This window comes from Leopardus geoffroyi, chromosome A2 (genome assembly GCF_018350155.1).
Source record: "Leopardus geoffroyi isolate Oge1 chromosome A2, O.geoffroyi_Oge1_pat1.0, whole genome shotgun sequence".
In the NCBI taxonomy this organism is placed as follows: Eukaryota; Metazoa; Chordata; class Mammalia; order Carnivora; family Felidae; genus Leopardus; species Leopardus geoffroyi.
In genome coordinates this window covers 3118202-3249127 of record NC_059331.1, presented here as the reverse complement: position 1 = coordinate 3249127, position 130926 = coordinate 3118202, and the positions used below count along the sequence as shown (strand labels likewise).

The 130926-nt window shown below is 59.1% G+C and overlaps 10 protein-coding genes, 4 long non-coding RNA genes, 1 other non-coding gene and 1 pseudogene across 47 annotated transcripts in view; 7 read left to right on the top strand and 9 right to left on the bottom strand.

Annotated features, from left to right (window-relative positions):
* The window catches only part of SH3GL1 (SH3 domain containing GRB2 like 1, endophilin A2), a 31029-nt gene extending 29807 nt beyond the window's left edge, over nucleotides 1-1222 (top strand). Inside the window, exon 10 of the mRNA XM_045491568.1 lies at nucleotides 1-1222. This exon is cut by the window's left edge and continues 148 nt beyond it. Coding sequence (XP_045347524.1) covers nucleotides 1-49 — 49 coding nt within the window. The 3' untranslated portion in view covers nucleotides 50-1222.
* Nucleotides 1223-1488: 266 nt separating this feature from the next.
* MPND (MPN domain containing) lies at nucleotides 1489-10238 on the bottom strand. 7 transcript variants are annotated; one of them, XM_045491560.1, is made up of 13 exons: nucleotides 10123-10238; nucleotides 9717-10018; nucleotides 8750-8986; nucleotides 6920-7052; nucleotides 5868-5952; nucleotides 5597-5693; nucleotides 5244-5316; nucleotides 5087-5163; nucleotides 4106-4292; nucleotides 3896-3966; nucleotides 3309-3479; nucleotides 2559-2651; nucleotides 1489-1752 (listed from the first exon to the last, which is right to left on the bottom strand). In XM_045491560.1, the coding sequence occupies exons 1-13, from the start codon at nucleotides 10127-10129 to the stop codon at nucleotides 1666-1668; spliced, it is 1620 nt and encodes a 539-aa protein (XP_045347516.1). In that variant the 5' UTR covers nucleotides 10130-10238; the 3' UTR covers nucleotides 1489-1665. The 7 variants fall into 7 exon arrangements, with proteins under 7 accessions (XP_045347516.1, XP_045347518.1, XP_045347517.1 ...); XM_045491562.1 differs by having other exon boundaries at nucleotides 3309-3398; XM_045491561.1 differs by having other exon boundaries at nucleotides 4106-4274.
* Nucleotides 10239-12541: 2303 nt separating this feature from the next.
* On the bottom strand, nucleotides 12542-20840 carry LOC123605130. Of its 2 annotated transcripts, XR_006715590.1 has the most exons (4): nucleotides 19139-20840; nucleotides 13531-13634; nucleotides 12833-12972; nucleotides 12542-12588 (listed from the first exon to the last, which is right to left on the bottom strand). It is a non-coding gene; the product is annotated as an uncharacterized LOC123605130 (long non-coding RNA). The 2 variants fall into 2 exon arrangements; XR_006715589.1 differs by lacking the exons at nucleotides 12542-12588; nucleotides 19139-20840 and adding an exon at nucleotides 16277-16754 and having other exon boundaries at nucleotides 12640-12972.
* STAP2 (signal transducing adaptor family member 2) lies at nucleotides 15859-24101 on the top strand. Of its 3 annotated transcripts, XM_045491557.1 has the most exons (14): nucleotides 15859-16239; nucleotides 18536-18616; nucleotides 18765-18836; nucleotides 18987-19109; nucleotides 20052-20108; nucleotides 20594-20694; nucleotides 20892-21026; nucleotides 21875-21944; nucleotides 22036-22138; nucleotides 22263-22337; nucleotides 23240-23395; nucleotides 23482-23583; nucleotides 23661-23735; nucleotides 23968-24101. In XM_045491557.1, exons 1-14 carry the CDS (start codon nucleotides 16138-16140, stop codon nucleotides 24054-24056), a joined length of 1341 nt encoding a protein of 446 aa, XP_045347513.1. In that variant the 5' UTR covers nucleotides 15859-16137; the 3' UTR covers nucleotides 24057-24101. The 3 variants fall into 3 exon arrangements, with proteins under 3 accessions (XP_045347513.1, XP_045347514.1, XP_045347515.1); XM_045491558.1 differs by lacking the exon at nucleotides 23661-23735; XM_045491559.1 differs by lacking the exon at nucleotides 18536-18616 and having other exon boundaries at nucleotides 15860-16239.
* Nucleotides 24102-24317: 216 nt separating this feature from the next.
* FSD1 (fibronectin type III and SPRY domain containing 1) lies at nucleotides 24318-36050 on the bottom strand. 2 transcript variants are annotated; one of them, XM_045491556.1, is made up of 14 exons: nucleotides 35907-36049; nucleotides 35538-35682; nucleotides 34878-34973; nucleotides 34525-34656; nucleotides 33662-33763; nucleotides 32618-32640; nucleotides 32319-32440; nucleotides 31213-31422; nucleotides 27963-28061; nucleotides 27033-27192; nucleotides 26397-26476; nucleotides 24916-25167; nucleotides 24726-24814; nucleotides 24318-24620 (listed from the first exon to the last, which is right to left on the bottom strand). In XM_045491556.1, exons 3-14 carry the CDS (start codon nucleotides 34893-34895, stop codon nucleotides 24510-24512), a joined length of 1398 nt encoding a protein of 465 aa, XP_045347512.1. In that variant the 5' UTR covers nucleotides 34896-34973; nucleotides 35538-35682; nucleotides 35907-36049; the 3' UTR covers nucleotides 24318-24509. The 2 variants fall into 2 exon arrangements, with proteins under 2 accessions (XP_045347512.1, XP_045347510.1); XM_045491554.1 differs by lacking the exon at nucleotides 35538-35682 and having other exon boundaries at nucleotides 35907-36050.
* On the top strand, nucleotides 29454-29552 carry LOC123607775 (annotated as a pseudogene).
* A 9576-nt stretch (nucleotides 36051-45626) lies between the features above and the next one.
* SHD (Src homology 2 domain containing transforming protein D) lies at nucleotides 45627-52077 on the bottom strand. The gene is made up of 7 exons (XM_045491550.1): nucleotides 51804-52077; nucleotides 50405-50756; nucleotides 49321-49426; nucleotides 49040-49228; nucleotides 47919-48042; nucleotides 46953-47072; nucleotides 45627-46003 (listed from the first exon to the last, which is right to left on the bottom strand). Exons 2-7 carry the CDS (start codon nucleotides 50699-50701, stop codon nucleotides 45817-45819), a joined length of 1023 nt encoding a protein of 340 aa, XP_045347506.1. The 5' UTR covers nucleotides 50702-50756; nucleotides 51804-52077; the 3' UTR covers nucleotides 45627-45816.
* On the top strand, nucleotides 51299-60229 carry LOC123605127. Its single transcript, XR_006715588.1, has 2 exons — nucleotides 51299-51689; nucleotides 59078-60229. It is a non-coding gene; the product is annotated as an uncharacterized LOC123605127 (long non-coding RNA).
* On the bottom strand, nucleotides 57514-70351 carry YJU2 (YJU2 splicing factor homolog). The gene is made up of 8 exons (XM_045491551.1): nucleotides 70221-70351; nucleotides 68319-68419; nucleotides 66409-66553; nucleotides 64229-64363; nucleotides 62007-62188; nucleotides 60923-61046; nucleotides 58394-58538; nucleotides 57514-58243 (listed from the first exon to the last, which is right to left on the bottom strand). Exons 1-8 carry the CDS (start codon nucleotides 70242-70244, stop codon nucleotides 58131-58133), a joined length of 969 nt encoding a protein of 322 aa, XP_045347507.1. The 5' UTR covers nucleotides 70245-70351; the 3' UTR covers nucleotides 57514-58130.
* LOC123605126 lies at nucleotides 60426-61257 on the top strand. The gene is made up of 3 exons (XR_006715587.1): nucleotides 60426-60852; nucleotides 61043-61107; nucleotides 61217-61257. It is a non-coding gene; the product is annotated as an uncharacterized LOC123605126 (long non-coding RNA).
* Nucleotides 70352-72013: 1662 nt separating the features above from the next.
* EBI3 (Epstein-Barr virus induced 3) lies at nucleotides 72014-78709 on the bottom strand. Of its 2 annotated transcripts, none has more exons than XM_045491553.1 (5): nucleotides 77928-78709; nucleotides 76981-77101; nucleotides 75739-75917; nucleotides 74591-74748; nucleotides 72014-72398 (listed from the first exon to the last, which is right to left on the bottom strand). In XM_045491553.1, exons 1-5 carry the CDS (start codon nucleotides 77992-77994, stop codon nucleotides 72246-72248), a joined length of 678 nt encoding a protein of 225 aa, XP_045347509.1. In that variant the 5' UTR covers nucleotides 77995-78709; the 3' UTR covers nucleotides 72014-72245. The 2 variants fall into 2 exon arrangements, with proteins under 2 accessions (XP_045347509.1, XP_045347508.1); XM_045491552.1 differs by having other exon boundaries at nucleotides 76981-77104; nucleotides 77928-78708.
* A 327-nt stretch (nucleotides 78710-79036) lies between these two features.
* Nucleotides 79037-104300, bottom strand: ANKRD24 (ankyrin repeat domain 24). Of its 18 annotated transcripts, none has more exons than XM_045491524.1 (22): nucleotides 103997-104300; nucleotides 102079-102150; nucleotides 94073-94159; nucleotides 93837-93967; nucleotides 93672-93760; nucleotides 92655-92719; nucleotides 92065-92122; nucleotides 90464-90534; nucleotides 90169-90275; nucleotides 89802-89989; nucleotides 89294-89322; nucleotides 88599-88679; nucleotides 88351-88458; nucleotides 87105-87149; nucleotides 86912-87010; nucleotides 85911-85983; nucleotides 85603-85721; nucleotides 83893-85416; nucleotides 81259-81426; nucleotides 79801-79926; nucleotides 79554-79619; nucleotides 79037-79410 (listed from the first exon to the last, which is right to left on the bottom strand). In XM_045491524.1, exons 2-22 carry the CDS (start codon nucleotides 102112-102114, stop codon nucleotides 79333-79335), a joined length of 3348 nt encoding a protein of 1115 aa, XP_045347480.1. In that variant the 5' UTR covers nucleotides 102115-102150; nucleotides 103997-104300; the 3' UTR covers nucleotides 79037-79332. The 18 variants fall into 18 exon arrangements, with proteins under 18 accessions (XP_045347480.1, XP_045347482.1, XP_045347481.1 ...); XM_045491526.1 differs by lacking the exon at nucleotides 103997-104300 and adding an exon at nucleotides 103631-103755; XM_045491525.1 differs by lacking the exon at nucleotides 103997-104300 and adding an exon at nucleotides 103190-103616.
* Nucleotides 104301-104402: 102 nt separating this feature from the next.
* Nucleotides 104403-113335, top strand: SIRT6 (sirtuin 6). Its single transcript, XM_045491548.1, has 8 exons — nucleotides 104403-104844; nucleotides 106647-106774; nucleotides 107141-107323; nucleotides 109529-109588; nucleotides 111422-111517; nucleotides 111613-111693; nucleotides 112202-112325; nucleotides 112425-113335. Exons 1-8 carry the CDS (start codon nucleotides 104620-104622, stop codon nucleotides 112764-112766), a joined length of 1239 nt encoding a protein of 412 aa, XP_045347504.1. The 5' UTR covers nucleotides 104403-104619; the 3' UTR covers nucleotides 112767-113335.
* LOC123605125 lies at nucleotides 105793-107251 on the bottom strand. Its single transcript, XR_006715586.1, has 3 exons — nucleotides 107135-107251; nucleotides 106532-106768; nucleotides 105793-106274 (listed from the first exon to the last, which is right to left on the bottom strand). It is a non-coding gene; the product is annotated as an uncharacterized LOC123605125 (long non-coding RNA).
* A 707-nt stretch (nucleotides 113336-114042) lies between the features above and the next one.
* Nucleotides 114043-122786, bottom strand: CREB3L3 (cAMP responsive element binding protein 3 like 3). Of its 5 annotated transcripts, none has more exons than XM_045491547.1 (10): nucleotides 122643-122786; nucleotides 122000-122128; nucleotides 121079-121349; nucleotides 120126-120238; nucleotides 119400-119537; nucleotides 118499-118605; nucleotides 116510-116578; nucleotides 115236-115320; nucleotides 114981-115033; nucleotides 114043-114780 (listed from the first exon to the last, which is right to left on the bottom strand). In XM_045491547.1, the coding sequence occupies exons 1-10, from the start codon at nucleotides 122667-122669 to the stop codon at nucleotides 114522-114524; spliced, it is 1251 nt and encodes a 416-aa protein (XP_045347503.1). In that variant the 5' UTR covers nucleotides 122670-122786; the 3' UTR covers nucleotides 114043-114521. The 5 variants fall into 5 exon arrangements, with proteins under 5 accessions (XP_045347503.1, XP_045347499.1, XP_045347500.1 ...); XM_045491543.1 differs by having other exon boundaries at nucleotides 114981-115077; nucleotides 122643-122785; XM_045491544.1 differs by having other exon boundaries at nucleotides 114981-115077; nucleotides 119400-119534; nucleotides 122643-122785.
* Nucleotides 122787-125783: 2997 nt separating this feature from the next.
* LOC123607771 lies at nucleotides 125784-125887 on the top strand. Its single transcript, XR_006716914.1, has one exon. It is a non-coding gene; the product is annotated as a U6 spliceosomal RNA (small nuclear RNA).
* The last annotated feature ends 5039 nt before the right edge of the window (nucleotides 125888-130926 follow it).

Below are 130926 nucleotides of genomic sequence, written 5' to 3'. Positions count from 1 at the left end.
CTTCTTCCCCCTCAGCTACGTGGAGGTGCTGGTGCCCCTGCCTCAGTGACCGCGTCGGCCCCGTCCACGTCGGCCTTCTGCAGCCGGGGCGGCGCCCGCAGGCGCTCCCCGTGGGGGAAGGCGGGCCTCGCTGGGGCAGCAGGGCTGGATGTCGGGGAGGGGCCCGCTTCCACGAGGGCCCCCCCCACCCCGCGGTCCCCGCTCCAGGCGGCAGTCTGGGGGCCGGGCAGTATTTTCGCTCCCCGACCCCGCGCCCCGAGGGGGCGAACACTAAGGTGCTCTTAGAAACACTAACTTCCTCCCACGCCTCCAGGAGCGGGTAACTCCAGGTGGGCCCCCTCACTCTCACACGCGCGTGCACACACACACACACACACCCCTCCCCCCCCCCCCCCAGGAGACCTGCCCTGAACAGGAGGAGATGGGGGTTCTGAGCAGGACCCCTGGCCGACACTCACCACCCTGCTTTTCAATTCACCCACAACACTCCTTCCCAGCCCCAACTCCAGGGCTCCCCAGGCCCTGGCACACCCGTGGATGCCACCTCCCTGGGGAGAGATGAGCCTGGGGTCCTCAGGGTTCCCCTAAGGCCGGCCCTCTCTGAGCAGCCTCTGAGGTGCCGTCGTCTCCCTCCTCCAGTGCCCTCCACCCTGCCCCGCACCCCCTCCTCGCCTCCCAAGTGTAGGGTGCCCCGCCCCAGATAAGCACACCAGACGATCCTCTGGCACAAACCGCCACCACCAGCCGTGCCCACGGCACACGTGTGCACCACAGACGGGACCACGGGAGTCTTGTGCCCTCTGTCCTGCAGGTGGTCCCAGACCCCTGGGACCACCCTGAGGAGGGTCACAGGCACCTCCCCAATCCCAAGCCAGCCACTGTCCCCACCGCTGACAGCGGCCCCAGCCATCTTCCTACAGACAGACCAAGGCAGGCAGCCGCCCTGACCAACAGAGCCGAGCCCCGCAGCTACTTCCTCTCTTGCCCAACCCAAAAATTGGCGCAACTAGGGGACCTCGGGACTGGATCACATTCCCCTCCTCTGATGACCTTGCAAAGGCCCCAGGGACCCCTGGCTCTGAGGCCCCCTCATTGCCATTACATGGGGGAAGCACAGACCTCCCAGCAGACATGAGCAGTGGAACCTGGGCCACAATCGGCAGATCGAAATGTAATCCTGATTTTTTTTTTTTTTTTAAAGTATTAAATGTCTCTTTCTACAGCCTCTTGCTTGGTGTGGTGCAGGGTGGGTCTTCCTCCCTGGCTCTCTGTGAGTGTCCAGGGGAGCCGGGGGAAAAGTCATTTGCCCAGCCACCAGCACAGGCATCACATCCTCCAGATGTCCCTGCAGCCCCAGGAAGCCCGCAACACGGGCGCTCGGAGCGTCCCCTCCTGTACCGCTGTCCAGACAGCAGCCTATGTGCCCAGGGATGAGTGCAGGGGGCTCCTCCTCCCCCTCCCCCCAGGGTGAGACACACACCCAGGCTATTTGCTTCTGTCTTTTATTACCCGTGCCCCAACCACCGCACAGCTAAGTTGCACAGGAACAGAGCGGCACAGCCCCCAAGAGAACCCCCTGGTCCCAGTCCCCTCAGCCCAAACCACGGTGGGGGGGGGGGATCAGAGTCTGACCAAGAGGCCCCCCAGGCCCTGGCAGGCGGGGCCTCAGCTCCCTTGTTTAAGAAGGCTGTAAACCTGCTCCAGCACGTGGCACAGGCCCTGGTCCTTGGGTGTCCTGCTGGCCAGGGAGATCTGAAAGGAGCAGGGCTGGTGCCTCAGGGCTGTGCCCGGTGGTCCTGGCCTCACCGGCTCCCCTCCATCCGGGCAGAGGCTCTCCTAACCGACTCACACGGTAGCGTCCCCAAGACAAAGTTTTATGTTTAAATGAGGAGGCCCGCTCACGCGGAATGTTCTGGGTTTGGGGAGAGGAGGACTATCTGCACACTACAAATCCGACACTCTTCCCAGCTGCCTCCTGCCTAGGCTCTCACACCCTCTGCGCCGGGGGCTGCCCCCCGCCCCACCAGCCCAGCAACGGGGTGGAAGTGACCCGTGGCAGCCGGAAGCTCTGGTCACTCTTGAAGTTTGAGCAAAACAAGCAAACGTGCAAAACTGCATTTCTCTACAAGGCAGGAAGCCAGTCAGACACCCCCAAGGCCGCCGAGCCCCGCAGCGTCCCACTGGCTGCAGGGCCGGCGAGCTGGAGAGACCTCTGCTCGCCTCAGCTCTGCCGGCGCTTGAGGCTCTGAATCGGACCCCGGCCCCTTGTGCACTCGGGTGGGCGCCCACGCCGTGACATAGGACCCAGTGTGGCTTCTCCATCCCCACGGCCCAGGGTCTGCGGGTTCTCCCCTTTCTAGCTGCTCTTGAATAGCTCTCCCCGTCACCGTCACCACCCAGCTGTGACCCAACAAGGCTGTTGGCAGCGTTGACACCCAGCTGAAATAATACGGAACTTAGGACACTGTTTCTCGGGCTGCCCGCGGATGGATTCTCGCGGGCTCCCCCCACATTGTCTTCCTACGGAGTCTGCACGAGACAGGGGACACGAGTCTTACCTTCAGCTTGTCGAGGTACGTGTGCTCCTGGCTCCAGGGCTCCTGGAACCTCACGAGGTCCGGGGCGCCCTTGTAGAATTCCACCAGCAGCATCTGGGGGACAGGGGGCCGATGGGACTCCTCGCTCCTGCCCTCCCACCCGTGCCAGGTGCTGGGGATACAGCGGTGGGCAGCCTGTGGGGCTTCAGTCCCATATGGCACGTAGGCGCCCAGGACCCCAAGGGAGACCACCCACTGAGGAGTGCCACCAGGGAGCTTAGCAGGAGGCCCCTGGAGGGGCACCGAAGTAGCCCCAGGCAGAGGGAGGCACACTGAGTGTCGCACAAGCCTGACACGGACCCCTTGGGCAGCCTCATCCAAACAGTATCCGGGATCCCACAGGTGACCAACTAGCTTTTTTCAAACGCCACTTGGAACATCGACACTAAAAAACAGCTGGGGGACCACCTCAAGTCCCCTCACGTGCCTCCATTTGGAGAATCAGTGCAGGTGCAGAGGCCCGAGGTGGGGGCACCTCCGGTAACTTCCAGAACAGCAAGGCCAGGTGGGGGGATCAGGTGGGCAAGGATCAGAGACTTGAGCCTAAAGCCACAGGTGATTTTCAGCCCCGGACGAGGAGTCTGGCCTATGCCCCGACGTGGCGCATTCAGGCACCCTGAGTCCTGCAGTCTCGCCACCGACCAGCGGGGTCCTTCAGCCCCGCCCGCCCCTCTCAGGGGCCCTGTGCGCCCCACCCGGGAGTGAGCTCACCATCTCATGAAGGATGTCATTAGTCAGGAAGTTGTCCTGGACGTAGGCCATCTCCACGTCCATGGGGATGCCGTAGTCACTGGGCCTTTGCTGGCAGGGACACGAGCCAGTCACGCCCAGCCTCCGATCCCACGAGGGGATGCGTCCTGGCCCAGCAGCCAGAGAATCACACTGCGACCAGGTTCAGAGCCACGTGGGTCCTCCACAGAAGGCTGCGGTGCGACTCCGGAGGCGGCGTGGCCCTGCCCCCAGCAAGAGAGGCCGCCAAGCGAGCCACGTACCCGGGAATGGCTTCCCAAGCCCGATTTCTAACCCCGGGACAGATGTGGGGAATGGCACTCGGCAGAGTTGGGGAGGGAGGCCGTGTTAGTATCAAGGGCTCCACGTGGTGCCCGCGCCTTTTCCACATCCAGGCCCTCTCGGGAGCCCGGGACAGCACGACGGTTATGGTCCCATTTCACGGGGGGAAACGGGGGTCCCCACTCCCCTAAATGAGCCCAGAACCAGAGTCCTGGCCACGGACCATCGACAGGCCCCTCCTGGCCTGCAGCGCTGCGACCCTGCCCTCCCCCCACAGCCCCGCCTACCTCGGGGGGCGGCATCACCCAGAAGGGGGAGATCTTAGACTCGGGGCCCGGGTTGCCAGAGTAGTAAGGGGCTGTGGGAGGACAGCGAGAGTGGCGAGGGCCTGGAGGGGTCGACGGCCCCGAGGCGCCACGCGCGCGCGCGCACGGACGCACGCGCCGGACGCACGCGCACGGACGCACGCATGCGTACCCGCGCGGCCCAGGCCTTACCGCAGAGCAGGGCGAGGCAGGGCTGGAAGCCGTTGCTGGAGCCCTGCAGCCGCAGCTGGTAGTCCATCTGCGAGTCGATGTCCTGCAGCGACGGGAGCGCGGGGCTGTGCGGGTGGCTGTGGTACCAGCCCACCAGGGACAGGCCCCGCAGGAGCAGGCTCTGGTAGATCTGGGGGCACAGGCGAGGCTGCGGTAGAGCCAGGGGCTCCCCCAGCCCTCGTGCGCGCTCACCCTTCCCAGCCGCCAGCGCACCTGCCGCATCCCATCCCTATTCGAGGCCAGCACTTAATATGTGCCTGCTGTGTGCCTGGCCTGGGGACACAGCGGCACCAAGACAGAGCCCGCCCCCACCCTCTAGGAGGCCAGGGGAGGGGGAACAGTCAACAAATACATAAAAAGATGCACCTGTCACAAAGCAAAGGCAAACGTTTATTTTAGGCAGGCCGTATCGCCAACTCCTGGCTCGCAGCGAGCACTCAAACAGTTAAACAGATAGGAGGATGTGTGTGTGCACTCGGGCAGGAGCAGGCATTTCTGGATGCCTTCAGCAAGCAGAGGCAAGTGCTGGCGTAAGGAGCAAGAAGGAGGTGGGCCGAGAGACGTGCGTGCAGAATCCGCACCTATTCGCCTGTCCCCATGGGTCACTGCCGGTGCCAGAAGGTGGGTGTGGTGCACGTCGCACAGCGCCAGGCACATACAAAGCACCACTATGACAACGCTATTGAGAATGGCAGCTAATATTCACTGGGCTCTTACTACGTGCCAGGCACGGCCTGGAAACCGAGGCTCGGGGTCAAGAGGGCGGGCCACCTGTGCAGAGGAAGCAGGACCACGGACAGGGTCACAGCCACGGGGCGGGCGCTCACACGTACTCTTCCGACCGCTCGTTTTTGCACTACTAGCCACCGGGACAGGGTAGCCAGGACAGCTGCATCCACACGAGCCCTCCCTACAACGCCCTGACCCCCCGCACCCCCTCACCTCCTCTTCCATGGTGGCCGCCATATCCGCGTCCCCCAGCCGGCTCCGACAGGGGAAGGCTCTCAGCACCGTGAGCACTGGGCAGAGGCCAAGAGAAGGTGTAGACATCAACCCCAGCCCCAGACACCCCCCTGCCCACCTGGCCCCAAATACCCACTCTGGCTGTTGATGTCCCAGCGGCCCCCCAGGTACCCCACGACCTCGCTTCGAGTCAGGTGGCTGTGGAAGTCCTGGGGAGGGGACGGACACCAGAAGAGCGGCTCAGGCTGCGGCCCAGCCCCAAGCGCCTCTCCTCGGGGCCAGAGCCCTTGCAATATGCTGAGACCACCCCATCGGCCTCCTCCTTCGTTCACTGATTGAGTGCCTACTGTTTAGCAGCAGTGAACAAAACAGAAAAGGTCCCTGCCCTCATAAGGGCCAACCTCCCAGGGACCCCTTCCAGGTGCCCCAGCCACCTGCCCAGGTCTGGCCCTTGGCCCTCAAGGGACAAGGTGACAGCTGGGAACACACCAGCAGGAACAGCACGTTGCTGGAGATGGCCACGTTGAATGGCTGGAACTTGTTGATGGCAGCGAAGGATGTTACTTCCACCAGGGTGTGGGGGTTCCTGTAGGAGCCAGAGGGTCCCGCAGCTTCAGGAACTCAGCCCTGAGCTAGCTCCCCCGGACCCCAGAGCCAGCACTGAGGATGTGAGGCCTTGTGTCCCCCCCCCCCCCCCAACACCCGCAAGAGCTAGTGAAACCTGGGGGCGGGGGTGTGGCGGGCACAGGGTGTTTCTGACCTGGCAGAGTCTCGACTGCCCAGCATGCAATACCGCACAGGCACCCGGATCTTGTTTTCCACCCGCTTCCCAGGGGGCACGGCCTCTGTGGGGCGGGCGAGGGGGGAAAAGGCAGCCTCAATCCCTCCCAGCCCAGAAGTGGAAAACAAAGACAAGGCGGCCCAAGAAAAAACCTCCAGAGGCAGCTTTAAAAATCAGGCCCCAGGGGCGCCTGGGTGGCGCAGTCGGTTAAGCGTCCGACTTCAGCCAGGTCACGATCTCGCGGTCCGTGAGTTCGAGCCCCGCGTCGGGCTCTGGGCTGATGGCTCAGAGCCTGGAGCCTGTTTCCGATTCTGTGTCTCCCTCTCTCTCTGCCCCTCCCCCGTTCATGCTCTGTCTCTCTCTGTCCCAAAAATAAATAAACGTTAAAAAAAAAATTAAAAAAAAAAAAAAAATCAGGCCCCAGAACAGAGAGATCAGGTGGCAGGTTAACAAACTGTTAAAAAGGAGATTAAAATACCACAGGAAGGGCTTAGGAAATCAGGGAAGGACCCCAGGAAACCAGGCAGGGGGCCAAAGGAACCAGGCACTGAGGCAGCGAAATCCTACAGGGGAGCGTGGAAATCAGGCAGCATAGTGAAGAAATCGGGCCATGGGACCAAGAAATCCTGCATTAGAGCTTAAGAAGCCAGGCAGGGGGGTGGGGGGCGCTGGGGGGCTCAGTCCGTTGAGCACCAGACTCTTGATTGCGGCTCAGGTCATGATCTCAGTGTTTGTGGGTTGAGCCCTGACTCAGGCTCTGCACTGACTGCACAGAGCCTGCTTGGGATTGTTCCCCGCCCCCTCCCCTGCTCACGATCTCTCTCTCTCTCTCTCTCTTAAAATAAACAAACATTAAAAAAAAAAAAAAAAAAAAAAAAGAAGTCAGGCCGCGAGAAAGAAATTAGGCAGTAGAACTAGGAAGTCCGCCAGGCATGTTGGGAGTGCTGAGAAAAACGCAAGACCTGCCCCACCCCCCAGCCACCTCCTCACCCGAGTTCTGCCCGCCTCCTGCCCTCCTCTAAGCCTCTCACCTGGGTGCGCAGGCTCCAAGGGTCCCTTGGCAGGTAGTCTCCGACTCTTGTCCTCAGTGGAGACCCCTGCCAGAACCTCCTCCTCTTCTTCCTCCATCAACAGCTCCTCCTCCTCCCCTTCACTGGCCGGGCTCTGGTGGGGGCGGGGCGGGGCGGGGCGGGCGGCAGGACCCTCAGCTGGGCGCCACCCACCCTCCTCACCAAGTTCCACTCACACCTTCCGCTGGCCTTAGGGTCCTGCCATTGCCCCAGGGGCCCACTAGAGGGAGCGAGTGAGCACAGGCGGCCTGAGGTCCTGGTGCCGCTCAGATCTGAGCACCTTCCAGCAGCTGCCGGGCGGAGTTTCAAACCTCTCCTCCGCTTTTACAAGCTGTGCAGCTTCTAGCAAGCGCCCTAACCTCTCTGAGCTCTGTTCTCCTCATCTGTAAAAAGGGGCTAATGACCTCCAGCGCTTAGGGACAGCATCAGGGTGAAATTAAATAATGCCTGCAAGGCAATTAGCACACCTCCTGTAGACCCATTCACTGAGCAAGCAAGTGCTTATAGGGATTATTGTACCAGATTCTCTCGATAATCTCTGCTGATCTGCCCTCAACTGCCCCTGCTGGGGTGACCTCTCAGTGTCCAAAACCCAACAGGCACATGGTCTCTGTACTCTTCCTCCTCGCCGCAGGGTCTGGCTGGTCCTGGCTCCTTCTTCTGGGAGCGCCCCAGGGACCCGGCTTCCCTCCCATCTCTCCAGTCCCCTCCGTCTCCCACCCCTCCCCGGTGTGCAGGCTGGATCCTCGGGTTTCTTCTCTCCCTTCCTGCTCCCCTCCGGGGCAGTCTCCTCCACTCTTGGGACTGGAACCCTGTCTCTGGCCTGACCACCCCCACAGTCCTATCTCCAGCCCAAGCCTCCCCTGAGCTCCAGACTCAGCGTCCGGCTGATCCTGGAAGTCTCTGGGGAGGGCAGGGGTGCTCCCAGGCACCTCGCACTCAGCTCTATAACCACGCCGCACCTGACTGTCCCCCAATCCTCCCCAACCCCCATGGCAGCCTCATCCATCCACTCGCTCGGAACAAAACATCTCTTAACACCAACATCTATCTGATGCAACCGCCAATCCAGTGAGATCCACTTTCAAAATCAGCCAAACCTTGCCCGCTTCTTGATCCATCAATTGTCCGCCCGGTCCACCCCATCATCTCCTGCCCGGACCAGGTTCTGTCACCTGCATCCTGGTCCCCAACTTTCACCCTGGCCACCCCCCAGTCTTTGTGCCAGACGGCGGCCACCAGGGGGCGCGTGTGGGCACCTGAGTCAGGTCTGCCCATCCTCTCTGCCTTCCTGGGCTCCCACCCACCTCAGGGAAAAGGCCCAAGTCCTCCCCGCCTGTTTCCAGCCTGACATCGGCCCTGCAGATTTCCGATCTGCCAGCAAGATATACGTATGTGGTACATACGGATACTGTTAGCATCTTCATTTACATACGAAGGAGAATTAGCACCCAGAGAGGACCCTAGGCCAAGCTCACCAGCTGGTGAATATTCAAAGATGTTATTACTATCATAGCATTAGAAACTCTCCCCGATCTGGTCCCTGCCACCGTCTCCAGTCCCCTCAGCTGCTTAAGACACGTGAGCCTCAGGCTGTATCCACTGATCATGGTTCCCCAAGCGCTGTGTGGCTTCCTACCTCCGCGGCTCTGCTGTCACTGGCTCCCTCTGAAAACTCCTCCCTTCGCCTCGCTCTGACAAACTCCTGGTCATCCCACAGGGCCCCAGTTCCAATGTGCTCACTCTGGGTACTCCTTATCCAACAGCGCTTCAGGAGGCTGAGGGACTCACCTCATCGGCAGCAGCCGTGGGAATGTGCAGCTGGTGTCGCCGGAGCCAGGCCGCCTTGTACTTGTCCAGTTTCTGGCCCTTGTACTTGACAGAGGCCCAGCCACAGCCGGACTTCTTGGCTGGGTTCACCAGCTTCTTGCAGTGGGTGGCCCAGGCGCTGGGTGAGTTGAACACCTGTCCCGTTTCCTGCCACACGATCCTCCCGTCGGGCTGTAGGTCTCCCATGAACTTCTTCCCCTGCAGTAACAGCAGCCTGGCTGCACCCAGGCCCTGGTACCCACCAAGCCACCTCCAGGAAGTCCTCCCTGACTCCCCCCGTCCTGCTCCCCGGAGCTTGGCACCCACTTCTCCCTACAGCATCCCTCCCAGGAAACTGACCAGCTTACATGCCTCCCGGTCCCTGTATGTCCACAGTCAGTCCTCATCAGCCTGGGTTAAAACTGCCCAGCTCTGTGTCTGCCCACCCGCTCACTGGACTGTGAGCCCCCAAAGGGCAGGGACAGGGCCTGCTTGGTCCCTAACACACAGCACACAGCCTGGCACACAGCAAGTGCTCCATTCATGAACTGCCCCCACTCACAAGGCCCAAGGAAACAGCAGCAAACGCGTAAAACATAGTGTAGCAGGCTGCCCGCTGGGCGCTGTATTCCTTTGACCCTCCTACAACCCCGCGACAGGAAAAATAAAAACCCATTTTATAGATAAGGAAACCAGGGTATGGAGAGGCTGAGTAAGGTCACACAGCCAGGAAAGCGGTGGTGTCCTCTCCGAGCCTCAGTTTCTCCTCTGTGGAATGGGCTGTTTGGTAAACGATGCCCTGCAGCCCAGAAGGGTTCGTGCTGGGTCTGGATGCATGTTTCAATTTCCCCTCCCCACACCTGGGCTTGGCCGGTGGGAGAAGAGCTCTGGGCCTCAGTTTCCCCTTCCTGTCCCAGCCGGGAGGGGATGGGGGATAGGGGAGGCTCACCAAGTAGTAGATGGACAGCACCCCGGCGCCGGGCTCCAGTAGCGCATCTTTGAGGAGCACCCGCAGCGTGACCGCGCGCCGGGTGAGCGCGCCCCCAGGCCCGCCGCAGCCCCCCGGGCCCGCCCCGGCTCCGGCCCCGCCGCCGCCGCCGCCGCCCCCGCCCCCGCCCCCGCCGCCTCCGCCTCCGCTGCGCGCGCCGCCAGCTCCAGCCGGCCTCTCGGGGTCCTCGGCCTCTGCCTCGTCCTCGTCCTCATCCGGTGCCTCCTCGCCCGCGCCACCCGCCGGGGACAGCGGCTCCGGAGCTGCGGGCAGCGACAAGCTGCAAGGGGCCGCGCGCCCCCAGCCACCCCGGCCTCTCGACCCCACCCCGCCCCCACCCCCGGACCCCCAGCCGGGCCCGCCGTACCTGCCATGGCCGCTCCGCCCCAAGCGCCCCGCGCCCTGTGCGACTTGCGCGCCGCTGGCTCTTTCTTCCCGGCACGTGACACGGCTCCGCCCCGAGGGGGAGGAGCCCCAGCCTGGGGGCGGGAGGGGGGCTCGGCCTGCCCGCGCGAGCCGGGACCCGGAGGCCTCGCGGCCTGTCCACGGGCAGAGCCGGGGACTCATCCCTCCGGGACCATCGGGAAAACGGAGGTTCGAGGCCACCTTCCGTGGGAGGCGCGTGGCAACCTACCAAGCGGGGAAACTGAGGCCCCGGGCCTTTCGCTTTCGGGGAACTAGTGGCTCCACTGGGGCGGCCTGTTATTGGATTTAGACCCGGAGCTGGGGGGCGCGGGGGACTCAGTTCACTAGGACCGGGCGGGGTGGGGCACTTGAGGGACCAGAAGTCTCAGCTGTGGAGACCAGGGGAGAAACCCCCGAAGAACGAGCCACAGCGCCCTGGGGCTGCAGGCCTAATGGGGAAGGTCTATAGCGCCCAAGGCGGAGCGCCCGGCTGGCTCAGTCCGTAAAGCAGGCGCCTGTTGATCTCGCGGCTGTAAGTTCGAGTTCCATGGTGGGTGTAGAGACTACTTTAAAAATAAAAAATTTTAAGTAATAATAAAAATAAATAAAGCGCCTGAGCCGGACGTCAGTCTCTAAAGGGTTAACTCCCATTTCCCCTGGGCCGATTCCACGGTTGGGCCCAAGCGGAGCCCAACAACCAATTATAGGAGGGTCATTTAAACTTCAACCAATAGGCAGCAGTCGTGGGATTCCCTCCAGCCAATCAATGTTAAACCGCTGCTTCCGCCAAACGCGTAGCCCTCGGCCAATCACAGGAGCCCCCGGGCCTCACGTATCCATTCAGTTGTAGAGTTTGGTCCTGTGCCAGCCAATCAGATCCCGGGTCAGACGTGCCCTCAGGCTGCCGCGCCCCCCGACTTCCCACGCCTCCTCGCGCCGGGCTCTCGGAGGCGGAGCCGAGTTGGGTGTTCGCGGGTCGGTTTCAGTGCGGTCCTTTGTCCCTGGCCCCTGGCCCAAGACCTTTGCTCTGAGGCGCAGCGGCACCTCCCAGGACTAGGAGTCCCCAGGCCCTGGCAGGGCTGCAAGCCGGGGGTGGGGGCCTTTCCGAAACCGCTGGGAGTTACGGGCTCGGCTCAACCCCTGACCGGTGTACTCCGCCCAGTTTGAAAGAGGGGACGGGACGTTGGGGGAGGGGGGAGGGGATGTTATGGGACGGTGGTCTGCAATCAACGGACCTGGCTCCAGATCCTGGTCCACCACATCCCAGCCCTGTGACTTTGGCCAAGTGGCTCCGTGTCTCTGTTTCACCATGGGGACGATCATAATGACTCCCTGAAGGTTGTTAACGAATGGGGCATCACAAGAATTGAGAGCTGGACAAATGGGAATTAATACTCTTTTTTGTCAAGCCCACGCCTCCTGCTGCAGTTTCCCCACACAGACACCCCCCACCGCAGGTCCAGCCACCAACTGGGCATTCCCCAGCAGCCCTGGACTCTTGACCTCAGTTTATTCCCCCATGTCCTTGCCCACGTTCTTTTGACTCTGTTCCCCAAATCCTGGACCGGACCTCCTCCTCCCAGCTGGGCCCTGGTCATCACCTTGAGCCTCAGACCTCTATGCACAGCCTCCACCTCATCCACCTTCCGCACTGGCCCCAGAGGGATCTTACCAAAATGCAACTATGACCACCTCCCTCCCCTACTCTAAATCCTTCTATGGCTCCCATTGCCTTTGATAAATACAATTAAAACAAACTGCTGTGACCTTATTAACCATTTATGGCACCCCCTTTTGAAAATTTTTTTAATTAAATGTAATTTTTTAAAAATATTCGTTTTTGAGGGAGAGAGCAAGTGTGAGCACTAGTCGAGGAGAGGCAGAGAGAGACAGAATCCCAAGCAGGTTCCACGCCCAGTGTGGAGCCTGATGCAGGGCTCTATCCCAGGACCCTGGGAGCATGACCCCAGCCGAAATCAGACACTCAACTAACTGAGCCACCCAGGTGCCCCTATGGCATCCCTTTATGGCAGGCATTGTTATTGACTTTATTAGTTCATCAGATGAAAAGATTGCCAAGTCACTCGGCTCTTGAGTGGATTGCAAAGGCTATTTTTTGCTATGTGTATAAAGTCCAGGCAGCCCTATAATGATTAAGGAAATTGAATTTGTAATTTTAAGACTCCTCAAAAATAAATCTCCGTGCCCACATGGAGAATTGTACCAAAGATTCAAAGAATTAACATCACTTTTAAAAAAATGTCTTCCAGAAACTTGAAGAGGAGGGAACATTTTGCAATTCATTTAATTTTTTTTTTGAGAGAGAGAGAGTGCGTGCATAAACGGGGGAGGAGAAGAGAGTGAGAGAGAGAAAAGAGAATCCCAAGCAGGCTCCACACTGTCAGCGCAGATCCCTTCTCAGGGCGAGCTGAAATTAAGAGACACTTAGGCGACTGAGCCACCCAGGCACGCGCCCCCCACCCCCCAATTCACTTTATGAAGCTAGCATTACCCTGAAACCAACACCAGATAAGGACGATACAAAAACATTTTAAAAAGAAAGAAAACGACAGACCGTATTCCTCATGATTACAGGCACGCACACACACAAAAAAATCGCTAACAAAATATTAGGAAGTAGAATTTGGCCATATATAAAAAGAATTACACACCATGACTGAGTGGGGTTTACTCCAGGGATGCATAGCGGGTTCAGTATTCAAGAATCAATCAATGTTAGCCATCATATTTAACAGGCTGTGGTCGTGGAATAGCGGTTCCCTAAAGATGTTCACATTCTAATCCTCAGGACCTGTAAATATGTTAGATTACATGGCAAAGGGGATTTAAGGTGCAGATGGAACTTAAATTTCTAATCAACTGCCTTGAAAATAAAGAAATTAGCCTGGATTAGCTGGGTGGGGGCGATGCCATCACAGGGGTCCTTAAAAGCAGACGACAGTAGTCACAACAGAAGAAATTCGGAGTGATGTGATGTAAGGATTCTGCCTGTATTTGCTGGTTTTGGAGATGGAGAAAGGGGACCATGAGTCAAGGAACCCAAGAAGCTTCTAGAAACTGGAAAAGGCAGGGAAATCGAGTCATCTTCTGAGCCTCCAGAAAAGAATGCATCTCTGGCAACCCCTTGATTTCGGTTCTGTGAGATCCACGTAATACATGTGTGTCGTTTTAAGCCTCCACGCTTGAGGTAATTTGTCAGAGCAGCCACAGGAAACTAACACGCAAACTAAGGAAGAAAGGTCTCCATCAAGATCATTTCAACTGATACAGAAAAGGCATTGGACAAAACTCAACACCCATGCATGGTAAAAACTCTCAGCAAACTAGAAACAGATGGAAACCAACTCACCTGCAGTAAACATTGTACTCGATGGGGAAAGCCTAGACGCTTTCCCCGTAACAGAGCGAACAGGGCAAGGATGTTCACCCTCGCCACCCGTATCCAACACAGTCCTGGAAATGCCAGCCAGTGCAATAAGGCAGGAAAAGGAAACGAGGGGCATACCGATTGGAAAGGAAGAAATAAAACTCGCCCTGTTTGCAGATGATAGGATGGCCTTCCTAGAAAATGCCAAGATGCGAACAGGAATACCTCGTTCTAAGGTGCTTCACTTTATTCTGCTTCACAAATAGTGCCTTTTTTTTTTTTTTTAAATAAATTGAAGGTTTGTGAAAACCCCACATCAAACGGCACCGCTTTTCCAACAGCATTTGCTGACTTTGTGTCTCGTTTTGGTAATTCTCGTACTATTCCAAACATTTCCATTATCATTGTATACTTCTGGTGGCTCATGGGAAGAGGGCAAACTATTAACAGTACCAGGAATTTGGAAGTTGTTTCCAACCCTCATGGATGACGCTGAGAGAGCGAGAGAGGCAAACCAAGAAACGGACGGCTTTAAAAAAAATTTTTTTTTTAATGTTATTTATTTTTGAGAGAGTGAGCGAGCGGGGGAGAGGCGGAGAGGGGGACAGATGATCTGAGGCGGACTCGGCACTGACCGCAGAGAGCCCGATGTGGGGCTCAGACTCACGAACCTTGAGATCATGACCTGAACCAAGGTTGGACACTTCAACCAACAGTCACCCAGGCGCCCCTTAAGAAACAGACTCTTTGGGGGCGCCTGGGTGGCGCAGTCGGTTAAGCGTCCGATTTCAGCCAGGTCACGATCTCGCGGTCCGTGAGTTCGAGCCCCGCGTCGGGCTCTGGGCTGATGGCTCGGAGCCTGGAGCCTGTTTCCGATTCTGTGTCTCCCTCTCTCTCTGCCCCTCCCCCATTCATGCTCTGTCTCTCTCTGTCCCCAAAATAAATAAACGTTGAAAAAAAAGAAACAGACTCTTTGGTGCTCCTGGGTGGTTCAGTTGGTTAAGCATCTGAGTCTTATTTTTGGCTCAGGTCATGATTTCGAGATGTGTGACTTCGAGCCCCGGGTGGAGTCGGGCTCCAGGGTGACAGTGGGATAGTCCCTCTCTCTCTCTCTCTCTCTCTCTCCCCCTCTCTGCCCCTCCCCTGCTCACACATGCTCTCTCTCAAAAGAAAAAAGAAAAAAGAGGGACAGAGGAAGAAAAGAATGAAGGGGAAAGGAGAGGAGGGGAGGGGAGGGGAGGGGAGGGACTCAACTACAGAGAACAAACAGCTGGTTACCAGAGGAGAGGTGGGGGGGGGGATGGGTGAGATAGGTGATGGGGCCAAAGGAGTGCACTTATCCTGATGAGCACTGGCTGTTGTACGGAAGGCAGTGTTGAATAACTATATTGTACACCTGAAACTAATATTACTGAAATTTAAATAAAAGCTTCAAAGATTTTTTAAAATGTTTATTTGGGGGAGGGGGGCAGGGGCAAAGAGGGAGGGAGACAGAGGATCCTAAGCGATCCTAAGCGGGCCCTGTGCTGAGAGCAGAGAGCCAGACGCAGGGCTGGAACTCAGGAGCTGTGAGATCCTGACCTGAGCCTAAGTCCAAAGGTTAACCGACTGAGCCACCCAGGCGCCCATAAATACACTTTTTTAAGTACAGTCTACCTCCCAACGTGGGGCTCAATCGCATGACCCCAAGATCAAGAGTCTCCTCGTACACGTCCCACTGAACCAGCCAAGAGCCCCTTAACTAAAACCTTTAAAAAAATTTTTTAAGGTTTATTCGTTTTTCAGAGGCAGAGCATGTGGGGGGAGGGGCAGGAGAGAGGGAGACACAGAATCGGAAGCAGGCTCCAGGCTCTGAGCCGTCAGCCCAGAGCCCGACGCGGGGCTCGAACTCACGGACCGCGAGATCAATGCCTGAGCTGAAGTCGGACACTTAACAGACTGAGCCACCCAGGCGCCCCTTAATAGATATTAAGGCGCCCCTTAGATAATTTTTTTTTTTTAAATGGAGACGCCTGGGTGGCTCAGCAGTTGATGGCTCGGTTGACTCTTGTCAAAGAGTTGACATCTCCTGTCTGCTCCCGGTGACACGCAGGTGCGATTCCTATCAAAATCCCAGCAAGATTTTTTTTTTTTTTTTTTTTTTTTTTTTGTAGATTTAGGGAAGATTGGTATAGCAGGCAGGCAGCTTAAGGGGCACGCAGACCTTCATGCGATGTCCCTGTTGTGTCCTCTCTGGACACACGCACTGCCACTGGGGCACCAGGCTCCTCCCTTTCTCACATCCAGACCTTTGCTTAGGCAGGTCCCTCCTCCCGGTGCGCCCTCTGCCCAGTCCCCGCTCAGCACGGAGAGCCTCCCAGTGGCTCCCTCCTCCCCAACTCCAGCGGGCCTCCCAGACTTCTTGGGGCGACCAGAGAGGCTGGGATTTCCCTAGGACCTGCCTGGCCCAGCACCCGCCCAGCACCTGGCAGGGGAGGGAGCTGGGGAGCTGACAGAAGAGAAAATTCCCCTGGAACCGGTTTCTCTGCTTCCTGGCCCAGCTGGGGCACCCACCCCAGGGAGAGGCCAAGGCCAAAGACCCGGGCCACCATGGCCTCAGCCCTAAGCCCACCCCGGGTCCCCAAACCCAAATGCGCTCTACCTTCACACTACTACGAGAACTTTCTGGAGAAGAAGGGACCCTGTGACCGGGTAAGGCACTGCTGGGCTCCTAGGCGGCTGCCCTCACCTCTCTGAGCCTGGATCTTCACACCTGGCCGAGGGGGCGGGGTGGGTAGTGGCTGGGGCCGGGCGCCTGCTGGGGGTGCTGGAAAAGGCTCTGCCCACCATCTGGCTGTCTCGGACTCTGGTTTATCTCTTTGTCTGTGTCTCTCCCTGCCTGTCTGCCTCCCTCTGTCTCCCTCTTGGTCTCTCTTCTCTTTCTCTTGGATACAAACAGATCAGGGACTTCCCCCAGGAAGTGGAAAACCTTCTGGCTCCCAGGTCCGAGCCCCACACTAACCTTGAGCCGAGCCTCAGCTGCGGGGTTGGGTGGGGCGGGGGGGGGGGGGTCAAGGCCAGGAGAGGTAGCTGAGGGGGCCGCATCTGGCAGGACCAGAGACGGATGCAAGCCCAGTCCCTCCTTCCCTGAGGCGCCCCACCCCCCACACTTGTCTCATCTTCTGCTACAACCCCAAACACCCACCCGCTGCGTTCCCTGGCCACCCCCACCCACCGCCACTGCGGATTGCGGTCCCCTCCTCCTTTCCTTGTGCCTCCAAGTGCCCACCCCCCACCGCCCCCCTCAGGCCCACACACCATCGAGGCCACAGGGGTCCCCACGTCTTCCTGACTCCCAGGCCTTGTGCAAGGGACTCTCCATCGTTGTGCCTCGGTTTTCTCTATTACACAATGGGTATAGTAGGGCCGTAACCATGGTTACTGGAGAAGGGGTCTGGGGTCCTGACTCCGCAAGCACTGTTCACTGGTATGAACGCACCCAATTCTTTCAGCGGCCTCTGCGGTAGGTTCCTCTTTATCGCCATTTCATGGGTGGGGAAACTGAGGCACGGAGAGCTTAAATACCTTGTGCAATGGCGTATAGTGGGTACACGACAAAGCAGGTCTGACCTGCTGAGTTTAATCACTTACTGCTCTGCTGCCAGGGCCGAGCACATGGTAAGTCCTCAGTAAATGTCAGTTAAATGTATCTACGGACAGATGGGTAGGTGGATGGATGGGTATGTCGATGGTTGGACAGACATAGAGACGGATGGGTGGGTGGATAGATAGATAAGTGGATGAACAGATGGATGGGCAGGTAGATGGACAGATGGACAGGTGGACTGATGATGGCTACTGGGCATCAATATGAAAACTATCCTCATTATCATTACGGACTAATGAAAGTACCTCCTCCTCCCGGAAGTCCTCCCGGATTTCCCAGTTGGAGGGCCTTTCTCAGATCTCAAGGCCTAGGGTTTGTCCCTCTCGGGGTACTGATTACTCTTCCCTGGAAGATTTAGTATCTATGCTTTCTTTTTAGTTTTTAAACGTTTATTTATTTTATTTTTTTTTTCAACGTTTATTTATTTTTGGGACAGAGAGAGACAGAGCATGAACGGGGGAGGGGCAGAGAGAGAGGGAGACACAGAATCGGAAACAGCCTCCAGGCTCTGAGCCATCAGCCCAGAGCCCGACGCGGGGCTCGAACTCACGGACCGCGAGATCGTGACCTGGCTGAAGTCGGACGCTTAACCGACTGCGCCACCCAGGCGCCCCAAACGTTTATTTATTTTTGAGAGACAGACAGTGTGTGAGTGGGGGAGGGGCAGAGAGAGAGAGAGGAGGGAGGCACAGAATCGGAAGCAGGCTCCAGGCTCCGAGGAGCTGTCAGCGCAGAGCCCGACGCGGGGCTCGAACCCACGAACTGTGAGATCGTGACCTGAGCTGAGGTTGGACGCTCAACCGACTGAGCCCCCCCCAGGTGCCCGAGTATCTATGCTTTCTATATTCTTCTGGAAGACAACCTATTTAGAAACAGAAGCCATGTCCCAGGTAGTATTTTGCCTCTGCAACAGAACTGGGTCCAGAGTAGATGTTCAGGGAATATTTGCTGGAAAAAAACCAAACAAACCCATTCTCTTACCATCTGAGCTGTATCAGCCCCCTTGGACCACCAGAGAGTTAGGACATTTATAATTCAGCATCCTGGGGGCAAATCCTGAATCGGCAATAACTTCTAGAGTCCAGAACCTTGTGAAATTCTGAGACCGCAGACTCAGGCCCACAGGAGAGCCCAATAAATATTTATGGGGTGGACAAGGAGAAGGGGGTGTATGTGTGCGAAAATGGGTACATAGATGGGTGGGTGGGTGGACGGTTAGTTCAACTTACTCCTGGATCTCCTACCTCTGTACACTGGCCAGGGGCGGGGCGGGGGCGGGGGCGGGGCGCTGCTCTGCAGTCCCCATTCCATCAAGGAGGATTCTTTGGTCCTTTCTCAAAGAACAACAGATCCCCAGAAGTTGGGCCATGGATGGGGAGGGCCTCCCAGAGAAGGCAACGTTCGTTCAAAGACCCAAAGCAGGTGATGAAGGAAACTGTCATGATCTGGGGAAAGAGTCTCCAGGCAGAGGAAACGGCCAGTGCAAAGGTCCTGAGGCAGGAGTGGGTGCCATGGAGGTACCCGGATTTCCCTTCTCACCTCCTTCTCTTTCTCTACCTTTGGTCCCCAGGATTACAAGAAATTCTGGGCAGGCCTCAAGGGTTGCACTCTCTATTTCTATAATAGCAATCGGGACTCCCAGGTAAGGAGGGGAATGAGCTGGTCGCCCCCCCCTCCCCGCCCCCCTCCTTTGACCTCAGGGACCAAGCATAGAGGGCGGGTGTTTCGGCCAAGCCAGAGGGCCTGGGGAGCCACAAGCCTGGCGCTCAGACCCCTGCTTCCGGATCCCCAGCACGTGGAGAAGTTAGACCTAACGGCACTTGTGAAGCTCACAGATGACCCACCCTGGGGAAGCTCCCGAGACCCAGGCATCCATTTCAGCCTGGTCCTCCGGAACCAGGAGATCAAGTTCAAGGTAGGCCCCTCCCTCCTTGTCACACTTACCACTAACACACAGTAGCATGGAGTCGCACGGAGGCTACCACTGGGTTGGTGACACTGGCCGAGTCACTTGACTTCTCTAGGCCTTGGGTTCTTCGCCTGCAAAATGGGAGACTACATAGAGAGGAGCCAGAACAGCACGCGAGCCACAAGGATGGACCCCCCCCCCCCCCCGCCGCCCCGCCATCGTTCAACCTTGCAGCTAAGGTTATCGAGCGCCTCCCGTGTGCCAGACATTCTCCTGGTTGCAGTGAACAGGACAGTTAAAACTCCTCACCGTTGTGGAGTTTGCAGTCGAGCGGGGGAGGCACACAGTACACAATACAAGCGTGTAAAACGTATCTGGAGGGGCAGATGGCAGGAGACGCTTGGAAAAAGTGCTAGAGAAAGGACGCAGCGCGCTCAGGGTTACCATGTGAAACAGGGCGACCGGGGAAAGCCTCACCGAGACCCGCAGGTGAGGGAACCAGCACGTAAATACCTGTGCAAAGGCTCGTGTGTCTGAAGAGCCGGGAGGAAGAAGAGGAGGGGGGAGGGGGGAGGAGCAGGAGGCTGCTGGGTAGAGGGAGGGAGGAGGGCAGGGAGGGGACAGGGCGTGGGGTGCAGGGCTTTGTGGGCCCTAGGGAGGACTTGGGCTTTTACCCCAAAGCAGACGGGAGCCCGGGGAGGGTTTAGAGCATTGAAGATACAGGATCTGATTTGTATTGTTTTCAAACTTGACGTAGTAACATTAAAGAATTCTATCCCACTTTCCTAAGGACTTATGATGTCCAGACATCCTGAAGTAACCCGGGTCCCAACTCGTTTAATCTTCAAAAGAACCCTTGGAAAACAGTGGCTATTATTCCTCGTTCCCATTTCACAGATGAATTGACCGAGGCTCATCGCCATGGGCTCTGTTTCTGTCCCTCCGCAGGTAGAGAGCCTGGAGTCTCGGGAGATGTGGAAAGGCTTCATCCTGACGGTGGTAGAGGTAAGACTGGTTGCCTCCTCGGGGACCCTCTTTTCTCCTTCGACGCCACAGTCCTCAACCAGGCCCCCAGAGTCTCCTACACGGGTCTCACGCTGGCGGACTCTGAGCCCAACGCAGCCCGCAAGCGGCTTCTGTTTTTGCCAACAGTGTTGAAACTGTGAAAGTGATCTGCCATTATTTAAGAGCCAGGAGTTTTTGTCAACATTCCTGATCTCTGCTTTAGTCCTTTGTCCCCTGTCTGGCCCCGCAGCCTGTAGAGTTTTGAGAGCCTACATTCGAGCATCTGATCTGTCCTTCCCCTCCCTGAAGTCTCTTCACCCCTGCCCTGAGGAGGCGCAGGGTCGCTCTGGAGCCCCCAGGCCCGGGTTCCCATCCTGGCTTGCCTGGGCCCGCACCCCGACCTCAGGGTGTCCCCTCGGTGACGCGGGCACCAGCCGCCCGTGCCCTGACGTCCAGGCGCCCTCGGGTGCCTCATCTCCCCTCAGCTCCGCATCCCGTCCAACCTGACCCTGCTGCCCGGACACCTGTACATGATGGCCGAGGCCCTGGCCAAAGAGGAGGCGCGCCGCGCGCTCGAGGTGCCCTCGTGAGTGCCCCGCCGGGCCGCGCAGCCCCGGGACGGCGGCGGGCGGAGGCGCGGGGCCCAAGGGGCGGCCGGCGGGGTCTGCGGGGAATCCAGTCTTTCGGGACAAGGTCCACGTGCCGGGGGCGGGGCTCCGCGGGAGGGTGTGGCCGCGCCCCAGGGGCGGGGCCTGCGCGGAGTGAGGGACGCGTCCGCCCCAGCTGCTTCCTGAAGGTGAGCCGGCTGGAGGCGCAGCTGCTCCTGGAGCGCTACCCCGAGTGCGGAAACCTGCTGCTGCGGCCCAGCGGGGACGGAACGGGCGGCGTGTCGGTCACCACGCGCCAGACGCTCAATGGGTGCGCATGCGCGGCGCCGGGATGGGCGGAGGAACGCGGAATCCGGGGGGGCGGGGCCAGAGTTCGGGGGGGCGTGGGATCCCGAGGCCGGCCCCTCCCCGGAATGGGGGTGGGGTCCACGCCTGGAGGCGGAGCCAAGGGCCGGACGGAGGACCCCTTCGGGGGAGTGGTTAGATCCTGAGGCGGGGGCGGGGCTCTAAAGGTGAGGTCAGACCCTTGGGTGAGGATGGGCTCTTCGGGGCGGAATCGGGGCCGGGTCTGGACCTCCGGAGCAAGGAAGAAATCAAATCCAGGGGTGGTAACCAGCCCTTTGGGCGGAGTCAGGACTTATGGGTGGAGTCATAGGCCGGTCTTCCCCTTGAACCAGGGTGGTTGAATCAGGCTTTGGAGGTCCACTTTGGGGACGGATCAGAGCCTGGCCCTAAATCCTTCTTTGGGATAGCCAGGTGAAGGGTAGGGCCACATCGAAGGCGGAGTTAGAACCCACGGGGCGGGGGCAGAGGGGGCGGGGCCTCCCGGGGGTGGAGCCATCAGGGAGTGGCCCTCCACATCGAAGGCGGAGTTAGAATCCACGGGGCGGGGCCAGAGGAGGGGCGGGGCCTCCAGGGGTGGAGCCATCAGGGCGTGGCCCTCCTTAGGTGCAGTGCCGAGACAGCGGCGGGGTCTTCCTGGGGGGCGGGGGTATGCAGTCAGTAGAGGGCCTGATTCTCCCGGGAGAGTCACGCCAGGTCGGGGCACGGTCACTGTGCGGAGGACCAGGTTAGCCCCTCCGTGGGGGCGGAGCCAGGACGAGGGGCGGGTTCCTCCTGGGCCTACGCCAGCCCCCTCACTCACCACTTCCTGGGCAGGTCGTCGGTGGTCCACCACTACAAGGTGAAGCACGAGGGCCCCAAGTATGTGATCGACGTGGAGGAGCCGGTGAGCGTTGGGCTGGGGTACTGGAAAACGCAGGGGGGGGGTCTGCGCCCCTTCCCCAGCAGCCCCGACTGCGACCTCTCCCCGCTTCCAGTTCTCCTGCGACTCACTCGACGCAGTGGTCAACTATTTCGTGACACGCACCAAGAAATCGCTGGTGCCCTTCCTGCCAGACGAGGACTATGAGAAGGTGCTAGGTGAGTGCGGCCTCAGGGAACTCCGGGAACCCAGTACGTGCCTCTCCCTCCCCTGCCCCCCACGGGGCACCCCTGGGTCAACCCCCAGCCGCCGCGCCTCCTCTAGGACCACTCTCTGTTCCAGGCTACGTGGAGGCGGATAACGAGAACGGCGAGAGTGTGTGGGTGGCACGCGAGGCCCCCGCGCCCCGAGGCCCAGGTGATGCCCCCGCCCTGCAGCCACCGCTGGGTCATAGTGCAGAGAGACCTGGGACCCACATGGCGCCGCCCGTGTCCAGTCTTGGACCCAGAGTTACAAGGACCCAGAAGTTACCCAGACCCTGCCCTCCGGGTTGTGGAGGGGGGGACAGAGCTGGACACACTTCCAGCCCTGTGGGGTTGAACCTGGGGCTGAAGACAGCGGTGCCTAGAGTTGGGGAGAGAAAGGGGGGAGGCTTCCTGGAGGAGGCGGTGTTTGCTTAAGGCCTCAAAGGATTTCAGTAGGAGGGCTCACCTGGAGCGACATCTACCCAGAGATGGGAACCGGGGTGGCTATTGAGAAAGGGGTGGGGGGGGGGATCCCGTTTACAAGGCGGGAAGACGATGCTAGGAAGGCCTCTGGGCTGAGCAGACGCTGGGGGCCCCTTGTGCACAGTGGGCACGAATGTGCACACATCCACACGTGAACACTCACAAACACGAATTGCGTCCACCTGCACAAGCAGCTCACGTGCAGACACGGGCACGGACAAGGGCTCCGCACGTGCACGAATCCTCGTGTCACACGATTCCCGTCCCGTGTGGCACGCATACACACACCTTAAGCCACAATCACGTGTGTGGACACGAATGCTCACTGGCGAGCACAAATTTGGACACGTATAGGCACGTGGGGGCACACGCTAACGTAGACAAATACTAGCACCCTCGCGGTGTCAGGCACGTAGCCACGCATTCGGGTGCGCGTACAAACCCTCTGCCTGTATTCAACTATGCAAATTCACTCGGTGTGCCAGATTGTGCGACACAGGGACACAGACAGCGACTCCTGGGTGAGCGTGTGTAAGAACCACGCACGCACAGGGTCACACGCGTGAACCTGGCAACTGCGTTTCTCACCAGGCCCCGCACCCCCCTCGGGTGGCCCCAGGCAGCTGCCTCCCGTGCCCGTCACACCTGTGTCGAGCCCGAACAAGCTCACCCCACTCCCGAACGAGGATGAGAACTACGTGACCCCCATCGCACACACCCCAGCCGCCACCTACGTGAACGGGGACGGTAGGTGGGGGCGGGGGGGAGACGGGGACAGGGGAGGAGGCTGAAAGGTAGACGTGATGTGACGTGCCACACCTTTGTCCACACAGTGCCCTCCCCCAGTCGGCCAGTCATCCGGAAGCCCAAGAAGGTGGCACAGGTTCAGGCAAAGCCTCCCAAGCTCCCAAAGCCACCCGTTGCGCCCAAGCCAGGTAGGGGTCCCGCCCCCAAGCCCTTCCCTTGTCCGGTGGAGAGCTGGCCTCAGTCCCTCCTCTGCCCCCTCCTCCAGAGCCCCAAGGCCTCAACGGCGGCCTGGCCAAGAAACTGGCGGGCAACTCAGCGCAGGCTTTCTTCCCCACGACAGGTGAGGCGTTTGGGGGTCCGTGTGGCCGGTGACCCGTGCTGTCACGCGGGACCCACACTCCGAAGGGCCCCACGCTTGGCTTAACGCTGTGCGGTCTTGAAACCCCTCAAGGCTTTTGAATAGATTTTCATTTTTCACGGGGCCCACAGATTCTGCGGGTGGGGTGGGGGGACAGCGTGGGCTGGGGACCCCTGATGCGGCTGAAGTCCCCCCGCCCCCCCCCCCCAACCAGGCCTGGCGGATTTGACCGCCGAGCTGGAAGAGAAACTGCGGAAGAGACGGGCGCTGGAGCACTCGGCCGGACACGCTGGGGACCTGTGAGCCAGAGAGGCGGACCCCTCCTCCCAGAATAAAAGCTCAAGTGACCCCAGGGCCTCTGCATCTGGCCTGGTGTGGGGGGGGGAGGGGGCGGGAGGCAGGGAGGGTCTGGTAGACGTCTGCCCACAGCTGGCCCCTCTTAGCAAAACCTGCCACCCGGCCCTACAAGAGAAGCCCATTTCACAGCCAGGAAAGCCGAGGTCCAGAAAGGTTTGGGGGCACACTCAGTGCCACCCAGCCCCAAAGAACCATCAGCACGGCCTGGCCAGTGATTGACCTTTATTAGGACGCGAGGTGGGGAGGAGGGCCCGCCCCGGGGCCCGCCGCTCCCCAGTGGTGACCCCCGCAGGAGTTAAGGCTCCAAGCAGCAAGAGAGGAGAGGGTGCCGGCTGAAACAACCGAGGCCTGGGAGGGCCCCCCTCTGCATCAGCCGGGCGGGGTGGGCGGTCCAGGCGCCTAGGTGAGGCTGGTGTTAGAGCTGCTGGTGGCACTGCCCCGTTTCTGCAGGCAGCGCACGGAGCTGGGGACCTGCAGGCCCGTCGTCACCTGGAAACTACCGCACCACACCTGGGGCACAGGGGGAGGGGGGCAGGCGGGCTCAGGAGCAAAGCCGGCACCCGGCGCCCCCCCCCCCCACCCCCACCCCGATCCCCGCCACGGAAGGGTTCTCACCGTGAAAGCGGGCAGCAGTGGCTGTGTGAACTTGGCCTTGAAAGTGTGCAGCAGCTGTTTGGTCCGGGCGTTGTAGAAGGACAGGAGGCCTGGGATGGAGGCAGAGCGACAGGGGGACCCATAAGGGGATCGTGGCAGAGGCGGGACGGGGAGAGGCGGCTAGAGACGCGGCCCGGGGCGCGGGGGTCACCTTGGTGGAAGTCGCAGTGCACGCCCAGGCAGTCGGGCACGGGGGCGTCCAGCACCTTGGCCTTGTTGGCGTGCTTGGCGGTGAAGCTGGCCTGCAGCCAGTTGTTGACGTGCAGGCACCAGGACGCGGCCGTCTTGCCCAGCTGCTCGAAGCGGCCCAGGCTGCGGTACGCCACCCCCACGCCGAACGCCTTGCTGTCCGGCTCGAAGCGCACCTCCCAGTAATGCTCCCCGCCGTCGATCAGCGTGTCCCCTGCGGGGCGGGGTGGAGTCGGGTCCCGGGTGGCCTTGCGCCAGGGGGCGGCCACCTGGGTACTCCTCAGTCCTCGGCTACTGCTTCCGGGCCTCATCCGCCTCCTCTGGATGCCCCGAGAGCCCGGATACTCGCCAAGCCTCAGCTAATCCTTTCGGGTTCTCTGCCGGTCCAGGCTACTCGTTCCAGCTACTTCCAGGCCTTAGAAGCTTCCTCCAAAGCAAACAATTCCTCCCCGTGTTCAGACACCCCTCGGTCCTCAGTTCTCTCCGACACCAGATCACCCCCAAACCCTTGCGCCTGGCGGACTCCCAAGTGTTCCCACGGGCCTCGAATCCCACCGGAGTGCAGAGGCGCGCCGGCGTGCCGGGCCCCTCTCCTACTGCTCTGTGAATCTAGGGTCTCCCCGGACCCCCAGCCCCTGGTGGAGGCCAACTTCTCCCAGGCCCGACTGCACAGCCTCTCCTGCCCCTGCCTCCCTCACGGCCCACGGCCCTCTCCCGTCTCAGCTCCTCCCCGACCTCAGCTACTTTCCCAAGCACAACCAGGCTCGTTCTTCCCAGAGGCCCCGTAGCCCCCTCTCAGGTGTCAGCCGCTCTGCAGAACCCCCACCCCTCCCCCCTGCTTCCTCCCCGGACCCCACCTCTCGCCAATCTCAGATGCTTTCGGGAAAACCCAGCTCCTCCACAGAACCCCAGCTTCTCCTCAGGTCTTAGCTTATCCCCAGGACGCGGCTACTCTCTAACCCCGCCCCTGCCCAGGTACTACTGACCGCACTGACTCCTGCACCCCCCAGCCTCTTCTGGGAGCCCCCTTCTGGACAGCGACGATCCCCCTGAACCCTGGTTCCTCCGTGGGCCCCATTCACTCCATTGCTAACTGTCTCCCACACCAGCGACTCTCTATGGCTCCCCCACCAACCCGGCTGCCCCGTAGGTGACCATTCTTTCCAGCTACTCCACAGACCCCAGGACGCCCCCTGGCCGACCTCCAGGCCACAGCCTCCACAAGTTCTGCCCCCCCACCCCCAGTAAGCCCACCCCCTCCCCCCTCCCCCCCGCCAGTCCTCAATTCCTCCAGCACCACATTACTGGAACCATTCCCAGAAAGCTTTGTTGGCGGCTGCCTCAGTTTCCCCAACCAAAGGAGTTCTCTCCACCCCCCACCCCCCACCATCAGGGCCCTGCCCAGAGTGTCCCCTGTGCCCTCCTGTCTTTGCCCCTCCTTACCCAGCACCGTGTAGGACTCGGCTGTAAAGCGATCCCGGCCCCCACGACCGGAGGGCATCCTCTTGGGAGACGGCACGCCTCTGTGAGTGACAGGGAGAAGGCTCAGCGCAGCCCTTACTGTCCCCACAGGAGGGTTTCCCTGGCCCCCCCCACCCCCCACCCCGCCGGCCACCGCGGTCTTCCTGTCAGTCCTTCCCAGGACTTGGTTCTTTTCACGCACTGGGCCCCTCCTTCCAGAACACGCCCAGATAGCCCTTCCTCGTCTGGAAAACTACTCAGCTGTCAAAACCCAGTTAAAACTCTCTTCTTGGGGCGCCTGGGCTAGTCGGTTACGCATCTGACTTCGGTTCAGGTTGTGATCTCACGGTTCATGAGATCCAGCCCCGTGTCTGCTGTCCGCGCAGAGCCCGCTTCAGACCCTTTGTCTCCCTCTCTCTCTGCCCCTCCCCTACTTGCACGCATTCCCCTCCACCCCTCCCCCCGCCCCGAAAATAAATACACATTATAAAAACAAATCTCCTCTCCCTTCTCGGGCTCCCTCCTTCCACCCCAGCCTTGACCACGCTGGGCTCTGGGTGTCCCTGCCCCGTGTGATCATCTCCACCAGAAACTCAGGGAGGCCAGGGGGCAGGCTACCTGGCGGGGGAGTTGACGGGAGACGCCGTGCGCCCCTTGCCGTCCTTCTCGCGGGCCTTGATGTCCTGCACCTTCCCGCCCATGGCGTCCCACTCCACGGAGAGATCATCCACCCGCAGGTTCTGGTGAGATGTGGACGCGTCCAGGCGGAACATGAACGCTGGGGCCGGGCAGACGTGGGAGTCACAGAGATGGGGAAACCCAGAGAGACACAGAGAGAGAGACAGAGAGACAGACAGTGACCAAGACAAACCATGTGACAGGGACGGAGAACAGAGAGCGACAGCAGGGACTAAGACAGAGAAAACGAGAGAGGTTGCCGGGCTCAGAGACAGACGGATACAGAGCGACAGGCAGCAGGACGCCCAGAAAGACAGACGGGGCAGAGCCGAGGGCCAAGGGAGTGAAGGCTGAGGGCTTGTTGCCTGAGGGTCCCCTAGGTCTGGAGTCATTTTCAAAGCACTGGTGGTGCTTCTGCTGGAGGGTAATCACAGGAAGGGGCCCGGGCTATAGCACGACAGTTAGGCTAGACTCTAGAAAGTCCTCACAGAGCACGCAAAGGTGTTGCTGCAGGAGAGTAAGCTCGGCCTTCACTACTGATATCCCATCCCCATTTCTAAGAGCGCTTATCTAGTTTTTAGGAGAGAGAAAGAGAGAGGGAGGGTGTGTGTGTGTGTGTGAAAGAGAGAGAGAGTATAAAACCCATCCAGTGTAATGGGCTCAAGTGCAAAAGCAAAAAAACCATGGCAGGTGTATATTAGACACTCAGGTTAAGGAAGCTACTGGGGACTAAGCTCCGAGCATCCTGGCAGCCAGAGCAAAAAGAGTCACGGAGCCCTGATTAGAAGATGCTCATTACACATCAGTACCTGGGGCCCCAGGGCGAGGGGTTATGGAGTCACAGCCAGGGTAGGGGTGGGAACCAGTCACCTGGTGTCTCCAGGGTCACCGACTCGGAGAACTCGCCTGCAACTGCCTTATTACAGGCCTTCACACGGAAATTCATATATTTCATGTCAAACTTGAGACCTAGGAGCAACAGAGGGATCTCAACATGGCGTGCACTTTGAGCGAAAGGTTACAGGTCCCTGTGTCCCACGGTAGTCCCAGTACTCACTCTAAGGAGCACCTTGCAAACGACATCTTATCCCTGAGACACCATCCTTGCCCTCATTTACCTGTGGTACTATGGGTACTTGGCTCCGCCTCCAATCCAGACTGGCCAATCAGGATGCTTAGGGGCACAGTAACAGCGATTGGCTCAGGAATGGGCACATGACCCAAACTGGCCAATCAGAAACTTCCCTGGGACTTTGGGCTGGTATTATAGGGAAGAGAGTTACTGTCTGAGGCTGGCCAGCGGGGAGGAAGCTCCTCTAGGAAAATCTGTCAGTGCATTTGGCAAGCCTCCTTCAGAATGTCGCATCCACATGCAACAAAGGCAGGAAACAGGCGAACGAGCCATTTGATTTGCTGGAACCCCTCGATCTCCCCATGCCTGGTTACTTAAAGATATTCCTTACTTCTAGGATATGTCCCCCACTTTCTTTCTTTCTTTTTGGGTTCGTTTCTTCCAGTCTTCAAAAATAAAAAGCAGCTACCCAGTTGTCCTTCCCCTCAAGCTAAACCTCTTTGGAGAGCTGTCTACACCCTCAGCCCTTCTCTGCTGCCTCGCTCACTCTCCCTCCTCTGGCCTTTGTCGGTCCCCCACCTCGCAGGACCTCCTGGCTGACCACTCCTTCCCTCCTGGAACATTCTTTCCTTGGCAGCCACGGCACTGTCGTCTCTTGGCTCCCCTCTCTGTTTGTTCTCCTTAGGTCTTCTTTGCAGGCACTTCCATCCTCAACACCCTTAAATGTCAGGGTGACTCTGTCTGGGGCTCTTATTCGTGTCACCGTGCCCCTGTCCCCTTCTTGCACCTCAGACACCATCTGTCCACCAGAGCACCCACTGCCCAACCCCTCGCTCAGACCGCATGCCCAGCTGCCTCCTGAGTGTTCCCCCTGGGATGCCCGTCCTCTGATCATCCAAAACAGTACTCAGCGCCCCCTGCTCTAAAACCTCCCATAGCTCCCCTTTGCCCATTCTTCCTCTCACTTCCCCCACAGATGTTGTTCTCTCCGCAAACCTAACTTAGTTCCGGACACAAAGGCTCGCGGTGCTCGCTTCAGCAGCATGTAGAGTAAAATTGGAATCACCCAGGGGCGCCTGGGTGGCTCGGTTGGTGCAACAGCTGACTCCTGACCTCGGCTCAGGTCATGATCTCACCGTGCGTGAGATCGAGCCCCGCGTCGGGCTCTGCACCGGCAGCGTGGAGCCTGCTTGGGGTTCTCTCTCTCTCTCTCTCTCTCTCTCTCTCTCTCTCTCCCTCCCTCCCTCCCTCCCCCCCGTGCTTGAGCTCTCTGTCTCAAAATAAATAAGCTTTAGAAAAATAAAATAAAATTGGAACGATATAGAGAACGTTAGCGTGGCCCCTGCAGAAGGGTGGCATGCAAATTCGGACATAAAAGGCTCAGCGCTCTGGCCTCTGAGCCCTAGATCAGGCTGTTCTGCCTAGAAGACTCTTCTCCACCCTCCCCTCCTCTGTCGGGCCTCAGCCTGGCTGCCACCTCTTCCAGATGCCCACCCAGACTGTCTCCCCCTTGTCCGGATCCCCTTCCCTGAGAGCCCAGTACATTACTCAGCAACACCACCTACTGCCCCAGAGCAGAGATTACCAACCAGAAGGCTCAGCTTCTGAAACCTGGAACCTATGTGCCTATGGGCGGTCTGGACTCACTGTGTGCCTCAGTTTCCTATTCTGCAAACTGGCAATCGCAATGCCAAATCCCAAGCAGGGGTCACATGAGGACGCGATGAGTCGAGGCATGTACATACCAAACGCTAAACCAAACCCCTCCCGACTTGTCCAAGCAACGGAGACGACAAATGACGACACGCGTTCGTTGCCTAGATGAGCGCATTCGTCCCTATCGACATCACACGCCTTTCAGTGGATTCAACGTCCTGCCCTGCGGAACGCACTCGCTAGGAATGTTGCAAAAGGCAACAAGAGGGGGGTGGCGAGGGGGTGACGCCTCAGGAAGCCTGGGATGCGACAGACCTCCACGCTGACCGTGGTGGCGGGTACCTGAACTTGCACACGGCACGAAACCGCATACGGGCGTACACACGCGCGCGCACACGGACGAAGGCACGTAACGCCAGCGAAACGCGGACCCACGAGGCTCATGCCTGTTCCTTGGTTTAGATATCGAACTACAGTTACGGAAGCGGCTACTGGCGGATCCTGCTTCGGGTTCTGCGTCTCCTGCCCCTCCCCCACTTACGCGCTGCCTCTCTGTGTCTCTCCAGAATGAATAAGTGTTTAAAAAAATAAAATAAATAAAATAAAAACAAAGCCTGGGGGGGGGGGGGGAGTGGGATATGTTTGTTTTGATTCCCGTGCAAAGGATAATAAACCAGTAGCTTCTCAGGCCCTTTTGCGGGCTGCTGGCTTTTCTTTCCTGCAATTAGCATGCTCATTAGTAACCATGCATGCTAATTACAGATAAAGAACAGGCTGATTACAGCCCAAGAGCTGTAGCGACAGTTATCTTGCGGGCACGGCTCTCCCCGCCACTGAGGATTTCCTCCGGCGCAGACGGCTGCTGAAACTCATCAGGGACCCCCGATTTTACCCTTCTGGAGACACTCCCCTTCCGGCTGGGGGGAATCCCCACGCTTTCTGCTTTCTTACGACTGCCAAGGAAATCCCCCAACGCTGGGAGGATGCCAGCTCCAGGGCGGGACTGTCGCCAGTCTTGCTCACTAGGGCAAGGGCAGCACCGGCAGGCGCTCAACACCCGGAAACGAATGAATGAACGCTGCATAGGAGACGTGAGACGCCGATGCGGAACGCCTTGCCTCCCGGGCCTCAGTCCTCTCGTCTGTAAAATGGCGGTGAGACGCGTGTCCGTTGTTCGTTACGCGTGGGGCAAACATTTAGCACATAGTAAGCCCTCCAGAAACGGCGCGGTGCCTGTCATCAATATCGTTTTTATTATTATCACTTCGTTACTCCTGCTCAGCCCAGCGGGGCCCCCAGTTGATGGGGAAAAGGAGCCCGGAGGGGGCTGAGCCCAACGGGGCTGGGGGTAGGGAGCGGGGTGGGTGTCAGCAGCAGGGCTGAGCTGCTTACCGGTCAGGGTGTACTCCGTCTGCCGGATGCCCTCGATGACCATCCACGGCTGCTCCTCCTTGAGGCGGGGCGGGCCCTCGAAGTTGGTCCGCCTGTACTCCAGCACGTAGTGGTCGATCTTGCTGTCCTCGTCCGGCATGCGCCACACCAAGGTCACGCAGTTGTCTGCCACCAGGGACTCGGCCAGGTCAATCACAGGGGCGCTGGGCACTGTCCAGGGGGGGGGGGGGGGGTCAGGTCCTTTGCCTGCAAGGGCGATCTTACAGAAACCTCACCCGCAATTTAGGCCTTCTTGGGGACCTCCTCTGGGGCCCAACCTTGGGAGCGGGGCCCCTTTGGGCACTGGGGCCTGGGGGTGGAGCTTCCACAGGGTTTCACCAGAGTGGGGTGGTGGGGAAGAGCTTCCTCAGGGTTCAACCAACAAAAGCCTGGGCCTTCTCAGAATACCACCATTTCAGGATAATTTCTAGAATTCTCTCATAGGGGCATGGCCTTCATGGGAGGTGGGTAGGGCTTTTCAGGGCTGGGCCACCAGGAGCGGGCTTCCTCGTGGCCCCACCTCCCGGGGCAGGCCTCCTCGTGGCCCCACCCACACAGGCAGGTTATCCTCGTGGCCCCACCTCCAGGGACGGGCCTCCTCGTGGCCCCACCCAGGCAGGGAATCCTCGTGGCCCCACTCCCAGGGGCGGGCCTCCTCGTGGCCCCACCCACACAGGCAGGATATCCTCGTGGCCCCACCTCCCGGGGCGGGCCTCCTCGTGGCCCCACCCACACAGGCAGGATATCCTCAAGGCCCCACCCCCAGGGGCAGGCCTCCTCGTGGCCCCACCCACACAGGCAGGGTATCCTCAAGGCCCCACCCCCCCAGGGGCAGGCCTCCTCGTGGCCCCACCCACACAGGCAGGGTATCCTCAAGGCCCCACCCCCCAGGGGCAGGCCTCCTCGTGGCCCCACCCACACAGGCAGGGTATCCTCAGGGCTCTACCTCCAGGAGCGGTGCCTTCGGGATTTCAACGCCAGGTTTACTAACCCAGCCTTTCTCAGGCTACCCTAGACTCCTGGGCCATTTCCCTGAAATCCAGGCCGGGAGAAAGTTCCCCTCTCACCAGGTAGGAACTTGAGTGCCTGTAGCATCCTGCGCTCCTGTGCAAAGTCCACCATGAGGTGACTCATGTTGTCGCTGACCTTGGCTTTCAATGACAGCCGGAAGGCAGGTGCCATCGTCACACTGCAGGGAGGAAGACAGAGGCAACCTGCCGGCAGGCATCTCAAAAGGGCCCAGGCCTCTGAAGCGTGCGCGGGAGACCCAGTCCCCTTTGTTCTGGTTCAGTGCGCTGGGCCAAGGGACCCCACCTTCACACCAGGGACAGGGCACTGGGGTGGGAACCAGATCCCGGCATCTTACCCATCTTTGATTTGCTTGGCAGCCTAGAAAAAGGGACGGAATAAAATTCAAAGTGTTGTCTTCATTGAATCAGAAAGTCACTACACAGACAGGAAGACTGAGGCCCAGAGTGGGCCACTTGGCAAAGTCCCCACCACTGGGGCAGAAACACTTGGCTGTGCCCCAAAGGGATAGGGGGCAAAGACAGGCTCCTACGCCCACCCCCAGTGCCCAGGATATACAGCTGGCCAATTTGGCAGATAAAAATGCAGGGTGCCCAGTTACCTCTGCGTTTCAGATAAACAAAATGATCTTTTTAGTATAAATGGGCCCCATTCAATATTTGGGACATATACTAAATACTTCATGGGATATATTATATTCAAAAATTATTCATTATTAAATTTAAATTTCAGATCAACCACAAATAAGTTAAAAAAATTTTTTTCCAGTTTATTTATTTTGAGAGAGGAGGGAGAGACAGAGCACAAGCAGGGGAGGGGCAGAGAGAAAGGGAGAGAGAGAATCCGAAGTAGGCTCTGCCCTCTCAGCACAGAGCCCGATGTGGGGCTTGAACCCACAAACCGCGAGATCATGACCTGAGCCGAAATTAAGAGTTGGATGCTCAACCCACTGAGCCCTCTAGGCACCCCGACAAATAATTTGTTTTTAAGTTTACTTATTTATTTTGAGAGAGAGAAAGAGTGAGTGAGCAGGGGAGGGGCAGGGAGAGAGAGGGAGGGAGAAAGAGAAGCCCAAGCAGGCTCCGCTCCGTCAGCCCAGAGCCCGATGTGGGTGGCATTCGATCTCACAAACCGCGAGATCATGACTTGAGCCGAAATTAAGAGTTGGATGCTCAACCGACTGAGCCCCCCAGGCGCCTTCAACCGCGAAGAATTTTTTAGTATAAGTATGTCCCATGTGCTCTTTGGGACATACTTCTGAATGCTGCCCGGGCCACACTTATACTAAAAACTCACTCATGGTTGATCTGAAATGCAAATTTAACCGCGTGTCCTATATTTTAGCTTGTAGTCCTACCAGTATGGCTTCTGAGGCGCCCACCTGAGGGAAGTCCTCGCTGTCCGTGGCCTGCAGGGTCTGGTTGGCCGTCTCCAGAAGCTCCTCTGAGCTCTCCAGGGCCCGCGTGCAGGCAGCCAGCTGGTTCTAGGGGTGGCATGGCATCGAGGGAAGAGACACCTCACCCCACTGTGTCAAACCCTCGCGGTCTCCCCCACTTTGTGGGATTGGGGACACCACACCTTTCTCCAACTCCAGGCTGTGGGGGTGGGGAGGCTGCAGGGAAATCGGGGCTCACTCCCGGCAGCACAGCAGAATCACCTGGGGAATCCCTTTCTTGAAAACTCACACGCCCAGACCCCACCTGAGCCTTGGGGCCCCAACGTCTTCCACGATGGGAAATCTGGGATGTTAGGAAGTTGTCCGGGAGGGGCTGATGCAGCCCCAGTGCCTCAGTTAGAGTCCTAGACCCCCTAGGGGCTGTACGTGGCAGGGGTGGGGGGGTTGGCAAGAGGCGATGCTGTCGGATCTGGGGACCAGTGGGAAGGGCTGAGAAATCAGAGGCGTTGGGTGAGGACAGGAGGGGAGGAACAGCCAGACGTGGATGTGGTGAAGGAGAAGGGGGTGGGGGTGGGAGCAGGGACCGAGAGGGACAGCAGGTGGCTACACGGATCACGGCCAGGGAAGGGGCAGAGAAGAGGCCAGGAAACAGAGGAGGTGAGGCCAAGGCCACTGGGGTGTCTGTTCTGGATCCGGGAGACACTCGGGGGCACCTCCAAGAGGCGGTGTGGGAGGAGGAGCAGCTGTGGAGGGAGACCCTGAGGCCAGCTGGGCTCTGCTGAGTCTGAGGGGTGCAGTGGGGGGGGGTAGGGTCTGGGTGATGGTCTGGAGCGCACCCCGCCCCCCACCTGCAGCTCGTAGGTGCGGCTGGCGCGGTCCTGCTTGATCTTCATCAACATGCCCTCCTTCAGCTCCTCCAGGAGGGAGAAGAGGGACTGGAACTCCGCCTCTAGGTCTTCCTGTACCTTGGTGGAGTTGGCCTTGGGGAGAGGTGGTGGGGTCAGGACGGCCAGGATCGGCCAAAGCCCAGGCTCAGACGGGGACACGGAGGCCTGGACGCGGCAGCCGGGCACAGTCCGACGGGCATCGGCAGCAACAGGCTGGCTAACTCCCGTGGCTGCCCCCCCCCGCCCCCCCCAGCCCTTCTGGCCCACGAACTCCCCACCTCCTTCCGTCCCTCCTGCAGAGGGGACTTCCTCACCTCCACGTTCAGCAGCATTTGCTTGAGGGAGTAGATGAAGCTTTGAATCTCTTCATTCTTCACAGCCAGCGTGGTGATGATCTTCCGCAGAGCCTCCTGCCCCCACCCGAAGCAGGCACACGCCAAAGCCGGTAAGCCCCTCGGCCAGGCCCGGCACACCCCCCCCCCCCAAACTTGGGGCTCCCCACTCCGCCTTCCTGGGATCCAGGAGATGTGGGAGCCACCGTGCCAGTGAGCTTGGGCACCGCCGTGAGGCAGGCCCTGGGCGAAGCTCTGGCCCTACCTCCCCTCGCCTGGCACATGCCCATTTGACAGGGGAGGAAACTGAGGCTCAAAAAGAGCCTCTGGGGAAGGCGCCGACCCTGGGCCGGAGCCAGGTCGGCCTCAGCACAAAGCCTTCAACCTGAGGGCGGGGCGTGATCTGGGGTGAGGGGCCACCTTGGGAACAGGGATGGGGAAGAAGAAAGGAGGAACCTGGGAACGCGGGGCCAGAGGGCCCAGGCAACTGGGGAGCGGGGCAGGGAGGTCTGGGGGAGGGGACGGAGAGAAGAGAAGCCGCGTGGGAGGATCCCGCTGGGGCCTGGAGCCCCGACCCAGGCCTCCCACGGGAGGGACCCCCTCCTGGTCCCTCTTCTGGGGGTGCGGGATCGGTGGGATCACCTGTGCGGAGCCGGAGCAGCGTCCTCAGGGGCGGGGCGGGGCAGAGACCGGACACCTGGTCCGCAGTCCGCATGGAAGGCGTGGGGGATGGGTCAGGCTGGGGCTGGGATGCTGGGCGCCGGTGGGGGGCTTGGAGGGGATGCGCCTGGACCCGGGCCAAGATGATGAGAGGTCGGGGCGACGGCGGGGGTGGGGTGGGGTGCTGGGTCCCGCATTGGGGGGGGCTGGACCCCGGCGGGGTGGCGGCGGGGGTGGGGCCTCGGCCGCAGAGCAGCTGCGGGGGTGGGGGTGGGGGGCGCTGCGGCAGCACCTGGTCCCCTCCCCTGGTCCACCCCCGCCCCGCCCCGCCCCGCCCCGCCCCGCTCCTACCCTCTGGTCCTCCATGGCCGCGGCCCAGGTCGTCCCCGGCCCGGCCCGCGGGCCCCGCTCGCTCTTCTGGTCCTCGAGCCGCCTTTGCCGCGACCACGAGCCAATGGCCCGCCGAGCCCTCCCCGCCGCCGCCGCCGCCGCCGCCGCCGCCGCGCCCCCCGTCAGCGCTCCATCACTGGCCGCAGCGCGCAGGCGCGCCCCCCGCGGCAGCCTGGGAAACGTAGTCCTGCGCTGGGGTCGCTGAGAGCCGGGACCCCCCCCCCCCCCCCCCCGCCATCCCCCAGAGCCTGGGGCCGACGCCGGTAGCGATGACGGAGCTGGCGAGAGCCCGGGACTGGGAAGGAGGTTGCCTGGGTTCGACCACCCGGGTGGTGACCTCGAGCCCATCCTTCGTCCCTGGAGTGCCTCAGTCTCCGCACTCGGGCACCCACGCGATTTCGTGGCTGCTCCTCAAACTGGAAGGCCATACCCACCCCTCCCGCGAGATCTGGCCCCTCACTGCTCACGCTCCTTGCGTCCGCTGCAAAGCCAAGGTCCAAGAGGATGGTCTCCTTCCAATGCCTTCTTTCTCTCTCCGAGAAAAATAGCCGAACTCCTATGCACCCCGCAAAGCCCCGGCATCGCACATCTCCGCCTCCAGCAGCCTCTCTGCCTGGCCGGAATCCACAAGGCCAAGAATGTCTGTGTCCACCTTGGTCTTCCCGGCCAGCCCGGGGCCAGATCTCCCCAGGATCTCCAGCATTGCCTCTCAGCAGAGGGTGGGGGGAAGGGTGGAGTTTGAGAGAGTGCAAGGGAGGCTGGGACACTGTGTATACCCGCTACGACAGTGTGGTCAGCGTGCCGCCGCCGCCGGGGGCCATCCTGTGGTTGGCAGGAACGACTCTGGGGCGCACGCAGGCCCTCTTCTTTCCGGGTTTAAAAAGAGGTCACACTGTGGTCGGGAGCCAGACACTGAGGCCTCTCCTGCCTGCTCCCTGCCCACCCCCCCCCCCCCCCCCGCCACCTGCCTCACCTGACCTTCCAACCTGTCCCCCCCCCACCCCCGCTCAGGTGTGCTTATATAGAATCTGCCAGAAAGATTTCCATTCACTGGGACGCATTATCCCATTCACGTACACGTGCTGCCTTTCAGATCATAAATAAATAAATAACCAAACGAATCTTTGGGGAAACTGAGGCAACAGACGGGAGGAAGTGGAGCCCTAAGAAGCATTGGTCACCTGGCTGACATCTACCGTCTGGCCTGGGCGTCACATCTGCCCCTGTGGCAGGGGCGGAGATTGTGGCCAGAGGTCTGTCGAATTGAATGGGGGGTGCGCACCAGCGAGGAGAAGGGGGGGTGCCTGATGGGCCAGGAATGGAGCCCCTGGGCACAGCGCTGGTCTTCCTGGTGCATTTCCGGGGTGAGGACGGGGGTCTCCCTCCCCCCTCCCTCCTTCCTGTTGTCCATCACCCCCGCGGCCTGCCCTCTAGCCCAGAACCCCTGGAAACCTCTCCCTCTGCTCTGCTAGACACGGCCTGTTTCTCTCTGATACGCAGAACCTTCCAAGGGTTGCAGGTTCGGGGCGACTGGGGGCTGTTGATTAAGCGCCCGGCTCTCGATTTAGGCTCAGATCATGATCTCACTGCTCGTGGGATCAAGCCCCACTCATGCGCTGACAATGCGGAGCCTGCCTGGGATTGTCTCTCTCTGCCCCTCCGCCCCCCTCTCAAAATACATATATAAATTCTAACCAAAAAACGAACAAAAAAACACATCACAAAACAAGGGTTGAAGGTTCTAGCAGGGATCCTCAGAGTGGGGCCCTAGGAGAACATTCACACCACGCCCTGCACCCCAGTCTCTCAGCAACACACTCCTGCGCCTTCTCTTTCTTGCCCTTGGCTGGCCTGCTGGCTTTTCTTTTCTTTCTTCTCTTTCTTTCTTTCTTTCTTTCTTTCTTTCTTTCTTTCTTTCTCTTTCTTCCTTCCTTCCTTCCTTCCTTCCTTTCTTTCTTTCCTTCTTTTTCTTTCTTTTCTTCCTTCCTCCCTCCCTTCTTTCCGTCCTTCTTTCTTTCTTTTTCTTTCTTTCTTTGTTTCTTTCTCTTTCTTTCTTTCTTTCCTTCTTTTTCTTTCTTTTCTTCCTTCCTCCCTCCCTTCTTTCCGTCCTTCTCTTTCTTTCTTCTCTTTCTTCTTTTCCTTCTTTCTTTTCTTTCTTTCTTTCTTTCTTTCTTTCTTTCTTTCTTTCTCTTTCTTTCGCTTTCTTTCTCTTCTTCCTTCCACCCTTCCTTCATTCTCTTTCTTTCTTTTCTTTCTTTTTTTTCTCTTTCTTTCTTTCTTTCTTTGTCCCTTTGTTTCTCCCTTCCTTCTTTCTTCCTTTCCTCCTTCCTTCCTTTTCTCTTTCTTTCTTTTCTTTCTTCCTCCCTCTCTTCCTCTCTTTCTTTCTTTCCTTTCTCTTTCCTTCTTTTTCTTTCTTCTTTTCTTCCTTCCTTCCTCCCTTCCTTCCTTTGTTCTCTTTCTTTTCTTTCTTTTTTTCTCTTTCTTTCTTTCTTTGTTCCTTTGTTCCTCCCTTCCTTCTTCCCTTCCTTCCCTCCTTCCTTCCTTCTCTTTCTCTTTCTTTCTTTTTCTTTTTTCTTTCTTCCTCCCTTCCTTCCTCTCTTTTTCTTTCTTCTTTCTCTTTCTTTCTTTCTTTCTTTCTTTCTTTCTTTCTTTTTCATTCTTTCCTTCCTTCCTTCCTTCCTCCCTTCTTTCCTTCCTTCCCTTTCTTTCTTCCTTCTCTTTCTTTCTTTATTTCCTTCCTCCCTTCCTTCCTTCTCTCTCTTTCTTTTTTTTCTTTCTTTCTCTTTCTTTGTTCCTTTGTTCCTCCCTTCCTTCTTTCCTTTCTTCCCTCCCTCCTTCCTTCTCTTTTTCTTTCTTTCTCTTTTTTTCGTTCTTCCTTCTGTCCTTCCTTCCTTCTCTTTCTTTCTTTTTTTTCTTTCTTTCTCTTTCTTTTCTTCCTTCCTTCCTCCCTTCTTTCCTTCCTTCTCTTTCTTTTCTTTCTTCTTTTCTCTTTCTTTCTTCCTTCTCTTTCTTTCTCTTTTTTCTTTCTTTCTTTCTTCTTTCTTTCCCTTTCTTTTTCTTTCTTTCTTTTCTTCCTTCCTCCCTTTCCTTCCATCTCTTTCTTTTCTTTCTTTCTTTCTTTCTTTCTTTCTTTCTTTCTTTCTTCTCTTTCTTTCTTCCTCTTCCTTTCTTTTTTTCTTTCTTCCTTCCTTCTCTTTCTTTCTTACTTTCTTTCTCTTTCTTTCTTTCTCTTCTTCTTTTCTTTCTTTCTTTGTTGCTTCCTTCCTTCCCTCCTTCCTTCCTTGTTTCCTTCCTTTTTTCCTTCCTTTTCTTTTTTCTTTCTTTCTTTTCTTCCTTCTTTTCTTTCTTTCTCTTTCTTTCTTTGTTCCTTCCTTCCTTCCCTCCTTCTTTCCTTTTCTTTCTTTCTTCCTTCCTTCCTTCCTTCCTTCCTTCCTTCCTTCTCCTTCCTTTCCTTCTTTCTTCCTTTTTTCCTTTCTTCCTTTCTTTCCCTTCCCAACACGCCCAGGTTGATCCCACCTCTGGGCCTTTGCACCTTCTGTTCCTTCCACCTGAAACACCTTTCCCTGGATTTCATCTCTCCAGCGTCAGCTGTCATGGCATCTCAAAGGCCAGGCACTTGATCCAAACGCACACATTCCAGGGGGGTCTGACGGGCACCTCAGACTTCTCCTGGTCCCAAGCAAACTCTTCTCTTCTCCTCCAGCCCTGCTTCTCCGCCAGTGACCTCCATATTGGCCGAAAGCCACCTGATTCACACGGTGCCTGAGGCTAAAGCCTTGGCCATCGGCCACCTCGCCCTCTCTTGATTCAGTCCTTCTTCGACCCTTCCGGGGGCAACCTTCAAAATCTATTCAGATTCTGTCTGCTTTTCCCCAGGGTCCAGATCCTGATGCCACTCTCCTGGGCCCTCGTCCGCAGCCAGCCCTGATCCTCCCCGCCCACCCTCTGTCCTTAACCAGGGCAGTCAGGCCCACCTTTTTAACACTTAAATTGAACCCCGTTTCCTCCCCGCTCCCCTGCTTTCCCATCACACTCAGACTAAAAAGCAAACTGGGGCGCCCGGGTGGCACAGTCTGTTAAGTGTCCGACCTTTGACCTTGGCTCAGGTCATGATCTCATGCGGGTTCAAGTCCCGCATTGGGCTCCGTCCTGATGGTGCAGATCTGCTGGGGATTCTGTCTCTCCTTCTCTCTGCCCCTCCCCTACTTGTGCTCTCTCTCTCTCTCAAAATAAACTGTAAAAAAAAAAAAAAAAAGATTAAAAAGCAAATTTCTCTGCTTTCCGCATGCCCACCTGCCCACCTCAGCCAATCCCCACCTTGCGGCCTCCAAAGCCTTGTATAGGCCATCCCCTCTCTGATTCCACTTCCGCCCCATCTCCCCCGCGCTCACTCTGTTCCGGCCACAAGGGCCTCTTCGCTCTTCCTTTAACCTCCCAGGAGTGATGGTGCCCCAGGACCTTTGCATGGACTGCGCCCTCTGCCTGGAGCGCTCTTCCTCCCTATTTTCCTTTCTTCCCACACGACTGGCTACTTCTTACCATTCCAAACAGCACCTCTTCCGAGACCACCCTCCACAACCAGATTCTCCCTCACCTCATCCTTACCTTCCATCGTGATTCTCACTGCACGACTTCCTGGGTCTCTCTCTCTGCACCCCCGAGACCGTCAGTTCCACCATGGCAGGAATGGTTGTCTGTCTCCGTCACCTCTGTGCCTGTGTCTGTGGTCTCCAGAACAGGACCCGGCACACACGGGGCAGGATTGGTGTGCCTCAGTGAGAAGTGACCTCGCAAAGATCACGTAGTGTCACCTGTGTGGGCTGAGAGAGTAAGTCCCATAAACACACACACACACACACACACACGGAAAGGCCTTACTCACGTCTTGTGTCCCCTAGTCCTGCAAGGAACTGCAGGCCTCAGTGTGCAGCAGGGGCCCAAACTGCCGCAGGTGAGGGAGGATAGCCAGGTGACCTTGGCCCGCGGGGCAGCAGCTCCGTGTCGGGTGGAAGAAGGACGGTGTCTTCTTGTGTGACTCACACGTCACCAAAGGCAGGTTCAGCCTGGGGGTCTGCGGGCCCCGGTGGCAGCTTTCCTGGGAGTCGCGTGGCAACCTCAACCTGCGGGGACCTCGGGACCCTCAACGACAGCAGGGACCACACGGGCTGGGTGACCGTGGAGATTCCTGAGCTGGAGATGGCTCAGGGCAATGGCACAAAGCGTGTGGCCGACAAAGGTAGGAGAGTAAGTGGAGGGAAGATGTGGGCACTTTGGACTTACAGAATCTCAAACTCCTAGAAATCTAAACTCTAAATCCTTCAGATCGGATTCTTACAGAGACCTTGCAAACTCAAGAACATCAAATTCTAGAATCACAGAACCAAAGATATGCTGGAATGGATCATTCTAGACCAGGACTCAGAACACTTTCTGTCAAGGGCCACGGAGTAACTATTTTCTGCCTTGTGGAGCTGACGTTCTCTGTTGCCACCACTCCCGGCTGCTGTGGTAGCCGGAAAGCAGCCCTAGACTGGACATGCGTGAATGTGCGGGCCTAGGTTCCAATAAAACTTTATTTAAAAACAAAAACAAGGGGCGCCTGGGTGGCGCAGTTGGTTAAGCGTCCGACTTCAGCCAGGTCACGATCTCGCGGTCTGTGAGTTCGAGCCCCGCGTCAGGCTCTGGGCTGATGGCTCAGAGCCTGGAGCCTGTTTCCGATTCTGTGTTACCCTCTCTCTCTGACCCTCCCCTGTTCATGCTCTGTCTCTCTCTGTCCCAAAAATAAAATAAACGTTGAAAAAAATTTTTTTTTAAATAAAAACAAAAACAAAAACAGGCAGGGGGCCTAGTTTGGTCCACAGTCTGCAGTTTGCTGAACCCTCTTCCAGAATATCACAATCATAAAGACTCTTGAATATTTATAGTTGTGGAATTCAGATTAAAAACAATCCCAGAATCTTTCTACAAATGTGTTATTAAAGTATATCTTACGTACAGATGGGGCGCCTGGCTGGCTCAGTCTGTGGAGCATGCGGCTCTTTTTTTTTTTTTTTTTTAAGTGTATTTATTTATTTTTGAGAGAGAGACAGCACGAGCACCCCACGGAGCATGCAACTCTTGATCCTGGAGTTGTGAGTTCAAGCCCCACATTGGGCATAGAGATTACTTAATAAAAAAATGAATAAAAATACAAGAGGGGCGCCTGGGTGGCTCAGTCGGTTGAGCATCCGACTTCGGCTCAGGTCACGATCTCACAGTTCGTGGGTTCGAGCCCCACATGGGGCTCTGTGCTGACAGTCCAGAGCCTGGAGCCTGCTTCGGATTCTGTGTCTCCTTCTCGCTCTCTGCCCCTCCCCCGCTCACGCTGTGTCTCTCAAAAGTAAATAAATGTTAAAAAAAAATTTATCAAGGGGCGCCTGGGTGGCGCAGTCGGTTAAGCGTCCGACTTCAACTCAGGTCACGATCTCGCGGTCCGTGAGTTCGAGCCCCGCGTCGGGCTCTGGGCTGATGGCTCAGAGCCTGGAGCCTGTTTCCGATTCTTTGTCTCCCTCTCTCTCTGCCCCTCCCCCGTTCATGCTCTGTCTCTCTCTGTCCCCAAAATAAATAAACGTTGAAAAAAAAAATTAAAAAAAAATTTATCAAGACAAATAAATAAACCTTAAAAATCAAAAATAAAAGCTCTTCAGGAAGCTGATAATGAAAACGGGTTGCGAAACAGTGACATAAAGGAAGAGACGATTCTGGAATCTTAGCACGGCAGTAGCTTAGATACTTTGCACAGGCTTTTAGGATTTTCCAGTCTCAGAGTAAGAGCAGGGAATTCTAATATCCAGGTGGAAACCCATGGGCTCTCAAGGCTGGAAGGGACCTCGCAGATCAGTCAAGCCAGCTGCCTCCGGTCACAGATGAGGAAACTGAGGCCCAGAGAAGGCTAACACGTGTCCAGGCACGTGCAGCAGCTTTCTGGAGAGCCCAGCGATTAGGCTCTCCCCACTCTGCAGGTCTCCTCGCTCTGGGCCAAGCCCTGCACGGGGCCGGGACACTCAAGCTGACCCAGGGCTCCTGCTCTCCCGGCCTGCTCAGTTCCTGGCCCAATGCCCATTCCGCTCCCGTTGGCAGGAGGGCGATACGTTAAGGCTGTCCTGCCTGTCCCCACCTTCTAGTAACGTGACGCCTGCGTCCAGCTCCCTCCAGCTGGCTTCCCCACCCCCAGAACAGCTTCTCAGCCGCCCCGGAGGGACCAACTCCAGTGTGAGATGAAGAGGTCAGGGGCACTGGGCCTCACGTTCGTCGCAGCAACTTTGGCTGGAGTTCATACCAATTACACAGCCCTCGAAACATGGCCCCACTGGGCGGGTCACTTGCTGTGTGACCTTGGGCAGGTAACCTGACCCCTCTGTGCCTGATTCCTCAGCGATGGGTTAGGTGAGTTTGAAGTAATCATATCTACAGAGTTTATTACCGGGTCTGGAACATGATAAGTCCTCAGGAAACGTCAGCGATTATTTCGATCTGTTATGTTGATTATATTCGGCCAGACTCACAAGTTCAGGCCAGTGTAAGCTTTTTCTTTCCTTCCTTTCCTTTCTTTTTCTTCCCCCCCCCACCCCCCCCCCGAAACAGAGAGAGAAAGGGGAGCTGAGGTGAGCAACACTTTTGCTCAAAGCGGGGCTGAGACCCAGTTCCCTTGTATGTAAAATGGGGTAAACACCAGGATTGAGCTCAAAACCCAGGAGTCGCGAGGGTTCCATCGCCAGCATTGTGGAACTCACGGTGGGGACGGTGGAGCTCACGACCAGGGGGATGGGGCTCATGGCGAGAAAAAAAAATCCATTTGCAATAACCGAGCAAGACGGAGGTGGGTAGCCCCGTTTTTCAGAAGAGGAAACCGGTTCTGAGCGAGCACCTGCCCCGACTCCCGCAGCGCGGCAGGGGAGGAATCGTGAGGTCCCACGTGGGGTAGGGAGGCTGTGACCCTGAAGGGTGGAGGCTGGACCCGAAGGTGAGCACCCCCACCCCCACCCCCGCGACACACAGGTTCCTCCTCTGCAGACCGCCTGCTGCCCAACGCGAACCACACCTCCAGCCACCCAGGTGAGCCCCCGCCGCGAGTCCCGCCTCCAGCCCCGCCCCGCCCTCCCCCTCTTCAGGACTCCTGGTCGCACCGCGGGTGGCAGGGGCCGTGGCCGTGGCCGCCGTCGCGCCGAGGGCCCGTGTCTGGAGCGGCCGTGGCCGCGGGCGCGGGGACTCAGGTAACCGCGCAGGTAGCCGGGAGGACGGCGGGCGGTTTCCGCCGGCGACCCTGCCCCCGCGTGGCGGAGGCGGGAACTGCAGCTACTTGGCGAGGCCGCGGCGGGCGCCCCACCTGCCCCTTCTGGAAGGAGCGCGGGTGGGGCTGCGGGGTTGGGGGGAGAGAAGGAGAATAAAGGGAGAAGTCTGGCCCCAACACTCGTGTTCTGCAGAAGCGGAGGAAGGCTGGAGAAAGCCAGGCGGTCTCCTGTGATTTTCCCCTCTTAGTCTGTGGCATCCCTCCCTCCCCCCCCCCCCCCACACCCGTGCAGGGGATCCTCTCTAGGGTAACGTCCTCTACCAGCCCCGGGGGCGCCCAGAGAAGACTGAGGCGTGGCCTGTGGAGGGGAAGGTGCTGGACATCCCCACGGAGGTCCAGACGGGTCTATTTGATCTCTTTCCCGCAGACCCCCAGACCCCCAGCCACGTTTGGCCCAGAAGCCTTGCCCCAGCCCGGGTCCCCCCATCTCTACAGTCGGTGTCTCCCCTGACCCACGCCCCTCTGGGCAGCAGAAGCCAAGAGGGCTCCTTGAAGAGGGATCAGAACCCAGAAAAGACACCACCCCCCCTCCCCGCCAGTGGCCACGTGAAAATGTGACTGATTTCCAGAAGGGGTCGGGGAGCCCAGCCGCCCAGCCCAAGACCCGTATCCTCACCATGAGGCTGGATTCCTCCCTCGCCCCCTGGGCACTCAAAGGCTCGTAAAGAAAGGAAAGGCAGATTTTGTGGTGACTTGGGGAGCGTTAAAGATATCGGAGGGGTCGTCTGGGGGCCCCTGAGCCCCAGGACGCCTGGAGGGGTCCGCTGTGGTGAGGGGGCTCTGTGATGACAGGCCAGCTCCCTCCTCTAATCCTTGGAGGGTCACGTCCAATTAGCAGAGAAGTGATGCCCCCAACCTCTACCGGGCGCCTTGAGCTGGAGGCACCGCCCTCCCTGGGTAGGCTTGGAGATGGATGGCGAGGCGGGACATGGGGGTCCCTGGAATTTATCAGCCCCCGGGGGCTCTGGCTCCACCGTCACCTTGAAGTGACACCAGCTGGGACCGGCTCCCCTCCCCCATTTCTGCTGTTTCCATGGGGACAGATGTCCATTCTCAGCAGCATCCGGGCCACGGCTGCCCGCCCCGGCGGAAAGGAGGGGCCGGGTGGGGGCAGGGCTGGCCTGAGAGCCTCCCCCCCTCCCTCGGTTTCTCCATTTTTGTATCTGCCCGGGATCGGCTCTCTCCGGATTTTCATCTGACTTCATACTCACTCTCCCTGTTTCCCTCAAGCCCTCTTAGTTGTGGCCCATCCTTGTGAGCAATTCAGGCTTCACCCCCAGCCGGGGTGGGGGACACCCGTCTCCCTTCTTTCCCTGGGGCCGGGATCCCCGCCTCCCAGAAAGGACACTTGAAACGCACAATAACTTATTTATTTTCCAGGCCAGAGGAGGGCTGGGAGCCGCAGTTCTGTATCCTAGAACCCGGGAGAGGGCCAAGAAGCAGCCCAGGGCTTGGAGGGGCAGCGAGCGTCTCCCTCCGGCTTCCCTCCAGCAGCGACTCTTGGGCCCTCGCGGTGCAGGGCAGGGGCTGAAGCTCCTGGGCTCAGGGCGTCTGCACGACCACCGGGTACAGTAGGGCCAGGTGCTCAGCGCCCTGCACGGGCAGCGGCCGGGAGCTGTAATGCAGGACCAGCTCCGGGACGCTGGCGAAGGGGCCGCTGTGCTGACCCAGCACGAACTGGTTCTCTCGGGTCCGAGCGAACTTCAGGTGCAGGAAGCCCTGGCTGCCCCTGGGGGACAGGCATCGCAGAGCGCCTTGATCACCCCAGACCTGCTCAGGCTCTGCGAGCCTAAAGGCAGGCTGGAACACAGGCTGAGCTTTTTCTCCCAACCTGAGCCCGTGCCCTGCCCTTCCGGGGCTCCCCACCGGTTAACCTTCAGTCCGGGGTCCCTCTCCTTTCTAAACTGTCTGCCCAATGGAATGACCTTGAACCTCAGAATCATTGTATCCTTAGCATGAAGGAAGCGCTCCTGGCAGGGGCAGGATTGAAACCCATTCTCCAAGCTCTCTTCAACCTTGTTCTTTTAGGGATCTCACGCTCGGACGCCCAGCAGAGTTTGGGGGCTTGTTACAATCCGACACACTTAGAATCTTAGAGATTCTTAGAGAATCTTAGAGAATCTTAGAGAAATGCCCATAAGGGCCACTGGGAGAGCCTGGCCCCGATGGACACAAACGGATACAATTCAACTTTTGGACTGGAGGAGTTGGAAGGAAAGGTCTGGGGGCGCCCGGGGGGCCCAGGCGGTTGAGCTGCAAGTCGATTTCGGCTCAGGTCGTGATCTCACAGCTCGTGAGCCCGAGCCCCTCGTTGGAGCCTGCTTGGGATTCTCTCATTTTTCTCTCTCTGCCCCTCCCCCGCTTGCTCTCTCTTTCTCTCTCTCTCTCTCTCTCTTTCTCTCTCTGAAAATAAATAAACTTAAAAAAAAATAAAGGAAACATCTCACCCACATCCTAGACCTACTGGAGACCACGCCCTCTGGCCCTACAAGGCCCGCCCCACTGGTCCTATAAATCCCCTCCACTTTCCTGAATCCCGCCCTCCCCCACCCTCCACGGCCCCGAAAGCCCCGCCCACTGGCTGCTGGCGCCAGGCTTGGCTGCCACCGAATTCACCCGAAAGCCAGAGGCGGGCAGTTCTGCGACCCTCGGTCCCTCCAGGGGGGCTGGGGTCTCACCTGAGGGACAGGGAGCAGTCTTGGGGACTGGTCTCGCTGAGCCGCACGAGGTAGCTGCCTTCCTTGCAGAGCGACAGGAGGCTCTCAGCATCGGCCCGGCTCAGTGGGCCGTGGAACCACCTAGGGGGTGGGGACAGATGTCTCCTCAAGGGTCATCCCCCTTCAAACGCACCCTGGGGCCTGCCTCCAGGCAAACAAGTGACAAAAATTCCCCCCCGGGTTTCTCAGGGGGAGCCTGGTTTCCAGGCAGCTGAGCCCAGGTCCACGTGGAGCCGCTCCCCCCAGTCCAACAGATACACCTGACCTTGATCTCTACAGCCTCCCCAGGCGAGGTCCCCAGTGTCCTGTGTCCCCTTCCCTAATCCCTCAAACTGAAACCACTTGCGTGGGGCTTTCACGAGACTTGCCACATCCCGTATCCCCACCCACCTGTAGCATCCTTTCCCGAATATTTCCCTGTAATGTGCTCGGGGAGAGGTTAGCGGTTGCGAGCGGGGGGCTCAAAGGCAGACGAGCGCCCAACAGACTCGGCGGTTGTGTGCATGGAAAGACCCTCCTCCCCCGGTGCCCCCTTCTTCACCAGTCAGTTCTGTGTCACGGTTTGGGAACAACCGTGATAAACACACAGGCTGGTGCCCTCAGGGCTGGACTCGGCGGGCTGTTAGGGACTGCCCGGAGGAACCGCTAGGCTGCAGCGGCCCAGAAAGGACCCGGACTCCCCCAGCTTGCGCGCCTAGAGGTTAAGTGACTTGCCCAAAGCTGCACAGCCAAGAGACGCAGGGCAGAGATGTGAACCCAGAATCTGATGCCAGGGGGAATGACCTAGCTAGGTGTCTGTCACAGGGGCAGGCTCCGGTCCCCAGCGAAGATGGGCAGAGGAGAGAACTGAAGTGAACGAATGAGTCCTAGGAATCTGCAGCTGGTACGAGATGGGGAGGGTCCTCCAGCTGGAGCTTTCCCACTCACGGCTGTTTCTCCAGGGGCAGGGCCGGGTCCACGCGCTCCGCGGGCTGGGGGCTTCTGGATGCGGGTTTCCGGAGCTCTTTGGCTGAGCCTGGGGTCCTTTCCCACTCCGGGCCGTCGAACTGCACTGGAGGGGGGAGGGGGACGGTTAGAGAGGACACGGTTAAGTCCAACCCCACCCGGGAGGGGCGGGACCGGGGCAAGCCAATGCACTCTCAGTAGGGAGGCGGTGCCAGCTTGGGCAACCTATCAGAGTCCCCCCAGTGGGTGGGGCCGGGCTTAAGGGCTGGGGCAGGATTGGCACAGGAGCAACCAATCGGCCTTCAGGAGAAAGGGGTGTGGTCACTCAGGTGTGCTGGCTTGCAGGGGCGGGGCAGCTCCACGAGGGACCAATCTGAGAGCAAGGGGCGGGGCTAGAGGGGAGGGGTGGTCATTCTGCAGACTCTGGCCAAGTCCTGGAGCCCAGAGCCCCGCCCCCACCATGGACAGGTAGAGTGAGGCACTGAGCCCCAGTGTCCCTCCGGGTCACACAACTTCTGGGGCCAAGCTGGGTTTGCACAACTCTCTCTGGCCCACGTTATTTTATTTCTTAAAGCTGACCGTTCGGTTACCCTCTTTACAGAAGAGGAAACTGAGGTCAGAGACTTGGCCATGCTTCCCCCGCTCAGGACCTGACCCCAAGCCCACCTAATGACAGTTACTAAGAAATGCTACCCTCTCCCCCAACAGCACTTTCTACCACTCGCTTCGCACGCACCCTGTTCTGTAGGTGCTAGAATGACCCCCGTTTGAGGGGTAAGGCAACTGAGACTGAAAGATAAAGTCTCAAGTGAGTGACATAAACCCAGGCCTAGCCTATCCCTGCACAACACTGAGGATAAAGAGTCGGTTCCATCGCCCTCTAACGGTGTTTCTGCTCCCAAGGAAGATACAAGTTCTCCTAGGAAGAGAAATGTATGGCTATCAGTCCTTCACACTTCAGTGAGAATGAGTAAACTATCACGGTGGCAGGCGACTGGGGTCTATTTTGTACGTTGAAACAGGGGGAAAAGACCAGATCGAGAAATGGAAGGGTGAGGACATTCAGGGCCCGTGGAAGGTCAAGGCCTGGGTCGGAGGGGCACCTGCAAACGCCTTGGAGATGTGGTCTTTCTTCCACTCCCAGGGCTGGTCATACTCATCCGCTGGCCGCTCATCCTCCTGAGGCAGCCGGCTCTGGCGAGGTCTCCTTCCAGAAGGGGGCCCATCTCCTGGCTCTCGGTCCTGCTCCTCATAGGGGGTGTCATACAGCTGCACCCCCTTGCACGGCAGTTCTGGGAGGCCGAGAACACTGGTCAGTGCCCACACCCACCAGGGACCCTGCCACCTGCCCCCAAACTCTCACCACCCCCCCCCCCCCACTCACCGCTCACGGCCCTCTGGGCATCGTAAGGCTCCATGTAGCCATCATCTGAAGGTGGCGGATGAGGCTGGGCATCAAAGGGGTCTGAGTACTCGGTGTCGAGTTCCAACTGGAGACAGAAGTAAGGAAGTGGCCCGAGGGGAGTGGGGAGACTGAGCCCAGCGGCGGACACCCCCTCTGGAGGGATGGCGCCCCTCTCTGAATCACCTAACCCTTCCGCTCCACGCGGCTCATTTTTTGCCGGGGTTGGGAGTCCTCTCCACCTACCCACCAGGATTTGTGCACGGACGCCAGCTTCTCCTCCTCTCTGCCTCCGTGCAGTTCTGACTCTGACACACAGCCCTGCCTCCCTCCTTCAATAATTGTTAATGCTTGTCAGATGAGGAAAGCAAGGCACAGAGAGGGCAAGTGACTTGCTAAGGGTCACACAGCAGGCGAGTAGGAAGCAGGGTTGCAGCCCAGGCTGTCTGCTTCCCGGAATCCCCGCCTCCTCCTTCCTCTCTCTGTGCTCTTAAACCACTGGGCTCTTCACACAGTCTCTGGCAACCCTCCTCAAATCCTTCTCTGTATCCACGGAGGGTTGGGGCCTGCCCCCTCATCCTCTAGGGAAAATACTGAAAAAAGCATGGGCATTGGCGGCAGGCCTGGGTCAAGTTCTACGGAGCTAGGGCCCTGCAACCTTGGGCCAGATGCTTCCGTGAGCCTCAGTGTCCACTTCTGTGAAATGGGAATAATAGCGGAGGAGGGGCATTTATAGTGGAGGATGTCCCAGGGCTCGGCAGGGCGGTACGGCGGTGATCCCCTCGGATCTGTTTGGGGAGCTGGGGGGAGAGGACGAGAGGTGTGAGCAGGGGACAGGAGGACAGGGGGACAAAGCGGGCCCAGAGAGGCAGTGGGACCACCAGCGCCGTGCATCGGAAAGGGACAGATATCAAACTCCATTCAGCAGGTGGAGGACTGAGGAGGGCCTGGCTGGGGCCCTGGCCTCCCCATGAAACAAGCTTCCCCAAATCCAGGCAGCCCAGCCTGGCCCTCCCGGCCACCCGCTCTCCTGGGGCCACCCCACCTCTGGGACTCAGCCACGCACCTCTTCCCCAGGGCTGCCCAGCAAGACCTTGGCTCTGGCCATGTCTGCAGCTTCCACCTTGATGAGCCGGTGCTTGGGAGAGTCGTACTTGGCGTCTCCGAGGCCCTTCGAGTCCCCGGCGCCGGCGGGGTCGGACTCCAGGCGGCTCTCCGAGTCCTCATAGGGGTCCTCGAAGTCCAGATTCTTCTGTTCCCGGTAGGCCCTCAGGATGTCGCTCTCCGTGTAGTCGGGGGTAGGCGGCTGCGGAGGGGGCCTCCGACCGCCAAAGCTCAGGTAGTCGCGTAGCCACTTGGCCATTTGTGTGTGTGTCACGCCAAACCTGGCCACCGTCAGAGGGGGACCCACATGCCCCCTTTCTCCGAAGAGTTCCCGGGGGGGATGGGGGAGGAGACGGGGGGGGGGGAGGAGGAGGAAGAGGAGGAAGGAGAGCAAAAGTCCACCTTAGCCCGGCTCCGCAAGGACGGCGCGGAAAGGGGGCGCCCCGCAGGGCCCTGAACGCCGAGCGCCGGGTGGCCGGGCCAGGGCGAGGGGCATCCGCGGAAGCGCGCGGAGTTTCCGCGGGAAGCGCGGTTCCCGTGCGCCGCTCGGCCGCCCGCCGCCTCCGGGAAGCTCCGGGATTCCCTTCTGGGGTCTGGGGTCGGGGCAAGCGCCGCCCGCGGGCGCCCCCAGCCCCGGCTCAGCCCGGACGCCTGGGTGCTCAGCGCAGCGGGCGGGCTCCCCCGGGGCGCGGGCGCCGCGCGCAAAGTTGGGCCACGGGGACGGTGACCTCCGCGCGGCGCATCCTTTGTTGCGCTCGTCTCCGCTCCGGGGGGAGCCCGGGTCCCGCGGCCCCCGGCCCGGCCGCCTCGATCCCACCCCAGCCGCCGGCACAAAGGGAAATAAAACCTCCTCCAATCCCCCTTCACGCTTTCGGAGAGACTTTACCCGCCGCGGCCGGGAGGTGGGACTTTGGGGAGGGGGCGCGCGGGCGGACGCCCCAGCCCCTGCCGGCCCCCAGCCGCGTCCCGGGCAGCGACGTCAAGGCTTCCCCGCCTCCCCCTCCGCGGCTTCCCCCGCCCCCTCCGCTCCCCCTGCGCCCCCCTCGGAGGTGACTGAGACCTTCAGCTGTTCTGGGAGGGGAGGGGAGCCGCTGCCCGCGCTGGGAGGGGGGGGGTGCGGGGCGGGAGTCGCGGGGCCGAGGCCGCGGCAGCTGGACACTGACCCGGAGGACCGCGGCTGGCAGGAGCGAGCGTGGAGCGCGGGAGGTGGGAACAGACGGGACTGACCTTGCTCACGAGAGCGAGAGGTGCAGAGGCGGGGGACGGGGCGGGGAGGGGGGGGGGGCGCGGAGAGGCGGCGAGGTGGAAATTGGCCGGGAGATGGGGGTCTGGATTTGGCCGCGAGAAGGGGTGAAACTGACCGGCAGAGGGGGTGAGAGCCACCACTGTTGAGGGTTGAAATTGAGCCAGCCTCTGGCGGCGCAACTGACCAGCAGACTGTTCCAGAGGTCACTGGCTAAAATTGATATTGATGCTGCGGAAGCAGGCGAGGGGCGACGGGGAGGGACGGGGGCCTGGCGTCCCCTTCCCAGGAGGACGCTTCTCTGCACCCCCCACCCCAGGAGACCAATTGCAGCATGGGGGAAGGGGGCTGGGGCAGCTGGCCTGGGAAGGGAGATGCTATCTGTGCCTGGCGCGTGTCCTCAGCATCTGTCCCTTTGTGGCTTCTGGGGGTGGAGGCAGGGAGGGGGACGGAGACGAGAGGGGTCTCGCCTGGCCTGGCCGCCTGTTGGCAGCTGCGGCTGTCGGGGGGCCGGGAGGGGGGGGTCCGGGGCGTGGGGTGGGGGTTGGTGAGGACGCTAAGAGGTCTGGGGCAAGGGGAGCGGAGAGGTGTGCTGGCCAATTCCAGAGCAAACAGGCCTTTTCTTTCCTCACAAGGGGGCTTGCTCAGCTCCCGCTCATGCTGAAGGGAGGGGTGATCGGGAAGAACAGGACTCCGGGTTCCCTTCTCCCAGTGCCCCCCTCCCCCAGGGCGGGCAGGTGCCTGTGGCTGGGAGGGGGGTGGGGAGGATCAGAGAGAAGTCCGGAGCTGACAGTGAAAGTGCCCCTGGGGAACGACAGTGGGTCGGGCAAGGTCTATGCTGTCTGCGCCTAGCTTTCCTGGTTTGAAAAGTGGGGCTTCTAACAGGAAACCCCCCAGGGAGCTCAAGGAAGGCTTGCGGAGAAAGGAGTCATTTTTTTCCCCCATGGGGAAACCAAGGCACAGAGAGGGGGAGGACTTGCTCAGAGCCAGCCCGCAAGCTCATTGCCTGATTTGGTTGGGCCGGGGTGGCACTCGAGACCCAGCAGAGTGTCTTTGTGAAATTAGTGGTTCCCCGTCTCCCGCCCCCATGCACACTGTTAGCCCCATTCTGCAGGCCGAGAAACTGAGGTCCAGAGCTGACGAGGCAAAGCCTCTCAGCGCAGCAGAGGCCCCATGGGCCTTCCTCTTTTCTGCTTTGGCCGTGTCGCCCACATGAACCTGTTGAACTCGGTCCTCCTCCTGCAGCCCATCCGGACGCCCCCACCCCGCCCCGCCCTCTCCGATCAGCGACAAGGCAGCATCCCCCCCCCCCAGGGACTGCCGGGGAGCACGGCGGGTAATTGTCCTGTTTTCTGTCAGCCGCGAGGCAATTCCCAGCTCGGGGACGAGCCGTTGACAGATCTCATCAAATCCGAGCCCTCTCCCGGTCGGATAAATACGAGCCGTCTGAGGTATAAATATTTGAAAGGGGCCTTCTAATTACAGCGTGTGTCAGAAATAGCAATTAGAGGCCCCGGAGGCAGAATCAAACGGCGTTTGACTTTCCTGCGCTTCTGAGCTGGCTGCTCCTGGGGCCGGCCCCCCCCCCCCCCCCCCCCCCCCGCCTCGTCCTAAGGAGAGGAGCGGGGAAGGGGTTCTGGGAGGAGGGAGGAGCGGGAGACGGTGGATGCCGACTGCCAGGCTGGGGGTCTGGCGACCTTGCGGCGTGCCCTTGAAGAGCCACATAAACTCTCGGTTTCCGCTTTTTCACTGGGAGAGGAGGGGGCCCGCTGTGTGGACAGTGGGGAGCAGGTGGGGTGGTCTGGGGGTGCCTCCCTTCCCCCAGCACCCGTGGTCCCAGAGGCAGCGTATCAGGGGCGTCGCCTGGGTGTGGCTCAGTGTCTGGAATCCCAGCCCTCCTGACCTTGGGTGGTGACCTCAACTGTTTTCCCGTCTCTGAGATGGGACAATGACCGCTTACCTCTGTTGAGCGCTTTCGGGACGCCGTTGGTGGCACCTTGTTTTTTTTGTTTTTGTTCTTTTTTTTTTTCCTTTTGACATACAGTTCACATACCCAGTTTACCCACTTGGCGTGTGCGTTTCAGTTTGGGCATGTTCTCAAGATCGTGCAACCGCCAGCACGAATTCCAGAACATTCCCATCACCCCCAAAAGGAACCCCATCCCCATCAGCAGCCTCTGACTATTCTCACCACTTCTCCGGCCCCAGCACCTCTAATGCACTTTCTGTTCCTGGGGGTGAACTGCCCTGGACATTTCACGCACAAGGAATCACACACGATGTGGCTTTTTGTGTCTGCGTCACGTTTTCAAGGTCCGTCCACGTTGTAACAGGTGTGAGCGCCTCGCTCGTCTTATGGCCAAATGATACTCTATTGCATGGCACACAGTAGGTGCTCAGTATATGCTTTAGGTGGATGGGATCTTAAGCAGCAGCCAGATGGGGGCCCTGGCTGGGAGCTGTCCCGTCACTCTTGTCTCATGGAGCAGCCAGTCTGGAGGTGGGAAGGGAGCCAAGGCACCAGGATAAGAAAGGACCCTTGGGGATGGCTCATGGGGAGGCCTAAACACTCCTACCTCAGAAGACTCAGTCTGATGGAGGATAGGTGCCTGCCTAATAGGCTCCCAGTCTGATAGGGGAGGCATGATCTGACGCTCTGAAACATTCAATCTGATGGAGGAGGTATGGCTCCGACCTCAGGGGCTTCTACTCTGATCTGAGAGACGTGGCCCTGCTTTTAGGTGCCCCTAGTCTAATGGAGGAGACGGGAGCCTGTCTTTAGGAGTCCCAGTCTGATGGGGGAGGCATGGTCCCAACTTCAAAGGCCCCTAGTCTGATGGAAGAGACACAGCTGTGTCATCACGAGTGGCCAATCTGATGGGAGGGGCACGGCCCAGCCCCTGGAGGCTCTGTCTGCAGGAGTCGCCGCGGAGCATGGTCATTAAAGGTGTAGCCTTGGAGCCTTGCGGCTGCAAACCCAGGCCCTGTCCCTCGCTCATTCTGAGCCCTTGGCCAAGGAGCCTCCCCTCACGGGAATGAGCCAGTTAGAGCTTGGGAAATGGGCCCTTTGTGCAGTCCAGGCTCAGGCAGAGCGGGCTGTTTGCAGGGGGGGGCACCCCCACCAAGTCCTCTGATGTACCGCAGCCCCCAGGGGATTGATGGAGGAGATTCCGGATGAGGCCTGACAGCTCCCCAGGATGACAGACACGGAGCTAGTGAGCGAGCAAGCGAGCGCGTGGGGAAAGGGGGAAGGGCAGGCTCTGGAGAGCAGGAGGGGGGGTGCAGGGGGTGTGGGGGAGAGGGGGCGGGTCGAGGCTGTGCAGGATCCGAGCACACACATACACCAGACACAGATGCATGCTATCCTTCTGCCGCTGGACCCTGGGCACCCCCACGGGAACGGGGGCCAAGAGCAGACCTGCTCCCAGGCCAAAGGGTGGGAGAACGAGGCGTGAAGGTCTGCAGGGAAATAGAAGAAAGATCCAGCGAAGTAGGGGGTGGGGAGGGGTTATAGAGCGGGCAGAACTGCGGGCCTCTGCTCCCTCCTCTGTGAATGGGGAGACACCCACTTAGGCCACAAACATCTGTTGAGCACCTACTTAGTGCCTGGATGGTCTTAGGTGCTGGGGATACACCCGTCCACACAGCTACCCTTGCAAAGCCCATTGTTGACAGGGCGCCTGGCAGGTAGACCCTCGGCGGACCTCCAGTGACCCCAAGCTGCTGGTGGTCACAGCCATGTGTAATCCCCTCCCCGTGAACGTGGCCGGAACCTGCGGCTTGCTTGCGGCCAGCGTGACAGGGCAAAGGTGATGGGATACCACTTCTCAAAGACTCCTGTTGTGGTGGCTTTCTGAAGCCAGCTGTCGGAGGTCCCTGTAGCCAAGCGCCCTGAGGGTGGCCTCCGCCCAAGAGCCCGTGAGGAGCCAGATCCTGCCAACAGCCACGTGAGCGGGCTTGGAAGGGGATCCTGCCCCAGACGGGCCTTCAGATGAGACCGCAGCCCCGACCAACATCTCAGTTGCGGCCACGAGACCCTGAAGCAGAGAACCCGGCAGAACCACACCCACATTTGTTGTTTTCAGCTGCTACCTTTTGAGAGATCTTGTTAGGCGGCATTAGCATATACGGGGGGTGGTGGGTAATAAACACACCTCGGGCCGGCAACCCCTCAGGCCGCCATCTCGCCCTGCTGTGTGTTCGCCCAGACTTATCACTGCCTCCGGCACACACGTATTTCCTTTCATATCTTATCGTTATATTTAGGTGGGTTTACTATCTTATCCCCCATCTTCCAAAAATAATGTCACCGTTACGAGTGGGGACTGTTTTTTCTTCGCTGCCATTGTCCCAGTGCCTGGAACAGATCTGGGCACAAAGTAGGTGCTCAAAAAAAAAAAAAAAAAAAAAAAAAAAAAGCTACGTGAGCTCAGAAACTTAAAGGAGTAAATCTGCCCAACAGCTTAGCACGGGTTTAGCAAACGGTGAGTCCTTCACAAACGTTCGCTACCATTACTCACCCAACCGGATCCCGTGTACTCCGTCCGGTGTGCCACTGAGAAGAGGGCGGCTGGCGGCCGTCCTCAGGGGGACTTCGGGCAGCAGGGCCGCGGGCACAGCGTGAGCCTGGAGGTCAGGGTGAGGAGGGGTCCCGGCCACCCTCCCGTGGAGGCTGGGTGACCCAGGCAGGGGTGGGCTGACCTGGTGGCTTTGCGGGTCAGAGTCCCCGTGCAACTCGGCCACTGCAGAGCGAAGCAGCCATGGTATGTGCCAATAACACTTTATTTACAAAACTAGGCTGTGGGCCACGCTGGGCCCACCGACCGTAGCTCGCTAACGTAGGCGGTAGGATGCAGTCGATACTCAACCCTGGTAACCGATGGCACGTGTACGTGGCTACAAGTAGGGTGGCCCCAGAACAGGGACGTCTGCAAGGAGGAATCAGAGCGGACCAGAGAGGCCCAGCCTCCTGCCCTCTTCCGGCTGGACGGTTTACTCTCACCGCTGGTCTGAACAGGCACGTCGCGGGCGTCACGGGCGTCGCGGAGTGTGGGGAAAGCAGGCAGCGGTGTGCTAGTAAGCGCCTCGCAGCCGGCCTCTGGCGGGGGGTGTGCAGCTTCCCAGCATGCGTGGACTTCCGGGTGTAAATGCTCCAGCCACGGCCGAGTTCAAGCCACAGACGCGATGTGGCAGCGGCGGGTGGAACTGGGAGCGGGGCGCCTTCTCGCCAGGCGCGGGTGAGCAGGCTCCCGCCCCCCACCGGCCCTGTCTTCACAGCGGAGGCCCCCGGGTCCTGATCGGAAGCCCTGGCTGGATCCCAGTTCACCTCAAGTCACACTAAAGCACAGAAACCATTGTAGGAAAGCAGAAAGCAGACCCCCAAAGCGGGGGCTTTTCCGGGCGCCTGGGTGGCTCCCGCGGTGGTGATCTCACGGTTTGTGGGTTCGAGCCCCGTGTCTGGCTCTGGGCGGACAGCTCAGAGCCTGCTTGGGGTTCTGTATGTGTGTGTCTCTCTCTCTGCCCCTCCACCGCTCGTGTTCTCTCGCTCTCTCTCAAAAATAAACATTAGAAGGATTTGTTTAATTGAAAGAAAAAGTGAGGGCTTTTCATCTCGCAAACAGCGAGAAGCACAAAGCCTCATTATCAAATGCCGAGTGAATGAGAGGAGGGCTGACGTCAGCGACCCAGGGAGGAGCGGCAGGAGAGATGGGGGAGGGGGGGTGTCAGGTTGTGAAGGAACCTGGTGGGAACACAGGACCTTCAACTAGACGAGGCTGAAGAAGAAGAGAATTACACCAGAGTTGACAGCCGGCAGCCTTGAAAGAACGTGAGCTTTGGAACCAGGTTTACTAGTCACGTGACCATGTCAGCTATCTAGTGCTACATAACAAATCATCCCCAAACTCAGGCCGATCAACAAACCCTGATCGACTCAGAGCTTCTGAGAGCCAGGCGCCCACGCTGGCCACGTGTGCTCCCGCGGCCCCGCCTCAGAAGCTGGCGGAAGTGCCCAGGCCAGGCGGCAGCTTCCTTTCACTGGCTTGCAGGTTTCGAGGCAGGAGGGGGCGGAGCTAGCGCGTGGGCGGGGCCAGCGGGGGGCGGGGCCCCAAACACCGCCCAGCCCTCCCTGCCATCCAAGGGAGGCCGGGGAGTACCGCAAAAGCCTGCTGGAAGCCGAGGGCTGTTCCAGGGATGCCACAGCCCCGGAAGGAGGGCCAGGAGGGCGGCAGCGTGAGCCAGGGACCCCGAGGTCCCCGAAGCCTGGTAGGTGGGGGGACAGGGGAGAAACCGAGTCCGGGGGTGGAAGCCCTCGCTGGCCCGACCAGCCTCTGAGGACATCTGTGTTTGTCCGCTCATGGCCCTGGTTGGTGCCAAGGCCTCCTGCCGACCAGCAGCTGACTATGGACATGTGACCTTGACCCGGAGAAGGGCCTGGGCAGGGGTCTCAGCTGCTGCCGCTGCTGTCCTCGCTGTCCGAATATGCCCCCAGCTGGCTCAGGGAGGAGGTGCCGGGCGTCCAGGGTGCAGGGTCAGCCGCCTTCCCGCTCTCCCTGGCGCCTGGGAGAGAGGCGAGAGCGCCTGGTAGGGGGCGCCCCTCCCTCGCCCCCCTCCGCGGGTTCCCAGCGCGCAGCAGCACCGGGGGCGCTGCTGCCACCTGGCGGCCCTCTGAGGCGCCGCGCTCCGATCCCGGGACCCAGGGGCACCTACCGGGGGTGGGTGACGCCTGGCCCTGCCTGGTGCTGCGACCCGGGTCTGTTTTCTTCACCACGACTAGGCCTGACAGCGGGGGCCTGTTGCCAAGGGTGCCGACGCTCCGTTCCCAGCTCTCCGCCTTCCTCTTGGCTTTTGGAGCCTGGGGGTAAGCGGAGGGGACACGAGTGAGTGAGCTGTCCCAGATCCCCCCTTCTCCGGCACATCCTAAGTCACACACCTTCTCACCTCCATGCCTTTACTCACTCCGTTCACTCCACCTGCCCTGCCCCTTTTCCTCTAATGCATTTGGCGAACTCCTACTCACCCTTCAATACCCACCCAAGTACTGGCAACTCTGGGAAACCTTTCTCCACGGTTCAAGCTCAAGTGAGTGCTGTATTTCCACGCCCCCAGCACCCTTTCACCCTTTACTGCCTCATTACGTATCCCCCCCATCCATCCATGCCGTGGGTTCCTGTCCTGTTCACAACTGGGTCCACAGTGCCACACGTAATTCTTGGCAGGAAGATGCTCTATCAATATGTTTGATGGAAAGAGGGGAAACGGAGGCATCCACTTTCGGGACTAGTTAGGGGAAGGCAGAAAGGGGCTCAGCCTCACATCCAGCTCTTCAATCGTACTGGGAGGAACCCCTTTTGTCAGTTATGTTGAAACAGAGAAACGAATCCCCTGGATCAGGAGGTCCTGTCTGAGCCTGGCGCTGGAGCTGCCCTCGCGGGGCCCACCATCTGAGGGAGGACGGAGGAGGGACAAGAGTAGGTCACCAGGACAACACCCGTCTTGACAGAAGGACATCAGCGTGGCACGACAGTGGAGGGGAACGGCAGCCACTGTTGACAGGGCGGTGGGGACAGGTCTCCTCAGAGAGGGGACCCGGGCTGACATCAGAGCGAGGAGGAGGAGCTACAGGCAGAGATGCGAAGGGGGCTTCGGGCAGCCCTGTCTGCGTGCCGGCCGGGGCCCTGAGAGCGGCGACCAGGACAGACGCGGCCCAGCGGGGGACAGAGCAGCTTTCTGACCCGGCATCACTGGACGGTCTCACGCGGCCCCCACAGCAGGCCGGCACCGGCGCTTGTGAGCACTCGTTCGAAACCCGTCCCTGCCAGCTGCGCTCACTGCCCCTAAACTGAACCGAGAACACAGGGACGGACAGATGAGCTTCCGTAAGGGTCTTGGTGAACGTCTGCGAAGTCTTGACGGAGGCATATTGTGCAAAAGGAAGGTCGGTTGTCACACTAGGCGTGAACGAGACACCTGTGACGGGGCTGGGGGGGACCGGACATTGATGAAGCCTTCAAAGATTAACGGATGACAGGGCACGACCTCCAGAGCCATTCTCTCTGCTGACAGTCAGGGGCACCTCAGCGGGAGCATGGCTACCCCACGGAAAGACTACCTTTCCCATCCTCCTTTGCAGCAGGATGTGGTCAGGTGACTCGGCTCTGACCAATGGGATGTGAGCAGCAGGATGTGCAGAACCCAGGGTGCAGCGGCCCCGGGCCCGGAAAGTCCCCCTCCCCTGCCCGCCCCTCTCCTCTCCGGCCAGGATGTGACGGTGGCACCGAGACACCATGCAATGAGGGCACCCCCTGCCCCCACCCCCCACCCCCGCCGACAGCAGAACCAGGAAGAAGGCAGGTGCCTGGGCCCCGTGCTGTGGGGCCACCTTCCCTGTCCGGATGGCTGTGCACAACTGTCACTGGAGAGAAAAGTAACCCCTGTGCAGTTGAAACCCTTGTTACCTGGGGTCCTATCCACTGGCGGGGCTTGCAATCTAGTACCCCGGACCACGGATACATTTAAATTAAAATCAACGATTTCCCTCATTAACCCCCTTCTTCAGTTAACAAACCAGAGTGGCCTAGGGGCGCCTGGGCGGCTCAGTCGGTTAAACGTCCGACTTTGGCCCAGGTCACGATCTCAAGGTTTGTGAGTTCGAGCCCCGCGTCGGGCTCTGTGCTGACAGCTCAGAGCCTGGAGCCTGATTCACATTCTGTGTCTCCCTCCTTCGTTGCCCCTCCCCCTGTCTCTTGTCTCTCAAAAATGAATACACGTTAGAAAAAAAAAAAAAAGAGTGGCCTTGACCTTGGCGGATAAGACAGCTGTGGTGCAAAGTCCACCTGCCACATCCTTCTCTCCCCTCCTTTCTGCCAGCACGGGCCGCCTGCTGCCTCCCGGGCTCTCTGCAGCTCCATGAGGCCAGGAGATCAGTCCAGCCAATGAACTTCGAGGGGCTGACAGGCAAACATCGGTGTTCTCAGGTCTCCACCTTTGAGGGTCTCGCTTGTTTCAGCGGCTGAAGCAGCGGCCGGTAAAGCAGAGCCCGTCTTGACCGTGAAGTTTTACCGGCACGTGACCACGGCCACTCATTCCCGCAAGATCCAGGGCTGTTTGGGGCCGCGACGGCAGACTTGAGCCCTTACGACCCACGCGGTCTGGCCTTTGGAGACCAGGTTAGGCCGACCCCTGGCTCACCCTCTCAGACTAACCCGAGAACACGCGGAGGTCCGGGCGTGCACTCACCTCCTCCAGGATGGCGGTGGGGTTGGGCCGCGGGGCCAGGCGCGGCGGGGCAGGAGCAGCAGCGTCCTCTTCTGAATCCGAGTCCTCCAACAGCCTTCGTTTCCGGGCTTCCTCCACCAGGGCCCTGTGGGACGGCACGGGTGCCTGGCATGTCCTGCCGGGGCGCGCTGCCCCTCCTGTCATCGGTGAGTGCCGGAGGCGGGGTGGGGGCACACAAATGCCTTAAAAACAACCTTCTCCGGGGGTGCCGCGTGGCTCAGTGTGTTGAGCATCCGGCTCTTGTTCTCGGCTCAGGTCGTGACCTCGGGGAGATCGAGCCCCACGTTGGGCTCCGCACTGAGTATGGAGCCTGCTTGGGATTCGCTCTCTCCCTCTCTCTGCCCCTCCCCTGCTTGTGCTCCCTCTTTCTCTCAAAATAAACACACGTTAAAAAAAAAAAAAATCTCTGTCCCCTGAGGGCAGCGAGTGGTTGAGTGCTTGGCCGATGGCACCAGCTACCTGAACCCGAACCCTGGCCGGGTGACTCGGTCGGGACCGCGCCTGGAGGGCCCCACACCGCAGTCCTTCGACTGCCAGAACGATCAGGACTGACCTCAAACCGGTGCCCGGCACTCAGCAAGTGCCGGATAAACATACACCCTTCTCACTGCGGACCACCGTATCGCCGACCTGCCCACGCCACGGGGACCTACTCCGTGCCCCTGTCCCAGGCCCTGCGAATGCAGACACCCAGCCACCTCAGGTGCTGGAGGCGGGAGGGAGGGAGGCCATAAACCGGGAGACGGTGAGTCAGCGAGAAGGTTCCACGGGGGTAGGTGCCGTGCACAAAGTGTGAACACAGCAGGCCGGGCCTGAAGCTCCTCCTGGCAGATCACCGAACCCGGGCGGGGCCTTGGGGACCCCCGACACAGACGCCCTGAGAAAGTGAGACGCGGGGGGAGGGGGGGGATGGGGGAGGCCTCCCGGAGAAGGCGGCCCTTGAGGGAGCCCCGGGAAGACCTGGAAGGGGGGTGTTCCAGGCAGAGGCAGAGCCGAGGTGGGTCGGAGCACCCTGGCCCCCGCCCGCCCCGCCCGGCCGACTCACGCGGTCTCCCTTTCGTCCTCCTCCTGCTCCCGCTTCCGCCTCTCCTCCTCGGACAGGCGGTGCTGCCGCAGCATGGCCTCAAAGTCCACGTGCGCCTGCCGCTGGTTCAGGTCCTTGAGCTCCTGCAGATTCTCCAGCACCTCCATTTCCAGCTTGGAGTCCTTGGTTCGGTTCTCCAGCACCTGGCGGGCAGGACACGGGCTGCGCGCACCTGCTGGGGCCGTGGGGCTCGGCCCCCGCCAGGGAGAGACCCCCCCGCCCCACCTCCATCCACAGCGCCCGTTCGGGGGCCCCCTGCCCGAGCTGCACCCATCTCACAGCTCCGAACACTGAGGCCCGGGCACGGGGCGTGGTCATCCGAGGCCGCGTGGCTGGTCGGCGGTGGGGCCAGTCGGCCTCGGCTGCCAGCCTGGCTCCAGCATGAAATGATACATAGCAAAGAGGAGGGGCGCCCGGCCGGCCCAGTCAGTGGGGCGGGCGGCCGGATGTCAGGGTCGGGACCTGAACCCCTGTGCTGGGCACGGAGCCCACTTAAAAAAAGAGTTACAAAAAAGGTTAAAAACAGACACCCTGAGCCACTGTTGTGTGCCAGGCTGAGATGTTTCCAAACGGAAGGTCACTTAATCCTTGCGATAGCTGCGTTTCTGTCGAGGCTCGGAGGGACGAGGCCAGCCCACCTCTCCCAGACAGGGGCGTCGGGAGCCGGGCACAGCCGGGTGTGGGGCCTGCCCTTGGCCGCTTCCTGGCCGCGTGACCCTGCGCTGAGCCTTTGGGAAGTGGCGGTCCTGGGGGTTTCAAAGTATATCCCCCGATTCTTCGAGGTTCCTCCCTTGAAAGAGCGGAGCCTGAATTCCCTTCCCGCGAGTGTGGGCCGGATTCCGTGCCCCGCTCCTAGGGAGCAGAGCATGGGAATGATGGCCTGTCGCTCTGAGAGCGGCTCCTTTCCCGCTCTTCTGGATCCCTCGCTTTGGGGAGGGCGGTGCTGCGCTGTGCGGGTGCCCAGTGTCGGGGTGGGGTGGGGGGCTCGGGCAGTGCAGTGGAGGGGCCCGCGTGGCAGGGACGGAGGCCCCTGCCAGCTCCCTGAGGGCGCCAGCATGGAAACAGCCCCTCTGGTCTCGGTCGAGCCTTCAGAAGATGTGGCTTGACCGGGACTTCATGAGAGACCCCAGGCCAGAGCCCCCCACCCCGGCTCAGCTCCCTGGGGCTCCTGACCCTCAGAAGCTGTAGGATCACAGATGTTTCTTAGGGAAAGTTGCAGTTTTGGGGCGACTCGCTAGGCTGTAACCCCCGGGGCCGGCGTGGGCGGACAAGGATGGACGCGACCACGCAGGCAGCTCCGGGCACACGGCAGCCCCTGCAGAGCGCGCCTCCCCGCCCCCGCCACCCTGCTGAACCCGCCACATCAGGTCCCCCGCGGCAGCTCAGAAACCTGGCAGAGGGGCGCAGGAATACCCGGCATCATGCGGGTCGGGGAGATCGGAAGGGGCACAGATGCTCTCTTTTTTCTGAGAGACACAACACAAGGCACAGGGAGGCCAAGTGCCTTGCCCAAGGCCACACAGCCAGCGAACGTTCAAGAGAACGGTGCCTCCCACGCTTCTGGGCGCCACGGCCCGCGGTCATAGGAGCCTCCTGCGCTAACACGGCGCCTTGTGTTCTCCAGTCCGACCTCCTGCCTCCCCGTATCACCTTCTTCTGGCTGCATGACCATCTGCCACCAGCTCAGTGGCTCAACACAGCACGAATCTCCCCGTCTGCCCGCTAGCGTGGGCCAGGAGGCCAGTGCCGCGAGGCACGGCTGGGTTCTCCGGCAGGGTTTCACCAGGCTGACGGCAAGGGCCGGTGGTCTCATCGGGGGCCCAGGCCGCTGGCGGAATCGGTTCCTTGCGGCCGAGGGACTGAGGGCCCCGCTGTCTTGCTGGCTGTTGGACGGGGGGGCTGCTCCCAGCTCCCGGGGGCCGCCCACTGCTGCCTGCCAGGTGGCCCCCACCCCGGGCTTGCTCCCACACGTGGCCCAAGTGCTCCGGACCCAGATCAGGGGGCTCGGGCGGCAGGGCAGGCCCTGGATGAGCTCTCTTCCCTGAGGGTGACTGGCAGCCAATCTCACAACCGGATCCCAGGAGTCGGGTCCTGTACACGCAGCCCCGGGACCGCGCAGGGTGCGCGAGCGGCAGGCGGGGGGTGGCGGGGCGACCTGGAGGGCCGCGGCCCGGGGGCTCTACCTTCATGGGGTTGTTCAGCTCCTCGTCTTCCCGCTCCTTCTGCACCCGCTTCTCCTCCTCCTCCAGGAGCTTCTCCGCCTGGAAGTTCCGGGTGGCCCCGTGCTCCATGCTGTAGTCCGTGTTCTCTGGGTCTGTCTGTAAGGCGGAGGGAGTGGGGGGGGGGGGGGAGGACAGACGTCAGTCCTGTGTCCTTGGGCGTCAAGAGATCCTGCCAGCCCACAGCCCGGGACACCTTCTCTCATGCTTCATTCCTTCTCGAGCCTGTTCTTTTCTTTCCTTTTTTTTAAAAGTTTATTTACTTATTGAGCTAGTTAGTTTATTTTGGGAGAGAGAGAGAGAAAACTAGAGGAGGAGAAAGAGGGAAAGAGAGAGAATCCCAAGCAGGCTCCAGGCTCCGAGCTGTCAGCACAGAGACCCACGCGGGGTTTGAACTCACGAACCCTGAGATCATGACCTGAGCCGACGGTCGGAGGCTTAACCGGCTGAGCCGCTCGGGCGCCCCTCCTTTTCTTAACACTCGGCTCGTTTGGTGCTTTCTAGAGCTCCCGTCCCCTTTGCCAAAAGTGCCAAATTCTGTAGCCTGGACTTTCACACCTCCCTCTACCCGCCCTCTGCCCCCCTGCCGCCTTCCACACGATTGCAAATACGAGTCTCTGGGTCTTTGCGCGCCTCCTGTCTTCCTGTCTGCTGTGTGCGTGTGCGCGCGCACGTATGCATCTGCCGTGTGTGCGCGCGCCTTTCACAATTCTCAATCACATATCGCGTCCGTGCACAGCGTGCACCTGTCTGCATTTATAAAACGGAGACAGGGAGGAAATGTAAGCTGGGCTCCTGGACGAGACCCCCGCGCCGGAAAGGTGGCATTGGGGAAAACGCGGAAATCTACATGGCGTCCCGAATCTGTTGGCTTCTGACTGCGACGGAGGCCCGGGGAAGCGGGGGCCGCTGACGGGCGGGGAAGCTGGTGCGGGGCAGACGGGACGCGCTGGGCTGGCCAGGCCGCTCCTGTGTGTCTCCCAGTATCCCAAATAAGCGCCGCAGCGCTAAACCAAAAAGGGCCGGGTAGAGGGTGGTCGCTCCGCGCGTGCGCGCGCGGCACTTCTCCTGGACGCCGTACAAGAAACCTCCGAGCGACCGTTTCCACGCACGGGGCCCGGCCGGGCAGAGGAGGGGGCCAGATCTGCGGGTGCGGGGCCTGTACTCCCGTCTGAGCTGTGTCTACCTCACACGGGGACGCGCCCGCCCTCCATGTCCCCCTCGCTACGTACTCGCCTGAAATTCTCCACCAGGAAGCCCGGTTTCTAACATTTTGCCACAGTGCCTCTGGTCTTTAAACAAACTCATGCAGGGGCGCCTGGGTGGCTCGGCCAGTCGAGCGTCGGACTCTTGATGTCGGTGGGGGTCGTGATCTCACAGCGCGTGCGTGGGTGGGAGCCCCGCATCGGGCTCCGCGAGGTCAGCGCTGGGGGGGGGGGGGGCCCTGCTTGGGATTCCCTTTCTCTGCCCCTCCCCCACTAGCGCTGTCTCTCTCAAAGGTAAATAAAATAAACTTTAAAGAATTTTTTTAAAAATTTAGGGGCGGCTGCATGTCCGACTTCGGCTCAGGTCGTGATCTCACCGTTCGTGGGTTCGAGCCCGGCGTCGGGCTCTGTGCTGACAGCTCGGAGCCTGGAGCCTGCTGGGGATTCTGTGTCTCCCTCCGTGTCTGCCCCTCCCCCGCTCACATTCTGTCTCTCTCTCTCTCCCTCTCTCAAAAATAAAGGTTAAAAAAATATTTTTTAATACGGAGTCATCAAAATATGTAATTCTTTCAATGTCCTTTTTCTTCATTTTACCCAAATCTTGTTCATTAACCCAAAGGGAAGAACGTACGGGGAGAAGATAGTAGGTAAAGACGTGAAGAGAGAGCGGGAGGCTCTCCTCGTCCTCTCCCCAAGTTCTCGCACAGTCGTGATGGTTACCGGCCACACGACTCCTCACCGCATGGTCACTAGCTCCCCGAGCCCCTCGTTACTGTACATGTGGGTGGCTTGTGCGTTTCCGCCCTTACGAACGATGCTGCTGTGAACAACCCCCCAAAATGCCTGTTTCCTGGGGATAAAGTGAAAGGGGGACTCCCTGCGGGGAGAGGATGGGCGGGGAGCCCCCGAGGGGGCAGGGCCAGCCCGGCCGGCGTCTACCTTGAAGGTGATCTCTGCCAGGCAGCGCGTGCACTTGATGTAGAAGCGGAAGATGGGCAGGCCCAGGTAGGCCTCGTTCTGCACGGTCTCCTTGCGCGCATTGAACTTCTTGCCCTTGTAGATGTATTCTCCGCACGTCTTGCACCTGTGGGGCAGGACAGTGGGACTTGTGCCACCTTGGTACCCAGGTTCCTGCGGTCGGATGCGCGGGCATTCTGGCGGATGGCTGCTTGCATACCTCCAGGGACGGGGAGCTCCCTCCCTCCCACGGCAGCCGGCCTCAGATTCCCCCCATCTTGCCCGTTCTTCCTCCTACCTGCCTGGGTCTTGGTCCCAGGGTCCCCTTCTGGGGAAGCACCCGGGCGATCCAGACCCTCTGAGACTCGCCGGTCACCCGCTCCCGGAAGCCTGGCTGGCGCTCATGGGGCATCCTAGCCTCCACAAGGTTCGGTGCCACCAGGAGGGAAGCCACAGGAGCCACACGGAAGCTCCCGCCAGCCTGCCCTCACTCAGGCCCCGTGCTCCCCAGGCGCAGCACCCCGGCCTCCTGACGGTTCCTACAAATACCCCCAGCACGGGCCGCCTCCGGGCCTCTGCCCTGCACTTCAGAGCCCAGGACACCCTTCACCTTTCAGACCCCAGCCCTGCTGGCGTGTCTTCTGACGTGTCCCTGACCACATCAGCTAAGCAGCCTCCCTTCCTGCCACCTACTCAGTCACCCTCCCTCATGCCTGATTCACACGTCGTCCCATGTACACCGGGCGTGAATGTGCCCGAACACTGGGTTATTATCTCCACCCCTTCTGACTGTGGGCTCCGCGGGCCAGGGGCTCGGCCGGTCTCCTTCCCCGCAGCATCCCTGGGGCCCAGCCTGGGCCCTGGCACACAGCAGGCACCCAGAGTGATTGCTGAATTAAAAACAAAACGAATGAACGAAGGAGAGCGAGAGACAGACTAACAATACATAAACGCTGAATTTCACTCAACCAGGGGTCTGTGACGGTCGGTGTATCTAACTTCTACCTGCGGAAACGTGAAAATCTGTAGGACTCAGCATCGGGGAGGCGGTCGCTGGGAAGCAGGGCAGAGGGCAAGATCTGGGGACCGTGAGGGAGAGGGGATCACGGAAGGGGTCAGATGGGGGGCAGGAGGGCCTCTCCGAGGAGGTGAGATTTTTTTTTAAGATTTAATTAAAATAAGTAAATAATTAATGTTTTGAGAGAGGGAGGGCGTAAGTGAGCAAGGAGCAGACAGAGAGAATCCCAGGAGGAGCAGAGACAGAAAGAGAGAGACAGCGAGAGAGAGAGAGAGAGAGACAAGCAGGGCTCACCCCAAGTGGGGTTCGAGCTCACCCGACACAGGGCGTGAAGTCACGAACCCTGAAATCATACCCTGAGCCAAAGTCAGATGCTTAACCGACTGAGCCACTTGTGTGCCCCAAAGATTTCTTGTTTTTTTTAATATTCATATTTTTAAGTTACTTATTATTTTTTTTGTTATTCTCTACACCCAATGTGGGGCTCAAACTCACAACCCTGAGATCAACAGTCGCATGCTCTATGGACTGAGCCAGCCACACGTCCCTGAGGGGGTGAGATTTAAGCCAAGACCTGAAGCGTGAAGAAGCACCAGCCACGTGAGAGAAGAAGGAAGACGGTTCCAGGCAGAAGGAACAGCTCGTGCAAAGGTCCTGGGGTATGAAGGAGCTTGGCTGTTGTGAGGAGGTGAATTAGTACCCAGGGCCCCATCTCCGCTTAACACACTTAACTACCAACGACCAAGATCCAGGGGGGTTAATCCTGAACTGTGAGGAAGGTGACGGCTGGTCGAGTCACGTGCTCACTGGGATGTCACATGGGGGGGGCACATGAAGAGGCGCACGGGGGGGGGGGGGGGGGCGGGGCACTCACCTCATGTTGAAGGGAGCCATCAACCTCACCACGTACTGCCGATCTTTGGGGAGCTTGAGCTTGGGGATCTTTGACGGGTCAAAGTCAGGCGGGTAGTATTTCTGTGGGAGGCGAAAGCACCAGGGAGCTGTTTGAGCCACAGGGAAGGGCTCTGGGGACCGCCAGACCCAGGTCCCCAGGACCGCCCTGGCGTTTGATGACTTCGTGTGACGGCTCCTAGGACTCCGCGTACGCTCGTACTTATGGCAACCACTCGTTACGGCAAAAGGACACAGAGAGAAATCGGCAAAGGAAACAGGGTGTGTGTGTTGGGCGGGGGGGGGGGGGGTTCCGGGGAGACTAGACACACTGTTCCAGGGTCTTCTCCCAACGGGCTCACACAGGACGTGCGTGATTACCCCAGTAATGAAATACGACAACACACGTGACACGGTGTCTCCCACGGAAGCTCACGGGGACCCAGTGCCCAGGGTTTTCGCTGAGGGAAGGTCACGCCGGCCCCACGGCCTCGCAGGTTCTGACGTTCTAGACTCCAGGAGGAGGGCCCACGTGCAGCGTAAACCACGTTGTTCGTACAGAGTTTGAGTCCGGGGAACCATTCTCATCAGGGAACGGTGGGAACCAGCCTGAGATTCAAGTTCCCGGATGCCAGCCAAGGGTCCACCCTCGCCGGCCAGACTTTCTGAGGATGGCAACCCCAGTTCTGCTGTCTTAACTCCGGCACGGGAGGCTGAGGTGGGGCATACGGGGAAGGCAGTTTGGGGTTACAAAAACAATGTCAACGGACAATCAGAAAACACGGCAGCTTGTGTTTTGGGCACCTACGAGGCGCCAGATGCCACGTGGAGCACTGTACCTGCCATGTCCCACAGAATCCTTGCAAAGACTCTAGGAGACGGGGTGCGACGTCCCCATTTCACAGAGGAGGAAACTGAGTCCCGGCGGGGACAGGACTCTGGGGGAAACAGCGGTACGGTGGTGCATAGGTTACGGATCCAGGGACCTGGGTTGGACTCCTCCACCCCGTGGCTATCACCCCTCTCTCTGGGCCTCATTCTCATCTGAATGGACATAACCCGTCCACCTCCTTGATGCGATGTGCGTGCCACTAGCGCAACGGCCGGCGCACAGAACTATCCACCAGTAAATTAGAGAAACGGTTCCCAGTTGGATCCTCAGGATGGAAGGACTTTCAGGGACACGAAGTCCAGCACCTGAACTGGACTGCGAAGGGGCTGGGGGTGCACTCCTAACATGAATGTTTAAAAGATCAGAACGTTGAGCCGCAGGAAGGAGCATCAAACCGACCCTGCAGATCTGGGCTCTTGGCCTGACATCCTGGACTTACCCCCCCGCCCCCAGGCTGGGGAGCTCACCCCCTGACATTCCTGAGGGGTGGGGGGTGGGGACAGGAACTCGGAATTCAAGAGCTCTCTTTTCCAGAAGCCGCATCCTGACTTCTGAGCCCCCCTCCACCTCACAGAAGTCCCCGTTTCACAATACAGCTAGGAGGCTCCCCCACCAGCAGAACGGGAGGGCTGAGCAAAGCCAGACCCGTATGTGGGCGGGGCTTCCGGGAGCCACGGCCCTGGGGCGTGGCGTGGGGAAAACACCGGTACTCTTCAAGGCGAACCCCCCCTCCCAGGGGAAATGATTGGCTAATTCCCTTCGGAACATCCAATCAGAGGACGTGACCTGGTAAATAGCCTAAGCTCCGCCCCCAAACACTGCGAAGGCCCACCCCTCACGGAAGGTGATTGGGAGGTGTCTGAAAGCCACGCCCTGCGGAAGATCGTTGGAGAAAAGAAAAAGGTTCCAATAGGAAAGTACAGGAAGCCCACCTAGGCCGGAGCTCCGAGATGTCCCCTCTCGGGTAGAAAGCCCCAGTCACCAAATACTTACGTTTAAAACTTTTCGCTCCGACATCTTTGCCTCCTACTCCTCCCACAAGGGCCAGAGGACCGCTTAGGCTCGGTGTTCGCCGAACTTCCTTAACCGTCCCTCGTATTTCCGCTGACGTCACTTCCTTCATTCTATTACTGGTTGGAGCATACGCAGGTTCCCTTGTCATTGGCTCAGATCCCCGCCTGTCAAGACCCGACTCCGGCTATCTCTTCTTCCGAGTGGCAACCTCGGTAGTTGGCAACAAAAGCTCCGGGAGCCGGCTGATTGGAAGTTCAAGGCGCTCCGCCCCCTAGAGGTGACCAGGGGCTCCTAAGTATTCGGTCGTGACGCGCCGTGGCCGCTGCTCGAGACATTCCCTACTGTTTGCTCTTTCTTGGAGCGAATAGCGAGGTCGGCGTTGAGCGCTTAGGCTGTGTGTTGGGCTGCGGGGACCCACACGTGTTCCCGTGCCGCTCACCTGGGGACTGGAGTCAGCGCCCCCGGGCTGCACGTGTCCGCAGAGGAGCACTCTGGACGCCACCCCGCCCAAGTTTACCTGGAGTCCCCCGCAGACACTCAGAGACCAGGCTCCACACCCTCCTCCCCTGCGCGCGCGCGCGCGCGCGCGCACACACACACACACACACACACACACACACCAGCTCCCACACCCATCTCCCCTGCACATGCACGCACACCAGCTCCAAAGCCACCTGCCTTGCACACACCAGAGACACAGACACACATGCACGCACACCAGCTCCCGTACACACATCCCCTGCACACACATTCACCAGCTCCCATACCCAAACACCTGGTGAGGGATCTGGGGATAGTGCAACAGGGCAGTGTTGGGACAGTGGAAAGAAGGGCTCCCTGAGATGGTGTATGAGCTTCCTGTCGCTGCTGCGAGGTTATTATCACAAGCTCCCTGTCCTAAAACCACACACGTTTACTAGCCTGCAGTTTGGAGGTCAGAAGTCTAAAGTGGATGGGAGGAGGGCTCCAGGGCAGAATGTGTTTCCTTGACTTTTCCAGTTTCCAGTTTCCAGGGGCCACCCACATTCCCCAGCTCATGGCCTGGCATCACTCTGGCCTCTGCTTCTGTTGTCGCATCACCTTTTCTCTCTCCCTCTGGCCCTTGTCATTATCCTGGGGCCCCCTGGATCATCCAGGATAACCCGCCTCGATGTTCATTAACTTAATAAAAGATCCTTAATCTTCAAATTAAGGATTCTCATGATTCTTAATCACGCCTGCAAAATCCCTTTTGCCATGGTAGGTACTGTATTCACAGATTCTGGCCATTAGGAGTTGGGTATCTTTGGGGGGCCATGACTTTGCTGGCCATAGATGACGGACGTGGTCAGGAAAGACTTCTCGGAGAAGGTGACCTCTGAGTGAAATTCACAAACAAGTCCGTGGATTTTTTTCTGGTCTTCGGTCGGCAAGGCTTTGCCCCCTCCTAGAGAAGTCTTCCCAGATTCATGTCATTTTTGTGTCCATCCACAATGAGGCTCACCCCCAGGCAGCTTTTCAGGAGGTAGGTGGTCTGAACGCCTGAACTGAACAGATTCCACCCTCTATCCCAGGCAGAACCCCTGCCCCCAGCCCCAGGACTCCGCCATCCCCAGGCTTTGCCTCCGTGCCAGCCCTGAGCCCATTCCTAGGAGCTGGGAGTCGCTGTGTGTGTGTCCCACTCCATTCTCTCCTCTCTGGGTCTCATCTGGGTCTACTGCAGGAAGGGAGGAGGAATCCTCATTCCAGCAACAACAGTCTTTTTCTAGTTAAACAATGAAAAACATCACACGTTCACAGTTCATAAAGCCCTGTACTGGGGTCTAAGAAAGGAGTACATCCCCATTTCACAGATTGACAAACTGAGGCTCGGGGGGGGGGGGGGCAAAGTGATTTGTCCACAGTGGCTCAGCCACTCAGCAGCAGCGAATCCAGGCCAGTTGGGTCCCATCCACGGCAGTGGGGGAGGGGGAGGGTTGGACGTCAAGGACCCAGCCCCTCCTCTGGGGGTTCTAGAAAGCCCCGCTACTTGCCCCAGATCATGGAGGCAGTGGCAGGGAGACTCCAATCACTCACTTCCCCATAGTCGGTGAGGTCCTGAGCGGCCACCTGGATGCAGTACTTGGCCTGGGGCCTCAAAGCCCTGAGGGTGAAGGATGTGGCTTCAATGGGCCCCACCTGAGAGCAGAAAAGAGGGCCAGGTCAGTGGGAAGGACAAGGCCGGGAGGGGCCGCTGTGCACAGAACTGCAAGACCCAGACCCTCACCCAATCCAAAAGAACACGTCCTCTGCGGCCCCCTCCACCGCGCTGGGCCTTCCCCATCCCTGGCCCCAGAGCCGCCCGGTTCAGGATTCCTTGGGGGCCTGCACGGGCCCCCAGACTGTCTCAGCAGCCAGACCCCAGCACCCCACTCCTCCTCCGGGCTCCCTCCTGGCCCACTGGGTTAACCTTGTTTGTAAGTTTTCGGTATCTTCCGATTCGAGATCTTCAACGTCTGGCTGACCAGGGTCAGCCGAGTCTCAGAGTTCGCAAGCAGGCCAGGAGCCTGCCTCTCCCGTACAAACCCACAAACCCGCCGATTGGACTCACACCCCTCTTCCTCTCTCTTTCAAGCCGACACTCCCCCTGCCTCAAAGCCTCTGGGGCGGGTGCAGCCCAGAGCCGTTCAGACTCGCCAACCCCAAGCTGTCTACCTCGTCCTGCCTTGCCTTTCCGTGGAAATCCCAACAGAGGCACAGCCGGGCTCCTGTTTCTGCCTCCTGACCGTCCTGATGTTGCCCCAGGGCCCCCCTCTGTCGGGAAATCTACTAAATTTTCTTGCCGAGGCACTGACCTCTCCACATCCTCACTCGGCCACCTCCGTAGATGACAATCTACGAGCAATCTGCTCAGCAATTCTCTGGCCTGATATTCCCACCCTCCCTCCCAGAGCCGGCCCTTTCCTCCTGCCGGGTCCCCCTCATCCTCAAGGACGACCCATCCCAGCCCCCAGAGGCAACCTCCTAGCCCCAGACCTGACTGGCTCCCTCTCAGCTCTGCCCTGACCTGTCCTGATGGTCGCAGGATGTGGTGATTGACATTTTGCATTTAGATTAAAGGTTGCGCGACTTTGCGAATACACTCAAAGCCACTGGCTTCGTATAGTGTTGTGCACTTTAAAACGGCGAGTTTTACGGCATGCAAATTCTGTCTCAGTTTTAAGGATTGCGAAAATATTTAAAATAAAATTAATGAACACTAAATGAAACTTAAAAGCCAGTTCCTTAGCGGGAAGCCTGGGTGGCTCAGTCGGTTAAGCATCTGACTCTGATGTCAGCTCAGGTCACGATCTCACCGGTTTGGGAGCTCGAGCCCCGTCCCCCGTCGGGCTCCTGACTGACGATGCGGAGCCTGCTTGGGATTCTCTCTCCTCGCTCTCTCTGCCCCTTCCCAACTCGCGCGTGCATAGCCTTCCTCTCCCTCTCAAAATAAATAAATAAACTTAAAAAAAAAAAAAAAAAAAAAGGCCAGATCCTTGGCTACCCACCCCGCTCCCCCCTTGCAGACACGTGTGGTTCGTGGTACAATTGTGGGTGCAGACGGAGAACATTTCCATCTTCCCAGAAAGGCCTATGGGACGGGACTGAAGATGCCCTGAGCTCCTGGTCCCCGCTTCCCAGGCTGTCTGGTACACAGCTGACCTTCTCAGTCCCCTGCCCTTATGTGTTTTTTCACTTTGTAAAAATGCAAAACAACGGACTTGTTTTCAAGCCAGGTGAGAGTCACATGACATGAAATTCACCCATCCAAAGATACCATCCAGGGGCACTGAGTCCCTTCCCACTGTTGTGCAACCGTCAACTCTCGTTCCAGAACATCCCATCACCCCAAAAGGAAGCCATGTGCTCATCAGCAACCTCCCCCCACCAGCCCCCCAGCCCCGGGCAGGCACGAGCCCCCTTCCCGTCCGTGGATGAGCCTGTTCTGGACGGTTCACACACGTGGGCCCGCACCACGTGGCCTCTCGTGTCTGGCTCCCTCCCTGCGCGGCGGGTGGGGGCGCCTCGCTCCGGCTCGCGACCCAGGGAGGTGCGCGTGCGCGGTGGACGCGTGCATCTGTGGGCGTGCGCGTGCGCGGTGGACGCCTGGGTTTATCTCATTCAACCGTTGACATTCGGGCAGTTTCCGCGCTTCGGCTGTCGTGAACGTGTATGTGCGAAGATTTGTTCGAGTTCCCATCTGCCGTCCTTTTGGGTAGACAGTCAGGAGTCCAGTCCCGGGGCTGCCCCCAAGTGGCGCACTGGCTGCGTTTGAGGCCCCAGCGCACGCCTGCTCCCGCGGTGCCCTCTACCCGGGAGCCACCCTCCCCTCCTCCCCTCGTCCTCCTCACCTGGCGGAAGCGGGCAGATCTGTGATGCTTGTATCGGATCCAGTACTTGAGTGAGAAGGTCTCCGGGAAGGGCCAGGACCGGGGGGGTTCCCACTGCACCCACAGCCGCTGCCCAGGGATGGGGCTCAGGCGGACGCCTTCTGGAGGGTCCGGTTTGACTGATGGGCGAGCAGGATGCGGGGTCAGGAAGGGATGGCGGATTCCCTCCTTCACGCAATCAGATACTTATCGACGGTGAGCCTGTTCTGGACATTTCCCATAAAGGGAATCACACCCCATGTGGCCTCTCGTGTCTTTTTTTTTTTTTTTTTTTTTTTTTTTTGAGAGACAGAAAGAGACAGTGTCAACGGGGGAGAGGCAGGGAGAGGGGGAGAGAGAGAGAGAGGAAATATCTCAAGCAGGCGCAACATCCAGCGCTAAGCCCAACGGGGGGGGGCTCAATCTCACAACAGTGCGATCATGACCTGAGCCGAACTCAAGAGTCAAACACTTAACTGAGTGAGCCCCCCTGGTGACCCTAGACTTTCTTATTAACCACCAGCAACATATGAGGGTTTGCAATCCAACAATGTGCTCGGAGAGTTGGCGGGGGTGGGAGGAGCTCATTGAGGAGATGAGTAGAGGCCTGAAGGAGGTGAGGGAGTGAACTCCCCCAGAGAGATCTGGGGGAAGAGGATTCCCGGCAGAGGGCACAGACAGTGCAAAGGTCCTGGGGCAGGACCTGCCTGGTGTGTTGGAGGGACAGAGGAGGTGTGTGTGGCTGCAGTAGAAGGAGTGAGGAGGAGAGAGGGAGGAGGGCAGGGAGGGGATGGGGCAGGTGCGCAGGGCCCTGGGGATCCAGGGGAGGAGGACTTGGGAGGCCTGGAGGGCTGTGGGGAGAGGAGGGCTGGACCCGACTCGGAGGCTCCTGTGCACCCTCTGGTGGCCACTGTGGGGAGGACGGACTGTGGGGGTGAGGGCTGGAGTCTGGGACCCGGGTGCAGGGCCAGACAGGGGCTCAGGATGGGGAAAAGTGGGTCTCTTCTCAAAGAAACACCAAGGTGGGGCTGACGGGACCCAGGATGGGTGACAGGAGGTGGGTGGTGAGAGGGGGGAGGGGCAGGAGCAAGCCGATGGCCTCCACACCCCCCATCGCTGCCCACACTCACTGATGTGTTCCGGAACAAAGGGCACGAAGCTGCTGCTGGTGCCCCGGGGCTGCACAGCCGTGACGTTGAGTATGTATGGCACCATGGAAAACATCTGGACGTCTGGGATGGTGCAGCTGGTGGCCTCTGGTGTCGGCTGGAGGCAGGGCCGGCTCTCCCCGTGGGCAGCCACGCCCAGCCTGGACACGCAGGGACAGTATGAGGGCCTCGGCCCTTCCTGCCGGCCCGCCTGTGCCCTGGACCCCGTGTGGACAGCACTCGAGGACCACGGGCTGGGATCCTGCTGTTGGCTGGGGGACCCTGAGGGAGCCGTGCGCCCCAACATCGCAGAGCCTGTGGTGACCCAGGGCCAGGGGTCACGCCCCACAGGGAGATGCTAGGGTACAGATGCTACGGCTTCTGGAATGTCAAAGTTCCAGCCTTAGAATTCCAATATCCCAAGGTCTATGGAATCACAGGTTTGGAAATCAGAAGATTCTGATTCTGCCGAGTTCTGAGGCCCTGAGACTTCAGACTCTAGAGACATTCCAGAACATTCCAGAGCCTTCCAGAATATTCCACGGGCTCCAACCACGCTGTTGGACGCAGCGGTCACCGGCCATGAGTGGCTCTCCACCATCTGAAATATGGCTGGTGCAACCGAGGGCGTCTTTCTAATTTATTTCATCTACCCTCAACGTCAAGTTCCCAGTTGGGTGAATCGATTTTCCCAGCCACAAATTTCATAAAACATAACCAGAGACCGAGAATTTCCAGTGACTGTTTAGCACGTGAGTTGAAAAGTGCCATAAGTGTAAAATGCGTGTGGAATTTCAAAGACTAAGCATAAAAAGGATGTGAAATATCTCATTAATTTTTTAAATATTGACTACACGTTCAAATAATTATTCTTGAATCCTCTTAAGTAATATTCACTTCTGTCATAAATGTAAATACATGAATCGTACATAAGCATGTTAAATTACATTCCGTCGTGTTAAATGAGAAGTCCTTGGGATATTTAGATGTTACCGAAGTAAAATACCAAAGTCAACTTCACAATTTCCCTTTCCTTTTTAAACGTGCCTTCTCGAAGATTTTAAACAGGGCACGTGACTCACAATCTGTATTTTAGGAAGTGTATTTCCCCCAGCTGGTGCTGCTCCAGAGTCCCGAGGGTTTCAGGTCTCCCTAAGCCTCCAGTTGTCCTGGTCTCAGGGCCAGCAGGAAACCACCCCCTGGAGGCCCCCCTAGCACTCTGACCTGTACGTGGCAATGAAGGAAGTGGGCCTGGTGGGGAGCGGAGAGGCCGGCAGGGTCCAGATGCAATCCACGGCGATTGGGTACCTAGAGGCCCAGCACCGCACCCTGGGCTGGGTGGGGGCTGCTGGGGCCCCGGAGGGAGAGGGAGCAGGGTGAGCTTTCAAAGTCACCCTGGGGATGGTCCGAGCCCTACTGTGTGCCTGGCGCCAGCCTCCCCGCCAGGCACACAGGAGGTGCCTAATAAAGGTTTGTGAAATGAATGAATGAGTGCGTGAGTGAAAGGCGCCTGCCTCATCTCCCACCTTCTCTAGCACCTGGGAAGGAAGTATTAGCCCATTTTCCAGATGGGGAGACTGAGGTTTATTATTTTTTTTTTAATTTTTTAATGTTTTATTTATTTTTGAGAGACAGGGCGCAAGTGGGGGAGGGGCAGAGAGAAGGAGGGAGACACAGAATCCCAAGCAGGCTCCAGGCTCCGACCTGTCAGCACAGAGCCTGACGCGGGGCTCGAACCCACGAACTGTGAGATCATGACCTGAGCCGAAGTCGGACGCTCAACCGACTGAGCCGCCCAGGCGCCCCAGACTGAGGTTTAAGGAGCCTCAAAGGGGGCCTGGGTGGCCCCTCTCGTAACAACTTTGTTTCGAAGCAAGTGAAATGGATGCTATCATTAAAACGTCTCTTGTTCCCTCCCTCCCTGCGCCTCTCTCCCTCCATCCAAGCTGTGGCTGCTGCTTCCTGGTGCCACTTTGCGGTGGGACTCATCCTGTGTCTCAGTTTCCCCATCCATGCAATGGGATGATAACGCCCTCCCCCCCCCTGCACTGGGTATCCGGTAGGTGTGTGAGCTCCCACCCCAGCTCAGAATGTTCCATGGCAGGCAACCTCCAGGCCCCAGGGAGCGTCCCTCTGCCCTGGCCTCCCAGGCCCCCGGGGGTCCCACATACCTTCTCTCCCAATGCAGGGTGAGCAGCCCACACAGAGGGCGAGCACCAGAAGCAGTCTTGAGGCCATGACTCCGCGGGCTCTGCTGTCGTGAGCTGGGGCAGGAGCACCTCTGGGGAGGCAGGGGACTGGAGTCCCACCCGAGGGGAAGCTTCTCCTTCCCCAGGTATGACTCCCCCACCCAGTTGGCGGGGCCAGTGGAGAGCTGAGCAGGGGCTGGGGCGGCGGAGGAGGTCCCTTCACTATCGCGGCCACCAGCGGGGCTCTGGAGGCCCCGAGGGTGCAGGCAGGAGAGGAGGCCACGAAAGAGAGAAGTGGAGACCCCGTGGCCTTTCCCACAACAGCCCGGCTGCCGGTCCTTCCTTCCGCCTGCAGCGAGGACGGGGACGGGGAAACCCCCGGAGGGGGACAATGTCATGGAGAAGGATGAGAAAGGAACACTGTGGGGAGGGACACGGGGACACACACAGAGAGGAGAGAGCAAGAAACAGAGACGGGAGACCGTGAGACAGGGGCGGAAACAGAGGAGAGACACAGAGACAGAGACAGACAGAGACCTAGGGAAGGAGACAGGGTGAAGAGAGGCCCGACCACAGTGGTGGGGACCCACCCTGGCCAGGGATCCACATGCCAGGCCACAGAGAGACAGAAACGCAGGCCCCGGGGAGGCAGCCCCACCTGCGGACCTTATCAGAGCCACAGGGACCCCAAGGGACAGGCTGAGCCCCTACAGACATGGTGCCTTCCCTGGACACCCAAGGAAACCCCCCGGGACAAGCCACACTCCTGCCTCCCCTGCCTTAGCTAGAAAGATCCAAGAAACCCCAGGGGATTTCTGGGGACTTGCCAGGGGCAGGGAGGCTGGGGGTGGGATGCCCCCAGCAAGGCCAGATTCAGGGTGAGGAAAGTGACACAGGACGGGCAGACGCGGATCCTGTCTTCACTTGACATCTGGGTGGTTTGTTCATCATGAGCTTCGACACCACGAACACAGCATTCCTTCCGGACACCATGTGGTTGGCGTGGGGGGGTGAGCACCTCACCTCCTCATCCCTGCTCGTGGCCACCCTCCCCTCCCTGAGGGGGGCAGCGATCAGGCCACACACTTTCATCCTTGGCTCCAAGAGCTTTTATTTCTGGGGTCCGGGGTGCTGCCTGGCTACGGGACAGACAGGACAGATAGGACGCGGGAGAGGGGACCACAGATTCTCCGGTGGGGGCGGGGGACGGTCAGGGCTGGCCCTGACACTGGCCAGTGTGTGCGGGAGGGGGGGGGGCAGTGGGGCAGTGGACACAGCCAGGGGCGGTCGGGAGGGCCCAGACTGGTCTGCGAGTTAGGGGGGCCAGTGTGGGAGCCCGGACACCCCTGCGCGGGGCCTGGCGGGCGGAAGGCCAGTGTTCTGATGCTCAGCGGCCCTGAGCCTGAAGCCTCTGCATCTGTAGGATCTGGCTCAGAATCTGCTGTACGTCTTCGTCCATCTGACCCTGGGGGTGGGGGGCGGGGTGGGGAGGGGGCGGAGAGAGAGCCTGGGCACTCCCCGTCTTCCCATTCCCTCCCTCCCCACCCCTGGAGGCCCGGGAGCTCTCCCCCCCACCCGCCTCCCCCCGGAGGCGGAGGCGGGACTCACCTGAATGGCATACAGGAGGTGGCTCCTATACAAGGCCACCACTGCGCTGTGGTCCCTGGCAGCCTGCTGTGGGTATGGGGGAGGGGGGCTCAGAAAGCGGGACCCACCCTCCCCAAGAACGTGCCCCACCGCGCCCTGGAGACCAAGAGCCCCCGCACCAGGGTGACAGCTGCTAAAATGCTGAATAATTTTCCTCCCATGCCCGCCGGCCCGTCCCTCTCCCGGGATCCCTGCCCTGTACCCTCACCTCCAGCTGCTCCTGTAGAGCTTTAACCTGGCCACGGAGGGCCTCCACCTCCGAGAGGCCTGGGGCGGCCGGCTGGTCCTTCAGGGCCTCCTTGAGACTGAAGACTTCCTTGGACAGCTCTGTAATCTGGGGGGGGGGGGGCATGGGGGGGGCATCAAGGCACCCTGAGCCTGGGCGGGCTTGGGGGGTGGGGGCTTTGGACCTCTCCAGGGCGGCCAAAAGCAGCCTGGCCTGGGCGGGGGGCGGGCGCTGGGCCAGGCAGCCCTGGGTTTGGGTCCCCTCCCTATTCCCTTCTTGCAGGAGATCTCGGGAAGATGACTCAACCCCTCCGAGCCTCAGTTTCCTGCTCTGTAAAGTAAGGGGAATCACAATTCTCACCTTGGAGGGTCACTGTGATTCTGAACAGAGGTTAAGTCTAAACTCTGCCTGGCAAACAACAGGTGCTCAATAAATGCAGAGCTGTACTATTCTACGACGGATCAGAGGTTCTCAACCAGGGGGCCATTCTGCCCCCAGGGGACTCCAGGAGATGTCTGGGGACATCTGCGGTTGTCACACCAGGGGTGCTTCTGGCATGGAGGGGGTGGAAGCCAGGGATGCTGCTCAGCCCCCACGGCACCCAGGACGGCTTCCCGGTGACCCGTCCTGAGTGTCACCAGTGCGGAGAGGGACAGACCCTGCAACAAATCCACCATAATCTCTACCACAATTTTATTTTCATTTTGCAAGAGGCGGTGTTGGGCTCAGAGAGGTCGACTGACTTGTTCAAGGTCACACAGTGAGCTAGGGCCGGGTGACCTGGTGCCAATGCACCTGGGGCTCTGGGAGTCACATCCGCTGTCCAGTGACACGATGTGAGACTTTGAGCCGCTCACTTTGCCTCTCAGAGCTTCGGCTTGCTCATCTAGAAAACAGGAATAAGGATGCCTTCTGGCTTTTGGGATTAGAAGGGAAGGAAAAGTGATAGTGTGTGAAAACCGCTCCACCCAATAGCCACAGGCTGCTGTTAGCCATCATTGTTCTGGTCCCAGACCAGAACATCTGGTCCCAAGACCAGAACTTGGGAACCTGGGTTCAAACGCTGCCCGAACCACTGCATGGCTGTGTGACCTCGGGCAAGTGGCATCACCTCTCTGTGCCTCATTTCCGCAAATGGGGACAATAAAAGCACCAATCTTATGGGAAGTTGATGTGAGGATTAAATGCGTAGTCCATGTCAAAGGCATGGCAGGGGGCCCAGCATGCGGTAAGCGCTCAATAAATGTTACTGTAGTTATCATTCATAGTTACAACAGTAGCCCGTGTGTCTGAGTTGTGCCCTCCCTTCTCTGTGCCTCAGTCTCCCATCTGGAAAATGGGATGATCTCCCAAGACTCTTTCATCTGGGACATTCTTGGATTTCCCCCAACCTCTGTTGAGTGGGAACCCCTCAGGTGAGCACAGGAGAAGGGGACGCACCTTCTTGTCCTTTTCCTTGGCCATATCCAGGGCCTCCTGGGCACGGCTCTGGGCCTGGCGTGCCCGCTCGGCCTCGGTGCGGAGCCCCCGCAGCTGCTGCTCTGCCGAGGCCAGCTGGGCCTCGGCCGCGTGACGTTCACTCTTCATGAATAACGCCTCCCTCTGGACCTGCAGCCCAAGCCCATGTGTGACCACAAGGACATGTGGATCCCAGATGCCTGGAACCCAGAGTCTTCTGATGCTTCTATTCTGGCCTGAGGACAGTCAAGCCCGTTTTGACCTTAAGGGCTTTGACTCAGGGGAGTTTGGGGTTCTTCCTGGGCACCATGAACTTTCTGACTCTGCCAGAGACTTCTGACCTGCTAGCTGTGTGGCCTTAGACAACTGGCTTAACTTCTTTGTGTCTCAGTTTCCTCATACGTAAAATACGGGTAATAACAGCCCCCACTTCACAGAGTGATAACGGGGACAAAATGAACAAATACAGGAGATCTGCTTAGAATAGCACCTGGCACACAGGAAGTGCTATATTTGAGTTGTTGTGCTGTCGTCATTACTGATGCTCCTTTCTCGTTCCGTGTCGTGAAGGTTTATAGATTTCTTACAACAGGAAAGAAAACCAGAAGACTTTGGACGAAAAGCAAACCAACATCCAAACGATGACTGCATTTTCACAAAAATACCAAGATCGGAGCAATGTCAGCTTCACAAAAACTGGTCGTGGGCTGGAGGCTGGGAGCACTTTGGCCTGTATAGAAATATTGGCTCCAGGGGGACAAGGATAATAGGTAGAGGTTCTACTCAGTACAGACTGGCTACACTTTAACAATTAAAAAAGAAAAATCAGAGGTGTCTGGGTGGCTCAGTCGGTTAAGTGACCGACTTCGGTTCAGGTCATGATCCCCCGGTTCGTGAGTTCGAGCCCCACGTCGGGCTCTGTGCTGACAGCTCAGGGCCTGGGACCTGCTTCAGATTCTGTGTCTCCCTCTCTCTCTGCCCCTCCCCTCCTCACATTCTCTCTCTCTCTCTCAAAAATAAACATTAAAATTTTTTTAAAATCTTTTTCTTGGAAAAATAATACTTACGGCTGCCACTATCGATCTCTTATACCATCATATATAGATTAAACTATTCAGTTTTCACGTGAGGACTCAAAACTATTATGATCTCTGTCGTAGGGATAAGTGAGCAGAGGCATGGAGAGGAAAATGCTCTCCTGACAACAACCAGCAAATGTGGGCTTATTCACATGTTTTGTTATAACACCTACTAGTTTTTTGTTTTTGCTTTTTTTAAAAGAAGAGATGGAATCAAATGTCCACCATCAGGGACAAAAAATATTCCCTGGCCTCGGGGCGCCTGGGTGGCTCAGTCGGTTAAGCGTCCGACTTCGGCTCAGGTCATGATCTCGCAGTTCGTGGGTTCGAGCCCCGCATCAGGCTCTGTGCTGACAGCTCAGAGCCTGGAGCCTGTTTCATGTTCTGTGTCTCCCTCTCTCTCTCTGACCCACCCCTGTTCATGCTCTGTCTCTCTCTGTCTCAAAAATCAATAAACATTAAAAAAAAATAATAATAATAAAAAAAAAATTCCCTGGCCTTAAGAAAAGCAACAATAACTCAGCACCAAAATCTACCGGGCTCAAAATATTAGATGAAAAAAATCTCTGGGCAGGGGCGCCTGGGTGGCTCAATCAGTTAAGCTTTTGATTCTTGATCTTGGCTCGTCATGATCTCGTGGTTTGTGAGTTTGAACCCCACCTTGGGCTTTGTGCTGACAGCTTGGGATTCCTGCTTTCCCTCTCTCTGCCCCTCTCCCAGTCACTCTCTCTTTGCCTCTCGCAAAATAAATAAATGAAGTGGAAAAAAGCCTCTGGGTGTAACATCCTCCTACTTTCGGGCTTAAGCATTGAGAACGGTCATAAAACGACAAGCTGTAAACAGCCCGCCGGGAACCACAGGATGTTCTGAACCAGCGGGGAAGATGGATGTCAGGTAAAACCGTCAGTGGTTACAAAACAATGAGTGGGCCCCAATCCCTGCCTCACACCATACACACCGTTCAAAGATGAAGGGTAAATGTGACTGGAATTAAAGCAATAACGTTTCTGAGAGACACCGTGACCTTGGGTGCACGGAGGTTTCATACACAAACCACAGAGAGCCCTAACCTTTTGAAAAATGATGGGGCTGGCGGCTCAGCCGGTTAAGCTCCCGACTTTGGCTCAGGTGATGATCTCCTAGTTTGTGGGATCGAGTCCTGCACTGAGCTGTTTGCTGTCGGCACAGAGCCTGCTTCAGATCCTCTGTCCCCCTCTCTCTCTGCCCCTCCCCTGCTTGCACTCTGTCTCTCTCTCAAAAGTAAGTAAACATTTTTTTTTTTAATTTTAAAAAGAAAAGGAAATAAAAAAAAAAAGAAAAGAAAAATGATGGGGTCAAAATGGCCCAAAGGTTTTTAAGAAGACACACAAACGGAACCACCCAAGAGATCTGAACGGCTGCAGGGTCGGCCATCCACCTGGAAACGCCGCCGAGGGTCAAGGGTCTATAGGATTGAAACCAATGGGGTGGCCACGCCCCGCGGCTGCAGGTCAGACTGCCAAGGCCAGGGGGGTGGGGGTGCGGCGGCCGCGCTCACCTGGAACACCTCAGCGCTGGTTTTCTCGTGCCGTCGTGCCAGCTCCTCCAGCTGCCCCTCCAGCCGGGCCACGTCGGCCTGCAAGGCGCCCACCACGCGCTCGTGCTCCAGGCGGGCCACGCTCCCCGCGCGCTCCCGCTCCAGCTCGGCGCGCAGCCGGGCGGCCTCCTTGCCGGTGGCCACCACCTCCTGCTCCAGGCCGGCCGCCCGGCCCCGCAGCTCCAGGGCCTCCTCCTGCAGCCGGTGGTGCTCGGAGGCCGGCACGGCCGACTGACGCAGGGCCTCGGAGGCCTCCCGCAGCTCCGCCAGGCCCCGCCGGGCCTCCTCGCAGGCCGCCGCCAGCTCGGCCGCCCGGGCCTCGGCCGCATCCCGTGCGCGGCCCAGCTCGGCAGCCACCGCCCGCTGCTGTTCCCCGGCGGCCGAGGCGGTGGCCAGCTGCTCGCGGAGCACCTGCAGCTCCCGGCTCTGCTCCAGCCGCACCTCCTCCCGCCGGGCCAGCTCTGCCCGCAGGCCCCGGGCCTCCTCCTCGGCCAGCAGGCGGCCAGCGCGGGCCTCGTCCAGCCGGGCCGAGGTCGCCTCCAGCTCCCGGAGCCGGGAGTCCCGGACTCGGAGGTCCTCGCGGGCCTGCTCCAGGGCGGCTCGCAGCTGCACCGCGTCCCCGCCGCCGCCGCCGCTCCCCGAGGCTCCGCCACCCTCAGCCTCGCGCATCCGCTCCCGGAGCCGGCCAGCCTCGGCCTCTGCCGCCTGGCGCTTGCCGTGGGCCGCCTCCAGCTCGGCGGCCGCCTCCCGCTCCCGTTGCCGGAGTGCCTCCTCCAAGCCACGGATCCTGGTCTCCAGCTCCGCTTGCAGCTGTTCTGAGGCCTCGGCAGCACCAGGGTGCAGGACGGCGCCCAGGGGGCCCCTCGGGGCTGGGGCCTCCACGTGGGTGGTCTCTGTGCCCGGAAGCTCCGCCTCCACCTCACCCACTCCATTGGCCTTCACCTCTGCTCCCTCGGCTTTCGGCTTTGTGGCCTCCGCTTCTGGGTTTCCTGCCTCTTCCGGAGCCTCTGTTTCTGCAGCCTCGCCCCCCGTGGATCTTGTTTCTGTGGCCTCGGCGTCTGTGGGTTTTGGTTCCGTGGCCTCGGCGTCTGTGGGTTTTGGTTCCGTGGCCTCGGCCTCTGTGGGTTTTGTTTCTGTGGCCTCGGCCCCTGTGGATGCCGCTTCCACGGTTTCATCTCCTGCAGCCCCGTCCTCGGTGGCCTCGGCTCCGTCAACTTTGGTTCCCGGAGCCGTGGTGCCATTAAGCTCCATTTCCATTGGCCCGTCCCTGGTGGTCTTGACTCCCGTGCCCTTGCCCTCCCCAGGGGCCGCCTCCTCTTCTCCAGGGCCGCGCTGTGCCTCCTGTCGCTCCAGTGCCCGCAGGGCGTCGGCGTGCCGCCTGCGGAGCTGGTCGAACTCAGCCCGGAGAGAGTCATAGAGGGCCAGGGGGATGACCTCGGCTGACCCGTTTACCTCCATCTCATCCTTCTCAAAGCTCTCCAGGATCTGGGAGGTGGTAGCAGGGAGCCGGTGGGAGCCTGGGGCCACGGGGGCACAAGTGGCCTTGCCGCCACCTTCCCTGCCCACAGACTCAGCCACATGCCCACGCTGACCCCCGCCTCCCCCTGGGGACAATCCCTGGGGTCCTCAGATCTGTCCCCACCCCACCCTCCGGTGCCGCAGTTTCCCCACCTGGACCTTCTCCATCAGCTCCTGGTTTTGTCTGGTGAGTGCAGCCACTTGCTCCCGCAGCGAGGCCAAGAGCTCCTGGGCCGAGGGGCTTAGCCGTTTGGAGAGCAGAGCCTCGGCCCCTGGTGGGCGCACAGAGTCAGCCCCAAGGGTCCTGGGCCACAGGGACGGGAGCTGGGGGTCTGGAGCGGTGGAGGAGGGCCGACCTCCCTCCCAGCTTCAAACTCTCTCCATGCCTGTGGGTCAAGGCCCCGTTTCCCGGGGACCCCAGGGACAAGGTGGGCAGGGAGGGAGGACGGGGTGGGGCTCACCTGGAAAGTCAGACAGTTCACCTTCCTCATCCTGCAGGGTGGCCACGTCATAGCTCGTGTTCTCCCGCTCATTCTGGGGGGAGGGACGGGGTCCAGCTCGGGTCCTGTCCCCCTCCTCTCCCCAAATTCAGAGTGGACAGGGGTGTCCACATCTCCCACACTCCCCCGGGGCATCAGACGGGATCTGTTTGGCCCACGGAGTTTACTCAGTGCCTACTGTGTGCCGTGGGGCTACGCTGGGCCCCCGGGGAGGAGCGGCGATCAGCCCCGCCGCTGCCCAAACACGCGACCACAGCCCACTGACTGGAGTCGTATGTGCGGCCTGGGTGTGTGGGCTGTGTCCTCACAGGGTCTGTGAGTCCACGCTGGGGTCACGTGTCTGCGTGCGAGTCCCGGATCACGTGACTCAGGGTTTGTGGGTCTGTGGTGAGCACGTGCGTGTGGCGTGGCCCCCCCCGCATCTCCCGTGTGAGCTCCTGGGATACGTGTGATTTTGTGCTTGTGTTTTAGTCTGGTGTGTCCGTGCATGTTTCAACGTGTGCGTGTCCGTGTGCGCGGGCATGCTCGTGTACGTACCTATGTTTGCGAATGGACGTACTTTGGAGAATACACGTGCGTGTACACGGATCTGTGGCCCTGTCGTCCGTGTGTGATTGGATGAGAAGCGTCTGTTGGGCACACGTTGAGGGTGTACAGGGTGCGTGTGTGCTTATGCATTCACAGACGTTTTGCTGTGGTGGCCAGCTTTACGGGCAGGGCCACGTGCGGATGACCGTGGTCGTTCATCCCTGTGCGTACAGGCTATGCGTTTTGGGACGTGTCCGTTTTGTGTCCGGACGTGTGTCTGTGGGCGTGTTGCCTGTGATGGCACGTTTGCGCCGCATTTGACTGTTGGGAGTGTGGCTGTCGCGTGAGAGACCGTATGTGTATTGGTGTGGTTGTCCTGTAGCCGCAGCAGGAGAGGCCCCGCCCACCTCCGGCAGGGGAGAGGCCCCGCCCACCTCCAGCAGGGACAGCCTGCTCTGCAAACTCTCCACCTCGCGTCCCAGGCTCTCCTTCTCTTCCTGCTTCTCCACCAGCAGCTGCTGCAGCTCTCGTACCTGGAAGGAGGGCAGTGGGGGGCTCGGCCAGCCTCCAGGAGGAGACGCCGGGGGGCGGCTGGCGGGGCTGGCTCTCCCCACGGCTCCCACCTACCTGTCTCTCCAGGCTGTGTAGGGAGCTGGCCTCTGTCTCTGGCAGCTGACGGGAAGAAGAGGGGATGGGGCTCGAATCCGGGTAGAAGGACCTCCCCTCCCCGCCTCTGCTTAGTAGCCCTCCATCCCGACCGCAGACGTCCGTGGTGTCACCTCCTGCGCACCCGGCACCGCTCTGCCCCCTGACTCATCGCGAAGTATTTATTCAGGGTCAGACCCTGTTTGGGGCCGCTCATTCATTCACTGCCTCACTCAAATATTCGCTCACCCAATAAATATTCATCAAGCATCTTCTGTGAGCCCATCCCGGTCAACCATGGCTCTGCTCACAGGCTTATGGTCAAATGGGTGACCATGAATAAAATGTACATCATGTCCAACAGCAGTAAGCACTTTGAATAGAAATAAAGGAGGGGCGCCTGGGTGGTGCAGTCGGTTAAGCGTCCGACTTCAGCCAGGTCACGATCTCGCGGTCCGTGAGTTTGAGCCCCGCGTCGGGCTCTGGGCTGATGGCTCGGAGCCTGGAGCCTGTTTCCAATTCTGTGTCTCCCTCTCTCTCTCTGCCCCTCCCCCGTTCATGCTCTGTCTCTCTCTGTCCCAAAAATAAATAAACGTTGGGAAAAAAAAATTAAAAAAAAAGAAATAAAGGAAACTCAGGGCGCCTGGGGGGCTCAGTCATTTGAGCGTCCAACTCTTGGTTTCGGCTCAGGTCATGATCTCGTGGTTTGTGGGATCGAGCCCCACATCGGGTTCTGTACTGACAGTGAGGAGCCTGCTTGGGATTCTCTCTCCCTCTCTCTCTCTCTCTCCCCTCCTCCCTCGCTCACACATGCCCGCTCTCACTCTCTTTTTCAAAATAAATAAATAAACATTAAAAAAGAAAGAAAGAAAAAATGAAGGGAACTGGGAAGTGAGTCTGGGGTGTCACAATTTTATATAAGGTGGACAGGAAAGGTGTCTTTGGCAAGGGGTTTCTGAGCAAAGACCCAAAGGAAAAGAGGAAGGAAGCCACAGGAACATCTGAAGGAAGTGTGTTTCCAGCAGAGAGCTCAGCACGTGCAAAGGTCCTGGGGCAAGACCAGGCCTGGCGTGTTGGAGGAGCCACAAGGAGGCCCATGTGGCTGGAGCAGAGTGAGTGAGGGGGGAGGGAGGGAGGAGGGAGCTAGGAGAGAGAGGGGGAGTCTTCCCCACAAAACTGCACTCCACCCCAGGCTGAGCCCCAGGCCTGTGTCTCTGGGGCCCCTCACCTCCTGTTTCCTCCGTTCCTGGTGCTGTTCCAGGCCCCGGATCTTCTGCAGCAGGCGGCCCCTCTCCTGGCGCAGCCGCACGATCTCCTCGTAGGCATCGCGATCATCCTGTTCCCCCCAGCCCGGGGACCCGCCACCTTCACATGAGGCCCAAGGGCTGTCCCCTCCCATATCTGAGCCAGACCTTGTCCCCCCTGCCCCCCGCCCGCCCGCCCCTGTTCCGCCCCCACAGCCAGGACATCTCTCACCGGCATGGGGATGCTAGCAGGGGGCTGAGGCGCTTTCCGCTTCTTGGGGGCCCCTCGCTTTTCGTGGCTGCACACAGAGTTCTGGGGGAAGGGGTGGAGGAAGCCCGTGGGGAACCTGCCAGCCTCTCACCCGAAGACACCAGGCCAGCAGGGCCCCGCTATCCGCCATCGACCTCAGCCCTTGCCCTCACTTCCCGTGTGAGCCCGAGCAAGACCCTGCCTCGCCCCGGTCCTCACTTATCCCAGCATAAAAGGGAACACATCTCCAGAGAGTTCCAGATCTTACACTTTACTCTCAGCGTCTCTTTGTGCCTCGGTACTTGGTACCAGACCAAATTGTCTACAAGCTCCCTTTCCCCGTGGAGCTGAGATGATATACGGCTGGGAGAGAGAAAGAGGCCGGACTTGCCTCCTTCCCTGACTTCACCAAACTCGGTTCCCTCTACCGCGCCGCCCCAGCCCCATGATTTGGCCCCGTCCCCGCCAGTGTTCTCACCCACTTCTGAGAGTTATGCTGTAGACGCTGCTGTCACTTGGTAACAGCATACCCTGAAGGAAGCATTCATCCCAAACAGGTCTTCCTAGGTCACAACCCTGGGACAGAAGCCCACCTCTTCTCTCCCCATAAAGCTTGGGACAAGGGGGAAGGTAGCGAGCGCAGGGGGACGACTCCTTCACTGCTTAGGGATCCATACCTGAGATGATGCCTCGCCTGAGTCATCCTCTAGGAGGGCAGGGAAGAGAGGGAAGCAGGGTCAGGCACTCTGTTTTAGGGACTCTATTCCCAGCCCTAGGAAGGGCACTAGTGAGCCCAAGGGACTTACGGCAGGGGTGGGCTCCCAATTCCCCAAGAGTCAGGACTCTCAAAGTAGGACTCGACTACGTTTGCAGCGGCTGATAGGAGGGACCTTGAAACTCTCAAAAGGGGAGGACAGGGGCACCTCCAGGATGGGGCAGGTACGGGGTGCCAATTCTTAGGAAAGGCAAATATCCGAGCATAAGGATGACCCAGGAAAGCAGAGTGGACCCCCCCAGATTATTCTAAAAGCTCCGGGGACCCTCGAAACTATTCTGAGCAGCATCGGCAGAGGCACGCTGCTATGATGCAGTAAAGAGGGATACCTTGAAACTGTCTCCAGCGGAGAAAGGGAAGGAGATTCGCTTTGGCCGGGGCCTGGGGGGGGGCAGGGCAGGGGTGCATACCACTGGGTGGTGAGGGGCGCTGAGCTGCCTCCTGCAGGAGGTGCAGGATGAGTTTGTCTCCCGCCAGGGCGCCGTAGTGGGCAGCATCCTGGCCCAGGGCGTCGGTGATGCCTGGCTGGGCCCCGCCCTGAAGCAGCACCTCCACTGTTTCGGGGCTGGCCCCCTCACAGGCCAGCATCAGGGCTGTCCTACCAGGAGAGGGGGCTGCTGAGGAAGTGAGGGCATTCTCAAACCCCCAGGCCCTCCTCCATACCCAGGCTGCGTGGGGGAGGGGAAGAGGCAACTAGATCCCCCACCCACAGAGGCTAAGAGACTTGCCCAAGGTCACACGGCATACACCGGGCCAACTGGGATGGGAGATACTCACCTGCCCTGCAGATCCTGGTCATTTGCGGCAGCCCCCTGCTGCAGGAGGAGGCGGCACAGATCTGTGTGACACATCTGAGCGGCTATGATAAGGGGCGTTGTACCTGACTGGTGGGAATCAGGGGAAGGATGAGACAAAATGTGAGAGGCTGACCTTGGGAGGTAGGGAAGCCCATACGACTGCCCCTGAACTTCACTCCAGACCCTTTTGACGCTTTTTAACGGGCGCCTGGGATGCCGCCACTTGGTGACAGCGTACCTCAAGTACAGTTCCCAAAAAGTTCCCGGAGGCTCACCCGATCTCGGGGACTCAGATGTGCCTTGAAAGAGCAAAGGATTTCTGAGCAGGAAATGCAACCGCCAGCCGCTGGAAAAAGAGGGAGGGTAGGTAGGGCAAGGTTTAGACATTTTTTTGGGGGGGGGGGGCGGCGGGCCTTCCGCCTGGTGTGATTCTTATCCCTTATTTTGTGACAGAAGTTCCTACCTTCCCTGGGAGGACAATAGCAAAGGTACGCCTCCCTACTTTACAGATGAGGAAACTGAGGCCCACCCAGGTGCACGGTCAGCCAGTAGGGTAAGAGACAGAGCTAGGATTAGGTCTGCTAATTCCCTGTCCCAAGTTCCTGCCACATCCCACCGTGGCTCTCTTTCAAGGTGGAAGTTTGGGCTAATTTTTATGCATTTCCTCTCTTCGCTTTAGCCAACAGTACGTGCCTACCATGGGCCAAGCGTCATACAGAGACTGGTAATGTTCACTGGGGGGATCAGACGTCAGCTGAGCCCGGGCAGGCTTCATGGGGTTTGACCTGAGTTCTGAGTCTCGAAGGTGAAAAGGAAGAGGGTAGAGGTTTCTTAGGAGCCGTGAAGCGAGAAACAGCCTTGTAAGGTCAAGGAAGGGGGAGACTGTGCGTCCAGAGCCGCAAAGGAGGAAGGGTGTCATGCCATCACTAGAAATGTCAACAAGAGGGGCGCCTGGGGGGCTCAGTCGGTCAAGGCTCGGGTCATGATCTCACAGTTCATGAGTTCGAGCCCCGCGTGGGGCTCTGTGCTGACAGCTGAGAGCCTGCTTGGGATTCTCTCTCTCCCTCTCTCTCTCTCTGTCCTTCCCCCACCTTCTCTCTCTCAAAAAAAAAAAAAAAAAGAAATGTCAAGAAGACCTATCTAATTATCTGCTGTGTCCTCAAGGGGGTACAGCATTTGGTTTTCTGCTGCAATCCCAGGGCTTAGAACAGAGCCTGACACATCGCAGGAACTTAAATATTTATTGAATGAAATAACCGGCTGAGCTTCCACAGTGTGACCACTAGGTGGCAGCACACGCCAACTGCCCGTAAGTTTCAACCCACGATTAAAACCCCCAAAGCAAATCCCAGCTTATTCTGTGTTTCCAAAAGGTCAGGCATTTCTTGAGTCACGAGCGGAAGTCATTCCCTGATCTCATGGGCATGGTGGACAGATGCCGGGTTGGGTTCTGGTTCAAGCGGGCGGGTCCCTTGGCCTCCCTCAGGAAGGAGTTTGGATTCAAGGACTATGAAGGATGCTTGGATCTTTGTCCTTCCTGAGACTCCCTAGGAAAGTACGTTCTGGTCACTGTCCTTACCACCACCATCGTTCTCGCCCAGGCCTGGTGCTTGGGGGTCAGACAGCCTGAGTCCTCCCCGCTTTCTCGTGGCTGAGCCTCAACCACCTTGCCTGTCCGATGGGGTGACTGGGGCTCAAAGTGTTCCTGAGGATTAATGCTGAGCCCGGGGACTCGCTCACAGCGGGGACTCGGTGAGGAAAAAGGAGGAAGGAGGCAGAACGCTCACGGCCAGTGCCCCAGGACCCGGAGTAGAATAATCCCAAGCCCAGCACCCTCTGGGTCATGGTGGGCAGGGCAAAGCTGGGCTGCACCCACCTGCATGATGCAGGGCTGTCCATCCACTGCTGTCCACAATATCCACCACACAGGACGCCTGGGGACAGAGGGGTGTGGGTCGTTTGAGGCTCTCCAGGAACTGGGACCTGCCCCTTCTTGGGCTCTGCTGTATTTCAGGCTCCCTCCCTACCTATCTCTTCCCTCCCCCGTGCCCGCTCCGCGGACCCCACCTCCTCATGGACTCCCAAGTGACTCTCTTTGCTTTTTCATGAAATTTGGTAACAGAGGGACTCTTTGGGAGTTCAGGAGCAGCTGGGGGCTTGGGGGCTTGACGAGAGCTCCGAGAGTGGCTGTAGCCACCACCTAGGGTTTGAGGAGAAGCTGGGGTTCAGGAGATACCTGGTGTTGGGAGCATATCTCGGGTGTGTGAAGTATCTGGACACGCAGGGAGTATCTGGTTGTCCAGGGAGTAGCTAGGGCTCGGGAGCAAAGGCGGCTAAGACACACCCAGGATTCAGGGAGTATCTGGTGGTGGGGGGTGCAGTTCAGGGAACTGCTAGAAGTCAGGGGTAGCCAGGGGAAGGGAGTATCTCTGTTAGGGGAGTATCTGACACGAGGGGGTAAATGACCTGTAGCAGCTGCTCCAAGCACTGTGGGTGCCCATACTTGGCCGCCAGGTGGAGGGCATTGTAACCTGAAAGGCAGGGAGGGTTCGCTAGGGTTCCACATACTCAAGGAGCTTCTGGCTGCTCCCCAAATCTGTGTCAACTATCTGCGAGGACTTTCTGTGTCCCGTGGACGCCCCAAACCCCAGGTACTTCTCCAAACCGTGCTACTCCCCGTAGCTGGAGACTCTCCAGGTGCCAGCTAGTCTGTGTCCCAGACATTCTCATCTCGACTATACTCCACACCCTCCCACTTCTCAGGCCCTATTGCCCCAGCCACGGTCCATGTCCCCAGCCACTCCTCCCCATGTCCCCAGCCACCCTCCGTGCTCGACAACATGCAGCTCCAGCCCTGTCCCTCGGAATCCCGTTGTTGTGTATGCCCCGCTAATCCACAAACCCTTGCTATCCCACGGGCGGCCTGTGCCTCCTACGATGTCCTGAAGTTTCAGCCAGGGCTATGCTCCCCCTCCTAGTTACTTCCAGAGCCCCAGCCACTCCCTTTGGCCACGCCTTCTGTATCAGACATTCCCTCAGAGCCCTCATTAAGTCATACGCCCAGACTCTCCTTTGGCTCCAGCTCCTCCCAGCTACCCCTAAACCCCAGCTACTCCCCATGCGTCAGATACTACCTCCCCCTTCCCCCCAAATTCTACTTGTTATTGTCCCGTCCCCAGGTACTTCTCAAGCTCAGGGAATCCTCTGTTCCAGCTAATTCCTCTGCCTTAGCCACTATGTGAGTCCTGGCCACTTCCCGCCCACGAGCTGTCGACTCACCTTGATCGGTGCCAGCTACAGAGTCTTTTTTCTTGTTCACTGCAGCCTGACAAGTCCCTGTGCCTCCCGGGGTGGGGGGCACTGAACGGAACCCCCGCTTTTTCAGCAGGTCGCTGAAGCCAGGGAGCGGGACCTGAGTGGGCCTGCGGGCTGAGCCCCCGGTCTGAGTTCCTCATCCCTCCCCCGGGGCCCAGCAGGCAGTACCTGCCCCATCGGTGCTCATGACGTTGGAGCCCTGTGCCAGCATCACCTCTAGGCAGCTGGCTGCTCCCCGCATGGCAGCCAGGTGGAATCTGGAGGTCGGAGGCCAGGGATCAGCTGCAGGATGGCCGCCCCTCATCCCTCCACCCCCAGGGTGTGGGCACTCACGCGGACTTGCCCTCGGGGTCCAGCTTCGTGGGCACCAGCCCCTTGCGGGTGATGAGAGCGGCCACCCGTGCAGCGTCGTCGTTCTCCACCGCCTGCAGCAGTCGCTCGTCACTTTTGCCCCACTCCTGGCTCTACAGGGCACACCCAGAGGAGAGTGGGGCCAGGCGATCGCGGCCCCCTCCCTGCTCCCCCCTGGCCGGGGCTCCAGGCTTCACTGCCTGCCCTTGGGCACTTGCCTGGCGCCTGCCTCTGGCGGCCGGCTTCGGGATGGGGCAGGGGCCACAGGGCGGGCAGGAGCCAAGGTCAGCGGGGCTGAGCCGCAGCTGCAGGGGGAGGTAGTCCTGGGCGGGGATCTGAGACAGCGTCCCCCAAGCCTACACCCCCCAGCGTCTGCTCCCAGGTCCATACAACAGCCACTACCATCATTGTCCCATTAAATTCCGCCCCCCCAGGCATCTTTCCAGAAATTGTCCCCAGCCAGCCCTTTAGTGAAGGCCACCTTTCCAAACATCACCCCCACCTCCAAAATCTTCCCATGGGAACCCCTAAAAGGGTCCCTTTAAATGTCTTCCAGAACCATCTGTCATCTATCCTTCTTAAACTGTCCCTGAAATGCCACAATTGTCCCCTAAATGTCCCAAGATCCGTGCTCTAAACAACCGTAGCGTGAAATACATTCCAAAACGTCTTCCCCAAATTTCCGAAGTGTCTCCAAAATCATCCCCCCAAATGACCCCAACATCTGGCCTAAAAATGTCCTTCCAAAAATATCCCTTGAATGTTCTCTGAAATTATACTCCAAATGTCACTATATTTTCCCGAAAATGGTTCCTTAAAACATAGTCCAAATTATCCCCTCAAATGAACTCACCCAAAACGGGTCCCCGAAACTGTCCCTCCAAATGCCCTCCACATTTTCCAGTGTCCCCTTCTGTTCTCAAAGCTGCCTCCCCAAACATCCCCATGTCTCCCCAAATATCCATCCCTCGACCTCTGCCCCCCTCCTCCCGCACCCCCCTCACTGCCGGTCCTTCCCGGGTCTGGGGGCGGGGGTCCGGTGCTGGCCCAGCCAGGGGCGGGGAGGGGCGGGCAGGGAGGGGAGAGTTAGGGCCCGAGCCCCGCCCGCTCCCGCGCCCCCTCCCCTGGCCCTACCGCGCAGGAGGCGGCGGCGCACACGCACAGCTGCTTCATGGCGGCCAGGGCGCCAGGTGCCCGGCTCGGTGCTCCGGGAGGCCACCGGGCCGGAGCGGGGGGTTGGGAGGGGGGCCCGGAGGGAGGGGCAGGAACGCCCGCGGGAGGGGCTGGAGGGGGCCGGAGAGAGGGACAGGGGGCCGGAGAGAAGGGCTGGAGGGGGCCGGGGCGGGGTAGGGGGCGTCGTGGGGGTCGGGCGGAGGGAGGGGCCAGAGGTGACTGGGGGAGGGGCTGGAGGGGGTCGGAGGGGAGGGGCCGGAGGGAAGGGATGGAGGGAGTCTGGGCGGGGCTTGGAGGGGTGAGGGTCCGGAGTGCCCGCGCGCCGCGCCCCCTCCCGGAGACCCCCGCCCCCAACGGTAGGGGTCGTGCTGGGGAGAGGCTGGAGGAACCGGGAGGGAAGGGCTGGAAGGACCCGGAGGGAGGGGTAGAGGCCTCCGGAGGGAGGGGCTGAAGGGGCCGGGGGGTGGGGCTGGAAGGACCCGGAGGGAGGGGTAGAGGCCTCCGGAGGGAGGGGCTGAAGGGGCCCGGGGGTGGGGCTGGAAGGGCACGGAGGGCGGGGCTGGTGGGGGCCTGGGGGCGGGGCTGGAGGGGTGAGGGTCCGGAGTGCCCGAGCTCCACCGCCCTGCCCGTGCGCCCCGCCCTCTCCCGGAGACCCCGCCTCCACGGTAGGGGTCGTGCCGGGGCGGGGCTGGAGGAACCGGGAGGGTGGGGCTGGAGGAGGCCGGGGGCGGGGCTGGAAGGACCCGGAGGGAGGGGCTGGAGGAGTCAGGGTCCGGGGTGCCCGCGCGCCCCGCCCCCTCCCGGAGGCCCCGCCCCCACGGTAGGGGTCGTGCTGGGGGCGGGAGGGGGGGGGCTAGGCTCTGGGGGCGCAGTGCCGCCCGGGCACTACCTGACTTTCCTGCCGCGAGGGGGATGCGGCGAACGAGGCCCGCCTCCCTCGCCCCCGCGGGCTCCCACTGGATCTCCAGGGATCCGCCTGCGTCGTCTCCGCCTCGTCTGAGCTGGCTGCGGGTCGCAGGTGACTCCGGCCTGAGCCCTCTCGGCGGACGCAGCTTCCCACGGCTGCCTTGCCATCATTCATTCACTCGTGCACCCGTGGGACCCAGCAGTCTGACGAACTTGAATTTGAATCCAGGGCCCTGCACCCAGGCCCCTCACATTTAACGCCTGTGCGACCCAGTCAAGGTACTTACCTGCTTTGGACATCGCCTTCCTCATCTGGAAAATGGGGTTCAAAACAAACAGTAGCTACTGCACGCGGTGTTAGCGAGAGGACTAATGAGGTACTCTGTGCAAAGCCCTCACTGGTGCCCGGTACGCAGCAAGTGCGCGATAAACACGGATTCGTTCGTCAAAGGTGTGCTTGCGCCCATGTGCATGTCTAATGCTGAATCCTGGGACACAGGCCATAGTAGGTGGTCAGTTAAATCACTGGAAAGCAGAGTGGACACAGCTCCTCCCAAGGGGCTGGTAGGGTCTGTGTTCGCTGGTTGTTTTCTCAGACTGGGAGCCCCCTGACCGCAGGGCCAGGCTGAGGCCTCCCTGGCACAGACCTGGCACCCCGGGGTGGGGTGGGACAGTTGATAAACGTTTGCTGAGTGAATGAATGACTCACAAGGCCCTCTGGGCCATGTGAATTTCATTTACTGACTCTGCTTGTCCTACTGGGATGCCTGGTGCTGCACTGGGCCTGGCGCCCAGTGGTGACAAGACAGATGCCGCTGTTATCACTGGGGTCCCTGGGGAGACAGGTACACCCATGGATTGATGAACCAGGGTGATTGGGGCTGCGATGGGGGCAGTCCAGGCCAGCTGGAAGCTCAGAGAGGACTCCTGACCCTGGGGAGTCGGGGAGGGCTTCCTAGAAGAGAGGGCATCTGAGCTGAAACTTAGAGGACGGCTAGGATCCCCCCGAGTTAGGGGGTTGCAAGGACAAGATCACGTTCAGGAGGAATCGTGAAGTTATCGCTCGCCTCAACCAGCCCAGTTACCTGTGCCCTGATCCGGGACCAGCTGGATGAGGGTCATAACTGAAGGGTAGGGCAGAGGAAGAGGGGTGTCCCTGGGAGGAGGGGGAAACCAGGAATGTGAGACATCAGGGGAGCCACTAAAGGTTGCAAAATGGCCCACCATGTTGATGTGGCTGCAAATTCACAAAGGGGCCAGCAGAGGTGGGGAGGGGGGAGGACACAGGGATGAGAGGGGAGAGTAGGGGTGAGTATAGCGATGGCCTTCTGGGACCTGAGTTTAGCAGCAATGACTGCAGACAGGAGGAGGGGGCTTGAGTCCAGCTTGGTCATGTTCTGCACACTGTGTGACTTTGGCCTAGGCACGCTCCTTCTCTGGGTCTCAATTCCCCAACCGCTAGATGGGACAATAGATGGCATAAAGCCGGGTTCCTCCACTCAGGCACTGCGGACATTTCAGGGCCAGATCGTTCTCTGCTGGGGGGCTCACATGGGTGCCGTGGGGGCTGAGCAGCATCCCTGGCCCCCACCCACTTGAAGCCAGGAGCACCCCCCAATGCGACCACCACAGAGGTCCCCAGACATGGCTCGGGAGGCAAGATCTGTCTGGCATTCTTCTTAGACACCTTTGCGCAGGAGGGAGGAGAGGTGGGGCAGGAAGATGGAGTGTTTGGTAATAAGCAGTTGGGGAGGGGTGGGTGTTGAGGGCTCCTCTCTCTCGCACCCAACCCACCAGCCAACCCTGCAAACTCGATCAACGTACCCAATCTTGCCTGTGGGCCAGCCCTGTCGCTGTAGCCCCTGCCCTTGCCTCCCATCTTCCTCCTGCTCAAAAGCCTCCACAACCTCAGTAAAATGAGGACTGCTCTCAGGGCCCAAGAGGTTCTACAGAAACTGGTCCCCGGGACCGAATCCCAGCCCCCCTCCCCCAGTTTCCTGTGGCCCAAGAGCTAAGAATAGTTTTTACACTTCTAAGTGGCTGGGGGGAAAAAAAGATCAAAAGGAGAGTCATATCTTCTGAGGTGATGCTTGACAATGACATGAAATTCACATTGCGCGTCCATAAATCAAAGTTTTCTTGGGGCGGAGCCACGCCCATCCATTCAGAGCAGCCAATGGCTGCTCTCAAGCTGCATTGGCAGAATTCAGGTCTGAGGGCCCTTGAAGACAAAAATATCACGGCCTGGCCCTTCACAGGGAGAATCTGCCCACCCCTGCTCTTCACAGTACCCCCTGGCAACTCCCTGGGCCCATCTCCCCTCCATTTCCTCTGGTCAGACCCATCACAGTGGCCTCCTTTCTGGTTCTGGCCTCGGCGCTCGCAGTGCCCTCTGCCCGGAGCACCTTCCCTCCCCCACGGTCTACAAGGCCTGTTCCTCTCCTACCGTCCGCACTGGGCAGCACCCGAAGAGGGTTTATTAGCAGTTTGTTTGTTGTTTTTTTTTTTCCTCCCTGTTCTTTTTTTTTTTTTTTTTTAATTTTTTTTTCAACGTTTATTTATTTTTGGGACAGAGAGAGACAGAGCATGAACGGGGGAGGGGCAGAGAGAGAGGGAGACACAGAATCGGAAACAGGCTCCAGGCTCTGAGCCATCAGCCCAGAGCCCAACGCGGGGCTCGAACTCACGGACCGCGAGATCGTGACCTGGCTGAAGTCGGACGCTTAACCGACTGCGCCACCCAGGCGCCCCTTCCTCCCTGTTCTTACTAGCTGATGCCACACTGCGAACCTTCCGAATGCATTGTTTCCCTTTGGTCTAACCCCGCCCCCTAGGATGTCAGTTCCGCACCGGCAGGGATCTTTGTCCACCTCAGTCACTACTGTATCTGCAGCTGATACCAGGTACGGATTTTGCAAGGCCTGGTGCAAGATGAAAATGCGGGGGCCTCCTGTTCAAAAATTATTAAGAGTTTCAAGATGGAGAGAAGAGAGCAGTAAACCAAACTGGGGCCCTTCTGAGTGAAGGTCCTGTGAAGCTGGCAGGGCCTGGCGCATAGTAGGTGCCCCATCAATGTCTGTTGAAGGAATTAAAGAAATAGTGACTCTGGGGAATTAACACGCGAGACAGACTTTCCAGGAAGCCTTGAGGAACTGGGAATCTATGGGTTTCTAAAAACTCCGATCTTCTTGCTTGTGGGATTTTTCTAAAACTTGAAATAAGGGAGAGGCAGGGGGGGAAGCCCAGGACTAGGCTCACGGCTCCCAGTTAAATCCCATCTTACAGATAGAAAAACTGAGGCCCGGAAGGGTTCCAAGAAGGCTCAGAGCGGGTATCAGGATGTGTTGGGGCCTTGGAGGAAAGGCTGGTATTAAAGAAGCGGAAGGGGCGGGGGGGCACCTGAGTGGCTCAGTCGGTTGAGCATCTGACTTCGGCTCAGGTCATGATCTCACGGTCTGTGAGTTCGAGCCCCGCGTCGGGCTCTGTGCTGACAGCTCGGAGCCCGGAGCCTGCTTCGGATTCTGTGTCTCCCTCTCTCTCTGCCCCTCCCCTGCTCATGCCCTGTCTCTCTCTGTCTCAAAAATAAATAAAAACATTTAAAAAAATAATAAAGAGGCAGAAGGGGCGGGGTGCTTGAGTGGCTCAGTCAGTCGAGCATCTGACTTTCACTCAGGTGATGATCTCACGGTTCGGTTCCTGAGTTCAGGCCCTGCATCAGGCTCTCTACTGTCCTCGGCACAGCCCGCTTGGGATCCTCTGTCCCCCTCTCTCCCTGCCCCTCCTCCGCTCACGCTCTCTCTCAAAAATAGGCATTGAAAAAAAAAAGCAGCAGCAGCAGCAGAAAGGAGTGGGGAAGGACTGAGCAAGAGGGTGGTGGCTGGACTGTGTCCTGAGAATTGGGAATGAAAAGCCCCCAGAGACAACGGCGGGGGGGGGGGGGGGTGTCTGTGCGTCTGCAGCAACGAAGTCACGGGTGTTTGCTTTCTTCCCTCAGGGGAGCAGGCAGAACAAAAGCTGAACTTGACTCCAGCTGTCTGCCCAGAAACTGGAGCCTCCGGTGGAGGGAGGGACAGCGAGATGCCCGGTGGGGGGGGATGGAGCACAGGCTTCTCCCCCTTCCGCCCCCCTGCCGCCCTCCCGCCTCTCTCCGCAGGCTCCTCCCTGCCAACCAGGCACCACCCCCACCCCCCACACACCCGGTCTGCCCTCCACCACTCACCCCCATACCTGTGTGAGACCCCTAACACACCCACTTCCCAAATTAGGAGTCTGGGTTTGCTTTTTGTCTTTTTTTTTTTAAACTGCACAAAGTTTTTGAAGGATTTGATTTTGATAGAATTTGCCTTTCGAAATTAAACGATTATACGCTTTGGTTTACCACCGGCTACAACATCTCAGGAGTTCTTGGGGGACAAGCGTGAACAGTCCAACTTAGGAACTGACTCCAAACAGGATGAAGAATTTTAGGATCCTTCCACAATGAATCAGGCTGACTCCGGGCCACATTTGATAGGGGCTAATGAGCCATTTATTCCTGTCTCTGTGTCTCTGTCTCTGGGTCTCCCTCTCTCTCTGCCCCTCCCCTGCTGGCGCTCTGTCCTTCTCTCTCTCAAAGATAAATAAACGTTAAAAAAAAAAAAAAAAAAAAGATAGGGGTGCCTGGGTGGCGCAGTCGGTTAAGCGTCCGACCCAGCCAGGTCACGATCTCGCGGTCCGTGAGTTCGAGCCCCACGTCGGGCTCTGGGCTGATGGCTCAGAGCCTGGAGCCTGTTTCCGATTCTGTGTCTCCCTCTCTCTCTGCCCCTCCCCCGTTCATGCTCGGTCTCTCTCTGTCCCCAAAAAAATAAATAAACGTTGAAAAAAAAAAAAAGATAAATAAAACCCAAGCTAGGTGAAATAAATAAAAACAAATTCACTGACGTTACATTTGAACTTTTAAAAATTAAATTCAAATAAATGAAAGGAAAAGGGACGTTAAGCTTAATAACTAACAAATAAATAAGGTCAGTTGGGAAAACTGAGGGGGCCCCAGGGGACTGGTGACAGGCCCGCAGTCACCCAGCTAGTCAAGCAGAGCCAGCTGACCTGGGTCTCTGCCCTGTGACTGGGAGAGGCGAGTTAACCTCTCCAGACTTTGGTTTCTTCCTGTGGCGAGTGTGAAGTCAAGCATGACCAAGGCCAGGCACAAAAGGGTGTTCGAACCCTAGATTCTCTCAGTCTGTGCCCTGGACTTGGGGGGAGGGAGTCAGGGAGGAGTGAGTAGGACTGAAGACAAAGCATCTCTCCTGGGGAGTTCACAGTCCAAGGAATGGCTGCACAGGGAGCCAGCTCCGGCCCACCTCAGGGCCTTTGCACTGCCAGCTTCCTCTGCCCGGGATGCAATTCTTGGAATATGCGCACGCAATTCCCTCCCTCTTTCCCTTCTAATCTTTGCTCGAATATCAGCTCCTTGCTGAGGCCTTTCTTGACAACTTGCTTTAAAACTGCAGCCATCTCCCCTGCCCTAGATGCTCCAGTCCCCTTTCCTTCTTTTCTTGGTCTCCGTAGCACCAAACATGCCTTTTCAGCTGTTTATCCTGTTTAGTACCCATCACCCCCCACTCAGCTGTCCGCTCCACCGGGGGCAGGGATTTCCTCAACGCCCACCACAGTGCCTCCTGCAAGCATTTGCTGAACGAACCCCTCAAAAGCAAGAGATGGAGGTCCCCCCAGGAAAGTGAGTCCTCAGAAAAGCAAGCGGTCACTGGAGATTCTTCGGGACAAAGAAGAGTGTTACTGAAGCCAAACAGGGTGGGGGCCGTGGAGGGTCAGACAGGCAGCGATGCAGGAGAGGGCTTCCTGGTGGAGGGAACAGGAGGGGCTGGAAACTGAACAGGAAGCAGTGGGGACATGAGGACAGCAGGGGGCAGTAGACAGGAAAGGGAGGAGAGGGGACAGAAGCCAAAGGGGGGGATTTGAACCTGTGGGTGGTGAGGAGGGTCCCGAACGGGGAGGGGGGTGGCCTGGTCCCTACTGAAGCCGCCAAAAAGGTGGGATGAGGGGCAGAGGACAATGCTCCAAAGGCCCAGGGGCTCCTCGGCCAGGCCCTGAGGCACAGGGGCCTGAAGATGGGGGGCACCGAGCATCTCGGCGGCCTCAGACTCACCTCTGTCTTCTTAAATCGTGCCCGCAGGGTCTTCATGGCCAGCGTCTGGCGTTTCTCCTCAGCCCAGGCCACCTGGGAAAGCACCAGAGTGGGGTGGGAATGAGGGACCCCGTGAGCAGGAGGGCCACCTGCCTCCCCCTTCTCAGAAGGACAGCTTCCTCTTCCCTGGGCCATCTCAGACCCTAGAGCAGGACAGGGACACAGGATGCCCCATCCCCTGACTGCTGTGTGTCCTTTGGCAGATCTCTTGCCCTCTCTGAGTTTCACTTTCCTCACCCTTAAAAAGATGGACACAATCCCCTCTTGACCAACTCGTGCTCAGTTTTCAGTGGCGTCCTTAGCATATAGTAGGTGTGCAGGAAACACACCTGCTGAAGCAGCTCAAGCCTTTTCCGGTCTCCAAGCTTTCATCTGTGTGGTTATTCCTGCACGGGGTGCCCGTTTTTCTCCATTCTCTCTGGTAAGCTCCTATTCACCCTTCACAGCCCATTTCCAAAATCCCGTGTTCTGATGAGCTTTGCCTGTCGTCCACAGGCTGAACTCTAACTCCCCCACCTGGGTTCCCCTACCCCTAGTTGGGTCCCTTCCTCTGCCCCAGCCCTGGCTTCGTAGGCTGGAAGTGGTCTGGGCTGGTACTGTCTTCTGAACAATGAGGGGCCCTGGGGGCCAGGCCCAGAGCTGAGGCCTCTTAGCACAAAGGCTTGTTTGGGATTCCTTCCTCTTTTGAGTGGGATTTCTTTTTTTTAAGTTTATTTATTTCGAGAGAGAGAGGGAGGGAGAGAGAGAATCCCAGGCAGGCGCCGCGCGGCCAGCGTGCGGCCCGACGCGGGGCTTGATCCCGTGTACTGCGGGGTCGTGACCTGAGCCAAAGTCACGCGTCGGAGGCTTCACCGACCGAACCACCCAGCCGCCCCGAGTGGGATTTTTTGAAGGCACGTCCCACACCCGTCCATCCTGCCTGTGAATTCTCGAAGCCATCCTCCCATCGGTCTACTCACCCATCCATCCAACCCCACCCCCACCCCCGTGCATTCATCCATCCAGTTTTCCACCTACCCACCCATTCCTTCCCCCACCCCTCCACCAATCACCCTACCCACACTGTACTCACCCCACCCTTTGTCTTCTGCCTCTGTCTCAATCAAACCTAGAGCAGGAGGTAATAAGATAGCCAAGGGGAGTCCACAGGTTGCCAGGGCAGGAGGGAAGCCATGGGCTTGGGGGACGAGAGTGGCTTTCTGGAAGAGGGGATGATATATAAAGCAGGACCTAGTGGCCAGGCAGGAGGCTGAGCAGGGCGGCAGCCGTTAAAAGAAGGTAAGTGCCCTAGACAGTGCAAAGGCTGGGAAGTGGGAAGTGTGTGTGTGTGTGTGTGTGTGTGTGTGTGTGTGTGTGTGTGTGTGTCAGGGTGTCTGGGTAGCTCAGCAGCACAGCTAGGACATACACACACACCTCTCCTTTATCCCACAAACCAGGGCTCCAAGGCAAGAGGCTGAGGCCCTAAGGGGGGGGGGTCTCCATCCCAAGCTTCCCTCACTTCCTCCTCTCCTACCTCCAGCAACGCCAGTGACTCCAGCACTCGGCCTCCGCGCCCACGGCGGGCTCCAGTTACCTGCTCCCAGCCGGGCCACCAGTCACACCGGCAGCTCCAAGCGCTCAGCTCTGACACCCGATCGGCTCTGAGGGCAGCCGCCCCAGGGGGCCGGGGATGAACAGAGGGAGGAGACAAGCCGGCTGCGGGGCTGCCTGCTGGCCAACGAGCTCAGGCGGGAAGACACCTACTGTTCTCTCACCGCCCTCCACCTCTCCTCCTAGCCTTTGTCCTCGTTGTGTCTTCGCCAGCAGCGCCCTTTCTGCGCCCCATGTCACTCCCAACCGGCTCACTCGCCCCATCTCATTTCTGCTCGCTCCTACTCACTCTCTGGATCTTTGCTGCAACACCGCCTCCTCCAGGAAGCCTTCCCGGAGGCACCCAGGCTGAGCTCCCTTATGGCTCGGGGCCCTCATGGCACCTTAATCGGACTAAGTCACCACTGCCCGGTCACTTGTGTCCATCTTCGCCACAAGGTGCCGCCTTTGCTCCCCGGTGTTTCCCGGGCACTCAGTAGGTGCTCAACACGTGTTTCTTAAATGCATCCTCAAGGCCACCAGCCCCAATGGCCTTGAGCAGTTTCTCTAGCGGTGCACCAGTCCGGCTGGGTGGAGACTGTCACCCACCTGGATAACGTTCGGGTAATTCAGGGCGGCGTCCAAGACCCTCCCACATGCCCCCCCCGCCCCCCCCCCCCACACAAACGCAGGGTATTCGTGACTTTGTCAACTTCTGAAATGTGCAGCAGACAGAGCCTTGACTAGAAGCACAAGCTCCCTGTCGTCCCGAGAGGCGTGGGGACCTCAATTTACTCATTTGCAAAAAGAAGAAAGGGGAGCACCGGCCGCTTGTGCCCCTCACTTTAGAGGTGACTGCAGAACTCTCACGTGGACGGCTGGCCCCGTTTCCCGCTACCTAAGGAAGCGGGCTCCTCTTTGCCAGCAGTTGAGATGGCGCCTGCGGCGTCAACGCGAGGCGCATGCGCCTTGGAGGGAGAGGCTGGCCGCGCAGGGCGGAACGCGGCTCCTCCTTCCTCCCCGCCCTGCCCCGTTTCCGGCGGAAGCGGCCTCAACAAGAGAAACTTTATTGTTCCCGTTGGGGCGGCGAGGATGTCGGTGAATTACGCGGCGGGACTGTCGCCGTACGCGGACAAGGGCAAGTGTGGCCTCCCCGAGGTGAGCGCGGCCCGGCGTCCCGAAGGCCGCCCCCAGCGCCACGGGCTGGGCGGGGCCGGGCAGCAGCGGGGCATTGTGGGAATATCGGGAGGCACTGAGGCTAGACAATGGGAGGGACTTCCCAGTGGGGAGGGGGCGGGAAGTGACGCCCCCTGCTCTCCCGGGGACTGGAACACCCCTCCGCCCCCAGCCCCGGGTCGGCCCGGCGGGATAGAGGGAGGGACCCGCGTCGGTGGAAAGTCCTGAAGTTCTCTGATGGGGGAAGCCAGGGACGGAGTTGCTGGCGGAAGGCACCGCAGGGGCGAAGGCGAGGAGATGGAAATAAACACGCTTGGGGACCAAACTAGGCCACAGAGGTTTCCAGAGCCAGGGCCGGAGGGGCCTCACGTGCCGGGCCGGGGAGCTGACACTTTATCCTGGGGGTGGTGGACAAGGGTTCTAGGCGGGATGATCGTAGGTACGTGTCAGAAAAGACCCCTTCGCCCACTGCAGGACTTGGGGCGAGTCCTTCCCTCTGGGTCCCCTCTCCCCTTCTGGAAGCTGGTGGGGGGAAGACTGCCCCCATCCCCCAAAGGCTGGTCTGTGAGGTATTTAATAGCCCTCAGAATCCCTCCGGAAGTCCCTCTCCTCTTCCTGCCAGTCCATTAGCTGGATTCCACAAACATTTATGGGGCGCCTACTGTGCACCAGGCACTTCCTAGGCCCTGGGGCCCCAGTAGCGACCGAGACAGACAAAAACTCCTGATTCTAGAGGGGAGACAGACAAAGGGCAAGTCAATGCAAGAAGTCAGATGATAGTAAGCTTCAGGGAGACCAGTAAGGCTGGGAGTCGCCAGGAGAGCCGGGGCTGCGTTGAAACCAGGGCCCAGGAGGCACCACTCAGATGACTTCTGTTTTCTCCATTTTTTTTTTTTTTTTCTTTTTTTTTATTGTGGCGAAACACACAACGTGAGAGGTACCATCTTAGCCATTTTTTAAGTACACAGCTCAGTGGTACTGAATACGTTCATGCTGTTGTGCAACCACCCCCACCATCCATCTCCAGAACTTTCCATCGCCCAAAACTGAGACTCTGTCCCCATGAAGCACTGACTCCCCGCCCCCTGCCCCACCCCTGGCTCCCACCCTCTGCTCTCTGTCTCTGTGGACGGGACTCCTCTAGGGACCCCCCGTGAGTGGGGTCGCACAGCGTCCTTCCGTGTCTGGCTTCTGTCACTGTGCACGGTGTCCTCCAGATCCATGCACGTGGTGACAGGTGTCAGGAGGTCCTTCCTTTGGGAGGCTGGATCATATTCCAGTGTGTGGATGGACCACACTGTGTTTATCTTTCATCCGTCGGTGGACACTGGGGTTGACTCCATGTTGTCGCGGTTGTAAATGATGCTGCCATGAACGTGGGTGTGCAAGTGAGGGGACTTCTCAGCCAAGACCTAAAGGGGATGAGGGAAGAGCCATGTGGGAGAATTCCAGGCAGAGGGCACAGCCTGTGCAAAGGTCCTGAGGCAGCACCAGGCCTGGCGTGTTGGGAGGAAAAGTGAGGAGGCCCCGAGGGGCTGCAGCAGAGAGGGGGAGGAGTTGGGCAGGTCGTGTAAGGCCTCGGGCCACTGGGAGGACTTAGGTTTCTACCCTGAGGCATGCAGGAGCCCTGGAGGCCTGTGGGTAGAGGAGGGACATGAGAACAAGCCACCTTTTCCAATCACTTCTCTGCCCTGGGCAAGGCAGGGGCATTCCCATCTGTGGCTAGCCGCCTTGCCACAATGGGACATGTTTTGACCCCTCCCTTCTGCTCTGTCCCCGGACAGATCTTCGACCCCCCGGAGGAGTTGGAGCGGAAGGTGCGGGAGCTGGCGCAGCTGGTCTGGCAGTCCTCCAATGTGGTGTTCCACACGGGGGCCGGCATCAGCACCGCCTCGGGCATCCCCGACTTCAGGTCTGTGGGCACGGAGGGGAGGTTGAGGCAGCACTTGCTGCCATCCTCCCCTGGGGGATGTCGGCCGGGAAAGACCCTGCCCTTACAGATGCGTCCCTTTAAGTCGCGCCACATTCCACTCACACCCCATTGGCCAGAACGTGGTCACCTGACCCCCACCTAGCTGCAAGGGATCCTGGGGAATGTAGTCTTTTGCCTGGGCTCGCTGGACCTGCCTGCCTATTGGGATCCTCTTACCTTAGAAGATGGGAGGATTGGTATTAGGGGTAATCAGCTCCTAATGCAAATATTTTTCTCCCTTTTCTCTCCTTTTCTGCCTCCCTGATCCCTGAACTCTCCGTGTCTCTCCCCGCCTGCCACCTTCAGGGGCCCCCACGGCGTCTGGACGATGGAGGAGCGGGGCCTGGCCCCCAAATTCGACACCACCTTCGAGAGCGCGCGGCCCACGAAGACCCACATGGCACTGGTGCAGCTCGAGCGCGTGGGCCTCCTGTGCTTCCTGGTCAGCCAGAACGTGGACGGGCTGCACGTGCGCTCCGGCTTCCCCAGGTGACGCCCGGGTCCGGCCCCGCGCTCTCCGGGCCTCGGTTTCGTCGTCTGTAAAAGGGGGGGGTTTGGATGGGCCGATGCAGGGGGGCAGCCGGGAGCAGCGCTGGGCACTGGGTGGGAGCCCAGAAACCAGAGCTGTCCTGTGTCATCAGAGCTGCCCGGGCACGGATCGAGAATTGGGGTGCCCTTTCCCGGTCCCGGGGGGGTGATTCCAGCCCTGACCGCTCGGGGCCTCCGGCGGCCCGGACTATGGCCCAGACTGCCCTCGGGTCCTCAGCTGCCAGCCCCACAGCCTGGCCACGGGCCGCTGTGACATCCCCCTCGGGGCGAGGCCAGGGGAAATTGGGCGTGGGGAGGAGGGTGCTGAGAATTTAGAACGTTCCTAGTTGGGTTTTCATATCCCTCGTTACTGCCTCCATAGTGAACGTGAACGCTAGTAGGGCAAAGGACTGACTTTTCTTTAGGTGTTTTTTTTTTTTTTTTTAAGTGTATTCGTTTATGTTGAGAGAGAGTGAGTGAGTAGGGGAGGGGAAGAGAGCGAGGAGGAGAGAGAGAATCCCAAGCAGGCTTCACACTCAGTGCAGAGCCCGGTGAGGGGCTCGAACTCACAAACCGTGAGATCACGACCTGAGCTGAAATCAAGTCAGACGCTTAATTGACTGAGCCACCCAGGCGCCACCCCCCTCCCCGCCCCCAAAGATAAAATTTCTCTAGAAGTCTGGCAGTTCTCACAACCTAGAGATGTTGCCACGTTTGGGGACTTCACCCTTTCGACATGTAACTAACTAAGCCTCCAGCCCCCTCTGGCTCAGGGTTACCGTCGGGCTCCGGTCTGGGCCGGAACCACTGGCGTCTTATCCTTCGGGTCAGACCGATTTACTAGGCACGTGGCTACAGGCCTGCCCCTCGGGACCTGTGTAGACATTTCTAGAAACAGAAACAAACGTTTTTTTCACTGTGCAGTGAGTACGTTCAGCGGCACGGGAGGATAGGGCTTTTACGGGCATGTGGGGCAAGCCGGCGACATCTGTGTCCCCAAACAGCCGGACAACACGGTAGGGTGGAGGCGCGTCGGCAGATCGAGAGTGGGGCACAGCCACCCGCTGGCACGCTCCTTCCCAGAGGCGGAGGGCAGCACCTTGGGGTGGGCCGGCAGGAGTCCACTTGGGGACCGCAGTGCCTCCGACCTCCTGTACCGTGGGTTGCACACCCGCGTGTGCCCAGCCATCCCTGGCACCCACCGCCTACGCCTTCACTGCGTCACCGGTCTGTGTGTGTGTGTGTGTGTGTGTGTGTGTGTGTGTGTGTTGGAGGAGGAGGAAGCACTAATCCCCCAGCACCCACTGTGTGTGTGCAGACAGGAGCAAAACGGGTCACAGCCAACAACTATTTTGCCCAGCGCCGACCGTGTACCACACGCTATTCCAGACATAGGACACAGAGTACACAGGACAGACAGAAGCTCTACCCTCCCGGGAATCATCTAGGAGGGAGGAAACAGGCAGAAGACGAGACAAATCAGCCAAGTAAATTCTGTGTCAGGCGGTGATCCTTGCCATGGACCCAAAGGGGAAAGTTGGGCGGGAGTTGAAGCCTCGACCAGGTAGGTCAGGGAGGCTGTGACATGTGAGAGGTGACAGAGGGAGCCAGGGGACGAGCCTTCCAGGTCTGATCATTGCTCTTCCAAATAACCCAGAAGTTGGACACTGTGGTCCCATTTCACAGATGGGGACTGAGGCCCAGAGAGGCTAAGCGACCTGCCCAAGGTCACACAGCTGGGAAGCCAAGGGAACCAGGAGTTGCCCCCCACATTCCTCTGCCTCTGAAGTCCAGGCCCCTGGGCCACCCATCGCCTCAGGCTTTTGATTTGCAAACTGGGGATTAAAATTCCTGTCCTGCAGCCCCGGTGACACTTGGTGGTTCCAACACAATTGTGGATGGCTTTTGCGAAGGGAATGGTCTGCCCATGTGCAGAGGTAGGGTCAGCCATGAGGGCCAACAGTCCCTCCGGCTCAGAGAGGTTGGGCCATCTGTAAGGCTGTGGATGGTGGGGTCAGCAGCCAGAGGCACTGGAAGGAGGGAATCTGCTGATCCTAAGGTTGAAGCTTAGGGAAGGCTTCCTGGAGGAGGAGGGCTCAGTGCTCTGCCCGAAGCCTCAGGAACCAGAATCCCATGCCATGGCCAAGTGTCTCTCTCCTTCCGTAGGGACAAGCTGGCGGAGCTTCACGGAAACATGTTCGTGGAGGAATGCGCCAAGTGTAAGACGTGAGTGCCACCGGAGGGCGGGGGCGGGGGTGGGGGGGTGAGGCGGGGACAGCCCGGGCAGCTTACTGCTTCGCTTCCCATCACAAGGAAGGGCCTTGTGAGTCGCTTCTGACGTTGCCAGGGACCCAGGGAGGGGCAGGGCTGGGGCCTGAGCCTCCAGCCTGTGAGGCTGGGGGCACGAGTTCCTCCTGGAGAAGGACGTTCGTCCCCTGCAACCGTAACAGACAGCCAGAGGCTGAAAGGCGTAAAACAGAAATCTGTCGGCTCCCAGCCTGATAATGTTTTGTTTTTGAGAGAGAGAGAGTGAGAGCAGGGGAGGGGCAGAGAGAGAGGGAGACACAGAATCCGAAGCAGACTCCATCCAGGCTCCGAGCTGTCAGCACAGAGCCCGACGCGGGGCTCAAACTCACGAACCATGAGATTGTGACCCGAGCCGATCTCTGGTGCTCAACCGACTGAGCCGCCCAGCTGCCCCACAGCTCCCAGCCTGGAAGCTAGAAGTCCAGAAGGGAGGCTGTGGGGGGGGGGGGGGGGGGCTCCTTCCTGCCTCCTCGTGTTTTCTGGATGTTTCTCACAGTCCTTGGCTAACCACCCGCCTTCCTCCGTTGTCACGTGGCCTCCTCGCTGTGTGTCTGGGTCTCTCACAGGGGCATCAGTCCTGTTAGATTGAGACCACTCTACCCCAGTGTGGCCTCATCTTGACTCTATATCTGCAATGATCCTGTTTCCAAATAAGGCTACACTCTAAAGTATTGGGGGGTCAGGACTCCCAACATATCTTTTTGCGGGGACACAATTCAACCCATACCAGAGTGTGACAGAGGTAGGACCACCCGCTCTGGGAAGGCTGAGCCAGAGCCCTTCCTGGAGCCAGGGCCATCTGGGCGCATCTCCTCCTGCTGGCCGAGCGGCCGCACAGGTGGGGGTCCCCCCACTGCAAGGAAAGCCCTTGTCCCCCACTGTATTTTGAAAACTTTCAAATCCATAGGTGACTCACAAGAATAGTACGATGAACCCCCACCTCGCCTAGGCCAGGGCTCAGCGAGCTTTTCCTGTAAAGGGCCAGATGGTAACATGTGTTCAGCTTCGTGGCCCAGACAGTGTCTCTCACGACTGTGGGCTCTGCTGATGGGGCACGAGAGCCGCCACGGACCACACACGAAGGAATGGGCGTGGCCGTGTGCTGATAAAGCTTTATTCGTGGAAGCAGGAGGCTGAGGGCCAGATTCCACCCACAGGGCCATAGTTCGCGGGTCCCGACTAGATCCGACAACTGTTAACGTTTTGCCACACTTTGTTGGTTACTTGCTGTGCTGTTGAGGGGTAAGTGGCAGACCGCCTCGCCCACGACCCCAGACCCCCGAGACTCCACCTCCCTCCCAGGAGCTGCGCTCTCCCGTTGGCGCGGCCGCAGTGAGCTGTGAAGGAAGTCAGGGTAGTGCGATCACTCAGGGCCTGGCCCGTGTTCCCAGTGGCTTCTGGTTTTTTTGTTTCCTCGTCCGGGATCCCGCCCAGGGTCACGCTTTGCATGTCGTCATCGCGTCTCTTCAGGCTCCTCTGTCTGGAACGCTCCCTGCCCCTTCTGCTTCCACGCTGTTGGCTTTGGGGTGCGGCCCGGCCAGCTGTTTTGGGGAAGGCCCCCGTCCCCTGCTCTGGGTTTGTGGGATGTCTTCCCGCGCTTAGAGTCTGCCTTGCGGCCCCCCCACTCCCCTGGGACAACAGCTCCCCCCAAAGGAACAAGAGACACGCCACTGGGACCCCTGAGCGGGTGCCCCGGGAGCAGGTGGTGGGCTGACCCGACCCCTGCGGGTCCCCCTTCCTCCCCCGACACAGGCAGTATGTCCGGGACACCGTCGTGGGCAGTATGGGCCTCAAGGCCACGGGCCGGCTCTGCACCGTGGCCAAGGCCAGGGGGCTGCGTGCTTGCAGGTGAGTGACCCTTTGCTGCGCCCAGGGTCCAGGGGAGGGTGCGCGTCTCCGTCTGACCCCCATCCCCCCCCTCCCCCCCCCCCCCCCCCCCGCAGGGGCGAGCTGAAGGACACCGTCCTGGACTGGGAAGACGCCCTGCCTGACCGGGACCTCACCCTCGCCGACGAGGCCAGCAGGTCTGACCCCACGTGAGCCCAGACCGCGAGGTTCCAGCACGGGAGGGAGCCATCAGGAAAGGCTTCCCTGAAAGGGGTGGCCGCACCCTCGCTGGGCCTCGCTGGCCCCGTTGGTGACAGAGCCTTCTCACACCCTGTACGCCAGTCTCATGCGACGGGCAGGGAAACAGGCTTCAGCAAGCGGACGCCTCTGGCCCATGAGTCCCAAGCATCGGAGGTCACGCCCGCATCAGCAGCCCTGCTTCTGGCCGGGTGGGGAGGCTGCTCCGGGCGGACGGGAAGCTGGCACAGGTTGTGGGCGCCCTTGAGAGCAGAGAAGGGTGTGGAGCGAGCTGCCCAGGCTGGTCTGGGCGTGTTCCGGAGCACCAGGCGGCTGGTGGAGCACTGGGGCTCGAGCCAGGAGGGGCTGGCGGCCTCTCGTGCCTTGTGGGGCAGGAGGAGTAGGGCTGCCGAGACCTTTGGGAGGGGGGGGGCGTGGAGGGGCTCAGTCTCACCCTTCTTGTCCCAGGAACGCAGACCTGTCCATCACTCTGGGCACCTCCCTGCAAATCCGGCCCAGCGGGAACCTCCCACTCGCCACCAAGCGCCGAGGAGGTCGACTGGTCATTGTCAACCTTCAGCCCACCAAGCACGTACGTGCTGAGCCCACCCTGATGTACCCCCTGCTCCTCTTCAGACCCCTGCCTAAGCCCGGCCTCTCTTTGCACCCTGCCCCCCCCCCCCCCCCGCAGGACCGCCACGCCGACCTGCGTATCCATGGCTACGTGGATGAGGTCATGACCAGGCTCATGGAGCACCTGGGCCTGGAGATCCCCACCTGGGACGGCCCTCGAGTGCTGGAGAGGGCGCTGCCCCCCCTGCCTCGCCCGCCTGCCCCCAAGCTGGAGCCCAAGGAGGAGGCCCCCACCCAGCTCAATGGCCCGGCACCCGCCAGCCCCAAGCCGGACCCCTCCGCCGAGCCCTGTACCCAGCACAACGGCTCTGGGCCTACCAGCCCCAAGAGGGAGCCGCTGGACAGTCCTGCACCCCACAGGCCCCCCAAGAGGGTGAAGGCCGAAGCGGTTCCCAGCTGACCAGGGGGCCCGGGGAGGGTGGGGCTTTTTGTAGAGACCATGAGTCATCTTTTCTTACTGTTCTCACTTTGTTACTTTCACCTGCCCTTGCGGGTGGGGGGCAACCTCAGGGTGCTGAGAGCTGGGCTCCAGGCCCCAGGGCAGGCCCACCCCCCACTGCCTGTCTCTTTATGTTGAGGGGCCTGTGGTGTGGGCCTGGGGAGGAGCATTTTCACCCTGGACGCTGACCTTGGAGCTGACCCCAGGCACCTGCTCGTCCCTGTGCCCCAGCCCCTGACTCAGGATGCTCTGGGGAGGTGTGGCCAGGCCCTCCCTAGTTCCCAGCCTAAGCAAGAGTTAACTCCCTCTGCCCTCACACTCCCCATCCCCTGCCTGCCCCAAATCGCCTTCATGATCCCTCCGGGAGGTAAGGGGGGGCAGAGCCACCTTTTCGGAGCCAGACTTCTTGGGGGCACAGACAATAGAGGCTTGCACTGCCTTTGGGGCTAGAGGGAGAGAGAGGCGTGTTCACCTGGTTCCTCCAGACTTCCAGAAAAGTCTTCAATGCAATAAAAGCAGAAATTCTTGCATCTGAGTCTGCGTTTAACATCCACGACTTTGTGCCGGGTCCTAGTCCCGGGGAGAGCGGGGCAGGGGGTGCAGAATGCCCGGTCCCCTTGCCCCCTGTGGAGTCTGCCTGGGCCTCCCTGCAATCCGGGCCTGGGGGGGCCGTGGAGGAGGGGGACAATAGCGCAGCGGGAGCTCCTGGCGCCCTCTGTGATTATGTACTCCTGTGCGTGGTTTCTAGATATTTTCCCCCCACTGCTAGGCTGTGAGCCCCTTGATGACAGCCGCCAGTGGCCTTGGGCCGCGTTCGCAGCCCGCCCCCCACCTCCCCGCACCTGCGCAAAGCGGGTGGGGCGGGGCGCATCAGGAGAGCGCGGGCACAGCCGCGTTCCGGTGAGATCCCTTCACTTCCGATGCCTCGGTCTCCTCATCCGTAGAACGAGCGAGGTGGGCAGCGCGGCCCCCCTCCCAGGAAGGCAGCTGCCCTAGATCGTCCGAGGACGCGATGAAGGGCCTCCTGAGGCCCCCAGAGACCTCCGGTTCCAGGCGCGCCGCGCTCACCGCTCGAGGCCGCTCTCCAAGGTGCTGAAGACACTCCCGGCGCCTGGCCGGCAGCCTTTCCACCCTGGGGGTGGGGGTGGGGGGCCGCACCCCACTCCCCCTTCCGAGGCTGGCCCAGACGCTCCTTCCAAGAGCCGAGGAGCCCTAGACAACGCTTTGTGCCAACGTGTTCTGTCAAAATACTTTATTAAGGATCACTGCAATCTTAGAAAAGAGGCGCGGCTGTGGGCTGCGGTTCTGGGGCCAGGGTCCCCGTAGACTCAGCCAAGTGTGCAGGGGACAGGAAGGAGTCCCGGGGCAGGGGAGCTGTCGAGGCGTGGTGTGTGCGTGCGTCTGTCTGAGTCTGTGGATCACTCTGTATGTGCCCGTTCCTTTCTTTGCCTGGGTGTGTATTTCTCGGGCTCCGTGGCCCTGCGCTTGTCCTGTGTCTGAGCGTGTCCTGTGTGTGCCTGGGTCCGCGGGTGTGTGGCTGTGACTTTGTGCCATCTCCATCCTGGCACTTCCGCCAGGGTGTCACCTCTCACCCCCATGCCCGTTGCTGTCCACAGAAGGGCCCCTAAGCAGAGAGGCCCGGGGGCACGTCCGGAGGGTGTTCACAGCTCCTCCCCTGCTGCCTCCAATCCCCCGCGCCCAGGGCTGAGTGCTGGCTCAGGGGCAGTCCAGTCCAGCAGGGTGGCCCGGTTCAGCTTCTCCGTCGAGTTGTCTGCGATCAGGGTCGAGTTGTCCAACTCCTCCGTCAAGTTGTCCAGAGCCGACTTGCCCTGAGATTCCCAGTCTGCCCTGGGGCTGCCTGGAGACCCTTCCTGGGACGCGCCAGCTTTGGGCCGTGGTCCTGGGACCTCGGAGCCTGGTGTGGCGTCGGGGGCCACACGGGACGCAGCGTCGTTGTGCAAAGTTCTGGAGAAAACTGAGCAAGGGTTGGGAGGGTCACGAGGGACGGGCTTGGGGGCTGGAGTCCCTCCGTTCTCTGACCCCCGTCTCAGGGAGTAGCAGCAAGGAGCCCCCCCTCCCCCTGCCAAGCCCCAGAGGCCCAGTACAGGGGCTTAGGGAACCAAGGGGATTGTGTCCCTGGGGGTTCTGAGGGCACAGCTTCCCCGGCCCACCTACCTCGAACAGGCGCGTAGTCTCCGGCGCTCTCGGCTTTGTTGGCGACGAAAGGGCTAATGGAGGGCAGGACGATGAGGGCAAAGGAGAGCAGCAGGACCTGGCGGAGATGGGGGAGGTCACCCCATCCCTCCCCCACCCTGTGAGCAGAGACACCGAGGCCCAGCAGACACCGGGGGCTCACACTGCGCTCATCTTGCCACCCAGACCCCTTTGCCAAGGCCGAGGACGCCCGTCATCCTGGGGACCAGGACTTACCGCTATGCAGGTGCCCGTCTGGGCCGACTTGCTGGTGGACTGGACCACAATGGCCTGGAGCTTCTTCAGCTGCTCCAAGAGGGACCTTGGCAGGAATGGGCAGGCCTTGGCTGAGCCCCCCGGGGCCGTGATCTGGTCCCCATCCGTTTCTGGGGTCCCCCCAGCGCGGCTGACGTCTGAATCCCATCCATCCCTCATGGCCCCGCTGGTCTTTAAAGTCCCAGACTCTCCCTTGTTGCTTCAACAAATCTTCCTGAACATCCCACCCACTTGAACCCACCCACTTCTCTGCCACCCCACCCCCGTGACCCGGGCTGCCATTATCTCTCACCAAAATGCCAACCCAGCCTCTACTCTGGACCCCCAAGGCCTCTCTTGCTCCCCTAGGGTTCACGCTCCAAGCAGCAGCCAGATGGCACTTCTCAGACGTGAGCAGGCTTCTCTCGACCCTCCCAGGGCTCCCACGCCCCTGGGGTCAAAGCCCAAGTCCCCCTCGTGGCCCCCAAAGCCCCCCGCATGACCCGCCCCACTCCCTACCTGCCCTCTCCTCCTCCTCCTTCTCTCTCCCCCTCGCTTACTCTGCTGCAGCCACACGGGCCTCCTGGCTGTTCCTCCAACACGTCAGACCCAATTCTGCCCCAGGACCTTTGCACAGGCTGGTTCCCTCTGCACCAAGGACATTAGTCCCCCAGATCTTTTTGTAGCTGCTTCTTTCTCATCCATCAGGTCTCACCTCAAAAGCCATCACATCTGACCTCCCTGCCCAGAGTAGCGCCACCCCCCCACTCGCTCTCCGGGGCCTTAACCTTGCTTCACTCTTCTCCTCAGTGGCTATCGCTATGTGAATTATCTTTTACGGATTTCCCTTTGTCTTGAGTCTGTCTCCCACCAGACCATGAGTTCTTTAAGTAGGGAGCCTGTCTGTGCAGTGCTGTGGTTCCAGGGCCCAGAACTACGCCTGGCACAGACGACATGCTAAACAAATATTGAATAGACGGCCGCGCCTCTTAGAGCCGCACTCGGTTCTCCAGCACACCGTGCTTCCGGCCTCTGGCCGTTCGTCTGCCGTTTCCTCCACCGCAAACGCCTTTCCCCGACTCCAAGTACCCTCCAAGTACCCTCCTCCATGCAGCCCGCACCCTTGCTAGGTGGGGCCCCTGCCCCCTGCTCTGCTTTGCCATCACAGAGGCTGTCCCCCACATTGTCCACCCCTCCTGCAAGGGACTCTGGGGGCCGGCTCCCCTGTCCTCTCCCATAGCTGGACCGAGACTCACAGGTTCTGCTTCTCCAGATGCAAGACCTTCCTCTGAAGCTCCTGGTTCTGGGCAGTGCAGGCTGACATCCTGCAGGGACAATGCCACAGTGACCTCCAGAACCCGTGCGTCACCAACTAGCTCGGCTGACATCTCCCTGGGGGGCCCCATGTTACAGGCAGGGGACCCAAGGCCAGAGAGGGGAAGTCACTCATCCAAAGCCACCCAGCAAGTCTGTGGACAGGGCCCAGATCTGAACCCAGCTCTGCCTGGTTCCCAGGCCCCACGTCTGCACTGCTGTGGGGGCATCGATCTGGTCTGTGCCCCGAGGACGGGCCGTGGAATGCCAAACTCGGGCAGCGATGCTTCCAGAAGACTGAGTGGGAGGGTGATGGGGAGTCCACGGGGAACCGGGTTACAGTCCCCACCCTCCCTTGTGACCTCAAGCCGCTCTGCTCTCTGACCTCAGTCCCCTCACCTGTAAAAAGGGGCTACGATTACCTAGTTCACAGAGCATTTGGGTGGGAGAACAACACGAGATAAAGCTGATCAGGGGCTTCCCAGATTGCATCTGAGGACTAAGACAATGGTGACGAGTCCATCCGGGGGTTCCCGGATCCAGGCTGGGGGACCCATCTTTCCCACCTGTATCCATCTGTGGGCGTGGTCTGGCCCCAGACCAGCCAGCTGTGGGACTGAAATACTCAAATTCCCGCACGACGATATGTCCCAGCCAAGAGTACACCCCCCCCCCCCATGGAAAGGCCCTCCTTCTGGATGACTCATGGGATAAAAATAAGAATCCAGGACGTAAATTAGAGAAGATTCAAGGGCCAGATGGTAACGCCAATTGTGTAAATCACGATTCGAGAGGTGCGGCTAACACAGCGCGGAGAGGGACAGACCTTCACCAACCTTTACGCAGCTTAACAAGCTGGACGCACACGTGTTGAAAGTTCGCAAGAGAGCAACATAGCAACCCCCCCTCCAAAATCAAACATCAAGGGGGGGGGGCATACCAAATCTAAGAGCAGAAGTGGAACAACTAGAAAAGTACAGGTGGGTAGGAGATAAAAGCCAGAAAGCCACGCTCTGAAAAGAATAATTCAATAAATAAGTCTCTGGCAAGATTAATCAAGAAGGCAGGGGCGCCTGGGTGGCTCCGTCGGTTGAGCGTCCCCCTTCGGCTCAGGTCAAGATCTCACGGTTTGTGGGTTCGAGACCCGGGGCGTCGGGCTCTGTGCGGACAGCTCGGAGCCTGGAGCCTGCTTCGGATTCTGGGTCTCCCTGTGTCCCCCTGTCCCTCCCCTGCCGACAGCACAGAGCCTAGCAAACTAAGACGAGAGAACTGGGAACCATTGGATGTCGACGCATTTGCAGCGAGCAGCTTCCCGGACAAGTATGGCATCCCAAAACTGACATGGGAAGAAAGAGAAGACCCAGGGAGACCTGTAACCTTCCGTCAGGCCACTCCCGGCTTAGAGAGTGGGTCTGCTCGCGCGTTGCGCTTCTGTTAAAGAAGACAAAGGAGCCCGTCCCCTTAACAGAGTTAAGAGAGCGGCAGTTGGTGAAAGTGGGGTGCGCGGTTTTTTCGGAGGCGGATGTTCTGCCGAGAACGATCTCTCCTCTGTCCTTGCCACACACAACACGCACCATCAAGGAAACGACGGCAGCTCTGAGGACCAGTGGGGCTCACGCAGGCGGGGTAAGCACCCCAGCTCCAGGCAGAGCCCCAGGGCAAGACGGGTAATACATCCTCCTTTCTTGGGGCCTCCCGTTCCGTTCCAGGGGATAAAGGGACCCCGAGCCTGACCTCTGCCATCTCCGGCCATCTTCCCACGCTTGTTAATTCACATGACAAATGACCTCTCCCCGAGAGACAAAGGAAACCTCTCATTTTGTCAGCCCCCCCCCCCACACACTGTGACCTTAGCCCCATTGCACGGCTCTCCCTGGGTCTCGGTCCCCTTCCCGCACCCCAGAAGGGCACCCCGGGGGCCCCAGCCTTACCGAGTTTCCAGGCCATCAATATATTCCTTCTTCTTCTTCCGGCTCTCTTGGGCCGATTGCTTGTTCCGGATTTTCCGGCGGATTTTTTTCAGCGCTCGCTCTTCATACTGCACAGTGACATGGTGGGGTGGGGGGAGGGTCCACCCTGTCGTCCGGCCCCCATGACCTCACCCCTGCTCCTCCGGGGGGAGCCCTCCCAGACCCAGGGAGCTGGGGGCAGGCTCCCCATGACTCGAAGACCGCTTTCGTCCCCCTGAACTCGTGCAAAGTCTCCGGAGTGGGCGGGGGTGGGGGTGGGGGTCCCCGGGTCCTGAGCATTTTCCCAGATCCCAGAGTCCCAGGTAGGAACCGGCGGCCACACTCTGAGCGCTGGTGCGAGTGCGCCACCTTCTGGCCATGCCTGGGCACAGCGCCTTTCTGGGGGGCCCGCGGATGCTCCGGTGGCGATGGCGAACCCAGGTCTTGACATTGAGCGAAACGGGCTGGGCGGGGGCTGCGGGCGGACGGGTGGGCGTGGGGGGGGGGGGGGCACGGCCATGGAAATCGTGTGTGAACACTCCTGGCCAGAGACATTTTAGCGACCGATTCAAGCCTTCACAAAAATGCAGCGCGGCCCAGTCGAAGTCCGCGTGCAGGCCGTGGGTTGGGGAGGGGGCACAGGTCACCCCTTTGGGGAGCTCCGGCCTGCAAGGGGCTACGAGGCAGCGCGAAAGGCACAAGGAGGCCCCCCGGGGCCCAAACCGCTGCCGCCCGAAAGGCCACCCTTGGCCCCCCGGGAGTGGGGCTCTGCCCGCTGAGCTGGGCTCAAGGGCGAATTTCCGGGCTCCAGGGACAGACGCGTCCTAACACTCGAGGGCGGGTGGCCGCAGAAAAGGGGGCGAGGCCCGGGGCCAGGGCTCACCTTGGTGAGGGGCAGCTGGGTGGGCAGGGTGAGGCCTTCTTTGGCCAGAAGCTTCTTCTCGTCCTCCGTCAGCACCAGCTCCTGGCAGTGCTGGGTCGCAGGCCGGGGCAGGTGAGGGGCCCCCGCGTGATGCTGCTGCCGTGGGGGAGGGGGGGAGAGGGGGACACGGCTGTGGGGGCAGGGAGACAGCCTCCCGGAAGCGAAAGAGACACCGGACCCGGGACCCTATGGGCGCGTCTGCCGTGGGGCCCCCTCTGGCCCCGGGGCTGCAGAGAGCGAGCACCAGCCCCCAGAGCCGGCACTTCCGCATCCGGGAACCCAGTGGGCGAAACAGCGTCCGGCTGCGGCGCAGGTCACGATCTCGCGGTTCGCGGGTTCGAGCCCCGCGTCCGGTTTCCAGGCTGGCAGCCCAGAGCCCGCCTGCGATTCTCTCTCTCCCTCTGCCCCTCTCCCCTGCCCTCTCTCTCTCTCTCTCTCTCCGATAATAATAATAACGGGAAAAGATGACGCATTGAAGGCATTTAAAAGAGTGTCTGGCCCGTGGTAGGTACTTGGTAAGTTTCAGCTGTTTTAAAAAACGTTATGACGACGACCGTGGCGGCAAGCGCCCCACCCCGTGTGTGACTCAGTCTTCCCGTCTCCGAAATGGGAGGCATCGGGGCCCTACGAACCCCCGGCAGCCCCGCAAGGGCTGAAGTTCCGGGGCGTGGGGTCCGGGCTGCTCACCAGGTCGCCGCCGCCGCCCGAGAGGAGGAGGTCTTTCACCGTGAGGCTGCAGCTCGAAGGCAGGTCGGCCGACTCAGCCCGCTCCTCACGACGGAGGCCCTGGCTCCACATTTCTGAGCAGGGCAGATGGAGACAAAGACGCGGAGGGGTCACGCGCGGGCCCCTGAGCTCCCCGCTTCTACCTGCCTCCTCCAGCAAGGCCGCCAGGATTGACCGCAACGCGCTAGGGCCCCAAGGCCCCGGGTTGAGGGGAGCATCCCCGACCGGTGCCTCGGTCTTCCCGCCGATGGAAAACGGGAAGCCGACTCATCAGGACGTTGTTGAGGGACCCACTGCCAAGCCAGGAGGGACCGGCTGCTATTGGCCAGGGTTACAGGCTAGGTCCCCAGCCGGCTTGGCCTTATCTCCCCCTGGTCCTTGCCCAGGTCTGATTCACCTGCGGCTCCCTCCCCCTGGCACCCGGCACGCTGGAGGCAAGGTGCTCCCCAGAGCACAGACTTCGGGGTGGCTCAGCTCTCGGTTCTTATCCCGACTGTGCAGAGCTGTGTGGCCTTGGTGAAGTGACCAAACCTCTCTGAGCTTCCGTTTTGTTAACTCTCCAGCGAGTCTAATAAGAGCTAGAGGGACAGAGGACGGCCCTGCCGGCGGGGAGGGGTGTCTTCCGCATCAGGCCAGTTTTCCCCAGATCCAGGGGGGGAGCGTCTGAGGCCTGGGGTCCCCGGACCTCACGCCCTGTCACTGAACGTCTACTATGGTCCTGGCATCGAGGTACAGAGATGAGGTTGGAAGTGTGGCGCCTGGAGCTCAGCAGCTGTGACTCACAGCCTCACCTCACGGGGACTCCATCTCACCGTCCGGGAAATGGGCCCATGACAGCGTCTATTTCGGAGGGTGAGTGTGGGCGCCCAGCGCCTGGCACGGGCAAGGGCAGTGAACAAGGAAGGAGGACCCACCCAAGTCTATGGCCACAGACGCGTCCAGCACTTGGGCCACTGGTCCGGGGGGCCCGGCGAGGCAGGGGGCTCCCGGGTGGTAGGAGGGGCAGCCCGCGGGGGTGGTGGCTGCCCCACTGCGTGGAGGGGTGTCCTGGGAGTCGGAGGGCAGGTCTTCAGAGATGCCACTGTCACTGGCTGCAGGAGACCAGATCGGGGAGCTGGGCACCGAGTCTCCAGAAGCCAGGATGGAATTGAGGAAATCATCTGAGTCTGGGCCTGGCAGGACCTGCTGGGGCAGAGAGAGAAGGGCGGGCATTAAAACCTCTATACTGGGGGCGCCCGGGGGGCCCAGTCGGTTGAGCGTCCGACTTCAGCTCAGGTCACGATCTCGCGGTCTGTGAGTTTGAGCCCCGCGTCGGGCTCTGTGCTGATGGCTCAGATTCTGTGTCTCCCTCTCTCTCTGCTCCTCCCCTCGTAGCACTCTGTCTCTCTCTCTCTCTCTCAAAAATAAACAAACATTAAAAAAAAAAAAAATTTTTTTTTAAACCCTCTATGCTTTGTTCCTGATTGCTGTGTGACTGAGCAAGCCACTGATCCTCTCTGGGCCGCACTTCCCCTTTCTGCCAGACAGACGAGCTAACGCTCCTTCCTCTGGGGTCGTTGGAGCCTCAACACAATCTCGTAGCATGGGTACCACCCGAGGCACAAGCCCCGGGTTGGAGTTCAAACCCACCCCCAAACTGCTGTGTGACCCTGGACAAGTTACTGCCCCTCTCTGGGCCTTGGCTTCTCCACCTGTAACAAGCTAATGTCAGCCACCCCTTAGGGTGGCTGAGAGGGTCAGCACAAGGATGTGCTTTGCTAAGAGTGGGCGCCGTGAGCCCTAAACGCTGCACGAAGCTGAGCGAGGCTCCGGTCTGAGGCCTGGCGTGTCCTCACCTGGTCCTCGAGGTGGCCCCAGTCCTCGCCCAGCTCTACGTGTCTCAGGATGCCGTCCTGATGGTCAAACAGCAGGTCCAGGAGCTCCAGGCTGCCAATGGGGCCCATGGGACCGGTGGAGGAAGCCATCTGGGGCAAGGAGGGGACAGGCGTGAGGGTCACACAGCCCCCTCTCCTCCCACCTCCCATCTGCACACCACCCCGACGTCCGTGGGCCTCAAGTCCCCGCCCCCCCACCCCCCGCTCAGCCCCCGGGCTCAGCCCACCGCTGCCCTTGGAGTTTCCTTCTCCAGAAGGGCCATGAGCTGACATGGGCTTCCTCAGGGCATGGAAGCTGATTTCTTTAAAAGTGCTAGAAGGTGCAGGCATGGGGGCGGGGGGGAGGGGAGCAGCCTGGTCGACCCCTGGGGGGCCGATGAAACTAGTTCCCTTTCCCCCCTGCCCATCCCTACTCTCCCCTCCCGGAGGAAAGACAAGGGCAGCCCCTGGATGGAGGCAGGACTTCCGCTGTGACATGCTCTCTCCGAGCCCCGGTCTTCCCATCCGTGCAATGGGGGCGTGAGGCTCCTTCCACCTCTGGGAGTCTGGGGAGGGTTTCCTGGCCGAGACCTCCCTCTCCCGTGGCCCCCGGGGCACGGCTCACCTTTCCAGCTGCTAAATCCCCATTCATGAGGCCGGCCAGCTCTGCCTCCAGCCGCCTCCTGAGTCTGCCCAGATCCGGAGCTCACCCCACAACCGGGCTCCCAGGCTCCCCGCGCTCCTCTCTGCGGCTCTGTAACCGCCCCCAAAAGATGCTGAAATAGCGTGGGGAGGTCCCGGCCCATCCCCGGGTGCCGATTGGGGGACAGGCCCGACGGACAGGGTTCAGGGCCAGTGGCACCAGGGCAGGCTGGGGGAAGGGAGGGAAGACCGTTATCTTGATGTTTTGTGCTTTCCTGGCCTGCAGTGGGCAAAGGCCAAAGTCTGGGGTGCCTCAGCTTTGCCATGACCTCTCCCCTACTTCCAGGGACTCTTTCTCCTCTGAGTCCCGGGACGCCGGGCTCCAGGAGAGCCCAGGGCCCCTGACTGGGTCCGGTCCACCCTCGGGACAGAACAAAGCCAAGAGGCACGGCCCAGGCCTTTGCTGAAGTCGCCCCCTCCTGCCAGAAGCTACCTTCCCTCGGGGGCTGGCAACCTCCTATCCACCCTCTAAGCCCTCCACAGACAAACTTGAGCAGCGTCCCCACCCCCCACCCCCCCGCCCCCGTTCCTTCTAGAATCTTCTATGGGTCATTTACTCACTGAATGTGGATTGAGCCAAACTGGTTCCCACCCCAGGGCCTTTGCACTGACTGTTCCCGCCGCCCAGGACTAACTCCCCTCCCCTCCCCCTGTGACTCTGGACTGTCTTCACAGGTTCATAAATGTTCGATTATTTGTGAACCAGCCCAGATGGCTGAGAGGCGGTGGGTGACCCCTGCCCCCAACAGAGGAGCCCTGCCCCATGGCTCTTCGTGACATCACGACATCACGGTTGTCACGGAACCCCCTCACCGTTGGAAATTTTCTCGTCTGTTTCCCTGGTTTTTTGTCTTCCCTCATTTCTCCCCTCCCCACCCACCCCCCAGGGCCTTGTGGGCTAGAATGGAGTTTCTTTTGTTCTCTGCTGGGCCCCCAGCATCTAGGAAAGTGCCCGGTACACGGTGGTGCTCAATCAGCTCTCGCTCACGGAGCGCCTCCTGCGTGCCCACCACTTTTAAAGGTGAGCTCTGAACCCAGTGTGGGGGCTTTTGCACTCAGGACCCCAAGATCAGGAGCTACGTGCTCTACCGACGGAGCCAGCCGGGCAACCCCTTAAGATGGTGACATTTAAGTACAACCCTGAAGGACGAGAAAGAGCCAGCCATGGGAAGATCTGGGGGAAAGGTGTTTCCGGCTGAAGAAACAGCACATGCAAAGGTCCTGGGGTAGTACCCGGGCTGGCCTGTTGGGGGGAACAGGGAGGAAGCCCATGCGACCGACAGGAGCAGGGGGAGAGAGGGAGGAGGGGAGGGCAGGGAGGGGATGCGGGGATCAGGGAGCCTTGGGGAGTGGCTACAGTGAAGGATTTTGTTTATACTCAATACAGCAGGAAGGTGTTGGGAGCTCAGTGAATGGAGGACGAAAGTGGGCCTCTGTATGCCTGGTGCGACGTTAGGCACTAGGGTCACAGGGGTAACTAAAACACCCTCCTTGCTTCCAAGAAATTCCCCTCCCGGTGTGTTTTTTTCTCAACGGACCAATCATCATTTATTCACGGTACAAACATTAAATGAGGACCTACTACGTGCCATGCCTGATGCGGTACAGCAGCTGTTCCCCCAGGGCACAGGGGACCACGTCTGGGGATGCCTGTGGCTGGAAGGACAGGGGGAGCTCCCGGCACGGAGGGGGTGGGGCCGGGGAAGCTGCTCAGTCCTTCCCCCTGCCCCAGGCGCCGGTGGCAGTGGCGGGGGGGAGGGGGATGTCTCTGAATCACCGTCCCCTCTGGTCGCCGGTGCCCTTATCTCCCTAAGCCTCCCAATCTTTCTCACTTCCTCTCTGCCTCTGTAACCACCGTGTTGGCTTTTTTTAAGGGCCGTGTTTGGCTTCGCTTGGCTTTAGTGATCCCCAGTCATAATATTTATTCGGCCTCTGCTGTATACGGCGCTTTTCCTACACAGCAGGTGCATGAAGCGGGCGAGGTTCGACTTGTAGCTTCTCCTGCCTCCCTCCGCCTCCCTCTCTGGTGCGACCCTCAGGACCTCAGTGCCCTGGAGACAGAGCTCTCCCTCCTCCTCGTACCCAAACCCGCCCGAGGGAGGGGTCTGGCAGCACTCACTCCCCCCTCCCTGTAGATTTAGACCCCGTAGGGCCCCTCCCCAAGATATTTGTATTTAAAAAAAAAAATGTGTTTTTATAATTATGGACTTTAGAAGGCGTTTATATGCCCCAATGAAGAGCTATCTGAACAAGTAAGATAAGGCTGGGCCGGACTCTGACGCGACCTTCCCACAGTGGAGTCCGCATGGCTGATGGGGGTCATATCAACCCGGTTTGGGAAATTGGGTGGTTGGACGCACCTGTCCCTGATGACTCAGCAATTTCGCTCCTGGGGGGTTTGTCTAAGAGCGACGCAAACCTGTGTTCGCAGCAAGAAAGGGACGTTCCCGCCGAGACTTGAACGTGAACGTGTGAACGTCGGTAGCAACTTGACCCAGAGTTGTCCTGGGCGGGAGGCAACTCAAATGCCCGGCGGTAGGGGAATGAGCAAACCGGCCGAGCCAAGCGACGCGGCGCCACTCAGCCCTAGGAGGGGACACGGCACGAGTACGCGCACCAGGGGTGACTCTCGGGGACGTCGAGTCGAGAGACACCGGTCACCAAAGAACGCACGCTGCGCGATTGTACCCATACGACATCCACGACGGAGGCCAAAGCATCACCGGGAACAGAAAGCAGTTGCTGGGGTGTAGTGGGGACCGCGGCGCGAAGGGACTCTTTGGGGTGCTGAAAGTCTTCGCTCTCCTTACTTTTAAATGTTTACTTATTGGGGCGCCTGGGGGGGCTCGGTCGGTGAAGTGTCCGACTTCAGCCAGGTCACGATCTCGCGGTCCGTGAGTTCGAGCCCCGCGTCGGGCTCTGGGCTGATGGCTCAGAGCCTGGAGCCTGTTTCCGATTCTGTGTCTCCCTCTCTCTCTCTGCCCCTCCCCCGTTCATGCTCTGTCTCTCTCGGTCTCAAAAATAAATAAACGTTAAAAAAAAGTTTTTAAAAAATAAAAGTAAAAATTCGTTCTCGCCTCGTGTGCTAAAATCGGAACGATACAGAGAAGATAAGCATGGCCCCTGAGCCAGGATAACACAACCGGTTTTCAGCCCCCCCCCCCCCGTGAAGACAATACCCTCCCCATCGAAAATGCACCAGGTTAGTGAAAAAGGCCGGTGCGGGACACAGGAGGCCCTGCGTGAGTGAAAAAAGGAGACGTGAATACAGATGCCCCTTTGTGGGAAGGTTATAGACCACCCCCGGAGGAGGTGGGACTTGGGACAGCTTTCAGGGCTGGGCGCGCTCCCGGAGGAGAAGGGCTTTCTAGGCCTCATCACTAACGCTCTCCGAATCCGAACCCACGTACCTGTGGCACAGCTTCCGAGGAAATACAATTTCAATTTTTTTTTTTTTTGTTTAAGGAACAAAACCATCACGAACCGAGGATCACGCCTTCTCCCCAGCGTTTTCAAGTTTTCTGATGCAGAGGCAGCAGGTATTCGAGTTAGCATTTAAGAGCTGCTTTTCCTACCGCCGTGAATCGCTTCACCTGTGTCCCCAAAGCCCAGCGTTCCCACGTTCCCACGGGGGCTCGATGCCGCCCTTGTAACGTTCTGCAAAGAAGGAAATGCCTGTCTTTCACCACAATTGCTTTCTCCTGGTGTGAATGCTAAAGGGTCAATGATTGCCGGCCGAGCCCCGCCAGGAGGTAGTTCCCCCAGATCCGTGTCTTTCTCGGGGATCCCTCTGCCTTTCCATCCCCGAGGATTCCTCGGATGGTTTCCAACGGCGCAGAGGGAACATGCGCGCGAAGCTCTTTGTGCTAATTCTAACTAAAGTGTGAATGACCGACACCCGGTTCACGCATTCCTTTTTCTTGGGAACAGATACATTTTCTAGTGGGGTTTGGAGGAATTGTAGCTCAAGTCCGGATTAGCTCTTAGGTTCTTGCCCCGGGGCAGAATTCATCCCGCCCCCCCCCTCACCCTACCCCCGTGTTTGTTAGGTATAAATAGTTCTAGTAAAAGGTGAATAACTGATATCGAGCTCATATATCCCTTTTCGTGGGAGCATTTACGTTTTCTCATGGAACTTGAAGGCAATGTAACTCCAAGATTAGCTCTTAGCTTTCCTCCCAGGGCAAAAGTCACCCCTCTGGGGTGTTACTTAAGTATAACTACATCCAGTTCAAATATGATGACAGATGTTAGGTGGGTACATTGTTTCTCCTGGGAACATTTACATTCTCCATGGCAGCTCAGATCTATATCAGCCCTTAATGTTTTGCCCAAGGCAAATCCTTCCCTCTGTGCGTTTCTTTCTTTTTTTTTTCCTTTTCCTTTTCCTTTTCTTTTTTTTTTTTTAGAGAGAGAGAATGTGAGTGGGGGAGAGGAGCAGAGGGAGACAGAGAGAGAGAGAGAGAATCGCAAGCCAACTCCACACTCGGTGCAGAGCCGGCTGCGGGGCTCGATCCCACGACCCTGGGACCATGACCTGGGCCGAAATCAAGAGTCAGGACACCCAACCAACTGAGCCACCCAGGCGCCCCAGGGAGCTCTTTTTTTTTTTTTTTTTTTTTTTAATTTTTTTTTTAACGTTTATTTATTTTTGAGACAGAGAGAGACAGAGCATGAACGGGGGAGGGGCAGAGAGAGAGGGAGACACAGCATCGGAAACAGGCTCCAGGCTCTGAGCCGTCAGCCCAGAGCCCGACGCGGGGCTGGAACTCACTGACCGTCAGATCGTGACCTGAGCCGAAGTCGGATGCTTCACCGACCGAGCCACCCAGGCGCCCCCCCAGGGAACTCTTGAAGTTGAGAAAATGTTACCCATTTCGTCTGCAGCCTGAGGACAGGTCCACAGGAGGAAGTACGATTCAGCGGGGAAGAACCCAGGGTTTGGAATCAGATGGGCCGAGTGCGTGAACTCTACCTTCCCTCCTCACAAGGGTTGTGGGAGCCCCGGGGGAAGTCACTTCACTCCGAACCTCCTCTTTCCACATCTGTAGAATGGGTACGCCGGGCCCGCTGGGGATGCCAAGCTGTAAGGAATGTAGGTTTGGGGCTGCTGGCCGTCGTTGCCCCACGCCGGGAGGCTGGGAGAACGAGGCCCGCCCAGAACACAGCAGAGCAGCTAGAGGGTAATCGAGCCCCGACAACACGGTCCGATGTCCTGGATCCAGCCATACCTGAAATCCCATCCTTGGCTCCAGACGCAGGGCAGCCATGTGAGCCGGTGGATTCTCTTTTGGCTTAAAATTTCGAGTTGATTTTCAGACCCTTGCACGTCAGGGAGGGGAGTATGACAGGACACTATTCACTTTCGCTACTTAATTCTGCCCACAGAGCTCTCCCCGACTCGAACCGCACGCTGGAGTGTGGATCACGGCGACCCGCGTTAGCACCCTCTCCTTAGGTGTCTGCTCCCTGCTCTCACCCGTCTGCCTCGTCCTTTCACAACTAGACTGAGCCCCCTGAAGGCGGTCTTCTCATCTCCCCTGACACTACTCAGGGCATGATGGGTACCCAAGAAGCTCTGGCAAGTTCCGAATCTGCCAAAAAGGTTCTTTCCTACTCACACCCCTTCGGGTTATTTTTCCTCCCTGTTTCTTGACCGCCAAGGTCCCATAACTGAATTACTGCCAGTCTAATCTCATGGCATGAGGTTAACGTTCGTTAGTAGCCGAGCCTGTGCAATTGTTTAAATCATATAAAATAAAAATAAAAATAAAATAAAATAAAATAGGGGCGCCTGGGTGGCGCAGTCGGTTAAGCGTCCGACTTCAGCCAGGTCACGATCTCGCCGTCCGTGAGTTCGAGCCCCGCGTCGGGCTCTGGGCTGATGGCTCGGAGCCTGGAGCCTGTTTCCGATTCTGTGTCTCCCTCTCTCTCTGCCCCTCCCCCGTTCATGCTCTGTCTCTCTCTGTCTCAAAAATAAATAAACGTTAAAAAAAAAAAAATAAATAAAATAAAATAAAATAAAATAAAATAAAATAAAATAAAATAAAATAAAACAAAACAAAACAAAACAAATATAACATAACATAACATAACATAACATAACATAACATAACATAACAACATAAGTTTAGACGTTTCCCGAATGTCGGTCCCTTACCCCCTTCCATTAACATCCCACTCGCTCGTACTTATTTTCATCTCTGTGGGCTTTGCTCATGTTCATTAAAATCCACCCGTGAGCCTTGGCAGCTTTGCCTTCAAAACACACTCATTCCTTGCCTGCCGCATTCCTGGGTCCTCGTCCTATGACGCGACAGTCCTTACACTGACGCGGCCTCGTCCTGCCTCAGGGCCTTTGCACTTGCTGTCCTCTCTTCCTGGAATTCCTTTTCCCAGATCTCCCTGTGGCTGGCTCTTTTCACCTTCGGATTTCTGCTCAAATTCACCTCCTCCGTGAAGCCCCCTTGACCACCTTCTTTAAAATTGCAATTCCCCTCCCCCTCAGTCTCCATCCCCCATCCTGCTTTATGTTTCTTCGCAGCAACTTACGATCTTCCGACACTCCACAGATTTTATTTATTTATCAGGGCACGCATTCATTCAACAACCGTTTATTGAGTATCTGTGCCAGGCGCAGAGACACATCCTGGGGGATACAAATATTCGTTGTTTGGGGCGCTTGGGTGGATCTGTCGGTTAGGCATCCAACTTCGGCTCAGGTCATGATCTCACAGCTTGTGGGTTCGAGCCCCGTGTCAGGCTCTGTGCTGACAGCTGGGACCCTGGAGCCTGCTTCGGATTCTGTGTCTCCTTGTCTCTCTGCCCCTCCCCTGCTCGTGCTCTGCCTCCCTCTCTCTCTCTCTCTCTCAAAAATAAACATTAAAACATTAAAATATATATATTCATTGTGTTAGTAACAAAGAATGCCATTTAAAAAACACTTTTTTTTTTTTTTAGTTTATTTATTTTTGAGAGAGAGAGAGAGAGTGTCGGAGCAGGGGAGGGGCAGACAGAGTATCCCAAACAGGCTCCGTGCTATTACTGTGGACCCCGATGCAGGGCCCGATGTGGGGCTCGATCTCACAACCGTGAGAGCATGACCTGAGCCGAACTCAAGAGTCAGACGCTGAACCGACCGAGCCCCCTTCCCCCCGGCCCCTTTTCTGCATCAACCCCGGTCCAGGTCCTTAAGAATGTGGAGTGAAGAGCTAGAAAGTCTCCAGCTAGGCCTGTCTGCTAAACTGTGGCGAGACCTGTGTCCACATTCAGTGTCCCCAGCGCCTGGCACACAGGAGCCACCTAATCGGTGCTCGTAGAAGAAACAACCAAAGATGTATAAACAGAATCACAGCGCCGAGTGCCCGGTTGACAGACTAGAGCCCGTGGGCCCGTTCCGGCCCTCGTGTGCTTTTTGTAAATAAAGCTTTATTGGCACATGGCCATGCCCTTTGGTTTGCTTGTTGTTTATGGCGGCTTTCATGCTACAATGTCAGAGTTGACTCATTGCAGCAGAAAATATTTGCTAAGTGGCCCTGTAATTCACAGGTGTCGTGGATGAGACCGGCGTGGCCCCACACGCGGGGATCACGTCACACGGTCATCGGAGCACCCGAAGTATACAGTGTGACTGACAAAGTGACGTTGAAATTTTATTCCGCTGTGATTAATTTACACGTGAAAACCTATACTCAGTTCCGTTCGCGGACCGCTGTTAGTACCTATGGAACGGCTTCGGTGCACGAACCGACATTTTTTTTTTTTAATTTTTATTTTTTTATTTAAAAAAATTTTTTTTAATGTTTATTTATTTTTGACAGAAAGAGAGAGAGACAGAGCACGAGCAGGGGAGGGGCAGAGAGAGAGGGAGACACAGAATCCCAAGCGGGCTCCGGGCTCTGAGCCATCAGCACAGAGCCCGATGCGGGGCTCGAAGTCGTGAGCTGTGAGATCGTGACCTGAGCTGAAGTCGGAGGCTTAACCGCCTGAGCCACCCAGGCGCCCCAGCAGGCTATATTATTAAATCAAAACTTAGTTTTACTTTGTGCTGTTTATACGTAGCTGCTAGAAATTTTCACAGGACACGTGAACATTTTTTTAGGTTTATTTATTTTGAGAGAGAGAGAGAGAGAGAGAGAGGCTGAGGGAGGGGCAGAGAGAGAGGAAGACACAGAGAATCCCAAGCAGGCTCTGTGCTGTCAGTGCAG

Excerpts from the sequence above, each read along its gene's own strand:
- EBI3 (XM_045491552.1), bottom strand. The coding sequence starts at position 77,994 with ATGGCCTCAAGACTGCTTCTGGTGCTCGCCCTCTGTGTGGGCTGCTCA. Across the intron at positions 75,918-76,980 it reads TCCTTCATTGCCACGTACAG|GCTGGGCGTGGCTGCCCACG; the intron begins GTCAGAGTGCTA and ends CTGCGTGTCCAG. Across the intron at positions 72,399-74,590 it reads GATCTGCCCGCTTCCGCCAG|GTGGGGCCCATTGAAGCCAC; the intron begins GTGAGGAGGACG and ends TTCTGCTCTCAG.
- SHD (XM_045491550.1), bottom strand. The coding sequence starts at position 50,701 with ATGGCCAAGTGGCTACGCGACTACCTGAGCTTTGGCGGTCGGAGGCCC. Across the intron at positions 49,229-49,320 it reads TGCCCAGAGGGCCGTGAGCG|AACTGCCGTGCAAGGGGGTG; the intron begins GTGAGTGGGGGG and ends TCGGCCTCCCAG. Across the intron at positions 47,073-47,918 it reads CTGCCCCTGGAGAAACAGCC|GTGGTTCCACGGCCCACTGA; the intron begins GTGAGTGGGAAA and ends CCCACCCCCTAG.
- CREB3L3 (XM_045491543.1), bottom strand. The coding sequence starts at position 122,669 with ATGAATGGGGATTTAGCAGCTGGAAAG. Across the intron at positions 122,129-122,642 it reads GGGATTTAGCAGCTGGAAAG|ATGGCTTCCTCCACCGGTCC; the intron begins GTGAGCCGTGCC and ends TCCTTGCCCCAG. Across the intron at positions 116,579-118,498 it reads ATTGATGGCCTGGAAACTCG|GATGTCAGCCTGCACTGCCC; the intron begins GTAAGGCTGGGG and ends TTGTCCCTGCAG.
- YJU2 (XM_045491551.1), bottom strand. The coding sequence starts at position 70,244 with ATGTCGGAGCGAAAAGTTTTAAAC. Across the intron at positions 68,420-70,220 it reads CGGAGCGAAAAGTTTTAAAC|AAATACTACCCGCCTGACTT; the intron begins GTAAGTATTTGG and ends CGCCTCCCACAG. Across the intron at positions 62,189-64,228 it reads AGCTGAACAACCCCATGAAG|GTGCTGGAGAACCGAACCAA; the intron begins GTAGAGCCCCCG and ends CCTGCCCGCCAG.
- SIRT6 (XM_045491548.1), top strand. The coding sequence starts at position 104,620 with ATGGCGCCTGCGGCGTCAACGCGAGGCGCATGCGCCTTGGAGGGAGAG. Across the intron at positions 106,775-107,140 it reads TCGGGCATCCCCGACTTCAG|GGGCCCCCACGGCGTCTGGA; the intron begins GTCTGTGGGCAC and ends TGCCACCTTCAG. Across the intron at positions 109,589-111,421 it reads GAATGCGCCAAGTGTAAGAC|GCAGTATGTCCGGGACACCG; the intron begins GTGAGTGCCACC and ends CCCCCGACACAG.
- FSD1 (XM_045491554.1), bottom strand. Across the intron at positions 28,062-31,212 it reads GACGGAGTACACCCTGACCG|GTCTCAAGTTTGACATGAAA; the intron begins GTAAGCAGCTCA and ends TGTTGCTCCTAG. Across the intron at positions 27,193-27,962 it reads GGTGACCCTGGAGACACCAG|CGTTCATGTTCCGCCTGGAC; the intron begins GTGACTGGTTCC and ends GCCCGGCCCCAG.
- MPND (XM_045491560.1), bottom strand. Across the intron at positions 5,953-6,919 it reads CTTGGAGCCTGCGCACCCAG|AGGCCGTGCCCCCTGGGAAG; the intron begins GTGAGAGGCTTA and ends CCCGCCCCACAG. Across the intron at positions 5,694-5,867 it reads GGCAGTCGAGACTCTGCCAG|GAACCCCCACACCCTGGTGG; the intron begins GTCAGAAACACC and ends TGGCTCCTACAG.
- STAP2 (XM_045491557.1), top strand. The coding sequence starts at position 16,138 with ATGGCCTCAGCCCTAAGCCCACCCCGGGTCCCCAAACCCAAATGCGCT. Across the intron at positions 23,584-23,660 it reads ACCCGTTGCGCCCAAGCCAG|AGCCCCAAGGCCTCAACGGC; the intron begins GTAGGGGTCCCG and ends CCCCTCCTCCAG. Across the intron at positions 23,736-23,967 it reads GGCTTTCTTCCCCACGACAG|GCCTGGCGGATTTGACCGCC; the intron begins GTGAGGCGTTTG and ends CCCCCCAACCAG.
- ANKRD24 (XM_045491523.1), bottom strand. The coding sequence starts at position 95,027 with ATGAAGCAGCTGTGCGTGTGCGCCGCCGCCTCCTGCGCG. Across the intron at positions 81,427-83,892 it reads CCAGCGCTGAGGTGTTCCAG|GTCCAGAGGGAGGCGTTATT; the intron begins GTGAGCGCGGCC and ends CTTGGGCTGCAG. Across the intron at positions 79,620-79,800 it reads CTCTACAGGAGCAGCTGGAG|CAGGCTGCCAGGGACCACAG; the intron begins GTGAGGGTACAG and ends CCATACCCACAG.